General features: G+C 41.5%; 1 protein-coding gene across 14 annotated transcripts; it reads left to right on the top strand.

Moving 5' to 3' along the window:
- Positions 1-25,656: 25,656 nt before the first annotated feature.
- Positions 25,657-110,207, top strand: KLHL13 (kelch like family member 13). 14 transcript variants are annotated; one of them, XM_055727400.1, is made up of 10 exons: positions 25,668-25,752; positions 35,980-36,044; positions 44,598-44,656; positions 53,760-53,831; positions 88,892-89,033; positions 90,564-90,696; positions 90,960-91,156; positions 98,137-98,932; positions 106,501-106,614; positions 108,647-110,207. In XM_055727400.1, the coding sequence occupies exons 3-10, from the start codon at positions 44,637-44,639 to the stop codon at positions 109,132-109,134; spliced, it is 1,962 nt and encodes a 653-aa protein (XP_055583375.1). In that variant the 5' UTR covers positions 25,668-25,752; positions 35,980-36,044; positions 44,598-44,636; the 3' UTR covers positions 109,135-110,207. The 14 variants fall into 14 exon arrangements, with proteins under 14 accessions (XP_055583372.1, XP_055583377.1, XP_055583381.1 ...); XM_055727396.1 differs by having other exon boundaries at positions 25,678-25,752; positions 35,980-36,067; XM_055727397.1 differs by lacking the exon at positions 44,598-44,656 and having other exon boundaries at positions 25,657-25,752.
- The last annotated feature ends 20,963 nt before the right edge of the window (positions 110,208-131,170 follow it).

The raw sequence follows: 131,170 nt of genomic DNA, 5'->3' as shown, positions 1-131,170 counted from the left end.
AGATCAAGCCAAATAAAATTACAGTTCTTTTTGGAAAAAGCCTTTAAAAAATTGATTCTTTACCTACAAGAACAGAAGACTTAAGAGTCTTTGCAAACACACCTTTTTTGAACATCTGCTTTGTAACAAATAAATGGCAACTATTTGGCATGATCTAAATCCCTGCTGGCCCCTGTGTGCTTTGCGCTTGCTGCGTTTTCGGCAGTGAGAGCAAAGGACCACTGCATGCAGAGCCCCTGGCCCTGGCAGCGGCTGGCACCGGCACTGCTGGCATCTAGGGTGTCCCTGAGGACAGAGCAGAACTCAGGGATGCAGATGAAAGTGCTGCAGGAAAAAAATCCAATGCTGAGCATTAGTGATCTCCTGGCAGAGTGGGGTGGGGGTCTTAGTCTTGGGCCAGAAGATGTGGGAGAAGGGGTCAGTGAGGGACCAAGGCTGGAGGGGTCTGAGCAAGGGCTGGTCCCAGCAAAGAGTGAGAGGAGTAGGGACCAGAGTCAGCAGGTCCCCAGGCAGGCAGTATGGGCAAAGGTGCTGGGATACGGGGGATGATTGCAGGTGTGTAGTGGTTGTAGATACTGCTTCTCCTGGGCGTTCCTGAGGTATCACAGCAGCATAGTGCAACTGGCTCTCCTTTCGGCTCTCCTTTCCACGGCTGAAAAGGCAGCACAGAGGCTCAATGCCCCCGCTGTGGGGAGCAGGATGAGCAGATGATGCGGGAGAGTCAGCTCAACCTTACAGTCCCTGCCTGTGTGTAGTAGCTCCAGCGCTGCAACCTGCAGTGCAGAGCCTGGATGTGTATCGCAGGGCTACTCGGAGCTGTGCCGGAGCAGCTTACGCCAAGCTGCTTGCAATGCCCTTTCCTGGAAAAGTGCCTGCATCCCACTCTCACCGAGCCCTGCTTAGCCAGACTGGGAAACCAGGGCGCAAGGCAAAGTCCTGTACTGCTGGTGCAGATCCTGGGGCAGAAGGCATGCTGGAAAATCAACTTTGCGCTTGTTTGTGGGCACAGACTCACTCCATAGAAAGAACATAACCTGTGCCTACAGTATTTTGCTGCCCATGCAGGGTTGCATAGCAGTCAGTAAAGACATCTCATATGAAGTGCTACCTAGTGGTTGACGGTGTGCTGGTGGGGCTGGGGCGCACGTCAGGGCAGGCTGCTGCTCTGCCGGACAGCATCAGCAGTGGAAACAACCGCCAAGAGCGATGGCCAGTGGCCAGCCTGACCTGGCAGCAGCATCCCGGGGGCAGCACGGCCATCGTTAGATGCACGATGTGCTGAAATGACGGTGGGCACAGGGCCGGGCGAGGGGCTGCAGCGGGCACAGCTCCTGAGCAAGCCGGCCGCAATCCCGGCCGTTTTCCGCAGGACGGAGGAGCGGGCTGGGCGCCGGCCCCGGCCCCCCTCCGCAGCTCGCCGCAGCCGCCAGCCGTGTGCCACCCCGGCCAACCGCCCGGAGGCCCCGGGGAGGGGCGCCGGGGAGCGGAGCGCAGACCCCCGGCGGCGGGGCGGCGGGAGGCCGGGCGGCCCCGGGCGCGTCCCCAGACGGTGGCGCTGGGGCCCCGCCGTGCGCTGCCGGTCGCCACCCGGGCTCCCGGCACCGGGCGGCCCGGGGGCTGCATCCCCAGCCCGTCGGGATGCGCAGCGGTCTGCGGGGGATCCCCCAGAGCAAGGGCATATCGGGGGGGCAAGAAATTAACCGGGTTGTAGCGAAGAAAGCGGAGGGTCACGGCTACAGGTGTAAAAATCGGGGAGAAGTGGTTTGCCTGGCTGCAGTCCGCTTGCTTTTGCTTCAAAGCAGCGCGCTGCACCCAAGGTGCGGGCTGCGGTGGGCTGCGGCGGGGTGCAGAGGCAGCCCCCAGCGAGGTGCCCCGCCGAGGGCACAGCCCTGGCCCTGGGCACAGCGATGCCCCAGCACCTGGGCAGGGGGCCGCAGCACGAAGCCCCCACACCAGCGCTCATCCTCATCGAGCCCGGCTGGGCCCCCCTCAGCCTGGCTGTGCCGCAGAGCCCTGGTTTCAAACCCCACTGGAGGCTTTGGGACCACTGGTTCCCCCGGGACAGCGTGGGCTCGATACTCTGAGGGGAAAGCAAGCACATCCCAGCACTGCTATCCAACAGCTAAAGCCATCCTTAAGGAAAAATGGATTATGCCTCCCTCCCGGGGATGGTAAAGCAAACTAACTCGGAGCTATTTCTCTTCCACATAAAGGCTGAGCTTGAGCATGCTGAGTCCCTTGGACCTTTCCACTTGCTCCTCCTTGCAGCAGGTCTCGGGTTATTTTGACCCTCTCTGCAAGCGACAAGACCCTGGTGGCTTTTCTCAGCTCATTTCCAGCAGTTTGGTTATTGTGTACCAGTTGAAATACTGATTGCAGCGTGTCTGCAGTAAAGCAAGCTGAGGTCTGCCCCATGCACAGATTGACTTGGCTGCTCTCTTTGCTGAGAAATGCAGGAGGCTCGCAGACTCTTCTGCATGGATATTTCAGAAAGGCTGGAAGGCAAAATCAATTTTAAATGGATTAGCTCTTATGGGTGTACCTCTGTTTTCCTGAGTATATATCACAGGGTAATTTAAATAGATTAACTCCTATGAGTATAGCTCTGTATCCTGAATACCATGGAATTAAGGGAATCTTGTTTTGTAAGATCTCTGGGAAGGACACGGATTCGTTGCACAAAGCACGGGTCTCGGCGCAGGCCAGTGTCTGTTGGGAAGGAGCTTGCTCTGTTGCTCAGGTTGCTGCTTGGTGCTTATCTTCCTTCACGTGTCTTAGAGCAAACAACATTTTGCTATGCTCTTCCTCGGGCAGGAGTGAAAGGTAATTCTGGTACAACCGAAAAGCACCACTGCTTCTGCCATAATGACTTGGAAAAACATATTGCCGTGGGGGAAGAAATGCGGTGGAAATGGAGCTCCCCCTTCCCTGGCACTGGGGCAGGCATTGGGAAGCAGGGGCAAGAGGGGGTCTGGCACTGGGTGCCATGCTGAGGGTGGCATCCTTAGGCTCCTCTCCCCCTTCTGCCACCTGGGTTTGGGTGATTCCACAGTGCCATGGCACTCCCACGTGCAGATGGCACCGCTGCGGGGGACTGTGTATGCATGAATGCAAGAGTCACACTGCAGGCAGGGCGGGTATCTGCTGCCAGATCCCCTGCAGAGTCACTCTGCCTCTAGAGCCAAAGCAGCTTCAGGCCCCCAAGCATTTAGCATACAGGCTGCTGGAGTTTTTTGTCTGAAGACCTGATTTGGAAAGCAGTTTGCAAACCCGTGGAGGGCTGCTGCTCCCTGGCACAGTGCTCGCAGGGTGATGCTGGCATCGGGAGAATGGGCACTGCTGCAGTGCAGTAAATCCTGCAAGGATTGCCAGGGCTAAGGGCTACACCACGGGAACACTGTGAGGTCTTTCTGATGCCTGAATGTTCATAGTCACATTTTTATCAACTGCTGTTATTAATGTCAGGAAAATACTGCAAATGCATAGTTAAAATCCTGGCAAACACTCTTGCAGCCATCCCAGTCTCTAGATCTCCCCAATAATGTTGCAGCTCTTAACAGATGCATATCTGTGGTATGCTTGCAGGTGACTGTCAGTGGTAAATCCACTGTCTGCCCTCAGCACAGGATATGTGAGAGAAGGCCTTAGCGCTGATGTCCAGCATCCGTCTGGTGTCCTACATCAGGACAGAGTCACGTAAATGGATTAACTCCTGCGACTTCAAGGCAATTCCCTGTAACTGAAGGACCTATGTACATTGTTGTAATTGAGGCTGGTGTGCGCAAAGAGACCAGATAACCTGTGTCATGGAAAATCACATTCATTATATTTTGTATCTATCTCTTCAAATGTTTCTCTGTAAAACATTGTTTTCCTGTTGTTTCTCAGGTGGCACAGCCATCACTACCTTTAGATTTAAACCTTGCAGCATAAGTGGGATGGATGGAAGCTCATGGACCGATGCTCCAACTGTGCTTTTGTCCCGTAGGTGGGCTCGTTACTTGGTGCACAGTGCCAGTTCACTGCGAGGTATTTCTACTCCTTTATTCTAGTTTGCACAAAGCAGAGAGCTAGGTGGTCACCACAAACGCCTAGCTCTGCGACTGTCAAAACTTTACACTATTTATACAGTTTAGCTTACGAAGACATCAGCCTTCACTGGTTACAAGTTACCTAATTCCTTCATTTCTTAGTATTCAGTTTCCTATTTGCCAAATAATTCTTCCTCTTCTCATTTTAATTAGTTCACATGCTCAGTCTTAACTTCTTTTTGGGTCTGGGGGATTTCTTGAGTCAGTGGTCAATGGGTCGTGGTTGTGAGCTACCCCTTGTGGAATTATCTTTCCCCTAGTTTTTGCTGAGCTCATTCCTCGTGATGAACTCCCAGCCAGCTCATCTCTCTGTGGGGGTGCTTCCTTCTGAAGTTACTCTTTTGGACAAAGGATTTACTGATACTCAATGAAGTGCTTAGCATGATATACAGAATTACTTATCACTTGAATTAACCATTAAGAACTCCTTTGTTTCAATTGTCTTAAAATTAAACCTCTAGCAATTAAACTTCTAGCAAAAAAAAAAAAAGATTTTATTACTTATTCTGGTAATCATTTGATATCAGCGTCATTTGGCAGGCACACATCTCTGCCCATGCTGGCCTGGATTTGGCAGCTGCTGCAGGCAGGCACGCTGCTTCACCCTCACTACTTCCTCTGGCCATGGGGGCTAACACCTCCTGCTCCTTCAGTGCAGGCTGTGCCACAAGGTGTTTGGAAACACAAGACAGCATCGCCCTGTCTTGCAGATTTTAACCCTTCTTTTGTTTTTACAACAGAAAAATGAGCAGCTAATTCTACCAAGCCCATAAGGAAAGACTTGCCCTTTCTGGGACCCAGTATACGTCCCCAAGCAGGCAAACTCTGTGCATGCAGCACAAAGAAATATGTCAAGGAACAGAAGAAAACACTTCAAGAGATAATACCCGTGTATAAAAAAGCCCAATGAGTAACTACTAGTATGAACTTTGAAATAAAGGAGCCAGACCCTTCCTGGAGGAGCCACAGCTGGATGTGCAGGGCGGGCAGGTCCCCAGGGCACCAGGCCTTGGAAGGCTTCTGCTGGACCCTCAGAAACACTGGCTGGCAGCTGAGCACATGCTACTCGCAGTGCTATTCAGCAATAAGCAGGAGGTACCCTGCCAGCTTGCAGTAAAAGCAAATATTGACATTTTGGTGAGGAAGGAAGAGAAACTTGTAAATAGCATCTCGGATAAAACTTTATTTAAGCAGACAGAACCTTTACACTCACAAGCAATGTGAAATCCAGCAAAGACCAAATGTCAGACCGTAGCCTTTAAAGAACAAGACAAATGACCACAGTAAAGGACACAACAATAAATAAAGCTGAAATCGTCAGCAGCCCTCAGAGCACTTGGAGGAAGCAAAAGTTGCTTCTGCAGAGCTCTGGTACCAGCATCCCACCCGTCACCATGCACGGTGCACTGTGTGCAGCAGAAACCAATTTCCAGCTCGTGCTACTGAGGATGACCCTGAACCAAAGGCGATGATTCCTCATCCTTCTCTAGTGCATGGTGATGCCTGCGATGTGCTACTTCACAGCATAGACAAGCTGCACCAGGGTCTTTTTTCATTGAGCTGTTCCAAGGCAGAAAAGCAGTGTTTCTCCAGGGGCAAAGCTATAGGGCTCACATGCCAGCACCCCAGTGCTAAACACAGTGATGTTAATCCCTGGCACTGGCAAAGCAAGACCCAAGGCAGGTCTGAGGTGGAAGGAGCTTCTCTTTGTGAAACAGGCAGTGCAGAGCATACTTTTGAGTGGAAAGGGCCAAGGCTGAGCACGGCTATGTAACAGCATGGAGGTTTGTGGCACCCTTCGTGCCTGGGCAGTGCAGGTCCTGGCTGGATGTGCTGGCAGGGCAGGGGATCGCGCTCAGTGCTTTGCCAACCGTTCACTTGTGCCTCTAGCTAGTGCTATAAATAGTTCACTTTCGTCAACCTCAAGTTCATCACCAAAAGAGAGCAAGCAGATTTCATTTGTTCTGAAGAGAGCTTTGTCTAGTCTTCATGGGGAGAAATCAAGCCTGGCTTATTGCATTTATTATTTATACAGGATGGAATCCTTTGCGGTGCAGCAGCAGGGCCAGGCAGGGACTTCTGATGGCAACTGTGACCGTCTGTCCTTATTCCTGCTAATGAGGGCCGGGCCAGATCCAGCGCTGTCTGTGGCGGTAGTTCTGCTGAGCCTGGAGCTAACACCAATGCTCAAATTATTTCCCATTAGTCAAGGACGGAATAAAACAAGATCAGCGAGGCTTAAAGCCCATGCAAAACCCCTGCACAGCACACTGAACTGGGCACACTCACATGCAGAAATGACTTGTTCACCTTTGCATAGTAAAGTAAGGACTTTCACAGGGGGTGACTGTTGCAGAGCTGTGGTCTCAGGGATGCAGCAGAAAGCATGGCTCAGTCTGTGTTTTGACACGTTTAAGTCAGGTGGGTGCTGGGAAGAGCAACTTGTTAGGAATCACAATGTTCGTACTCTTGTTGGATGCATTTGGCCCTCAGCATATCGGAGTTTAGACACCAGTGTCATCCCACTCGCATTTGATTTGCTCCTCAGCCCAGAATGTATTCCTCTATTTCTACCTATTATGGTTCATTAGATCTAAAGAATAATCATATTGCTTCAGCCTGAGGACTCATCCCATTTCTTATGCTGATGTACACTGACACAAAACCGGTCAGGAATGTGAAACTGGCAATATTTGCTTTGAGCTTCCTCATGTGAAGCGCTGTGGGACCGAGTCGTGCCTGGATGCCCACCGCAGGGCTCTCCGGTGCAGCAGTGCCACGCTGCGCTGTGCCAGCTGCAGGCACTCCTGTTACAGCACCATGGTCCTAATCAAAGGGAACATCAGGGCTCTGGCTCAGGGACTCGCTGCTCCGATGCAGATAACACCACAGCCCTGGCTTGCAAGGAGACTATTGTGGGAAAATGCTAATGTGACTTTTGCCGTTTATTTACTGTAGGCCAACACTAGCAATAAGAAACCACAAATTATACCTGGCTGTAAAGACAAAGGCAACTCTGCAGAGTGACTTCAGAAATCAAGGAACATGACCCACAGAGTTTCTGTAACGTAACAGCATATAAATATACCATCTTCCACATGTTCTTCTAAATGTCCTGGAGAGCTGACAGCAGTCTGTCCCCGCTGCTGCTGTACTCTGGGCTGCACGGTCCATCGGCAAACCTCAAGCCCCAGTTTGTACCTTTAGCCTGAGCAGCCTCGTGTGAGCCGAGAGCTGTCTCAGAACACGATGCTCAGGCAGCTTTTTGTTCTGCAAAGGTCAGCAGTGATGGGGAGAGGCCTGGGGAGAAGCCAGCAGCTTGACATATTATTGCGGCCCGGATCAGATCACTGTGCACGTATCATGCCTTTGTTAAATGGGAAATTAAAGAAAAAAAAAAAAAAAGAGTAAATTGGGAAATGCCAAAACATTTCAGCACCGCGCTGGGGCTGCCTGCCCTGCCACCATGCCCAGGGAAGCATCAGGTAAGGACTCAACTCTCAGCCTCTCCCAGGATGGCAGGCACCCCCTCAGCCATCGGCCACTCTGAAAGTATATCCTTGCTCCACACATATGTCTGGGTGTTTTCTCAGTGTGTTGCATACCTGCTTACGCTCGTGGAGAAGTTCAGGGCCTCCTGCCTGCACCTTCTGCCTGGGAGACAGCCCCTGGCTGGGGTTAGGACCACCCTTCTCTTGACACGATGGTGGCTCAGCTGGAGAGAGGATGAAAAAGGTTTTGATTTGGTACTGCAGAATGGCAGGCGAGAGACCTCAAAGAGCTGGCTCAAAATGAATTATTTAATTTCTCGGTGGGAAAGAAGTACTTCAGCACTAGAGTATTCCAGTGGAAAACACTGGTTAGTAGTTAGTTAGCTAGAAAATCCTGACCTGAGTCCTGCTGGCAATGCGCAGACGCAGTGTCTTCCCAGAGCTTGCTCAGAGCAAAGTTTCACCATCTTCCCACATGTACGTAGATTTGTTTTGTGCTCTCTTGAGTGCACCCTTTAAGATCAAGCAAAAAAATTAGCATTGTTGCAAAAAAAAAAATAAAAAATCCTGCCTGCTGGTAGTTTGGGAGCCGCTGCTCTGGAGGGAAGTGACTCATCCTTACCTACAGAGCAACAGCTTGCTCTAGCCCTCGCTGTGGGGAGTACAGATGCTCCGGTGATGCTCAGGGTGAATTAACCTGCCCTTTGCGGGGGGAGTCAGTTTGTGCCAGGAGTGGGTCAGCCCTGGGAGCTGGAGCCTTCCTCCCAGTTTGGCCTTCATGTACATCCTGGTGCCGCTGGCTGCAAGGCTCCAGAGAAGCTCTTGGGCACCACCACTAGCCCTTACACCTTTTTTTCCCACCCCTAGTGAGGAGCAGACCGTGCCTTAGACCACAGCCATATCAGGGATCTGTGGTGTCCACCCCACGGGGCTTGGGGCAGGAAAAATCCTGGGCCAAGCTCCTTTCCCCAAGCCTCAAAACACTCAGCAGCCAAGAGCAGCTGGTGGCATTGCTGCAGGGAGGACCTAGCATACTGGTGCCTGAACCCTGCCGTTCCCAGGGTGACACTGGTGCTGATAAAAGACAATTTCCCACACGTTCTGCAGTTTACATAGTGATTAGCTTCTATGCTAATTCCCAGGGGGAGGTAGCCAAATTATAATTGGATAGATGACGTAGCAAGGGTGTAGCTTAACTCCTCAGAAGCCTTTTCTGAAGCAGATGGGTATGATTATGCTGTCTGCATTTCTAGTCAAGTGTTTGTTGAACAAGGTGTATTCTTTATCTAGATCCAGTGCTCCCCCCTCCCGCAGCCGGGTGCTGAGGCAGCAGCTCTGAGCCGATGGAAGAAACCATGTAGGTGCAGGTGGGTTCAGGAGCAGCAGGACAGCCCCAGGCATGATCCTTGCGGACACGAGGCAATGCACAGAGACAAACACAGGCACAGCTCTGCTCCTTCCTTCTTGATCACAAGCATTAGGGTTTGAAATACTGACAGTTTTTGTTTTGTTTTCTTTTTTTTTTAATGTGTTTTTCTACAAACTTTACACAGTAGGTGGGGTTTTTCTATTGGCATTTTTCTGATGACCTTGCCAGGTAATTGAAAGCTTTTCGAAACCGTGTACAATCTCAATCTGCATATGTTCTGAAAGAAAAAAATTGTAGGAAAAGGAGTAAGGGAACGAGTTGAGGTTCACCTTCCCGCCAGCAGCTGCAGAGTTGTTTGGCCAGTGAATGATGCTGGGGCCACAGCTGGCAGGCAGGCAAGAAGCAAGGGCAGGCTGGGAACATCCCCATAGCTCTCCTTGCCTGAACTGGCTTCCATCAGGCCCAAGGAGACCTGGAAGGACACCCCAGACAGCTCATCCCTATCCAGAGGAGACACCTCTCAAAACAAAACCCAGAGAAGGCGTCGCTGTGGATGTGCTCAAAGCATGGCCCCATCTGCCCAGAGTGTTTAGGGCAGCATCTCCCTGCAATCAGGGAGAGATTAATGTGGGATGGAGCACTGAACTGCGGTGCTGAACTTCCATTTCAAAGTGCTGGGCTACGTAATAAAACCTTTAATCATTGAAGAAAACAGAGAGGCATAAAAATAGCACTGAATGCATGTAACACTGTGGCACATCTGGCTACATGAGTCACTTTTAAGCACAGAAGTTTTTTTGAAGGAGTAGAACCTCTGATGTTTGTGAAACTTCAGGAGACAGGCTTAATAGCAGGGGAAACAACTAGAAAATCATCTGAGTACAAGTTGCCACAAGGAACTGTATATATGCTACAAATATATGTATTTTGGCAGTGGAGATTTAAGGCAATAGCATCCACATCTGATTTCTGAAGAATTACTAAGTACTTATTTTTGTCAGGCAGTTTCTCCTTAGGGAATTGTTAAGGGAAAAACATCTCAGGGGCAGCAAAGCAGCATCTCAAACAAACTCCTAAAAGACAAGCTGTGATTTTAAAGTTAGAGGAAGCATTTTAAAAGGCACAATAAGTACCTGCCAAGTGGCTCAGATGTGGCTGGATTTCTGCGGGTCTTTTTTCCCTTTGCTTCCTTGGCAATCTCTCCCCAGCAAGTGGCTTCACACTGACCAGGAGGCTTGGACACATCCAGCCCTGATCCGCTGCACACAGCAAGAACCGCAGAGCTGGGGTGTTATCTGACCAGTGCTGGCAATAGCTACCTCTGATTTCCTCAGCATTTAGAGGGTCTTAAAAGATTCTTTTGTCACTGGCCTCTCGGAGGTGTCAGCATGTCTAGTGCTGAATGTGGGACTGATCTCCCCAAAGACACGGACTCCTTTTGCTTTGAATTACACTTAAATAAGCAGAATTAAAGAACGTCTACCTGAGAGACTGCAGGGGAGCAATCCAGCAGAGAAAACAAAAGCAAGGTGGTAATGTTAGAGAGAGGTTTTTAGCAGAAAAGCCCTGGAGGTTGTGCCTTTGTCCTAATTTTACACTATTGGTTTCATACCTTTCCTTGTATCCTGAGGAGTGTTATTACAAGATATAAATAGCTGTGACTGAGAACAGAGCAATAGCTTTGTCTCTTCTACAGCAGAGACATTAACTACGGAGCATTAAGCAAGCAACCCTCCCCCTTGAAATAATAAGCAAAACTGATGAGATTCATTCATGCTTGTAAACGCAATTACATTCTGTGATGGTACATGTGCATTCAAATGAATCTCAGACCAAGGCTGATGGGTGGGTGAAAAGGGATCACTCTTCCCTGTGGTTCCCGTGAGCCCCAGGCAGATGCCCAAAGCAGGCAGAGCCCAGCCCCAGTGATGCCCCATCCTCCTTGAAGTGGTGCAAATGCTTTGAAGAGAGAGCTGTGAGGACATGAGAGTCAGACAAAGCACTTCAAATTAATGCAAAAAATGGATGCAGCTTAGTGCTGCTGAATGGCTGCAGTGAGGGAGCATGTTAACGCTCATGGCCATTGGCATAACCATGCCTGAGATGAGTGGGACAGAGGTAGCGGCAGCATGTTTCAGTGGGGCCAAGACCTATTTCAGAGTAGAAAGTCAAGGCTGACACACTGAACCCATATTTCTGCCTGCATTTACCTCCATATAGCCTTCTCCCTGCTTCTGTTGGCCCCGTCCATCCTGTTTGTTGGCCTATGCACTTTTCCTCCATTTTCTTCAAAACAATGCAAGGAATTCCTGTTTGAGAGCATTTCCCCAGAAGCTGAAGCTGTGGCACTGAAAGTCAAAATCTTTTGCAGAAGTAATTTCTGAGCGTCCTTTTACATGTCAAGGCTACTACAGAAGTAACAGCAGCAAGAATGATGCCTGGTAGAGGTCTCAGCATAATCTGTAAAGTTTCTCAAAGATCAGCCAGCAGTGGCAGGTATCCAGATCTCAGTGGAAATCATCTCACATGATCATCTCAGATTCACATCTCCTTTTGAAGGAGTTCACTGGTAGAGGCAGGCGTCTGAGCTTCGCTGGGCATCACCTCTGTGTGCACATATTCAACCTGCACTTGGTCTCTGCATATTTCCTTGCCTGGCACTTCAACACTTCTTTTCTGACCTTCAGTGCTTTTGGTTATAGACCCTCCAGAAGCTGTCACAGGACAGCAGTTGTCCTCTATCAGCAGCATTCTGTGTATCTTTTCCTAGATATTTCCTTTCCCCAGCCGGTCATGTTTTCTCCTCTGTCATGATACCCAGACTCTTTTAATTTCTTACTTTATGACTTTTCCAGTAACATACACTATTGCAGTGAGCACCTTTCTGCGGTTCTCCAGCACGCAAGTGCAGGTAGTAACGCCTTTCCTGTGGGGATGCTTTTCTTGGCTGAATTTGAGTGTTAGCTGCTATCCCTGTGGCTTGCAAATGCTCACAAGGGCCAAAGGCAATGTGCAGGACACTAGCGTGTGTCCCCAGGACAGCAGAGCCCAGTCTTCTGGAGTCCCCCAAGGTCTGAAATGGCTCCTGGGGGTAGGGGGAGCCTGGGTTGTCACTTATCCTCTGCTCCGATTGAACAGGGCAGGTACTGGGAGCCCTTCAGGATGATTAACACAAATGCCCCAGTTTGCCCTACAGTTAGTGCTGCCTTTGCATTTTTGCTTTGTGCATTTGTTACATTCAATATTAATTGCTGCAATTAAACACTGCTTTACTGTTTATTAAAGTTTTGTAAAATTCTGCCTGTTTTATCTCAGGGCTTCCAGGGAGGAGCTGGGACTTCCCTTCACGGTGTTCCCACCCTGATCTTGGAGATGCTCTGTTGCTGGAGTCCATGCTGGAGTGAGCCAGGACTATGTCTGAGCCTTCTCCTGCCACTGCTGCTCACAGCACCTGAGAGGTGGTGGAGCAAGCTCAGGCCAGCTTCCAACTGCTGCCCCAGGAGGGTGAGCGATTTCTACCCCAGTGCCACTGGCTGGAAGTGACAGAAAGGTATAAATCCCCCCTAACCACCTCAAGGAGCAGAGCTAGCCATGAGCCAGCTGACACTGCTGTGGTGCAGGGCTGCTTGGTGGCCTTTCATATCTTAGGATTAATATTTTTTCCTTTTACACAAATCACGTTTATATTCTACATCACAGAAATTTCAAGGAATTTGTGTGTGGATCCTTGTTTATTCATCTCTCCCATATATGTTAAATGTTACATGTAAAATATACAAAATGAATTACAAAATACCTTTGTGAAGGTTGTTGGATAGGGTACCTGAAGGTGAGCTGGGAAAACGGTTCCTTTTCCAACGATGCAGTGAGACATACTAAGGAAGTTTTGCTCTTTAATGTAAAGTTGCTTCTTATATTGTTATGACTTTCTTTAAAACAAGAACCCCCCTGCAAAAAAACAGGGGAAACAGAGAAATGGCTAGAAAATGCTTAGCAGTGGCACTCCTGGAGCTATGGTGGTTTGAGGATGGAAGTGGGACAAGGGAAGCGTGATGTTAACCTGCTCTCTCCAATACTATAGAAATCTCTACTGGCAACAGGATACTCTCCTTTTGAAACACAAAAGATAGAGACTATTTTTAGCATTTTGATTTCAGAGGTCAGTATATTCAAATATTTATTGGATCTCCACTCTTGCAAGGGTGTGTCTATTCATTTATAGCTGCTCGGTGTTCCTGATTATGGTTTTTCTCATTCTTTTGTTGAGTCCCAGCTAAAACAGCAATGTTTACAACCCTCCTCTGCATATTTTCCACGTTCATGTTACACATAGAGCAACTGGGAACAATAGCACCCATGGTGAAAACTAAATCATGCCTGGAAAAGAGGTACAGTGAATGCAGTTGCTGTAGCCAAAGGAAGTTATATTAACCTGTAGGGTCTTTTGGCCTCTGCAGGGGCCAAAGCCTCCACTGACCACCACGATCACCACTGCCCGTGCCTCTCAGGCATCAGCAAGCTGTCAGGAATGCTCCAGGAACCAGGCATCCTGGCTGCTCTTATCTCTGGGGTGCTGCGTGCCCAAAAAGCCCAGGCGCAAGGGTGGATGTATCTAATACCTTTTTGTTTCTGACACCTACTTTGTATTTTGCAGCACCAGGATGGAGTCACGCTGCAAAACCCAGGCAGGATGAATTAAGTGGGCCGACATACATTCAAATCAAATAAATTTGCAGCTGCCACTGGATCATATTCAAAGAAGAACTGATTTGGGGAGCTACGAAGTGCACAGTGACTCATATATTTTTTTAAGTGGTCTATGCTGTTTATTTATTATGCTTTTTAGCATATATAATATTTTTTTTTTTGGTTGGTTTCTGCAGGAACTTTCGCAGCAGCAGGGTGGATATGTGTCTGGCTGTGGTCCATGCTCCCCAGCTACTTGGAGGTGCCAGCCCGGAGGCTGCCTCCCATCTACAGTGCTGAGAAGGGAGTGGAGGGCTGCGGCTCCTTGGAAAAGCTTTTCTGCCAACAATTCGCAGTGGGACTGATTACACATGTCCTGTGTTGCTGGCCAGATCTCTTCTCCTGGAGTGATGCTGATTTCTGTCCTGCTTTGGCTAAGCGGAGACTCCACACCACTGAAGGCTTTTAGCTGGGAAGTAATGGGATAGAGGTGATTTCTTAGACTTCTTTAGCTAGAAAAGAAAAATGCGCTTTTTTGGCCCTTCACTTCTGAAACAAAAGCAGTGAGCTGAAGTGCACACAACCTCCCGCCTAGAGGTCGATGTTCATTTAGACAACCTCCTTAGAGAGATGACTTTCTTTTAGATTCAGGGTACATTGTCACGATCTCTCTTTATACTCAGGGTTTATCTGTAAAACCTTGTTCTTACAGCATTCCTCATTAAAATAGAGTTTACGCAGAAAAATCGTGTGGTCCAGCACTGCCAGCATCAGGCAGTGGTTTGAGCAGGTGTCACTGGGACTTGTCCACATCTCTGTGACCTGCCTGGGAAATTGTACCAGGCTGTTTGCAGGGGCTTGCAGAGCCGTGGGTGAAAAATGAGACAATATATATAGAGAGACATGATCAATTATTTCAGAGGTATGGTGGAACATCAAATACACAGTGAAACACTGACATTGGATTTTAATGTCTTTCCACTTAGCTGCAGGCTGCGATTCAGTTACAATTCGGATGCACTGTATTAAACTGTGATTCCTCACCACCCCTCAGGAGCTGCACAATAAAATGCAGGCAGCATCCAGGATACCTGCTGCATTTCTGAGCATCAGCAGCACCATGGGCAAGCAGGAAGGATGCAGTGAGGCAGGAGCAGTAATCTCTTTTTAAAGGCTTCCTTGGCAATAATTTGGTGGGACCAATGAAAGTTTCTGCTGTCAGAAATGTGTATTTTTAATGCCAAATCTGTTGATGAAAAAAAGTATAATCACTGCAAGTACCTCAATTTTTATTTTTTTCTCCTGAAAAGCTCAGGGACTTTGGAAGCTGCCTCTGGGGTCTTGCATACAAAGGGTTCATGCAAGGAGACTGAAAAGAGGGTTAAGCAGCTCAGCTATGATGCCTTGAGACAGAGCAGGTCTGAGAATGGACATGATTTTTCTCATTTAATGAGAATCCTCATTTCATTTTTTAATAAACTGATTCTCTTCCAGGAGGAGTCACAAAGGAGGCACATCACCCCACCGGTACACAAGGGCTGGCCAGGAAATGGAGTTGGATATAAAAAATTTAAAGTGTATATTTAAAACATTAAACAAAGATGGTCTAAATTCCTCCCTGAATAAGAAAAGGAATAAAGTCACCGATATTTTCAGGCAGCCCTGCATGGCCCAGTGTGGCTATGAAGCAGCCCAGCAGGATGGAAACCACGCACAGTGGCGGCTGATTCTCCACTGAGTGCACATCTGCCCATGCAAGGAAAATCGATTGCCATTGGCATGCCCGGGGTGTGCGGGTGGAAAGGAACAAGAGCCCCTCTGCTGGATAGCGGCAAGTGTGCCAAGGCAGGGAGGAGAGGCAGAGGTTTAGTGTTAAATGGATGTGATACCATACACCCCAGCATGATGTGGTGGTCAGCGTCCTCGGGAAGGCACCCGTGACATCAAGGATTCTGCTTGTCTGTGAGATGGCAAAGAACTATTAGCTGCATCCTTAAGCACTGAATAGACAGGGCTGCCTGCAAGGCACAGCCTGTGGACTGTGCATGTTGCAACCTCTGCTCCTGAAGGGAAATGCAGAACCAGTTTTCTTTTTCCCTCTTTGCCTGAACACCTGGATTAGAACATCCCTAAGGATCCCTCCCTGGCACTGAAGGGATTGCTATAGAGCAGATATCCAAGGTATCTGAAGGAAAATGCAATCTCTGCCTTGTAAAGCCCCCTGAATTCCCAGCTGTGGAGGCTCCAATCATCACATAAAAAATACTGTCACAGAGCCCAGACAACAAAACACTGGAGAAAAGACAATCAGGGCTTGCTTCTGCGCCTCTGGTTTTAATGGCACAAAGAGGAGCACTAGCTGCGCTCGCTCATCAGGCACTCACAGCTATTTCCAGGAGCCTTTCAAGGATATTTTGAAAATGCTTGCTGTAGAGTTTAATGGAAATTATTTTCAATGATGCATTGAACCAAATGAAGTGCAGCTTCACTGATACAGACACCCTATATATTTGTATTACTTTTGATACTGCATTTCACTGGATTGTGTCTGGGTTTGCCTCTATACCCTATGGACAGGCATTCTATGTGATCCCTGTCCTGTTATTCAAAAGTGATGTTTAGAGCCATCAGAACCCTGCAGCTGGGACCAGCAGTAAATAAGGAGTTTCGAAAGCAATTGGCCGGGTTCACCTCCAGTATTTATCATGCTGTCGAGCACCTATAATTTCCCTGCCAATACTGATGACCTGTAATTTACAACCCACACTTTATGCTAATTCATTATGTCTCATTGAAGGGAGGATTGCACGCTGCTGAGAACTTTGGCCAAAACACAGAGAATCAAATTTTAAAATTAAAATAATGTCTTACCCCACCCCTGGCAACAAAACAAGCAGGGTTTTACAGGTTCTGGGCACAGCGATGAGGGCCGGTGGTGATCAAGATTTCCGTCAGCAGTGGCCTTCTTTCCTGTGCCCCCTCTTTCTCATACACAAAATTCAGGGTGACCCATAGCAGACACAGAGCTCATATACACAGGAGCTTTTGCTCATGCAGCCTCTACATGGCAATACACTGTCTGGGAGATCGACTAGAACTAGTGAAACGATGATCCTGTGGCCCGATTGCTGTTGTTTACAGCCAAATGCACCTCCTTAAATGAAGCCCATGTTAGAAAGCTTGTGAAAAGGGTAAATCTCTGTGGTCAGAACAGATATCCCCGGGCAGACCTCGCGCAGCAATCAGTCTCTTCAGGAACTAGGCTGTGAACCTTGCAAGGAGCTTAGGTTGTTTCTTTTGATGTGTTGTGTTGTATTTTTGTTTGTGAATTTCACCTTCCTTTTGCCATTTACGCAGGCTCAGTGGGGGTCTCTAAAATTCACCTCTGCCCTCTCTGGTCTCACAGATCTTGATCTTACCAAATCAGTATGCGAGTAGCTGAAACGTTCCCCTGTTGCTAAAGTATTGGACTGAAGGGCTTCTTTGTTTTCCCTCCACAGTCAATATCCTTGTTCTGGACAGAAAGATAAAGGCATGGGCTTTTAGTGCAGTCACAACTCAAAACTGAGGATTTATACCCACACAACTTCTGCAGTAAAATACCCTGTAATGAGGTAGCTGCTTTCATTAGATTCTGCAGATACTGTGCACACTGCAGTATCTCAGTGGTACAAGCGTATTTCATGAAAATTTGTTTATCTCTGAAGAAATAACATAGCAAATAAACCCTTCACTGCTGCTCCCCCAGTGCTGTTTAGCCTCAGTAGATGTACCCAAATCTGCCTCAGGGCAGGAGAGCACATGAGTTTGACATGTGCCTCCTTGCTCTCGGGGACCATCGTGATGAGGCACTACATTTTATCCTGTGGCAACTTGAAACTTCTTTTTGAAGTGTTGCTTTTGGAAATGTCAGCTGCATAGTCCTGTGTTGTCCCCCTGACCAGGTTTAGGGGTAGCTCATAGAGTACTGAGATGCTTTACTACTGGGTGAGCTCAGTTGATGCATGGAGTACTTCCACATCACTGACATTAACTAAATTTGCTGCTCTTGGAACCATTGAGCTGTTCTTGCTTGGAGACAGTTTTGTTAATGTATTTCCTGACAGCAAACAATAATTTATTTTACATTCATTGTGATCTTTAATTGGGAGTGAACTTAAAGACAGATTGCTTGGATATAGGAACTATCGATCACTGCAGAAAGCCCACTTAGCAGCTTACATTCTGCAGAACAAGAGTATGCAGCTGCTTGCACCACTTCTGTGATGCCAGGGCAGGTAAGAGGTAGTTCTTCTGCCAGGACATAGTTAGGTTGTGTCATAACCAAATTCTGTCAGATTTTACAACTTTCACATGAGCAGTGCTCCAAAGATCAGCATGAGTGTTTGCAAAAAGCAAGAAAATCTGGCTTTTAATACTTTTCTCATTACAGTGAAAATAATATGACAGAGATCCGTATTTTTCTTTGATATGGTAGTGATAAAGGATGATTTATTACGACATGCAGGCGTTGTTAGAGTTCCAAACTTTCTAACCTTAATGTTAATTGTAAGGAAACAAAGGTGCATTGCTTTCTTCTATGTGGAAAGAAATTCCCAGGTACCAAGCTAGCTTATGGAGTGTGCCATGTACCTTGAGCAAAAAAGCAGTGCAGTGCTGTAGTGCACTGCTCTATTGCCTCATCAAAAGGCACTGCTCTCCCTATTGCTCCAGGGGGAATTACATACATAAACCCTCCATCTGGCACAGGCCACTTTTCCTGCATCCTGGCTGAACTCTGTTGGCTGGAGCAGTTTCCTCCACTGGCATTTGTTCCTTGTCCATCCCCACCTGTGGGAACGGGAAGGAAGATGAAAGTGATCTTCTTTATCCTGCCACATTCCTGGCAAGATAAGTGTTGAGCTCCCTGTTTCCTCTTTGTGATAAGAAAGACCTGTATCACCAGTTTTAGGAGTCAAAAGCAAGGTGACTTTACTGAAGTTTGCGATTTTATTATTATTATTATTTTAAATTCCTGTCATATTCTTAAAGCTGACCTGTGGTCATATGGGAGAAGTCAGTACCATTTGCCAGCGGGGAACAAAAGCATATAAGCATGCAATGATAGATTGTTTAGCCTGGAGAATATACAGTCTACAGAGGGGAAAGTAGTTATCTGTGGTGACTAGTAATCCTGTGCAAAAAGTGCTGCAGTTAATTGCCCAAACTAGAAGAACAGTGAGGACTTGCAGAAGACATTGATTAACCCAGCATTTCTGCTGGCTGTTGAAACTTGTATATGGTAAATGAGAACGTAATTATTTCATGAATCATAAAGCATTCCCATGCTGGCACATCAAAGCTCAATGTTGGGACATTCTAGCTGTACAGACATTTAAAAATAAAAGAGAGATTGATGGGAATGATATTAAAAGCCCTTTTGTAGCACATTTTGGAAATGTGTAGAGTTCAAGCTGAGTATTGTATTTTGTGTTTTTCCTCTGACATTTGTTGGAAGCATTTCCTTACTTGCACTACTTCACTTATTGCCTGACAGCAAAAAAGGGATTACATCTGGCTATTTTTTTCCTTGAGATAGTAAAAGCTAGATCAAACCCCAAACCTTGGAAACGAGACAGTGAAGATACAAAACTGGCTTACAAAACCCCAGATAACTGGGACTTAGAACTTTCTGAAAATCTATGACTCAAATGTCGGATTCCCACTCTTCCTGGACTGTCTCAAAACGTGTGTAAGAAATTAAGAAAAAGAGCAATCCAGAGTAATAGTACCACTAAAATAATAGGTTGCCCCAACCCTCTTTAGGAATATGTATCTCAAAGAGAGCAAGCAAGGGAAGACTTTACAAAAAAATTCCTGTAGGACTTACAAATGAAAGCTGCTGTGGAAGAGCGCCTGGATTTCCAAGGAAATGTCTTGACAGAGTCCTGCACTGAGTTCTTGGGCACAACCTGCAGCCTTCTCCTGCTCCCCAGATAGTTCTTTACCGCAGCTAAGGAAAACCACTCGCTGGCCAGTAAAAACCAGTGATTTTTAAATTGTAATATGTTATAACATAAAGGACTCAATTTTAAAAATAGCTATTCCTCCAAATCTAAAATTCTGCTTCACTGAGATTAGCTGGAGGAAAAACATGATAAACTCCAAAATGACTTTGGAGAAAATTGCAAGTTCCACTGCTATTTATTTTCTTTGAATGAAATCATCTGAGGTAAGGGAAGACTCGATGCTGAGACTGGCAGACTGCAGTTGGTAAAGGCTTGTTACTTGTCCTTGCTTATGTTCCCAAGGAAGGCTTCCAAAACAATTTATTCAACCGAAGATGAGGAAGTCCTTGTTACAAATGTAAATGTTGCAATCATACAAGAATTTGCAAGACAAAGTGGGTAAAATATTTTGTGTGGCCATCATGATAACTTGTACCCTGGGCAATGGACCTCTGATGCTGAAAGGGAGTGATGGACGGTCTGATCCCCACTTCACCTGTTTATACAGAGCTGGCATGATACAGCAGGAAAGATCTACTGCTATTTTGTTTAAAAAGAATAACTCAAATAGCAGTCTTACCACATATGAGTTTAAAAAAATAGGATTAAAATGTCAGTGTTACTTTTTTTTTTAGTCCTTCATGTTATCAAACTATAGAGGTTATTGTAGCACAAGACAATGTAAGGATGTAAGTGGCATATTTAGGTCAGATACTGTCTTTGTAGTTGCTATGTTAAATTTTGCAACCACTCCAAATTCCTGAGGCGCTTAACCCTCCTCTTGCACTGGGATGGCTTCCTTTCTGCCTGAATGTTAGTTATGGACTGTACTCCTTGCAGTACTCTTCTCTGATTTCCCCATCTTTCCTTCCACTCCTTTCACATTTCATTTATCTTCCTGAACTCTTAAGGTTTGGATCAATCGTACCCTGAATGTTTACTGTCTTTTTTTCCCTACACATGATGAATTTTAATGCTCAGTGGCCAAAGTAATTCCCCCTTCCTACACATTTTAGTATTTTGACTGTGTCTCTCTGGTGACATGCTCCATTTACATTGGAAATGTTTCTTTGAGAATAGCAATGATGTTTATGCTGATTTCTTCCTTGTTCTGCTGCGGTTTTGCCTGGTAGAGAAGGGCAGGCTGTCCAAACAGCCGGTTTGCTCTGCTGTCCCCAGTAACCATCATTTCCACAGTGGGAAACTGTATGGAGGGCATAGAGAGACCAGACATTAACAGGGCAAAGAGAGATGAGACATTAAAAGTGGTATCAGCAAAAATTAGGTTTTAGGTTAGTTTTTTACACTCCTTTTTGTGTTTGTGGGAATGACTATGGATGGTGAAAAAAGGCTGAAAATCAAGGCTTGCACACGCAGGGTCTATCTGTATTACAACTGTAATCTAAAATGCTAATGTGTGCCAGCACATACCAGGCAGTTATTTTCTCTTCCAAGCTTTGGTGGGTTTGCATGGCAAGGTTTTGGTAGCAGGGCGGGGGGCTACAGGGGTGGCTTCTGTGAGAAGATGCCAGAAACTTCCCCTGTGCTGTTGTGTTTTAACCCCGGCGTGCAACTAAACCCCATGCAGCCGCTCGCTTGCTCCCCCTCCCCGGGGGAATGGGGGTGTGAATCAGAAGAGTAAAAGTGAGAAAACTCAGGGGCTGAGATAAAGGCAGTTTAATAGGTAAAGCAAAAGCTGCGCAGGCAAGCAAAGCAGAACAAGGGATTCATTCACCGCTTCCCATGGGCAGGCGGGAGTTCAGCCATCCCCAGGAGAGCAGGGCTCCATCATGCATTAACAGTTAACTTGGGAAGACAAATGCCATCGGTCTGAACATCCCCCCTTCCTGGGAAATGGGAGAGGCTTTCCTTCCTTTCTGGTGTTCCTGGAAAGTGGCTGGTGCTTCCTGGGAGCTGCTGGAAGTGGAGGTGGAGTAGGGCAGCGTGGTAGAGCACTGCTGGGACAGTGAGCCTCCCACTGAGGATTTTGAATTTGGTAACCTCCTTGGGGAAATTTCCAATTCACACCATGGGAAAACAGCACAAATAGGATGTAGGTACGCTCTGCTCTGGAAAGATTTTTTTATAAGGCTTCACCAGCCTCAGCAAACATGATTTATTGCTGCTCAAATCCCTATCTCCCTCTTGGAGGTTGGAGTAATACTGATGGAGCTGCTCCAGACAGCTTTAGTTACTAAAAAATAACTACAAGATGTTACTTTTTAGTCCAGGTTAATAAAACTGACTTGGAAAACCCAGCTCTGTAGGATTTGTTATGCATTAGTGGGGACAAGAGTAGTCAGTGAACTTTGGAAATGAGTGTGTATGGCTGGAATCAAGCTGTCTGTCACTGGGGGTGACAGGGAAAGTTGAGGGCTTTAAATATTCTTAAAATTAATTATTTTTATCAGAAAATATTTTCAGTGTTTACTGCCTGACAGATATGCACCTCGCATGTCATTTTAGAATTATTTTAATTCTGTGAGGCTGTTATCGTGGCATGAATATGCAGATCTATCTAACACAGAACGTTTTCAGTATAGAAAAAGCGTAAATACTGAAAGCAACTTTTCTGAACAGCAAAATGCAAAAGGTGCAAGGAAATAAAAAGTGCTTGTGCAATGGACAAGCTCGCTTCAAGAGCTGGAAGTAGATGCATTTTACTCTACAGCATCGCACTTGGAGAAGGGGTCGTGGATGGTGCAGTTCGCTTTGGCAGGCGATGCTAGCCAAAACAGCTGGAGAAACGCTGCCTTAAATACACATGTATGTGTACTCCCCCTGCAGCTCCTCACACGCTCAAATTAAGTTCACCAGTGACTATCTGCAGAACTGCAAATAGTGAATCTACCCCGTCACAAGCAATTGAAGCTTAATAGAGCTTGGTTCCTCTTAGTTCCTTAGTTCCAAGTTCTGCATTTGGCTTCCTAATAGATTCTGTTATAATTTATGACAAATGTTCAGAGTGAATTGTTTTGAGCTCAGGTGGGGCTGGGTATGCGTTATATTTTCTTTTTAGATAAAATCAAGTTGTAAAATTTCTGAACAGGAAATACTGTTGCTGAATGGATATTGTTCTCTCACTGTAATCTGTAATATCAATGCAAAATGATTGCGGGGTGAATATAAACATGGTCTGTCTGAACTGGTAATTTTATTCATTCTTTATACTGCTGTTAGATGCTGGAAACATATATTGCCTCGGCAAATTGTGTTCATTATAGTTATCAAATGTCAGATGTGTGACATAAATACTTAGAATGATGTTTTGAAAGGTACTATGCTGGAAGTAGACTTTAATAGGAAATGTTTGTGATTACAGTCTTGTGTGAAAGTTATGTATACAAACTTGCCCTGTAGATTGCTTTATATTAGTAATTTTGTATATTTTTCTTGTGTTGTGTTTATACTCTGAGATGCCTGACAGAGGGACTACAGCAAATTTAAGGTGGATTTCTTGCAGATAAATAGATAACAGAGACATCAAAGCTTCATAGAAAAGTATGCTTGGAACAATTTTGTTAATGGCAATATAACATTTGAGCGACGCTAGTACACAGATTTTCCATATGAAATCCTTAGTGACAGAGCCTAGGTCTGCTGAACAGGGCTTTCCAGACCTTCGCCTGTGCAGCTGGGCTGTCATCTAGGGGCTTCCAGAGGCACATCTGTGGGTTTTGGTGCTGAGAGATCCCAAGTAAAGCCTGGGAAAACTTGCCTGGTTTTCAAGGTGGAACATTTAGAAGAACACCGGAGCACTGTTAGATTCATTTGTCAAGTCATTAGCAAAAAATATGGGTATATTCAATTGTGAAGTGAGATGGAACATGGGCTGTAAAAATCCCACCTTCTGCTATGTAAGTAAGCAAAAATGATCAGAAAGTTTCTCTGTGGTTAGAAGTGTGGGTTTGAAACCTGGACAAGAGCCCATGTTAAATGTGCATTGTAGACGTTACCTTGCCTTGGGAATAAAAAGAGCTGCAAGAGCATTGTATCTGGAGGGACCCGTGTTTTATAGCTACGGTCTTTTTTAATGGCAAATTTCACTTTCTAATGGAAAGAAGTAAGTATAAAGGTGAAGAGCTCACTGTAACAACCTGCCTTTTGTAAAACACTGTGAGCGAGCACATTCCAAGACTGGAGTTACTCTGGGAACATTTGTGAAATAACCAGCGTGTCGCTATGTCCGTGTCTCTTCTCAGTGGAGATGCGTTCCTCCCAAAGTTTTGTAAAGATAAGTTGAGATTGGCGCTGGCTCATGCACGAGGCCATTTTCAAGGACAGAAGTAGGAAAAGTATACACACAAAATGCTTTCTTCTACAGATGAGATACTGAATTTCTTAACAGCTTGAGTCTAGCGACGATTGGTTCTCTGTGCCTGAATTTGCTTCCGTTGGTGTTAAAGATGTGAAGAGAACAGAAGTGAACCTGAAACTGCCCATAGCAAAATCTGTTAGAGAGTTACTTAACCAGAATCTCTTTCACTCTGAGATAGATGATATGCTGGCTTTGATAAGCCAATTTCAAAAATTTCCAGATAAGACGGCTTTAAAAGCAAGCAGTGCTGGAGATAGGCAACTCTCAAATGGTGTGGTATGATCTCAGAGGTTGTTTAACCTTTCCTTTAGGGCTAAAGCTGGCATCTTTCAAGCCAAGGACGTTTACCAAGCTGAAGTTACAGAGCTGCTACGAGGAGTTTATTGCAGTCTTGGCTGGAAGGCTACCTATGGCTTCATAATTAGTTTTGCATCCAGTTCTGCCCTGAATTGCATTGCTGAAATTCCTATAACTTCATCAGGGCTGACTGGTCTTAACTAAGGCGTTATTTGCCCTAAGATTACCTACAGGCAAAAATTTGTTGAATGTTGGAGGTTCAGTAATTAAAGGTGTGTTTACAGGAAACAATACAGGCAGAATGGCAGAAGAAAAACAGTTCCCAAATCGAAGCTTCAGCCACATGAAAGAGAGGACAGGACTGTGAAGAAACCTTGGGGTTACCATCCTGCAGTGTTACAGGAGCAGGTGAAGCAATTCTGAGCTTTGGTCAGAAAAGCAACTTGGGGCTGGCCTTTCACTTGGTAATAACGCTGGTCCCAAATTAATCCCCTGGAGAACACAAGGAGATGTTTTTGTACATCTATCACTTGCATTCGCTAAGTCACCAAGGGCTGTTGCTGCCTCTTGCTGTCCTCCCTGCTCTTCCAGCAGCTCTTCTTGATGCACCGTGCTCCTGGGGACAGCCCCCACAGGCAGTGCTCCTGCCCCTGTGCACTGCAGCCTGCCCCCTGAATCACCCCATCCATCCCTCCCTACCTCCTTCCTTCCATCTATCCATCCCTCCCTCCCACCCACCCACCTACCCACCCATCCCTCCCTCCCTCCCTTCCTCCATCCATCCATCCATCCATCCACCCATCCACCCATCTGTCCACCCACCCATCCGTCCATCTATCCATCCGTCCATCTATCCATCCGTCCATCCGTCCATCCGTCCGTCCGTCCATCCGTCCGTCCGTCCATCCGTCCGTCCGTCCATCCATCCGTCCATCCATCCATCCATCCATCCATCCGTCCGTCCATCCATCCATCCATCCATCCGTCCATCCGTCCATCCATCCATCCATCCATCCATCCGTCCATCCATCCGTCCGTCCATCCATCCATCCATCCATCCATCCATGCATCCATCCATGCATCCATCCATGCATCCATCCATCCATCCATCCATCCATCCATCCATCCATCCATCCATCCATCCATCCATCCATCCATCCATCCATCCCCCCTTTCCTCCCTCCTGCCCCTCCCCGGCCCGCGGGCACATACCACGCCCCTTTTACATAGCCCCGCCCCTACCACGCCCCGCCCCCAGGCACGCCCCCTCGCCAGTCCCCCCGCCTCGCCTTGGTCCCCTGCCCCCTAGGCGCATGCGCACAGGCCCGGCGCCCGCCATGTTGGCGCGGGCGGTGACGTGCGGTACCGGGAGGCGGGGCCAGGCGGAGGCGGGGCCAGGCGGCGGCGGGCGGGCGGGCGGGCGGGCGCGGGGAGCGGGGCCGCGCTCGGGACTTTGGGAACGCTCCGGAGCGGGGCCCGCGGCCGGCGCCGGGCGGGCAGCCGCGGCCCGCAGGTGAGAAGGGTGCGCGGGAACGCTCACCGGTTCTGCCCCGCTCGGGGTCCCGGTGGGGCCGGGGGCCCCCAGTGTCCTGCGGGGCCTGTGCGGCCGGGGGGTCGCGGGCCGGCGGGCGGGGAGCGGGGCCGCCCTGTGAGAGCGGCGCGGGGCCGGGCGGCAGGGAAGGGGCTCCCCTCTGCCGGGGGAGCTGACCTGAGGGCGGGGAGGAGGGAGCGCTGCTGTTCGCAGCGGGGGGGGCCTCGGGGTGCCCTGCTTGCACGGGGTGGGGGGGGGGCGGACAGCGTGTTGCAGCGGGGGGAGACCCGGCTTGTGAGGGGGGGAAAAAGAGGGGCTGCCCTCGCTGCAGCCGGGAGCACCGTGCGAGGGGAGAGAAGGCGTGTGCAGGGGGCAGCGGGCTGTGCCGTGCCCCGCGGGGTGTAGGCGGCTGGGGGACGGGGGTTAGCGGGGGCAGGCGCAGGGGTCGCGGCGGGCGGGGGTCCTGGCAGGAGGCGGCGGGGAACGAGGGGAACTGGCCGGGCTGGGGGTCCCAGCTGGCTTGGGGAGTGGGCTGCTGTGCTTTCTGCTCCTCCGAAAAAGTGTCTTCAACTCTCCTTGCCCAGGAGTCGTTCCGCAGTCAGTGTAATGGTCTTCTTCCTTCCCCCGACCCTTTCTGCTCATCAGTGTTTATTGTTCCCCGGCCTTTAAATAGGCTGGTTGAGGTCTGGGTGCAGGAAGGAGGTTGGGGGATTACTTCTGAGATGCGGCCCTTAGAAATGGGGATGCAACTGTAGGTTTTAATTAACTTATCGGTTTCTTCTCACATAAAATTTAGGCCATGCTCTGTTTTTACTGGGTACTGTTCAGGACTTTTTGCCTTGCTATGAAAAACATGATGCTAACTTGAGAGCCCTTGGAGTTTTGGCTCAGGTCTTCGTATAGTTCAGGAGATGCAAGGTGCACATCTCAGTTCTGTATGGCAAAGGCCTCTTTAGCCTAGATCTTCAGAGTGTTAGTGAAACTGATGCTGTCATGGACCTGCTGTGAAGTCTGCATCAGAAATATCTCCCTTCCCCGTTTAAATATGGCTCATGCATTTGAATAGAATGCCACAGAGGACTCTTCCTTATTCTTTCCCCAGTGAGCTACACATAGAGATAATGCTAATGAATAACCTTCAGGGCACTCTCCCCACTTCTCTGATTTCATGGTAAAGCCTGTTCTTCAATCCTGTTTAATACTAGCATACACTGCAGAGTGTTGATAGTAAAAGAAGTTTGGGTAGTAACTGGGATTAAATACTATCCTGAATGCACTTCTTGTGATCTCTTTGATTCTGTGATTATCAAAATTGTGCTTCTAAACATTTTTCCTTCACTTCTGAAGTTCAAAAAATTGTAGTGAGCTGCCAGCACAAATTAGCATGCTGTTCTGCTTCAAAGAAGCAAGACTGTTTCTCGTGAGCCTTGGGTTGACACCAGGTGTCAAAAATGAATTAAAGCGACTTCACCCCAGCCAGCTTTTTATTATTATTTTAAAGAGTTTCTTCTGCTCTTCTGTAAAAGATTTACTAAACTGAAAGTTAGCTGAGGCTATAGTTCAACTGTACATAAACCGTAGCAATAATAGTGGCTTGGGGACTTGGCGATTTGTGGTGTCACTGGCACAACTTCTGGTGGTGCCAGGCATGAAGCAGAACAGCAAACTTACCCAGCCAGAAAAAAAGGGTCATGCACAGACTGCCTGATCTAGTTTGCAGCGCGGTCCCACAAATGGTAGCAGAGCGTGTCTGTGGGGAGATGATGAGCGCTGGGATCATCTCAAACAGCTTGTGAGGATTTGGCTTGCTCAAAGCAGGGCTGAGTGGGGTGAGACAGAGAAAGGGAGCATGTTCAGCTGATAGCGCTACAGAGGCAGTGTGTGTGAGATGGATGGTGAATCCTTTATGAGGCTATAAGGGGGCTCAGAGGGGAAGTGAAATGTAGCTGCTGCAGAAAGGGCTCTTGTGCTGCTGGCACATGAACTGGCGAGAAGCACAGTGGGGTTGAGCATGCAAAGTAAAGCCTTGCTTTTTCCTCTGAATTCTAGTAACCTTAAGCATGTTGGTTTGTTTCTGTCGTTTTGCAACAGGCTGACGGAAGTGTTGGGAGTTTCTGGGTGGTGGGTGGGTGGGGGAATCAATAAACTGTCTCATGTTGAGTGTACCTCAGTATCATATTATACTTGTATGCGTTTCATTGACAGTGGTGATCAAGCCCAGGATGTCTGGTTCTAAAAGCATAACCTTTGCTGTTTGATTTAAAAGTTTCAGTGATGTTACTTCAAGGGCTGTATGTTCTTAGTATGGTCCAGCTGTTAGAAAGGGGCAATTAGTCCACACTACAAAGAAACATGTTGGTAGAGACTCCAAATGAATTTGCAGTGTATTCTGCTGCGAGTGTTTCTGCTAGCAGTACTATATCATCTCCACAAATACCACAAGCAAAGCTATCAAAAATGCTCTGCTTTTTCATGGTTGTTACGTTGCTGAAGTAGCAGTGATGTTTAGTACATGGCTTTTTTACTTTATTCTTTTAGTTGATATATCTGTGCTGGCAAAACTGTCTGAGACACTGCACTATGCAAAAATTGAACAGTCATGAAGCATTTGTTTTAAGAGCTAGCAGCCTCAGAGAGTTTATTTGGTGTTTGGCTGTTTCACTATATCAGTAGTACAAAACTTTTCTAATGACTCTCAATAGCTTATGAGAGTTGACTTTGATGGCCTAGGGCTAGGTTCACAGGGACAGATGCCTTTATCACAGATCTGGCATAGTGTATATGGTGTCAGCGTGAGTGGGAGGTAAAAGCTTAAATAGATGGGGCAACAGATGTTCTGCTTTCTTTTCAAGGTTCTCTACTTTCAGCTTTTTTTAATTCTCACAGCTGTATTGCATTGTCAGAATACTGAATGGAAACATTTTTATGGTTTTCTTTTTAACTATTTGTGATGCAACAAGCTTCCTAAAATTGGGAGATTAGAGCTTTATGGATAAATTAAAAACTCTAGCGTGGAGGAAACTTTTCTTAGTTCATTTGCTATCCCTAAGCCAAGTGTCTTTGAAAAACTAGGAAGTAGTTAAGCAATGTCAGTGGTCTCTGGAAGAAAAGGCATGCTTTCAGTGAGCATGCAGGGTAATTGATAAATTTGCTGGTTTCATCTGAATTATTTTCATAAAACTTTGTCTCTAAGGGTTTTACACAGTGGTAAGTGTTTCAGGTGAAAGCGCACCTATGCTGTATAGTGTGGATAGCCTCTGTCCCGTGTCAGAAGGATCTGACAAGGGAACTAAGCTCCAAGTGCATTGAATTGCAATGTGTGACTTGGTATTGGTGACAGGAGAGTTTCAGAAGTGGATTTCTTGAAGGTATCTTTTGGATTAGGATATGATCTGTTTGAACCCAAGAGGAGCTTGCAGGCTGGGACAAAATTTTAAGTCTGACTCCTTTAATTGGCTTGTATGTTTGAGAAGACTAACAGTAAGAAAATTAAAAAGATTTCCCATGTTCAATGTCCTATAATGAATTTGATGTCTTCCAATATGTATTTTGAGAAGACATTTTTACGTGAATCAGGTATGTTAAATTTTTGAAGAATGCACCAGCTTCTGATTTGCGTTGTCAGTGTTTTTGCTTTGAACTTGCTGTGGGCAGTATGTAATTTTCTTTCCTTATGTGGAAAAAGTGTTTTGTTGTCAATACGAACGACACTGGTCATATGATTTCTTGGGGCTTTTGTTTTAACTTCTTTGTGATTGATGCAGCTGCTTGGTGGTGTGTTCTATGGTTGTGAAATGTGAGATTTGTTTGGCAATGCCAACATGTTCTTTTTTTTAAAGCTATTCTGCTTGGTTTCTCTAATATGAAATATTTTAAATATGAGAAGACTTATGTACAGGTGAAAGCAGAAATGAAAATAGGTTGGGAACAGAAATTTTGCTTTCAAAGAAGTTCTCAGAGCTTTTGCCTTGACTTGTAGTTGCTTAAATTTTGAGGGAAACTTAAAACCTTTTCCGTTGCCATGTTAAAGAGCATTAATCCTGGCAGGTGCCCTGTGCCCACTTGAACGGTCAGGTTATGTGTCCTGCTGTTCCTTTCCACAGGACCCTGCTCCGGAGGGGTGCCCAGATGGTGATGCACGTGGAAGGCTATTGACAGGGCCAAACTGCTGGTGTCTTTTCGTGCAGGTGTGGATGGGACCAGAAGCAGAACTGGTTGTCAGTAGTCAAAGCAGCAGGACTTTACCCACATTGTCGGACACTTTCCTTTGGCTCCCGCAGCGTACTGGCATATGTACTTGTTTGTCCTGTCTCTCGGAAGTCGCTTTATTTGCCTGAAGGTGGGAGGTATAAGCTGCTTTAGGACAGAGGTCCTGTCTAAGCTGTTCCACCTTGGCAGAAGAAAAACAGCCAGCACAAAGCATGTGGGAATGTATTGCACAGGTCTCATGGTTCCAACCAGGGATGGGATGATTTGACTGCCTGTGCTAGCTCTGAGGACTTAAAAGTAAATGTTTTAACAGATATTGTAGTACTCAGTATGTCAATACGTTAGTCCCATTATGAATGCAAATTTCCATCTTTGTAAGGAAGTGAGGGAAGAACTTTGTTCTTTTATTCTTTATGAGAAAAATAAATAGAGGGACAATTTTATCAGTCTAGCGTTCAGAAATTGCAGACCAGGGCAAATGAAGACAGTGATACATTGTAAATAAGCTTGATTATACCTCCATCTGGTCAAGCGCAAACTTTAGGAGGAAGGTGAAGTTCCATGTTGTGAATAAAATAAAGCTGAATTCTTGAGGTGTATAATAATGATTAAATATTAGAATCCTGTATGTTGAAGAAAGCAAGGATAAACGTGTAAATTTAAACCCAGTTCCTTTTGATTGTTTTTTATGATCTCCATGCGAGTGGTCTGTTCTTATATCAAGTTGAATGTGTTCCACGTGCATTCCATTTAGCATCGTGGGAACTTTGATTCTTTTGAGTAACTGACCTTATCTGATAATGCTAATGTGGAATATCCAGCAGTATGTTAAGATGGTGATCTGAAATATCCAGCAGATTTTTATTGTACTGGCACAAAACCCAGCTCTCTAAAGTTGAAGCTGTTACACATTGATGTAGTATGTTTTCTACTTATTTAAATAATCCTGTAAGAAATAAATACGAAACATTTCTTTTAAATTTTAAACTCCTTCATAAACCTGTTACGGATTGAAAATTAAGCAGAAGATTCACACTTGGAGGGCAAAACCTGATGCTAGAAGCTTTGGAGGCAGTTTGGTGCTGCAGGTACCTCATCTGATACGTCTCGGGTGGTCCTACCTTGTGCCCCAATCCCCGCTGCGGCTCCCTTGGCAGAGGTAATGCTTATGTGATTGCAGGGTGATTTCTTTCATGCTGCTTATCTCATGGGAAACTAACCCACTCAGTAATGTTTTTATCAGTTCGCTAACTCACCCTGTGGCTACACCTTACTATTGCTCTCACAGGTAGAAACAGGAGTGACGTGGCTGGAGGTGAGTGGAGGGAAAGCAAGACTGCTGTTCCCAGCAAATGCTGGGGATGGAGCATCACATTGAACACAGCAGGATGGGGACAGTGCTCCCACTTGAAACTAGTCATGTTTCCAGATGCCTTTAAAGAGATGTTCCTGGGACTGCTGTTCTCCAGCTAGCTTTCTGCCTGTGTAGGAGCTGAATGATCCACATCATTTCATGCTTTCCGTAAAATCTTTACATGAAAGCATCAGTTCTGCACTACAGTGAGGTAGAGGAAAGGCTTTTTTTCCTGAGCTCTGGAGGAATCAAAACACTGGCCTGCATCCTGCTCACAGATGTTATGTGGCTCTTGAAGGAAGCAGAGAGGGAGAAATGGTTTGCCCTTCTGCCTTGTCAACTTTTGGCTTCGCTGTTATGCAACAGGCATGGTTCTGGGCAAGGTTATGGCTGCCCACGGATTTTGAATAGAACAGAGGAAGTGAGTAGCACATCCGTTATTTAAAGAAAGCTGTGAGTGGCACTAGAATCCTACAGACGTTGGCATGTATTCTGTACATGTATTTTTTTTTTTTTTAGAAGCTGGTTACCCACCACGGTGCCAGAGTTGTAGAAGGCTTGTATTAATAGTTTACACACACGCCCCCGCCCCCGCCCGCCAGCCTCCTCTCCCTGATCATCTTTCTGCTCACTGCTAGTGAGGAACTTTTTAAGTAGTAGCAGCTAGAAGTTACAAAATACATGTGGTTGTATTGCTGTCACTTATTAACAACTATATTTTATTGCCTGTTTATGTTGGAAGCTTTTAACGGGGACAGAATGTAACCAGTTCTGTTTAATATTGAATTTGTAACTTATCAGTGATGGTATATCTAGAAATCTAAGCTGGGCTCTTGTGTTTGCTGTTCTAAGCTTGTTTTTATACAGTGGAATTAAAGTATTTCCTTCAGGGTATACGCCCTATGAGATATATAAACTAGAGACCTTGCAAGCTTACACAGTCAAACTGGAAATTATGAATGAAACAAGTGAGCTACAAAAGAATCAAATTGTAAATCTAGATAATTCAGCAATATTGAATCTGAATTTACTAGATTGCTTAAGTTGCCTTACATTGCTTCCCCAATGGCTATGCAAATCAGACCAGTCTTTTGTGGCTGCTCACATTTGTCACGGAAGAGTAACGGTAAATGCATAAGCATTCACAGTCTCTGTTCTTCATTTGACTTGGGTGTTATAAAATACTGGTATCTTTAATGGCAGAAGGGCTAGTGTCAGGAGTTTCATAATCTTGGTGAGACTTGGTACCATGTTTTCTCTGAGTCTGAAAATTTTGTCCTTAATGTCCAAGTAGGGAGTTTTGTTATTTGAAGGAGAGTAGTAATGAGGTGATTATATTATCAGCTATCTTGGAGTTGGTGGACGATAACTCCACCAGTTATCTTAGCGATGGTGGTATCGTTAGCTATGAGAGAGCCTGGGCTGTATCTTTGCAAGTAGGCTAATTTTTTCAGGAATTGTTTAGGAGCTTACCTTAATGTAAAGTTGGATATGTGGAGGAGTTTGCTGTGATGCTCTAAATGGATCATGGTACAACTCCCCTAGCGTCTCCTTTTAGCAAGAAGATGGATACCCTGGGGTTTTGTTTTCTTACCACAATTCCTTAATTTCAGGTTTTTTTCTTAATGCTCTTGCTGATCTGTATACCTGATGGCATTTGAGAGCCATAGTGATGGACCAAGACCTTGGTGTGATAGTGCTTCACATGTGCAGAATAAGAAGGCAGTTTCTGTTCCCAAATCTTATGCTACTGTAGTCTTCTACTTGTTATTTTGCTGGGGTTTGTGTTTGGTGGTGGGTGGGGTGGCTACAACAGAATAAAAAATAGTTAACATTGTTGGCAACATCTTAGTAAGCATGTAGTCTAACTTTAGCCTGTGGTGGTAGCATTTTTCTCTTTCAAAACTTGTAGCCTTAAGGCAACTTAATGGATTTTTACCAGCATCTTTTGCCTTCTTTCAAGGGCAGAGGCTTGCATGCAGTGTGACCATAGGTGCTCATGTGGCTGTCCTGGCTTGTGGAGTTCTAAGTTACGTCTTTTCTAAGAGCTAGGTGAAATTACTTCCCTAGAAAGGGCTGAGCAAATGTAAGCAAGAATTGCCCTCCTCTTAAAATTCATTCCTTGAGTCATGACAAATGTGCCAACAGGCCTAGTTTCTTTTGGGACTCTGGCAGGGGTTTCTTGTGTGGTTTTGCTGTTGGCCATCATTCCCGGCTTGTAGAAGGAGAAAATATTTCAGTAGGGGGGCTGTAAACCTTCCTTCTGGCAGCTTAGGCAATTATGTGAGCTCTTCTGCAGAATGCCAACCAAAATAAGCTGGAGTAGTTTAAACAGCCTAAATAATCACACTTTGTATTGGTTGATCCTCAGTAAACAGGTTAAAAAATACTTAAAGCAGCTCAGCTGGTAGCCTTCTGGCAGAGAGCAGGGACAAGCAGCTGAGGGTGCTGAGCTCTCCTGTGGCACAGCTGTATTGAGAGGAGGAGATCCAAACCCAGGGCAGAGGTTCGCAAGCTAAAAGGCTGCTCAAGAGGTAGAAATGTGGCTTCTCCCCTGCAGATAACCCTGTGATTGCAGGTGAAGTAAGAGAATCCCAGTTCATCGTCCTCACAGGCAGCGAGTGTGTTTTCTGGTTAGGCTGTATTGATCTGCTGGTGTGGAGTGAAAGAAGAAGTGGTTCAATTTAAGCATTGCTGATGGGGATGCAGGGGAGGGCAGTAGTGCTAGCGCTCTGCTGATGGTGCCGCCAGGCTGGCAGGTGCTGTGGGATGAGGTGTGGGGTTGATGTGCAGCAGTGTCCTGTCTTCCCCATGTGTGTATGGAAAAGTCACATGGTTGTAACCAGCTCCCATTACTAGTTCAGATTGTTTATTCATGAATAAAATCAATGGTAGCAGGGGGGGGTGGGCCGGAAAATGCGAATGTGCAAGAGAAGAGGTTGCATGGCAACACTTTATAGTCCTGAACATGGAATCAAGAATAAATAATGGTGGAAAAAGAAATGGGAGGAGGAAAAAATGAGTGAGTTGGAGGAAAAACCGCTATCTTTGTATTGACTTTATTGTTTCAGTGCCATCCCAGATGTGTCTAACAAGTCTGGCATTGTTCGAGATTTTCATCACTGAAAGCCTTTCATAAGGCCCTCCACTGTAACGCTTGTGTGTGTCGCTGGCGTAGCCTGACACGGCTTTGCAGAGACGCAGGTCATGCAAAATGCTCTGCTAGGGGATGGTGGGAAGCCTGGATCTTCCTCCTGGTTTCAGAGGGCTTCTTGCCACCAGAAACTGTTTTCTAACTTCTTGTCTTTCTGGCTTTCTTCACTGAAACGACCTGTGTAAGAGGGTTCCTGGTGGATTGTGTGTGCCATTCCTGACATGTTAATATTTTAATTGTGGAACACGGGTCTTTCTGATGGCTGCCATGCATAGATGGGCGTGTGTAAAAAGCAAAATAATTTGACACGTTTCAAGGAGGAATATCAAAAGGAATAAAGCTTCATGGAATAAGATACAATAGGTTCTGTTATCTTCAGGTAACTCCTTTCTTTTGGTTAAGAAGATTGAATGTCCTGTAGTGCTTCTTGTCAGTTTCCTATGTGATTTTTGTTGTTAGTATTGTTTTATTGTTTTAACTGGATGAATAGCTTCAGGTTGGCAAGGGCTTGTAATAGAAAAATTATTATTAATTCGTTGAATTATAGAATTGACCCTCACTGGTGTTAACTGAGTGTGAGAATACGAGTTGCCAAGTGTAATGTTTCAGTTTTTTTCTTTTCTGAGGGGAAATGCAGAGGAAGTGAAAGCTGGCAGCGCGTTTACCAGCGTTTCCTCGCTTTGCTTTACATTAGAATGAATAAAAAAAGGACTGCCATTGCAAATTACAATACTGCTAATTGCTCTTTGCCTTTTGGGGTAACTGGCTGCTTTTTTCCATGGACATGCTATCTTTTCAGCATTAGGAAACAAAAGCAGTGTCTTCTCCCAAATCCTGCTCTCCAGTTGTTCGTTCTGGCCGGTAAGATGACTTCCAAATGGCGGTGAAACCTTTCACTGTAACTTTGTGCTATTTCAACTCCATTGTGACTGGTGTTCTTTTTGCAAGCCCAGCCAGATAGCTTCCTGCTGTGGTAGCAACTGTGGGGTGAATTTATGAAAAGCATGCTTGGCTTAATATCATGATGCAGGGTATTACTTCTGTTAGGACTTCTATACCTCCTGTGACTTGTGTGTGCTTAGTGATTTACATAAAATGCAGGGTCTGCTTTGGAGATACACATAGAGACTGTCTGACTAGCTTAAAAGCAAAAATTAGCTCAAACTTTTTTTTCTTCTGCGCTGTTGTTAGAATTGATTTTTATTTGAAGCTGTAGCCTTCCAGAATTGTGTATGAAATACTCTGTATACATGGAAAAGAGCAAGATGCCACATATTTGTTGTGAGTTATGTGAACTTTCCCTCCAGGCAAGAAGTGGGGCTATCCAATTTTCCACTCACAGTGGAGACAGAGCTCAAAGAGCTGCAGAAGCCAATAGTTAACTCTGTTGGAGATGCTATACCCTGCAGTTCTTTAAAATAACATCTACAGTGAATAATAGTGTGCAGACGTATGTGACAATTTTTTTTTCTTTTCCTGAACCTTGTTCTAGATGTCAAAATTAACCTGGACTACTTGGGAATGGCGAAACATAGCCCTGGGATCCTGCCATGAACAGTAAGAAAGTTGAGATGCTTTGTGTATGGGAATCATTATTTATTTTTTTTAAATGGCTAAACCCCAGTGAAACTGTTCCTGTTCAATTAACATTAACTAGGCAACACATTGTGTAGTTCAATGTGGATGTGCTCCCAGCTTTTCATGCAGTAAAAAGGCAGTACAGTAAGTCAGAGGGGTGGCTCAGTAGGGGAGCACTCTTTGGGAAACAATACCGGGGAAGTCTGCAACCAGTATGACACTGGAGGTGGGAAGGCTATTATGGGTGGTGCATTATGAAATTGAGGTGGTAGCTGAAGGATGCTTTCCTGTAATGTGTAATTATATTGTGAGACTCCGTTGTTATCTAGTGTATAATTATATCGAGACTCCATTGTCATGGGATATCTTGAATGCAAATTAGTTTGAAATGTGATTAGACAAATTAGTGGAAGAAAAAAGTGAGTTGTGGAGTGGTGAAGATGGCATTCTGGATGCAGTTTGTGGGAGGAAGGCCCTAAAAATGTGGCTGAGGGAAGCTGTTGTCACTGCTCCTCAATCAACTGCTGTTAGACAGGTAGCTTGGCTAAACGGGTCTTTGGTCTGACCTTTCATATCTGACTTCCGTGTGGTGATTTCCTTATATTAAACTTACTGTTTAATAGATGTTGGTTAAGTGGTTCGTGCATCCAAGGAGGCAGGCACCTTTACAGATATCCTTGAGTGTCAATCAAAATATGCAGATACTTTTGTGTTGTTGGTAGCCTGAAATGTTCTAGTTTGCATACCTAAATAAATATTTAGGTATGTACATGCTCTGTATTATTCATATAGTTTTTTCCAGGTGGTGTTGTAGGCATCCTTAAATTGATGCATTGAAAATTATTCTGATGAATTTTCCCAGTACAAAATAGATAACTTAAAGAGAGACTGTGTGGGTGAGTAGCATGCTTGTAAAGTGTAAATTTTCAGCAGCTGCTGTTGATGCTATTTGTCAGCCTTTACTGGGACAGAAATTAGAAGGCTTGTGTATTGTTGGAGATGATGATTTGGATATAGTCAATGGGAAATGAACAGCTCTTGGAAACTCTTGTATCTAAACTCCTCACAGCAGTTTAAATGCTTAACATGCAAGTGTTCAAATGAAAAAAAAAAAATTCGTTTTCTTTTGTAGAACTCTCTGATCATGTCATGTTTAATTCTGTGGGAGCAGTGTTTTACCCAGGACTTTCAAAAGCTCATTGATATACTTGAAATGTTAGGCACTGTTAGAATCTTGAAAACCTCAGAACTCTCTTTTGATGAAAATACTGTAATTGTTAAATTGTTGTGGATCAAATTACGTAGCCTTAGGTCATTTATTAGAACAATTGATAAAGACAGAGGAAGCTGTTTAGTTCTTTGTACAAAATGGTTTAACAAGGAGATACTGTTAAGACTGCTTTCAGCTTTTTGAGAAGTTTGTTCAGCTTAGCTGGAAAAGATAAATGTATGTATTTGTAGATTATTAAGTAGCTTTGAAATCTTATGATAATGCAGCTAAAGCTTCAGTTTACTTTTTCTGATCATGGATAGACTGAGCTAACAATTTAAGCTGTGCTGCTCAGAAGTAAAACATTCATTTTCAACTGTCCTATTTAGCAAGCTTCACTGTTTGAAAGGTAAGGCAGGAAGCTTTGTTCAGCTGTTTGCTGTGACAAAACCTTGTGATTTCTTGTGGAGTTGAGAACAAATGTATGTAATGTCAGAATGTAATCGCACATGTACAGTGTAGTTAAGAGGAATTTTAAGGAGGAAGTGATTCTTGGTACAAGTTAGGACATCTAGAATGATCTTGGGTTTTTTGTTCCCGGCCAATCAATTACCTAAAAATTCTGTGGTTTCTCCTCCGGCTCTTTTTTTGAGGTGGCTATTGGAGCCAAATGAGTTGTACTGTTGTACTGGTGCTTAAGGTTCTCGTGTTTGGGAGGTTTTTAACGTCCATTTCTAGGACAAGTGGCATTAGAAATCTAAATCTCACCTTGGTTATCAATCCTCTAGTGTTAGAACATGTCCTCCTGATACTAAGTAATAAGCTAAATTACTAACATGTGAAGTGCATCTTATTCAACTCATGTTGTTTGGCTTATGATAAGCCAGTGAGTTGTGTGTGCTATGTTGTGCTCTGGATAGCCTTATTGACCTAGTGTTTCCTGAATTACCACTTCAGTGATTGTGTCTTTTTTTTAAGGTATGCTTGAAATAGCTGTTAAAAAAACAAAAGAAAACTAATGCTTTTAAGTGGATCTACAGCCTGGTGTTCCCTTAGTTTCCCCCTTCACCTGTTAACAGCACTCCTAAATTAGTAAGCTTGCTGATGGTGATTGGTGTTTGAAATCATGCTGACTAACTTGATGCAGAAGCATTTTTCCCAGGACTTTATTTGCATATGTATATATATATATTTTTTTTTTTTCAAAGGATGTGGTTTAGATGAAGCCTGTGGGTGAAGGACGTGGCTGACAAAAGTAACAGCAGGTGGGAAGGCTCAGAGTTTAGTGCAAAGTGATTCCAAGGTGGCTTGTCACATGGCTACTTGAATGGTAGCTTAAGGAAATAACATGGATTGAATTTCTCAGTGAAGTAGGTGTCTCTGATACTCTGGTGTGTGATACAGGAGAGGTGTAGCAGAAGTTTTTACAGCAGAAGTTGGGAAAGTGGGCTTTAATGATCTGAGCTTTTTTGCTTTTTTTGGGGCAGGTAATATATGCTGGCTATCAAAAGTCACTTCTGAAGACGGGAAGATTTCAGTCTACTGGAGCATACATTAAAATTAGGAAGCTTCACAGGATTTCACCTCCTGTTGTTATCACTCATTTTCAGTCTGGTGTGAACTGGCCTTTTCATTAACCCTTCCAGAGCAGCATTTAGTTGATGCCTCTAAATCTGTGGCATACACTCCCCAGAATGGAGCTCCTTACAAATGGAAGGGTCTTAACTCTGTACATTCAGGGCTTTTGAGAGATAACTATTAAAAGCCTTCCTCCCATCCTAACCATGGAGGCAGAAGACCACATTGCTTTTAATAGAGGAGTGGCATGGAAAATGCTTGCTTTATGGTCTGGACACAGACAAACGAGTATGGGCATCGTCATCGGTAGGGACCTGCTCAGGACTGGGTGTAGGGATAGCATCAGCGGGGCATCAGCATTTTAGGCAGCTGCTACTGCCAGACCCTGTGGGTGCTGTGCATAGCTCTGAGTGATGCTTGGAGCTGCAGCTGTGAGTGAAGAGGTGGTGCAGGTGTCTGAGCCAAGGGCAGGTGAGACAGAGCAGTGCTGCTGTCCAAGCAACAAAGCCAGTGTGAACCCAGGAGAGTTACTAACCTGTCAGGTCTGCATGGCTCTGGCAAGGAGCTGGTTTGTCTCACATGTGCTTTCCTGTGGTTTTGGACACTGGTCCCTGCTGCCTCCTGGTTTCCTCCCTGTGCTGGTACCTTAAAACTCGCTGCCACTGTGGTGTGTCATCCGCAGCCTCCTCCTGTGCCCCTTTGTTCCCAGGCTGGGATCATTTTGTGTAGAGCTGGTCTTGTTAGGGCTCAACCTAATGGGAAAAACGTCCATTCATTCTCTGGGGTTGGATTAAGCTATGCTGTAATTGCTGAAGCTCCTTGTTTTGAGATCATAATATAGGGGCATCCAATATGGCATTTCCCTGCTGCCTGTGGTGTCATTTAAAACTGCAGGTGTTTTACTTGGGTGCGCTTTGTAGGCAGCGTATTAATGGTTCAATCTTCGGAGAACTGTTTTTTCTTGCTATATGAGTGGAATACGATACCGAGAAGCTTGTTTGTTGTACATAAAATATTACTGAAGACTTCTAAGCTTGTGTGAACATATTGAAGCTTGGTTTGTGTTCCTAAAATAGGTTGAATAGAATTTTCATTGAACATATTTTTAAAGCACATTAACAAAGGGCATTATGTAATTGCAGTTAACAAGCATGGTTGCATTGCTTTCGGTGGGTAAAACGCCTTCGCTTAACACAATTATTAAACTTCTGTTAGGATAAGATCTGTTCTGCTACCTGGAGTTGTATTTCAACAGATAGTTGGCTTCCTTTACGACACTGAGTTTTTCAAAATGCAGTACCTTGGTTAACTGAAGCGAACTGGTACCTTCAGTTGCATCTTCTGTAGTCTTAAGGTAAGGGGGTTCTTTTGTGTGTGGACTTGATTTTTATTGAAAATGTTTAAGTACTTACATACTTCTAGTTTATAGGTGGAAAATAGTAATGATTCTGCTTGTTAATTATTGATTATTGGGTGATATTTGATATATGTTAGTGCTGCTCTTGGGTAATTCAACTCTGATGCCTGTTATAAAAGCTGGGAGGCTGTGCTCGTGTCCAGAAACACGTACAAAGTTCATGATGAAAATTTCATACGTCAGGCTATCCTGCTTTTAAGATAAAAACGCTGTTTTAGGCATATAATTCTCTGTATTTATGGAGAGATTTTTCTTATTTTTACTTTTATTTAGAGATTAAAGCAGCTCTTTCAAGAGTACAGTTTGGTGTCAGATTTAGTCGGCTGCTGCTGAAGGTGCCAGTGCTGTCTTCTGCTTTTTGCACAGTTGGTCATTGGGTGCCGGGGATGTGTGGGTGCTACCAGGTGAGTGGAAACACCTTGCTGGGCTGATGGGAGGCAGTGTGTTAGCTGTGCTGGGTGCTGCTGGCTGTTTTCTCTTGAATTCTGCAGCTGGTTGGTTTGTTAGGTTCAGCAGAAAGTAAGCAAGTGGTAGTTAGGTCCAACTAAGCGTAATGTGGAACTGTGTCCTTCGTTAATGTTCTCAGGCTAGAATTTAGTGTCGTGCTCCCTGTAGATCTAGTCAACAGTCTGTTTTCCAGCAGTTCTGTTTTATGGTTTTAATTTTCATTGGCTACTGTTAGTTTTCATGTGCTAGAGAAAGGACTGCGTTCATGTTGTAGGTCAGGCTAAATCACAGCATCTTCTGGCTTTGTGACTTCTGAGCATCTTTTTGAAAACAGCTTCCCTTCTGTGGAAATGACGTGTTTGCTGAGGTCTGTCCTCTGACCTGCTGAGCATATTCTTCATGTTCACTCTGCGCTCTTTTGTTTACCCCTGAGGATGCATGGGTTTGTTCATTTAATGGCTTCCTAGACTGCCCCACACACTTCATTGTACGCTCTTGACACGTGTCACTAATTTTCTGTTGTTTTTGAAGAGCTGACTGTAACTGATACGAGTAACCTACATAGACCGTGTGCATTGTCTATCAGCTCTGAAACATCTAGAGCATTCTGATAGCAGATGAAATATAGGCATAAAGTAGTTTCACAGGGTGTCTGCTATGTGTGTTGTGTGCACTGGCATATGACCAACACAGGTAGTGTTTTTATTGACTTTATGGAATTGGAATTAGAAGTAGTGTAACTTCTCTGAGAAATGCTAGTCAATTTATACATGGGTCTTGACCACACCTCTTTTATTCTGTCTTCCCAAATTCATGCTGAGGGTCATTAAAACAAATATAATCTGTTATATAGGAAATGAATCATTATTCATAAATATATGTACTTGCTTTTGTATATCGAAAGAATGATGACAAAATATAACAGCAGCAACACGAGCATACACCACAAACCAAAGGGACCTGAGGAACTTGCACAGCAGTGAGAAATTTAGCCCCCAGCTCCTGGCCCAGGGAGGCAAGTTAGTGCTGGTGATCAGATTTGTCCGTTCTGTGGACACAGTGAGTAGCTGTAAAATTGTAAGCAGAGGTGTGAATTTCTCATATTTGTGCGTTGGGCATGTAGAATCAATGGTGAGGATGGAAAAGTTGATAGCGGTGCTGTTGTTGAAGTTGAAGGTTAGCTAAAACTTTTCTGACTGTGAAAAATTTTATTTTTAACATGGAATTTGAACTATCTGAATTTCTGTGGTAGTGAGACTTGGTGTATGTTCCTCATGCACTTGATGAATTTTGTGCTTTATTGGAAGAAAATCCATCAGTTGACAGTTTTAGAACTTGTGTGCATCAGCTTGCCTGCACTATTTATTTTTATAATCTTTAGTTTCCTCCTGTGTACAGGGGGAAAAAAAAACATTTCTCATTTTCTACTGCAAGTCAGCCCCACGTGGCTGCAGAGGTAGTTTTTGTCCTGTCAGCAGTGGTTTTAAAAAAAGCCCCTAACTTTAAAAAAATAAAATAAAATTCAGCTTTCACCTTGTAGTATAATTGGCTCAGCTTTCTTTCACAAGCAGAGTAATGTGAGCAGAAAACAAGCTGTTCTGCTAAAACCTCATCCCAGAGATACCTTCAGGTGAGAGCAGGAAATATACAGATAGAAGGGATTTAATTTTTGAAGTCAATCTAATAGCTTTGTACTGGAAACTAGGCAACAGGGGTGAAGTTATTAGAAGTAGTACTGACTGTGTGTAAATACGTTTGCCAGTTTAATGTGTTAAACAGTCTCTGCAGGAAGGTGGAAGTGATGTTTTCAGGAGTTCAGGTCTGGTTTTGTTGGGCACAGCACAAATTTATTGTGTGCTGCTAACCCTTATTTCTTGAAAAACTTTAAAAAACTTGCAGCTAAGTTGACTTGGAGTGACCTGTTTAGGGAAATTAATGTAAAGTGGAAGGATTATCTCCCCCCCCCCCCCCCCCTTTTATTTATAGTTTAATAATCGAAAGGCCAGCTTTTCTTCCTGATCTTTAAGCAAGCTGGAGTGAGCAGTATAGTTGATCTGTACAGATAAGCAATCCTGTTAAAGACCACATCAAAGGAACATGGTTTTGACCTCACCGAGCAGGTGTATGCGAAGATGCTTAACTATATACACAAACTCATCTGTAGTATATGCTTGCTCAAGAGGAGGCCAGCTTCATCTATTTCTTAGAATTAATTTAATCCCAGCCTTAGAGTTCTGTGAAGTTGAGGGGCAACTGTCTTTTGATCCCTTCCTGCTGTTGTGTAGTGTATTTGCCTCATCAGAGAAGCCTGTGCAGTGCCCACAGGATGGTAAAAGGAGTGAGACTACAGTGTCCATCCTAATTACATTAACCACACTGTGTATCATGTAGAACTTTGCAAATAACTTATTTCTGAGTATGATGGTAGGAGAGTGGTTCAGAAGTACATGGTACTCTTTGAACGTGTTAGTTCTATGATAGAGGATAGATAAAACATGTTCTATTTATTCATCAGACTTACTTAATAGAGGAAAGTTTTGAAGTTTATTTGGAACAAGGGGATGTCCTAAGAAGCAGCAACGCCAGGAGTTAAGAACCATCTTATTCTACCTGCTGCTTTAGCGTCAGTGCAAGGGAGTGGGCAAGTTAGGTGCTGTTAAGCAATTCTGTTTGATGCCGCCTCTGTTATGGCATGTTTAAAGTACTGCAAAGCACAGACTAAATTTATAATTCATGTTTACAAATATTGTCTACTGTTTGTTTCCCCTAAATGTCTAAATCTGCTTTACCAAAGTAAAATTTTAGAGAGGCTCCTAAGTTACCATTGCTTGTGAGCTACTCTGAAGTCAGAATTTTATGTGTAACGATACAGAGGAATTGGAGGGGAGAGGATGATTTGCAGAAGTTTGTTTTTTCTTTTGTATAAACAGACCTGTTATTTCAAATCTGTTACATATATTTAATGTTTCGTGACCATATCTAAAAATACTGTTTTACTTGTGTATGTTGAAAGTATTAATTAAGGGGTAGGAATTGCTCCTTTGGGCTGTGAGTTAATAGTAAAGAAATATCTAATTCATACAGCTACTACCTTTTTATCATTCACTTAGGTTTATCAATGGAAAATATACAAAAGACCAAAAATCAGAAGTGTGGTATTTTTTCAGGAGTGTTGCATAGTTTATTTCTGTAATGCTTGCTGCTAAATGATGTCAGCAAATTGAAACATTACACCTTTTCCACTGTCCCTTCAAGTGGAAGTACGAGTTCACAAATTTGAGTAGTCTGTAGTCTCTCATTTCAGTTAATGGCTGTAAGATATTCTTGAGACAAAAAAAAAAAAAAAATTGAACACGGAATATTTATCAATTATATTAGATCTTAAACATGGAACTCCTTAAAATTTTGGCCTCTTCTGTACAAATTAATGTGATTACGTCTTGCACATAAATAATTTGAACTGTTTTTCTCCCTCTTAAAATAAAAGGTGGCTTTAATGAGTCACAGCTTCCATTTCAGTAAATTGTTCACGGGATAGGCAGGCTCAGGAACAACTGGGTTAAACCAAGAGATTATTTGAAAAATCTAGGGCATGTGCTCTCTCTGTTCACTTGATTAGTTTTCATAATTCATCCTTGTTTCCACAGCACAGAGCAGTGTAATACGTGCAAACAAGAAGCAGTTTTCTTCCTTTTGTGCTCCTTTATCTCTGTGATTTTACTCGAAAAAGTCAGTGAAATGGGGGAAAAGTCATATTGTGTGTGAATGTTTAGAATGAGTCTTGGTTGGTTTTGTGAAAATCTGTGAGATCTGAGAAGCAGATGCTATTTTGGGATGTCTGCCTGTGACTCTGCTTCAATTCTTTTCTGTTTGACTACAGGTGCATGAAGAACAGAGGAGATATTTCCGCTTATCAGAGATGATGTGGAGAGACACTTTGTGAGTAACCGATGTGTGTTTTCTGCAAAGCCCAAAATGCTAATGTGGGAATTAATTTATGTTTTTGTTCCCACTAATTTAGAATAGCTGTGCCATTTGCCTGACAGCTTCATTTGGTTCTGGAAAGCTGTGGCTATAGAGCCCTTCATGGAAACCACAGACAAAGCTGATAGTTGAAGTAGAACTGGAAAAAGCAATAGAATATGTATGGTTTCATAAATGATTAACCATGATGCCTAACTTCTTTATACTGATCAGTCTACCGAAGGCTTTTACTGTTGGCTGCAGCATGTGTGCTAGGCATCGGTAAAACCCAATGACTTTGGGTAAATGGGTTAACCTCAGTAGGGTTAACTTGGTACTTAAGCTCTTCTGTCAAGCTTACAGGTGCTACCTATTCTGTGACAGGTTATGAATGCTTTATTGTCCTTGTCTGATTTTGATTGGAAGTCTGATATATTTGCCATAAAGAAAATAGGAGTAGTAGCAGTCAATAGAAGCTTTCCTGAAAGTTTTCACTTCCCATCTACTGGAACACAACAGTGTTCTGGGATCATGCAGTTAAACTGCGCTTCCAAAATATTACAGGAAAGAATGAACTTCTGTGACATAATATAACTATACCTAAATAAGTATTTAAAGGATTTACTTTTGTGGAAACAAGGCCACTTTTTAAATGGTTACAATTAGGTGATGAAATGTCCTGCTTGTCAGATGGACTCCATAAATATGCTATGTTTCTAGTGGTATAGATGCATTGGCCAGCTCTTTCCTTTCCTGCAGTTAGTCCCAATGTTTCCTTTTTTTTTTTTGGCCAAAATTCCAGTAATTATAGGATTTTCCATTATAGTCTTTGTGCTTAGTTTTTTTGTTTGTTTTAAATATAATATGAGTAATGTGGTCTTGAGTGCCGCCTTTTAAACCATAAGCTTTGATACTCTGGAGCTACTGCTTTGTTCTAATGATAATTATCTGGGAGAATGGTACCTTTGTGGACAACTTCAGTGCTTTTCTTGGCACTGAAGGGCTCAAGAGAGGAGAACTGCTGTTACCTCAGGCACCTCAATTTCTAAATTCTTTTGCATTTATAGTATTTATGCTATATAATGAAATTTTTTTTGTTTTTAACTCCTAGTTAGGAACCAATTTGGTTTCTTACATGGGATTTGCCTTTTTTGTTACCTAGATCTAAGGAAAAGGTTTTTTTAATGTTTCTTAGGCTTTCCTTTTCCTGGAGCCCTTTGCATACTTTCATAGATATGATTTCGTGATTTGTAGTTTAGTGTAACTACTTAAAAAATTGTCATTAATGCTTAAGCATTAATTTCCTCATTCTAGAGTGAGGTTTGGTATCTGCAAATAGTGTCTGGTAGTCTGTCTTGCTTTCAGTCAAGAGAAAATCCTCTTCAAGCTAATACTGTCATGTAGTCACCTTTTTCCCTTGACTTCTTCCAGGCTTTGGCTCTCAGTTCAGGAGGGCTCCAGGAGAATTTCTTTATAACAGCGTCCTGGCAGGGTGGTGGATTCTTTATGAAGCAGCAGGGGAAATCCTTGTGCTGATCCAGCTGACTTACCCAGGAGATAGTGTTAATTTGATGTACTCTTTGACCTTGAGATCACACTCTTGTGGCCAGAGTCCATGGAGATTTTGCTACAGTTGGCTGAGTAGCAGTGATAATATGGAACATTCTTTAATAACTCTTAAGAATAATAATGAATGTTTTTAATAATAAGATTATATTCTGTGGTACCTTTTATGAATAACCATAGTAGTGGATTATTTGATTTACTGGTCATGGCACACGTTGTTCTTGTTTTCAGATTCTTGTCAGGGCTCAGGCAGAGTCCCTGGATTAGATCTTGTGGGCAGAGCTGCTTTTTGCAGCTCCTTGAGCTGTTCCAGCCTGCCCCCGAGACCATCATCTCTTGGCAGTCCCACCTCTGACCCAGGTAGTCAGGTAGGAGTTGCTCAGGGGTCTCCTACTTGGGCTGCTTCATTCATGGATGGCACTGTGCTTAAAAGTGTCCCTGTTTAAATTCTCCAAACTCAACAACAGAGATTCCTGCTGTTAGGAATGAAGTGAGGGGGTATGACTATAGACTTGGTTTGGTTCAGATTCTTTTGCTTCAGCTTTCTAGGCTGCTTGCTTAGGACAAATGAGCTTTTTCATAACCAAAAATCTTCATCCTTTAAAAAAGAAAATGTTCTTTAAACTCTTGCTGTAGCTTTCTAGAAGGTATAAGGGTGAATGAGGGAAGTAGTAGTTGTGTGGCCATCTAATCTACATGATTGCATAAGTTTGTGTTTTAGACAGGTACAGTGTTTTAGAAAAGTGCAGTTTTATTTACTTGCCAGCTGGGTATCGCTACAGAACTTGGAAAAAATTGCAGTTGAATAATAACTTCATTATTTTCACTAATAAGATATCTTCGTCGTTAACAGCTTAATACAATTGGAACTAGAGCGATATTTTTTTTTACAAGAGATACAGTTTAGATATAAATGTTCTGAGTATCAGTCTACATAGCTTAAAATATTTCCATAGTGATGCCAGAGTTACTGATAATACATATGTTTTTCTTTGAGTGTATTTACAGATGTTGACTATTTTTAGCGTAGTAATTTTCAGAAAAGGCTCTGTGAAAAATAGACAACAGTTATTTTGTGGGGCTAGCATTTAATTCGTACAGATGGTTGCTGTTAAGGACCTTTTAGTTGCGTTGCAGACAGCTTTTCATGGTCTCGAGCATATGGCTGGGTCAGGTTGTGCTCTGATACTTAAGAGAGTGGATAAGGCTTATAGCCAGTGACACCCACAGTGAGCAGTGTTTCTGGATTTGCCTGCGTTAAGACTCCTCTGTGTCAGCGTTAGTAGCTGCAATAACAGGTAGTATCTATCTGGCTAGTTCCTTTAGTTCTTAGGGGGTTATTGAAAGCGTAAATACGGGTGAGATACAGTGGGATAGCTTGTGAATTGAATAGAGTCAGTCCTTGTTGCAGGTTGGAGGCGCAGGAACGGGTTTCTTTTCCCAGTTCTACATGATCATAAACTTGGCTTATCTCTGCGCTGTAATACTGCTTTCTGTAGAGTGGTATTTATGTGGTCATATAAAGTTTGTGGGTTGTATAATGGAAATTGCTATTTACCTGTTACTGCTGTTTTTATCGTGGTTGTTACTGTGCAGTTAGAACATGCATTATTTCTGGTTAAAAGTGGAAAAATGTTTTGCCTTTTGAATGCTCAAGCAGCAAGTTTAAAGGACTTGAAATATGGACTGCAACTTAGTCCATTACATAAAAAAGTGTCTTTGCTAATAAGAATGTGTAATAAAAGCTTTTTCATGTAGTAGCATTGACTCCTACATTCATAAACTTCAACAACATTAATTCCTAAGTATACTGGATAATATTTAACTTAAAATTGTAGAAATAAAGTACTTCAGCCAAAACGGAGATAGGCACCCATTCCCTATGCTGATTCTTTTTTTCCTGACAGGCTGAACGAGGGTGCCTTCTTGTACTTGACATCTGCCCATGTCTGAGTGAGTCTAATTTGTACAATAGTAAAAGGTACTTGAGCTGTGCCCTCAGTAAAGTAGATTAGGGGTGTATGTGACAAGTTGGACACGGAAGGGACATGATGTGTCTAAGCTATTTGGTTTCCTCGTGAATGGACTAATATGTTCCATTGGCCTTCTCTGATCTTAGTAACCACGTAAAGCTTTATGCTCTTAGAGTAACTGGCAGTCAGCAGGTGGTTTTTTTACCAGGATTTTTTTCACTGCTAGTGAGGAGAAAGTGGGATCCAAATGTCATGAGTCCTGTTGTCTACTTGGAGACAATACAGGTTTTTCTTTTACTTCTATTTGTGGGATTGCTTCTGTGTGTTTTTTTTTACGTGCCATGCTTATCTAATCAAACTTGTCAGTGGATTCAGCAGTGTGCATTTATTAAGTATAGGTGGTGATCAATGAACTATGCTGAAGTTGTAGCTGTAGGTGAAAGGCTTTATGAGCGATGGAAGATGCAGGTGAAATGCAAGTCCTTTACATTACACTGAAGGTAAATCTGTGAGGACTCAAACATTTTAAGAACATGTCTACATCAAACTGCTTAGATATTTTTGGGTCAATTAATAAGCTTCGTAATATTTTTATTCATCTTGCCATAAATCTGTGAGAGTTTGCATTTGGTTCATTGTGCAAATCCAAGCATGAAACAGTTGATGAGTGGGCTTGTATTTAAAATAATATTTCATTTAAAACAATGTTTTGGTACACACACCTCAGCATTGTAAAAATTTTGCGTTCTGCTACTTTACTCTCAGTGCAGGGGGTTGGGACTGTCCTTGCACTGTACTCTGACCTAGTGTCACATGCTGCTGCTTGTGGAAATGGGTGAGTTTTCAGGTCCTTGCCCTGTTTGTGGGAAAGGTGTGATGCTGTGTAACAAGGTAGTTTTTTTGTCCTTGGAAATCCTCAGGTAAAAGCTACCTTTGCTGGCAGTAAAATAAGGACATTTGAAGAATGGAAAGGGAGGGGGGCAAGGGAGAACCCTACTGCCACCTGTAATGCATGTCAGGTGCATGGGACTCACCAGCCTGATTCTTCACAGTTTGATATCCAGCGCCAGAAATACTGCCTGAAATGGTTGATGTGGCAAGAGGTGTCCCTTCCACTACAGCCTGGAGGGATGTGTCTGGGGGGTCTACTGGATGGTGAAGTACTGGTGGGCAAGAGCTGTTCGTCTCCGCTCTTGCAGAGGCTGTTGGCTGCAAAGCTGTAGCAGGCAGGCTGCTGTGTTAGTTTAGACACAAGGCAGTGTCGTCTTCAAGGTCATTGGTGTGGAAAGAAGCTCATTTGAAACAGACGAACTTTAGAAATAATCTACAAAGAGAGGAGGGATCTTTGACTCGTGGCAGACTCAAACTAGTGCATTAGAGTTTCAGTAAAAGTGTGTGCTCCAGCTGCGTATTGTCCTACATGTCGCTTAATGAGTATATTAGCAGAGAGGTCTGCTTTTAAACTTTAGTTACATAAATTTTATATAAAATGCTATTCTGTGTTTGCTTTGGAATTTAACAATGACTCTGTTATTGTCTGATTTGTCGCTCTTAAAGTCCAGGTTAGGAAGCTCTTAACTGCCAAAACATAGATTGACTTCAGAGCCATGATCTGTTAGGGCACAGATGCTGGTACTTAGGCAATGAAATAATCCTGTTTTAGCATGGGAGCACAGTAGCAAGATTGTGTTCCTGCAGATGTTGTGCAGAGGTTGAAATTGCTGAATGGTTTTGAGATTATAGGTTTGATTGCATTAAGACTGTGTGAAGGTTTTTCTTGCCCTGTGTTTATTTAAATTTTGCTGTCTGTATGTTTTATAAAAGATTGCTGTAGCTATGCAGTGAAACTGTATTCTGATTTGGTGCAGGCATCTTTCTGGACTGTTTTGTGACATGTTTTAGGATGATCAGGGTAAGGCAGTAGATCTTGCGGAGCTTTACGCTGTGCACATTGGTAAAGTTTCCATTGCCGGCTTGCATCCTGTGTGTTAGAGTGTATTTTTCACAAGCCGGGTGTTTACATTGACTTAATCGTGCTCTGTCTGCTGTACAGGCTAGTTTTATAGTAGAATGGTTTACATAGAACAAGAATTACTTGCACTGATTTTAAATATGGTTTTGTATTATGGAGTTCAGTGTAGTGGATCCTGTTCTGTTAAACAGTCTCACTTCCTTTTTGGTGTATGCAGCTTACCTGAAATTGCACTGCTTGTAAATGGCATTTCAGGAAGTGTGAACTGATCCAGCATGTGCCTCCTGCTGAATTTTAATGAACTCCTGTGTGCAATATGAAGTGGGTTGTCTTTTTGAGTAACAAAGCTTCCTTAAATTTTAGGCTTTGGACAGTTTCATGTAACTTTTGTTTTTAGTGATGATCTCTTACTTTTGCTTCAAGAAGCCAAAACTGAATAGTTTTGGAAACAGTATTACTTTTTTTTTTTAAAAAAAAATGTAGTAAGGAACACTCTTGTAGTCTTTTCAATTAAATTGAAAAGTCCATGGGGAATATCTTTTTTAAATGTTGATCTGATGCCCTCTTTAATGCTTGTTTCTAAGCAGCATCTGGGTGTTTGCAGCTGGATCAGAATAGCTGCTGGTGGAAAGGGCTGAGTCTCTGCTGTTACTGTGCTAGCAGAGTGCTTGGCAATTGGCTTGCAGCTGTTACCGTGTTTCGTTTTGATCAGAGGTAATCAACTTTTTGTACTGGGTTTGCAAGAGGCAAAGTGTTACCTTACCAATTGCTTACTTGCACTTGTAATGCTTACCTGTGCTGTGTCAGCCTTGAACTCCTGGTTCTTGCTGCAAAGGCTCAGTGATAGTCTATTTTACTGGAGGCAGTCTTGTGTTATAATTATAAATAAAAACAAAAATTCAAGAAATTTATGAACTTCATTATGCAGCAGTTTTTTTTTTTTTACTTTATCCATATGCACAACTGACTGATAAATATATATCTTTCATTCTTTTGAATTTGAAGATGGTATACTTTTACTTAATTTTTTTTGTGTATGTGAAAAGTACAGCTCAATATCTAGTTTGCAGAAACTCTTCTTCAGTAATGTTGTGTGAATACTCACCTGACAAGCAGTGCTGGTATACAAAGGTAAAACTAAATGTCTTTCATCCAAAGTGCTTGTAACTTGGAGTGCAAAATGAAGGAGAAGTGCAGATGGGAATCTATGGAAAATCAGAGTTACTAAGAAGTAATAGTTATGGTGTATCAGCACTCTGGCTGTCAAGTGCCATGTGTCGTTGCTGACTTGGTGGTGGTTTTGAAGGAGAAATCCTCACTGCTCGTGTTTTAAGGCTCCTTTGTGTAAGGGGTCACATGAAAGTAAACAGAGGTGCTTGTTGGACAGTTTGCCAAAGGTTGATCTAATTACGGGGAACAAATGTTGCAAATACGGCAAAGCTGAGCCCTGAAGGGCATTAGAAAACAGCTTTTTATGCTTTATGTGAAGGGAAGCAGGACTATTGGAAGGATGCACTGTGGTAAATTAATGTGGCTGAAGGGACAATGTAGGAAGACATTTCAGAAGTTTCAAAGGTTTAAGAAATGTGGAGCTTGTTTGAAACCAGAAAAATTTAATTTTGTGAAAGGTAGATTTTACCTGAGTAGATAACAAGGGAGAAAAGGTTGCATCTTGAGGATGTTGTAGAAATACCTTTCAAAAAAGTGTATTTGACGGTAACTCTTTATACAGGCAGCATATGCCTGTGAAGTGTGGCTTTTTCCCAGTTTATCCTAATAGATGACATGTATTGATAAATGTCATTTATCAATGCAGCTGCATTTGTTAAAGGCTTTTGCTGGTCTGAAATTGTAAGTCCATTTAGAGGAACAGCACCTTCATGTTTCCTATGTCTTCACTCTTTTGCCAAGGGAAATGATCCTGCAATTTCTTTACTGCCCCCTGGCAAATGAGTTGCCAGTCAGGCAGAATTCCCCATCCTTAATGATGTAAGTACTGCAGGCAAGATGAAAAGTATAAATGTAGAACTGTCCAAAGACTCGAAGTAGTATGTGGGTAGAAAAGAAGAAATGAAAAGATTGTTTTGATGTAAATATTGTCATGTTCACCCAAGGCTTTATAATATTAAAATGTCTGAAGACTTAGTTCAACTTGAGAATTTCATTTTCATTCTTAATGCTTTGTTGGCAAAGAGAATGACTAGGAAAGTTCGGTGGTGGTTTTTTTATACAGAATTTTTCATTGTCTGGAATGCTTTGTGGTGACAGAAGTGACTTAAGGGTGATTTTAATTGGGAAGCAATTCAGTTCTTAGCACCTTCTTAAGAAATACCTTTAATGAAGAAAAAAGGAAAAATATAAGTGCGTCCTTGTGAAGGGAGTCCCTCTTATCTTCTCTACAATGGCATTTTAGGTATTGGAAACTTGTGATTAGATCCTTCTGAACCTTTTCTTCTATAAGCTGAACAGAGATGAGTAAATAAGAGAACAAAGGAATTTTCTTACTTCATTTACTGTTTGTGCTTCAAGTTAGGCCCAAATCTGCTACCTTTCCTATTCAGACTTTCAGCAGTTGAGGAACAGCAAAGTTGGTCCTTGCATTGAAATAGAGCACTGTGATTTTATTTCCTTCTCACAGAAACTGCCTCTGTAGCCCCTCTGCTACCAAAACCTTGCCATGCAAACCCAATACAACAAATTAATTAGAAATTATCATCCTAGATTAGATCCTGCCTTTGTGGGCCAGAAGATGACTCATTGAAGATTATGGTAGTCAAGGTAGTCGCAGAAATACAGGCAACGCAGCTGAGCAGTAGAGAGTGAATTCATGCAGAGAAGAGTGCGTGTGCACTAGCTTTGTGGAAGATTGTGATAAAGGCTTTTCATAGAGATGGGCATTTTTAATATTGTCTGCATACAAACTGGGTTGTTTAGCCATGTGCCAGTACAAACTGGATCTCCTGGCCTCTTCCCAGTACAGACTGGGCCCCATCCCAGTACAAACTGCAAGCCCTGGCCCCATAGCTGTACACACTGGTAGCTGTAGCTCAAAGCACCTAAAGCTTGAGGATGGCAGGGAGTGTGCTGATGTTTGGTTTAGTATTATAGCCCTGCAAGGAGCAGGGAGTTGGACATGATGACCCTTATGGGTCCTTTCCAACTCAAGATCTATGTTGTGGTTTGTTTGTTGGTTTTTTTTTGCCTGTGTCCTTTTTTAACTTCAGACTTTTCAGTTGATGGGGTTTATTCTTGATTTTTTTTTTTTTTTCTCCTGCTGTTGATAGTCTGGACATATTTCTGTAAAAATCTCAAAAGGTAGTACAGAGATGGATAGCACACAGATACTGTTATGCCTGAATAAATTTTAGAATGTCCCATCTCCTTTGTGGCTCTCTGTGATTTAGTTTTTTCTTCAAACAAGACTTGTTACCAAAACCAAAAGATGGACTCCACAGGTCTTCAGGTGTCACTTGCTGCAGCTTCATTTGTTCTGCCATGTTAAACACTCTTCAGTGTGTCTGGTCTCATCTAAAATTACATATTACATTTTATCTCCTTTGGTCAACAGGGGAGTTACTAACCTGGGAGGCATGGATCATTCTGTGCTCAGAGGGGAGGTGTCAGCAGTGCTTCATGACAGGTATGTTGGAAGTGTCTGAATTCCTGCAGAGACATGAGTTTTCTTCAGAATGACAGCCTGGAAGGTCGTGTGTGTGGTTTTTGTTTTTCTTTTTTTTTTTTTTTCCTTCCCCATCTGGAAAACTGAGGAATTCTGGAAGAGCTAATTAACAAGTGACTTAAGAAATGAAAGGATGTGGTTAGTGATTTGTAAGCTAATTTGTTCCTCAGAGATGGACTACGTGATTTTCAAAGCAAGAGGACCTCCACCTTCACTTCCCCCTGCCCCCCAGCCTTAGTCTTAACAGTTCAAGATTTCTGTGGATTTTTTTGATTTAGTTGATCCAGTTGCCATTGCATCTGCTTTTAGGTATCCAAAGGCCAATTTTAATACAAGGAGGCAATAACAGTTGCTATCCAGTCTTTCAGCGTATGCTGAAAACATTCCTCATATGACTGGAAATGAATTTCTGTCTTACAATATATTGAAATCAGCGATTCTGTCTGTCTTGGTTACACTTTACCTGCTATTTAATCTTTTTGTGCTTTATGATTTAAAGCAAGAGTTGAGATGATAACCTTATCCTGGAAGAAATTCCAGCAACCTTATTTCAGTGTCTTCCTTTCTTGAAATAAAGTTCTTACTTAAAACATAATAGTTCCTTTATTAAGTCAACCTGAAAGCTATAAAATTGTTTATATTATCTTGTGCTGTACTTTGTACGCCTGCAATGGTGGTTTGGTTCATCTGATTAATTTATGTTGGAATGACTGGTTTCATTCTTTCAAAGAAACAAATAGTATTTTTGTAGTGTAGTATCTTTCTGTAGAAAATCTTTGAGGTGCATGCTATATCTTGATTAGTTTTCACATTTTTTGTAGTTGAATAAGAATGTCATGCTTAAATGGAAAAGAAAACATAAGATTAGATGTCTTAAGTTTATAATGAAGTAGCTGCTGGCACAAAAGTTTCTGGCACTCCTTTGTATAGGAGCTTCATCATGCCAAGAATGTTAGTTTTGATTTGATGTTTTTTGTTTCTGAGGAACTGACAGGGTACTTTTCTATACCGCTGTATGAAACATAGCAGCATGAATACGAGTGTTTCAATTTGTTTTCCTTTGTAGGTGGTTGAAAATATTACTGCATCAAATGGCATCATTCATGACTAGCAATTTTCTATTAATGCCATTTAAGACTTATACATTCTTCATGTTGATTGATTGTTAATGGCATTTAATCATTTAAACCTTTCATTTAACTAGATTAATATATTTAAACAACTGTTTTAAGCATTCTTCTGAAGCATAAATGCTCAATTATTTCTGTTCCAAAGGTTGTATTGACATTTAGCAACCTTGTTTTTTTTAGCAAGTTTAGACTGAAGAAATCTGAATGTTTGTATGAGTATGACAACAGTTGAAGTTATGTTGGCAGCAGTTAAATCATTCTTGTAGGATGATCAAACTGAGCAGCGTGCTGCTTTCTGCTTCTGAGGCAATTTTTCACTGTACGTTTGATCTTGGATTAGAAGTTACAGATTTTCTGCTTCTCTTTTTTTTTTTTTTTTTTTTTTTTCCAAAACAGGCACACAAGTGCCCGTTTTCTGCTGGGTGCATTTATGGTGACTTAAGCATATCCAGTCTGTTTCACTTTTTACTCTTGTGTATGAGTGATTCTTATATACTGCTGGCACTCAGTATACATAGGAATGCATATGGCCATTTAGCAGTGTTGGTCAGTCACATTTCTGCTTAGCATGAAAAACAGCTGTTTAATGAATGATGCTTGATGAAACTTGAAGAAAAAAAAATTGTAAAAGCTTTCCTTAAAGCAGAGTTATGATGTGTTCTCTTTATCTTCAACTTCCAGTCTCTAGTAATCCCAGAGTACCTCTTTACTCCATCCTATTTCCCTCTAGTTACTCTGTTGTACTTGATTTTATTTAGCAGACATGCCTCTCTCCGTCTATACCAGTGACATTACAAGCATTTTCTCTTCTTCTCATTAGGTTTATGAATTTGTCTGTTGTTCTTAGGCAAGTGCACTTTTTTATTTATATTTTATAAGTATGTTTTCATTTGAGATTTGAATGGTGGCATTTTCATATGAAGCCTTGTGAATACATTCATGTAAGAGTTAAAGTTAGAAAAGAAAGAACTGGAAAAAATCTAGTGGATTTTTCTTTTTTTTGAGGAGATGACAAGTTTCTTATTTCTTGAGTACTTGTATTGGTCACATCTGGTCTCAGTATGGTGTGTATGACAGTGTTTGTGCTTGTTTAGGAGGAAATGTTTTCATAACATCAGTGGAAGGAATAACCTCTTCAGTAAAAAGTGTTTCCTCCAATAAATGCTTTTAGCTTTCCAAATTACTTTTTTATTTTTTTTAACCAACATGATTTAAAGAATAATAAAGTAAAACCTCACAGCTTTAGTGTTGACTTGCATTTAAATAAAATCTCTAATTTTTTTCAAGATTGACTAGGGAAGAGTAATGTGTTCTTTGTGATGGAATATTTGATGAAACAGAAGTTGCTCTTGTGTGACTAGAAATTTATATGCAGTTTTGCATATATTGGAAAGGTAGCATTGGGTGTACTGTTAATTATTTTTTTTCCATGAAGAAAGGATAGGTGGTTCAACGTAGAAACATTCTCGTATATTTAAAAGCTGGTTTTTGGTTTTGGTTCAGGTACATTTGTGGGTTAACTGCAGTTAAACTCCCTCTGTACGTGGTTTCTGGATCTTAACATCTGCCCAAATATAATTTTAGTATATGATTTGAAAACTGGTGCCTTTGACACGTGAAATGTTTGCAACTTGATCTTGATGTGGGAAGCAAATAGGTGTGGATCTAGAACGCTTTGTATTACACATGAAGAAAGTGAGCCTACTGCTTTTAATGGGAAAGGAAGGCTTGCAGAGTAGGCGAGCTGCTTGGAAAATCTGGCTGGTTTGTACTGTGTTCATGACTGGGTAAGCGGTGTTTGCTGAGAAGTTCCAAGTCTGGAAAGTTCTCCAACTGGTGACGTGTTGTTAGCAGTGTAATGTAATCTCATGCTGATTGTCACTTGCCCTTTCAAATCCATACCTGTCTTCTGTCACTTGGGTGGATATGCATTGGTTGGAACGGTTTTCTTGATGGCGAGTGGTGGGTGTAGTGTTATAATTAATTGTTTCCCTGCTCAGTTTGGTGTTTATTTAATGTGTCAAGTTAAAGCCACTTTATGCTTATGGTAAGGTGCTTTAGAGTCCTAAAACTAAAATAATCTTCTCAAATAGCGTGTATAGCATTATCCCTTAGAGAGGTTATGTGATTTTTCTGCACATAATTTATCCATTGCGACCCTATATTTACATTGGGTCTATTAGTTCTCGGTCCAGACTGGCACAGTTCTTAAATTGATAATGCACAAAACATTCAAAAACTAAAATAACTCCTGTTGTTGCAAAATTGAATCATTTTAATATGCTGTTTAATCTGCCTTAGCCAGCAGTTGATCATCTAAACAACTTCAGAAATAAAAGTTGTCATCTTTTAAAGCAACAATGCTATCTTTAATTTACTTAGTCCCAGAAAATACTTTCGGTGCTAACATTCTGCTATAATCGGTGTCCTCCCATATAGTCAAATATGGAAGAATTAAATTATTCTTCATTAATAAAGGGAGGGGGAAGAAAAAACTTCTCTGTGGTTGCATCTGATCAGTTTTTGTGTCATTCTGCTGACAAGAAGGCACCTAATTTTGAAAAGAGAAGTAGACATTTCTTTGTGGGTGCTAAATAGTTTGGTACTTCCTACATGTAAAAACAAATGACCAAACAGCACCCCACCCCAGAGTAACTAACTGAAGGATGTGTATATTTGTGCCTTACTTGAAGGGAAAACAACCCTCACACCTGAACCGCAGAAAAACTTGCATTATAAACCCCAACCAGTCAAAAAAAACCCAACAAACCCCACTTGTATATTCCATTTTTTTAATGCTAGAGGTGTTCGAGGTGTTCTGCATGTATATGTTCATGTGTGCAGCATGATAATACGTTTCTGACGATTCCATTGTCTTTGGACAGCTGGGATGTCTGTGATTCAGGTTTTAGTTCATGTGGATGTAAAATGAGGCATATCTTAAAAAATAATTGCACAGTGGTGGAAACTATGCTGGAAAAACAGGATACCCAGTCTTGCTTGGGTGTTCACCGTATGGGGAGATCTGTAGGATTTGCATCTGAAACTGGTGTTTTGTTTTGTTTTGTTGTTTGTTTTTTTTTTTCATTTTAAATGAGCTGCTCTTCAAGCTAGCTAATGTTGTTAAGGATAACTTGTGAAAATGAGAAGTGTTAGGTTATATTTGCATTAGTGTCCTGCCCTGCACAGTGACATTTGAAGCAACTATTAAGTTTTGACATGGTCTTCAGAGGTATCATAAGTATTCTGCAGGACCAGTGAAGGCTGCTGAGGAAAACAATTTGTTTTTTCAGACAGCGTGTTCTTCTACAGCCTGGTGACTACCAATCCCATAAACAGATGGACACTGAAATTTGAGATCCAGATATTGGTATGATTCCTGCAGGTAACAGTAAATTTAACAACTGAAGATAATAGTGCACTGTTAAAATGTACAAGTATTTCCATCACGGAAAATCCTTATCTACAACTATTACCACTACTCTGCCTTGTTACAACGTTGTGCATATATTTATGCCTGACCTTCCTAAGACATTTCTGAAACCTGAGCGTTTTGTTAATCTCCTTCCATCTTCCCAAGCTATGTTATCACATCCAGCTCCATCGTGTTGGATTCCAAACATTTTCAGCATGCAACTGCCCTGTTCCAAATTCCAGACTTCTGGTTTCATTCTTCTGCTCCAGCTCACCTCTTACAGGCTAGTTGAGTCAAAGCTGACAGCCAGGTAGGTGGAGGTCTATCAGCCAAGGACCTGGAATGAAATATAATTTGAAGTGAATGTGTTAAATCTTCAGATGCTGTCAATGTGCTTCTGTTGTCCTAAGGAGCACAGAGGTCATGTATCAACAAGTCAGCAAGTTCCTCAGTACCCCAGCTGGACAAGGATCTCAAATCTGTTTTCGCAGTTGCTTAAATGTGGGTCGATGTGACCTGAGTGAGTCAGAGCAATGTGGGAGTGCAGCAGAACATGAGAACTGAAGCAGAGGAGTTTGCAGTCTTTGTAAAGCTGTTCTCTCCTGGCTAGAGCAGCATCTTTGGCTGTTGTCTGGGTTCCTCTTTTCTCCCACAGTGCGCTTTTCTCCTCTCTTGTTCTGTCTCCCGAGTAATTAGAGCACCAATGTGACTGTTCAGTTCTGTTTCTGGATAATTAGAGCTGGGCCCATATAGTTAAATACATAGGAGTCTGTCTGGGGCTTTGCTTGGGGCTTTGCCAGGACATCACTGGTCTGTCATTGTCAGCCGGAAATCCTTTTCTGTTTCGTGGGGTGTGACAAAGACGTCAGCTGATGAGCAGTAATTATGTGATGCATGCTGGCTCGATCTGAATTTAGACTAGCCATCTCTCTGCTATGCGTGGTTTAGGAGTAATGAGGAGTGTTGTTTAAGAACAGAATGGCCTTGTTCTCTGGACAGTTATCGTGCTGGGTTAGAAAACCATTTACAATGCAGAACTTGGGAGCAAAGGGAGAGAGAAGGGGGGTAAATGAACTGAATCACATTACTGGAATTTGCTATTAAAAAGAATTTATTATGTGCATGCAACAATGGAAAGCTAAGGCTCAATAATTTTACTTAGTTTTACTTTTGCCCTTTAGATTCTGTATGCTTTCATTGGATTACAGCAATGAGGTAAAAATTTAGTCACGCTGCGCCTTGTGCATTCTTCTAGAGTGTTGATAAAAGGTAATCGTAAATAGTCTCCTTATCTGAAAATGCTAGATTTAGTTACTCTGCACTGAGGTGTTTGATGTGAGGGCTGAGAATCCTGGACAACTTCTTAACTGTTTATTGAATGTAATTATTTAACAACCCTGGTAGTCTTCAAAGAGGTCTTTTCTTTTTAATAAATCAGGATTGTGTGTTTAAATTGAGTATTGCCATTGTTCTCCCTCAAAATCCCTGAAAGCACATTTCAGGAACCAGCACAATTTTGTCATATAACAACAAAAAAAAAAAAATAAAATTCCCCAGCAGCTGCTTTTTGCACAGCAAGATGTTCCTATTTTGCTTATGTTTCCACTTAAGTGAAAGAACCAAAGAAAAAGGTATGTTTGTGCGTGTTGTTGCTTGATTCAGGATGTGAGCCAGAACAGAAGTTTGCAGAAATCTGATGAGAAGTACTAAAGAAAGAACACTCTTCTGTAGCAGTGTTTATGTAAAACTCCTGTGGTCTAATAGTTACTGTAACTGTTGGTTTCTGCATATGTTTATTATTCACTGGAAAGTTTTTATTTCAGTGTTTACAGAGACTCTTGTGGCAAATGTTCATCTTATCTTGAGCTACCAACTGCGTTTTGCTTCAAGTTCCGTGCTGACCCTATTGAATAAATACCTGGCATATTGCCCTGCCTTCGTCGCTTCCTAATCTGTCTGACTGCTGTACCCTGTGCTTTTTGGATTTGGAGTAGTGTATGACTGGCTCATTAGAGATTTCCCAGGTGCCCCCAGATTTAATCTTGCCGCTTTTTCATATTTCCATTATATGCTATTTGAAGGCTGTAAAATCTTCAGCTCTCAAGGGTCGTAGTATCATGAAAGTATTGAGTTCATCTGAGATTACCTTTGACTTGCTAGACACCAGAAATGATTTCAGTTTAAGGTTTGAAATTTAGAATTGCTGTTCCAAATGAGTGACTAGATGTTTGCAGTTTAGCAAAGCATTTCTTCGGTGGCAGTTAAATGACTGTAAACACATGGGTAGACAGGAGCAGTCCAGGCATGACTGACAGCAGTGCTTGACTTTATTTTTTAATTTGATTATTTTAACACTTCATTATGTGGGATTGTAGCATTGCATTTTCCAGGCAACACTTTGTGCAATACGCAGCAAGACTTTGTTCAGGTGGCCACAGTCTCATTATGCCTGGTCTGAGTTACTATCGTGATTCTTCTCAAATATTACTGTGCAACTTTGGTGTTATTGGTGACTTTTGAGGTTGTTGGAAAATCTTTCAGGCAAATAAAGTGGTGTTACAGCATGACTTGTGGTGGTGTTTGTGATGAAAATAATGTTTTGTACTTCTCGTGGTATGTGTATACCTTTCTGCATATCATCATTCTGCCTGGTGTGGGCAAAATGATAATTACAGCATTTCCAGAAACCAAACTGCTGAACTTAAGAATGAGTAAAAGCATTAATTGTAAGAACACGTTAGAGCAAATCTTTGCTTAACGCATAAGTTTTGCTTTGTTTAGAATCCAGAAAATGATTATAAAATGGGACACATACTGCAAAGAGCTGAATATGTATATAGCTGAAAGAATATGCAAAGGCTTGTGGGAAGGTGTGATAAGTAAGTGGGGATGCTTATAGATGTCCTTGTATTTCAGCTGTGTCTTATGTTGGTTCTGCTACTTGTACGTAAGTACCTGAGCATGGTCGTGGGTTTCTGTGATACCTACACCAAACTTCCTAATCACATTTTAAATTCATGTAATTAAACTTTAGTAGTCCAAGGTTAGTGGAAAATTATAGCCAGAAATTCTAATTTGTGGGTCAAAGATTGTCTAAAGTTGGAGAATTGTTAAGGTTTGTCATGTGAGGAACAGTGGAGCATCAGAGTTGACGCACTTGGAGTCATTTATCCACATAATTGATTAATGTTATTTTATACCTAATTCTATGCCACCTTTCTTCCTTTTCCTGCTTGGGAAACTGTCGGTGGAAATTTGACATCTTGAAATGGTGTTATATTGAAGGCTTGGGTTGGAAATGTTAAAATTACTGAAATGAAGTTACATCTTAAATTCTTCTTTCCTTGTGTGCTTAGCAGTACAGATTATATTGCATAGATCCAGGTATGATACAGAAAGAAGGGTGTTTATAGTTCTTATATACACTTGTATAACACTGTCCTGGGACAGTGTTAATGACACTTTGGAAGTGGGAGGTAAAGCTGGAGAAATTTGGTTACTGGCTTTGTATGTGACTCTGCTTTGGGTCACCTGCTGTGCCTTTCAGTACAAACCATTTTTTTTTTTTTAAATTACTTTTCACAGTTACTTCTGTGAATCTGTGTTGTAAGAAGAAATGGTAACTGGAAAGCTGATAGTGATAGCTGAAGCACGTTACGTGAAGAAGTTTCTTATATTTTTTTTCTCCAGATATCTGCTAGTTTCATTTGAAGCTTTCTTTTTATTGTGTCGGCGAGCTGATGAGTAATGACTCCCTGTATACCTTTACCATTCTTTTTGTGACGCTGTGCACTCCTAATGTATTCCTTGTTGTCCGTCTGCCTTCTGTGCTGTTAAGTCCAATCTACAAGTTGTTCCTCTTACAGAAGCCATTTCACAGGCTTGCTCATCCTTTTCACACTCTGCTTTTTCCAGTTCCTTTGCTATAGCTGGTGAGATGGGGCAAAGTGCAGAACAGCTCCCGTCGCAAACCAGGTAACTTGAGGGAATGATGCTGTGTTTGCCAGCAGGTACTACAGGCTTAGGAACTTGTATGGCTGGGCACAAGCTAGTCCAAGCTAGGGATGTTGCACAAATCAACTGACACTTAAGACAGTCGTGTTTTGCATCAGTGTTCTGCATGAATTGAGTTTTCTGTTTGTGCTGGGTTTTTTCCATTTAAAATGGGTATTTATGAAAATTAGTCTTTGTCTTGTAGAGCAGTTCTTATGAATACCAGAAGGTGGCATAACTGATTTTCCTAAAAGTGTTTTGATTGGAAGTAATACACGGGATTCTACTAAGCTTATTTGAAAGCTGCGGTGAAATTTTGATCAAAGGAAAGTTGGAACAGTTTAGCCTTTAAATATTAAGGGAGCTATTCAAAGATGTACTCACTCTGCTCTTTTTCAAAATGTGAAAAATCTGATGGGATTCATGCTGGCTTTTAGATCTGGTTTTTGGATTTGAAAGTAGTTAACTGAAGTGCAGGATGGAAAGAAAGGGTCTTCTATCATGTGTGCAGTGGAATTTTTTCCTGAACTGTTCTACAGAATCCTGGTTTTCCATGAACACATTGTTTAGATAATTTGCTTTACCAGTTTGCAAAATGAGACTTACTTCTGTCTGTGTTAAGCTCTTCAGGTTAGCTGGTGCTATGCAAGAATAAATTATTGATATAGTAACTTAACAAGTTGTAGTTTTATGCTGTAGCAACTCTATAAACACGTGCAGATTCATAGGTGTACCCATGTTAAGTGTTTTAAGTAGTAAGTGGAAAGGGTATGCAAAAAAAGACCAATAAGCATTTAAATGAAAATTTGTTTTCAACATCATATGTATTTCATTCTGGCAAACTGGAAACTTAGTCTCTGTGCAGTGTTGCCATGCATTAAATGTTGATTTTGCATTAAAACTTTTTTGGTTTGAATAGTTAAATTGATTGGTGTGGGACAAAACCAAAACTTTGGAAATAATGGGATACATGGGATTTTTTTTTTTTCTTTCCTTCAGCTCCCTCTGGCAGGCAAACACCTGAACTACCACTGCCTTGTTTTGAACTGTTCCAGAGAAAGGCTTGTCCCAATTCAAAGTTATCACAGTTGTTTGGTGTTGTGTATGTATGAATCGGAAAGATTTTTCAAGTGCAGAAAAGTAGATGACTGTAGAAGGCTCTAAAATAAAAATATTTCTTATTTTAGCTGACTTTCGTGCAGTCTTTTGACACGTCACAGCTGTGCAATGCCATTTCATCCCAAGGACCTCTATACCATGCTCATCTATTGATCTTTTTTTTTCTGTAATGTGGCCTTTCCTGAGCCAGCTGTGATTCACTGGAGCAGCACAGATGAGTGATGTGACTGTTTTGCATACAAGTCTAGTGGTGTTTGCAGAACTGAGACACATTTTTTTTGCTGGCTTGAGGGTGGGTGGTGGGGAAGTGGTGCGGCTCAGCTGTTGGTAGCTGTCACCCGGGCTGACCCTTCGACCACCTCTGGTGCAGTCTTCCACCGATTTTTAAAAATTTATTTATTCCCCCTCCCCAGTTCTGTGTTTCTGAAGGGCACTTTGCTAGGATGAGGTGGTGTGGTCACATCTACAACACTATAAAGATCTCAAAAACTGCCATGGGTGTGTGGTAGTGCTGGTAGAATGGCTCAGCGGTGGGACCTGTAGAAGCTGCTACATGAACGTTTCTGAAAACATTGAACTTCAGTTTTCATTAGGAGTCAGAAGTTTTATATAAATAAAGGTTTGTATTCAGGAGACTAAACTATTTGATTTAAATATTTCATAGTTTTTAAAAATTCAAATAAGATTACCATTCTTCTGTGGGCCTTTCTAAAATCAGCTCGCTTAGTCTTTTCTCGCTACGTACAATTATTTTATGCCAAGCAGTATGTCCTGATTTGACCCTAAATTATCTGGGTGGTTGTGTTGTCACTAATTAGGGATGTTGTACCTGCAAACTTGTTCCTGTCTACTAAGTAAGTTAAAACTGTCATTTCAAATCTGCTTTTGGAAATGAGTTCATAGTTTGCCCACCATAACAAACTTGAATAAAATAACTTGCATCTTTTGAAACTTTGCCTAGGAAATGTACAGTTTTCTCTAAAGTTATATTCACATAGATGCTAAAGAAGAAAGCACTTTGTAATTTTCTTTCTATAATTTCATTATTACACAGGAATTTTGACATTTGCTGAATTAGAAGTAGAGTATAATGGTGTATTTCAGAGAAATGGAACTGTATAAGATGAAGTGTCATTTCTGCGATAATTTTTTATCTTCTAGAAAAATCAAAATGTAAGCAAGGTATAAATTTTGAAAGTCATGTATTTTTTGTAAATGTTAATAACCACTAAGATTGTGCTAAGTCTGTCACGTGAACATACTGATTTTTACACCCTCCCTACACCCCATTCAGCTGAATGTTAAAGGCTGTGCCTTTTGGGTCCTTTGTGTAACAAAGCTCAACAGGGGGAATTTACAGAAAACCTTTTTATGGTAGAAGATGACTAGATACCTTCTGAAGAGGTAGTATTGAACTCTGCAGAAATCTTGCAATTAAAGCTGCTCCATGCACTTAAGATTGCAAGGATGGTTAGAGATACCATTGAGGTGTAAATCTTCTTGAGATGCAAACACACATCTTCAGTGTCTTTGCTCCTGGCCTCCTCCCAAGTGCAAGAACCTGTGAAAAGTGTATATTTTTTGTCAGTTTTCACTGCTGCTGTTGGGAATGGAAGAGCATCAAAATGAGAGACCCAGTTACTTGATTTTGCTTTCCTTTTGGGAACAAGTAGCGTGGAGGTTATCACTGGCTTAATTTGCTGAGGGAGGGAGGATCCTGAGCAAACAAACCAGGGAGGTCCCCCACATTGTCTTTTGGAAGGAGTCTTTGGACTACACCTACCTTTGTCAAGTGGGAGGAGCTGATTCCTGGTTACCTTTGGCTTACAGGCCAAAAAAAAAAAAAAAAAAAAAAATTAAAGTCTGGGGGATTAGTACAAGACACCCTTTGTCCCACATGACTCGTAAAGCTGTTCCAGCTTCAGTACGAATTCCACCTGTTCTCATAACATTTAGTTGGAATGATCTGCAGACTTGAAACTTTTTCTAGTGTAGAGCAACTGTACCTTTTTTCATGCTGAATGGGGGAAATACTAATGTTAGTGATAAATTGTAAACGGAACTTGTTGGTATGTAAGCCTTTCACATACCATTATGTGTGAAGGCAAGCTGAACTTTAACTGCAAGTTGCTATTCCATAAAAAAAAATTGTATCTGTGTGCTTAGGACTAGCTGATGGCTAATTGATTGACTCTATGAAGTGTCACATTTTTTGTGACCCCTCAAAGGGATCCAGCCAGCAGCAGTGCAGTGGCCGTGGGCAGCATGGTACAGCAGCTTTGTCGTTTTCCAGAAGACTCATTCCTGCTGTTTCTCAGCTCCCCGGTTGCACGCCACAATTTCTGAGAACCTGGTTGTGAAGCAATCAGCATCTTTTTAGAAACCTTTTTAATCTCCTTCTTCCCCGAGGGATTCTGACCTTCAGCTAAAGATGTCGGACTGCCCCCACTGGAAACTTTGTGGGTTAGCAGATCAGATCCATCGGAATTCCTGTGCTCAGAGAAAGTTTATCTTTAGAGACAAAACAGTAAGTGGTGATCCATGTGCTTCACGCTTGCTTCCCCAGGCCTGCCCTTCTGTGGGGACTGCTTTGCCTAGTTGTGCAGGACCACAAAAACTCACTTCAGTGGATAAAGACAATGAGGTTTAGGGAATGCAAAATCACTAACAGATTGCATATAAATAATGGAAGAATGAAAGAAGCAGCCTACAAACTTTTACTTTAAGGATATTTTCAAAAAGCTTTAATCAACACGTGACTTTACACAATCTGCAGTTTGCTGTCTGTGGTGCAGGAAATACTGAAGTTGTTGGTGGCTGGTGCTCAATCCGAACCTCCCTTCAATTACTAAATTGTTTAATATATTTGCATCATATGAGTCAGATGTGTAAATGTATTTAGGCATACTTCACTAAAATAAATTGTGCAGCCAACAGACCATAACAGCTGTAGAGAAGTTGTCCAGAAAGAAATTCTTTGTAGTTCACAGTTTGACCTAATAAAAATAACTGTTGCTTCAGACGGTTATTTTCAGCAGGGTCAATCTGGCTGCTGTGACTGTGCATTCAGATTTCTGTAGTGATTTAATAAATATAATCACCTGGGAAAGATGAGCACAGTTCTCTGAATAAGTTGGTGTTAATTCAGAAACATTTCTTCTGAGTGGTATGTTGTCAGCAGAGTACACAGGCTTAGATCAGAAGCTGGAAACCTTCATTAAGTCACTTTGGTTTTACCTCCTAATAAATGTTTTAAGACCTTATTTTACCTAATGCTTTCTGTGTATGAGTAGTTTGCCTAAACAAAGCTGAATATTTTTTTTGTGCATACTGTAACCTGTAGCTTGTCATTAAGTTAACAGTGCATCTTGACTCTTGGAATTCATTTCTTGGTAGGAATCTTACCTCAATTTTAAAGCAAAGCCCTCTTCAGGAATAAACAGAAGAAAATGCAGAGCATCCATAAGTGGCATCAAATAAAAAAATACTTCCATGGCCAAACCCACACACTTAGGAATAGATTTGAGAGATTTATGAGACTGTGTAATTACAAAATGTATCTGAAACTGAATTTATTATTGTAATAAATTAACCCTTCTAAATATTAAAAGTGCGATTACTACAAGGATTAGATTTGGTGTGTGTGTCCCCTTTTCCTGTGAGTTTCTGGGAAGCTGACTGAAGACTTAAGTTGTGTTTTTAAAAGAGTTTTTAAAATATCTGATTGTGATCTGATGGAAAATGGTGTGAGTTTTTAACTGTTTGCTGTTGCTGAATAATTTTGGAAATTTCATGCTTGGACCATCAAGATATTTTTCTTGCTAATGAATGATACTTGCAAGGACCAGGGTTGTGGGGTTTGGAAGAATGTATGAAATAGAGAAACTCATTACTCAACACAATTACTTCTCAGTCAGCCAGCTGCTGCCTCTTTGGTTTTTTGAAGAACATAAATTTGGGTAGTCTCAGAATCATGTGAGAACTCAAATGTTTCCGAACTGAGCGTCTGGGAGGGAAGGGGAAGTGGCTGTGTCAGATATAGGGCAATATGTATTGGTCATACATATATAAAAATGTGTATATATAGTACATATATATATAGTTTGTGTGTATATAGATGAAGACATATATATAGTGTGCATATGTATATTTTTGTATAAAAATAATGTTTACTGAAATGACGCATCCTAAAATGTTGCTGCAGCAATTTTCTCACACAGGAAAAAATGCTGAGTGGGTGGATGGCAAACTGCAGTACTTTTTGTTAAACGTGTGGTATATGCCGTCTGCTTAACCTAAAAAAAAATACAAAATAATAATCCCCCCATCTTTAAATATTTCCCCGTTTTAGAAATGGACAAACACATTGCTATAAAGACAGTAACCTGTGTTGCTTACAGCATTTTGACAGCAGGAGGGGATGGCTACAAACCTAATTTATCTCACTTCTTTATGCTTTACAATATATGATTATTCCTTGAGCGGTCAGCCCAATTTAAGAGTTAAATATATTTAATAGTAACTATTTTGTGAGCATCTCTGTTCCATTTATGAAGCAGCGTGCATCTTAATGTCTACAGTGCAATTGTTTCCCAAAGCATAGCTACTGTCTGAGGGCTTCCCCTTCCCCCCCCCGGTTATAAAAGAAATAAAAAAATATTTGAAACAACACAGCAGATAGTATGTCAAAGTACATGTGTAATTTTTGGAACTGTCTTCAGTTATTTTAAAGCTTATTTCTTAACTTAATTAAAAAAAATGTGAATGAAAGGTGTTTCTTTGTAAGATGGATCTTTGAGGATTCTAGAAAAGTTGTAGTTTCAATAAAAATACTGTCAGGTGCATATTGCCATTTTTTTTCTATACTTCAATATCTGGGGAATGTTACAGTGTTGCTGTGAAGGAACTGCAAACATAACTGCACTAGTTTCCATTGCTTTCCTCTTCAGGAAGATATTTGCTTTCCCTTCATATGAATTTTGATATGAATATTTTCACGATATATAGTCAAATTGTGGTACCAGACTCATATGTAGGGCAGTACTGTCAACACCATCTTTTAATTCTCTTCCAGTAATCGGAACATATGCAGTTTAATAGATTGAAAAGCCAAAGGTAGAGGCATGAGAAGCATCCATGTGAAAGGGAAAGAGCTGAATAAGGGGAAGCAAACTAAACTATCCCACTGAATTTTTTTTAGGGATCCTGAAGAGAAATGTTACACATCCTTATTTGCCCTACTCAGTTTCTAGACTTCTGCCTTTACAGCCTTATTTAAAATTCTGAAATTATTTGATGTAGAAATGATAATTGCTTTTGAGCTCCATGGCTTTGTGACTATTTTATGGGATTTGGGGCGTTCTTTTTTATTTTCTTTGTGTCAAAATGGTCTTCAGTGGCGGTGTGCATCAGCTCAGCAGGTCGGTAGTTGTAAGATAACACGAAAGATCTGAACGTTTCCTTCCAATGCGAAACTGAGTTTCTGCCTTCAATTTGGAGTGAGTTTTGCTAGTGCTGATATCACAAAACAGCTATTACAGAAGTACAGTATATATCCATTTAAACATGGAAACATGGCTTTGTATCAATGAATTTTTAGAACACAGGTGTTGGGGGGAAAAGAATCTCAAAAGTCTGAAGATGTTTACTAGTCTTACCACCACCATTGTTACATGTTTTTCTGTGGTGTTGAATCTGGCATCTTTTCGTATATGAACACTATCAGCAGGAAATAGTCTAATGTTATAAAATATAAAATTTGCAACACAAATATGTAGGCCTTTCTGTTGTCTACGTTTCTAGATGAAAATGGGAGATGTAAATCATGCTGTCACTGTAACTGAATGTTTTTTTTTCTGTAAAGCTTAAAGAAGCCTGGGGCTTTGGAAGTGCAGAAGACTTTTCAGGTCATGCTGGAAGGGGTTTGCAAGGCTTGAGGAAGTTTCCATATGGCTTAACCCTGTTCCCACCTAGTGCTCTCAGTTCCTCTGGTACTTAGTAGAATGAAAGGAGAGAGGTAAGCAGCTTGTTGGAGTGGAACAGCCACAGCAAATCACTTGGCTGAGCAAATATTTTTCAGCTTTGTTTTTTACAGTGTAAGGACAGAAAAAAGAAGTTACACTCAATCTGTGCAAACTGATAAAAATCCAGCGGCATGTCTAGAACTGAACTTTTACTCTGCTTAGTTTTCCTACAGAAAAAAATAATGTGGCATTCCAAGGCTGAGAATAAATATTTGTAGACTAGTACAGTTTGACATTGTCACTGGGCTGTGATATATCTCCCTGCTTGTGACTTTTTCTTTGAACTACGGGGCATGCAAAGATGGCTTAAAAGTTTTGTTGGAAGTACACATGTGCCAGACGTGTAAGCATACTGGGTTGTAACAGACGAGCTTGTATTTTATAATGGCATATATTTTATATATACCAGGTGAAAGGCAGCAAAGGCATATATCTTGACAGTTGGTATGTATGAAACGATGTGGTAGCAGCTTAGCGTTGAAGTTGCACGAAGGAGGGAAGAGGGTATCACAAGAAAAATTAAGACAGTCGCAAGGGAAGTGGTTTTATCTGCATTCCTACACGGAAGATTAGGGAGGGCTGGCAGAAGAAAAGATGGCAGTGATCAGCACACTTGAAGGGGAGGTCCTGTGTGTTATTTGTTCATGTGCTTGTGCAGTATGGTGCTGCGTGCCTGCTCCTCTCGCCTGGGGCCGAATCCTGCGTGTTGGCCTGTAGCGAAGCAGGGTTTGGTGTGAGGGATGGAGGAAGAGGAGTAAGAAATGCCTTGCTCGGTTAGGCACTCAATGTACCTCCTCTTCTGGGATCAGATCTGCACTGCTGTACAGCCTCAGTCAGCCGTTGGCCATGCTAACAGCTCACGTCTGTAAAACGGCAATGTGGGATCTTGCCTTTGGTCTTTTTATTGTCTCTTTTTTCTTCTTATGCCACCTGTTCAGTTACTTTCTGGAGGAGTTTTCTGCAGAAGTGCTTGTTACTGTGTCAGTTACCTTACTGTCCACGTGCTCAGTGCAGCTTTGGAAATACTGGCGTGGAAATGATTACTTTAAAAACAAAGGACGACTTCTTTCTCATCTTCTGTGTATAGAATAGAAGATATGTAGGAGACTGATAGTAAGTAGAATGTAACTTTAAGCAAGTCCTAAGTGCTAGATCCTTTTAATCTTGAACATGAACTTGCTTGTGAGAAAAAAAACCAGAAAGCAAGACCTTAAATGGTCCCAAGAAGCTGTTTAATCTCTATTGTTATTGTGGGACTTCAGCATTTAAGGGTTTTAAACTGAAAAGCAAAGCTCCAGTTTGGTGTGTTTTCCTAACACTTGTCCTAGCAATAACTGTTTTCTCGGCAAGTAGGTTTCTGCACAGAGCTGTAATGCTGCTTTTGTCCCTCCAAACGAGTTAATTTGGGGTTGAATGGCAAAGCGATGTAATCCGAGAACAGAAAATGTATATTCAGTGGGTACAATACACTCCAGGAGGTCAGGTTATTTCCCCCATATTTTTAAATGTGTAACTAAACTATTATTGTGGCATCTTAATTAAAATAGCAGAATAACATACTGTGACTTTTCTGTTGTCTTAGGAATAGTTTATGTAAAGCATAGAATACATTTGGGTAGTATTTTCTCTGGGAAGACACAACTGACTGTCAGGAAGAAAACAGTATTTGATTTATTTTTTTCTCATGTGCAGATAGGCGATTCATTTCTCGCGTGGTTTTCCTTTTGCAAATGAAAAGCATTTGCCTATTTTTAGAGTACCTGGCACTAATTACTTCAATTCCCCATTTTGTACATTGGGTGTTTGATCAAGCAGCGTGTGCTGGACATTAGGAGGAGGTGAAGTTGGGCAGTGCTTGGGGTTCATATACTTTAAAAAATATTTAGTTATAGTTTCTTCTGTGAAGTTTTTAATTAGGTTACTTGTAAATTAAATGGAAAAATAAATGGGAACAGAAGCACCTAAAGGAGAATGAATGTTTGAGAACTAATGTTGCTTTGTATGGTGAGTGATGTTGTTGGGTCAGAAGTGAGAAGCAACTCCAGTTTCTGGGTGTGATTGACTTGACTTAAAACACCAGTCAGTGCTTGGCAATGACTGTGTGGCTGGAGCTGGCTTTTCTTTTACTGGTCAAAAGGGTATTTCAAGAGTTACTTCTGAAAAAGTGGCCCATTGATTGTCCTTAGCCTCATTCTTTTGTATTAGTAATGCTACTGTTAATAAAAAAAAAAAAGTGTAATCAGCTCCTTGGGGCTGGCAGAGCAGAGATACACATTTAAAATGAGTTACCAGTTGGTTGCACTGGCTGTGCACTTGGGATGAGGAAGGGAGTAACAGTGTTTGCTTATTGTATTTTGAGACAGTTTCTGCAGGTTGACAAATGCAAAAGCAAAATTGAGTGTTATGAATCCAAAATTGTGCTGTTTTTCTTTGTGGTTATAATAGCTGCTATCTAACATCTCTCAACTTTTAGGCCTTCAGTGCGGAGAAGGCATGATCTAGTAGTCTGAGGTTATGTGTGTGTGTGAGACTGTACGCGGTATTTACAGTGTGAGCAGGCGAGCATGGCTGTTGGCATGTAAATGCATGAATTCTTTTCCTAAAAGTAAGACTTCTTTATGTTAAAACTGCATACTTGCTCTCTGCAGGGCTAGTGTTTCTTAATATTTATAACGTATAAACACTGTTGTCTTACACAGCAAATGTCTGTTCAGCAATCAGGTAGCAATTTCTGTGAAATTTGTTGCCTGTGTTAATGCTGCTCTGCTCATGTGTAATTTAGAACTTCAAAGAAATGGGAGAGAGCGCCTCAATTGTTTGTCAGATAGGTGACATTTGAATTAGTCCTCACCTCTGATCGTCCTGGGTTATTTTAGTTCCTTGCCTGTGGTTATGGTAACAGCTTCAAATGCCCAAAACTATTTTGGGCAAACATTTTCAATAATAATGACCAGAAGCAGAAATTATTCCCTAGTGATTTCATCTCAAAAATAAACTGAACAGTGTATGTTTCACTATTATGGAAAACCTATCGGTGTTATTAAATGTTACTAAAGTGTATAAATTTACAGGAATACTGCTCCTGGTTCTGTTCTTTGTTGCTGAGTAGTGTGACAGGGTGTTGGCTTTTTTTTAATAGGATTAAGCTGTCCTGATGAACAGAAAAATTGTCGTTCTGTACAAAGACTATTCTGAAATATGTAGATTAAACATCTTTGTGTTGATTTGGTCTGCTGTGGCAATACATTAGAAGTAATTTTATATTTTTTTTTTCCCCTGTAAGGGAGTCAGTATAGTTGAAGGTCTACCTTCTATTCCCTAGAAACGTGCTCTGCTTATGCACGATATGCTATTAAATTCTCTGTTCCCTTTTTAATAGGTTGCCTTCTATGCTCCCCACTGTTGTCAGCCCCAGGAGGTCACCAAGCAGAGCACAGAGTTGCAGAGTGGTCCCTGATGGACACCTGCGTGACCATCTGCTTCGTCAGTACTTCAGGCAATTTGTGAGCTGCTGGGGGGGGCGTTGAGAATTAGATTCTTGATAGCCTCCCTACAAAGACTGCTATTAACAGCGTGCTACTCTCTGCTTCTCTACTGCAGAAGACAGAGTGATATTTGCGTTCCCATAGCATGTTGCAAAATGCATGAGATTTTGCTCATCCTCCTTGGAAATGAGAATAGGAAAATGAGAGCATCCTGAACCAGAAGCTAGTAGAAGAGCATGCAGAAACCTGCAGCGATTTGTGCTTTATTTTGTCTTCCTAGCTATGGATTAGAAGGACTGTGATTTTTGCAATGGGCTTTTTCCATAATGGCATTCTTGTATTGTTTGGTCAGAGCTTGCACAGGAGGAAAACAGGCTGCTGAATTTAGTCACTGATCTCTATTAGCCGTGGCCTAAGGCTATGCTGAGATTTATATCCCATTTGTATTGTTGCAGCTCAAAAGAAGAATGTTCAGAGGATGACAAGTGTATTCTGAGTAGGTATGTTGTTTCATTTTCATATGAAACCCATTTTTTTTTTTCTGCTTCAATTGGTCAGAAATGAGGTTATAATAGGAAGAGACTATAGTACAGTGCTGCAGTGTCCCTGTTAAGGTAGAACAATAGCATCAGAAACAGTTCTTTAAAAATTAGCTGCTTTTATTAAATAAAGCTGCATTGTGCTGGTGTGCACAGTGCAGTCTTTCTTTTTTTTTTTTTTTAAACATATACTGCAGTCAGCGCTTCCCTAACGAGGTGGCACTATTGTTGAGTTAGAAGGATAGAATCATCATATTGCTTTAGGGGACAGCAGGATTTAAAAGGAGATGCCTTGCAGCCCTGTTTTACAGATTGGAAGCATCGGTTTAAGGGCATTGGCAGAATCATTTCCTTGTTCTTAGCAGCAGCCACTGCTGTGTCAGTAGTGTGTGGAATGGAAGTCCTAGTTGGTAGTCTGTTATGGAAACGCTGTTTACTGTTATTGTAGTACCGTGGTGACAACATGCCATTGAAATGGAAAACGAGCTCTCCTGCTATCTGGAAATTCCCAGTTCCTGTGCTTAAAACATCCAGGTCATCGCCACTTTCTCCAGCATACATGTAAGTGAGAGAAATGAGGATAATAAGGTGGGATTGCTTTCGTGAGACTACCCTGTGGCAAAATACCCTGTTATATATTGAATGACATTGGCACTCAGAATTTTACCTTGTTTTCTATGTAGACCCCCCCCCAGATTTTATCCTGGATGTTTCATGATGGATGTTGTGTTGAGTCTTTCCCTCTTTGTTGAAACGTAGAGAAACTGTGCAGTTTAAGCCGTATTCATAATAATATCTTATGTGCTCATTTAAAAAGTTCATGTTGCTGTTAATTTGTAGAGCTGATCTTGAATTGACAAGTTAAGCTTTGAGGCAGGCTTTCCTTTGTAGTGTATATGCTAACAATTTGTCCTCCTGACTATTACACTTTGAAATTAAACATGAAATCACCTGCTGTATTGTACTGCACTTTTTGTTCATGTAAGTTCTCATATAAAAGAAATCATCCTGATTTGGTCTTGTTTTATTCTCGAAAGTCTTAGCCTGAATACAGATTGAATGTCTTTTTACAAAGTTACAGTAAAAGCTTAAAACAAATAGAAATCATTCATATCTGAGTACTTATGTAGTTACGCACTTTGTCCATGTAAAGTAGCTTCACATGAAACAGTATTTTAATACACATGGAAACAATATGCCTTTGTCTTGCCAAATCTTGATGGAGCTTTTGTTCACCTTTTGTTGCTCTGAGTTCTCTGTTAGCATATACAGGTGGCTTTTTTCCTTCAGAGAAATTAAACTAAGCGTAGGGTACTGAATTGCTTCTGCCTTTATTTAAAGAAGCAGCTTTTTCAAAATGAGGAACAGTTGCTTTAAAATGCACAAGTAGCAGTATAGATGACTTGCCTATCTGGAAATTACTATAAATACTATTCCTTTCCAATAGCATTCCAGCCAAATACCTTCAATATTAGTGCTTTTTACGCTTGTATTGTTGTCTTACAGATAGTCTTTTGCTTCAGCTACTGTAGGGACATGCTGTAAGAAATAGGTATTTACAGGTCCTCTAAATGTCGTCTTTTTATAGTTGTTGCTGAGGATTGCATTGCTAAACAGTGGAGCTGAGACAATACAACGTCGTATGTGTGGTCACTAGTGTTCTTTGTTTAAGAAGAAGGCTGGGGTTTAAGGAGCTAACCTGGCTGTATAGAACCTATGCTGTGCACGCTCCAATTTAAGATTAATTTTCATGGAAGTGCTTCAGCATTTTCACTCACTAGATGCATCAAATATGCTTAAGGCTACCAGAAGATAAACTGCTTCCAATAAATTGCCACTTACTCTGAGTTTTTAAAAAAGTACAACTAATACAAAGGAAGTGTCATGATAAGAATTGTGAGGTTTTTGAACCTATTTCAGAGGAATAGTGTCTTTAGTGTTGTATGCTGTGCTTTTCTTTTTAAACTCTAGTACTTATTAAATGCAAGAAAGATCAGAAATAGCCTGGTTTGATCTATCTGCTGCTGGAACCGAGCACTTCTTTTGTGTGTCACCTTTAAATTGCTAATCTAGCTCTCTGTATGCTCTGGCTTTTATGATGGGGATCATGTAGCTGATTATCTCAGTGTGTGTTGAAAGTATGTGAACAGGTTTAGTGATCATGCTTAACTATATGATGCCGAGCTTATTTGGAGCATGAGAAATATGTGATCAGCAGCCTTAATCACCTTTTTATAATGAGTCAATGTATCCCACTGCTCATAGAGACATTTCTTCACTGGCACACAGTCCTGACATTAGCAGGACTCTTAAATCTAATGTTGCAATTATTCGTGTACTTTATAAAGAATGAGAAATATTATGAAATGGCACCTATTTGATTAGGCAGTATATATCAACTGATAAAAAACCCCCTTGTAATTTAGGTTGAACAGTAAAATAGGTGGTGGAATGAATTATCTTCATTGCAGAGATTACAGTAAATTTGCTTCTGTTTTATGTGATCCGATATTTTTCATGTTGATACGTGTAAGTTTTCTGTCTTAAGTATTACTCTGCACACTGGCGAAAGGTTTGTTTTGAGTAAAAGATTCAGGAATAAGTGGCATGTGAGATGGAACATGTACTGATGTAAAATAAATGACCATAAAACTCTTGAATTCACAGACGAACACTTTTGTACTTGGTATTTTGCATCTGGAGTATACAAAGGTATAATTAAGCTTTTAATCCTTTTAATACTTGAGATCTTAATCTTATAGGTTTGTAGCATAATTTGGAATGTGAAGTAGGGAGCTCTTAATGGTGTGGGGTTTTTTGTACTTAAAATGAAATTCCAAATTTTCAGGTTTTTCTACTAAAGTTGACCTTAACGTTAAAAGCTTCATCCTGCTTATGACTTAGAAGTAACTTGCCTAGAGATTAAACTGATGGTCAGGAGGCAGATTTTATTAGTGTTTTATTTGGTCTGTGTACCCGATACCTGAATTCTGCCTTTGTTTCCCTGCATCGCAATGCCAGGACTGGTGGTCATGAGCATGTTTGGTTTGGATGAAGCCAGGATCGGCGTACAAAGTGCCGCTGTAAAACGGGTAACTGTCCTGCGAGCCGTGCAGCTGGGGCGGTTTAGCTGCAGTCTCTGCTGGAAAAGTTTGTGGTAGTTCCTGAGGTGGGGAATGAGTACAGAGAGCTTGTCCCAGAGAGTTCTCTGCTGCAGGAAACTTGTGACTGGGTAGTACATGAAATAAAGGACCTGCTGAAGTTGAGCTGATGACTTGGTAGGCAAGGACAGGGTTCTGTTTACTGGGAAGTCTGCTGGTTTTGCTGGCTTTGGTAGTGCTTTCCTGGCAATGGGAAGGAGCAGCAGTGAGATGCTGCCTCTTGGCTGGTGGTTTTGTTTACCACCAGTTATTTATTAGGGATATTTTCAGAATATTCTGACTGCAAGAAGTAACGCTTCGTGTTATACACAGGGTGAAGGGTTCCTCTGAAGGGAAATGCAGATATCCCCTGGCTTCTGGTGGAACTGGTCCAGAGTAGCTTGAGCTTTCCCCCAGGTTGGTGGAGAGATCCGGTGACATTGCATAGGGAAAATTAGGTAGTATTGGAATCGGAGCACTGGCGTGTGACCAATATATGTAGGTGTAATGCAGCCTGGCTTACTGCATGAGTTGGGAATGTGCAAGATACGTGTGCATGCACGTGCCTTTGTCAAGCTGCTTTACATTTTCTTTCATGACGCTGTGTTGGGGTTTGGAATATAGATTCCTTTTGTCAAATTAACTGTGAAAGCTGTTACAGCAAGTTTATGCACCACTAGTGAAATCATGTTTATATTTGTGGTTGTGTTGACTATGTCGGGACAGACCTAGGTGACGTAACGTATTATGTGGGCAGGTGAGCACTTTCAGCAAGTGAATTAGAGGAAATGACTGAGTGAATAATATGGAGTTGGAGAAGTGGTATTCCTTGGCATCATAGCTGTGTATTAACAGCCCTGTTAAAAACAAACAAAAATCCCACCCCACCCCAACCCCAGTGACTGACATAAGCAGAGGTTAAGAATAGAAGCACTACTTCAGAGAGGGTGAGGAATGGTTCAGAATTTTACACCTCAGCTTTGAGGTATAAAGGAATATGCATCCCGATTATTATTTACGGGTTACATCATCTCATACGTTAAGAACGAAGAAGAGAATTCTTTCTTATTCGCACTAGCAATGCCATTTATATTGTTTTTCAAAGTTGTGCACATCTTCCATTAACACGAATGGAAATGTTTGTGGAAACTCTGGAGATTGAAGTACTATGATGGACATCTACAAAGAATCCAGTAATGCAAATAAACTATTTTCAGAAATGCTATTCTTATATATATAGCCTATAAATATATAAAATGCTTATATAATAAGCCTATCTATATTTTCTGAAAAGTTAAATATTCAGTTAAGTATTTATATGTTTAAACATGCCATGTTTAAAAATCAGAAAAATTAAAAAAAATTATTAATGCAGAATAATTTGGTTGCAAACTTACTGCCTTCTATCCTTTTACGTGGAATGGTGTGTTGATATTTTAAATGGAAATTATCCTTCACATGTGTTTTCATAAATAATGGACTAATGTTAAGAGAAATAAACAAACGTGACATTCCAAATCTATTGCTATCAAAGGATTTGCAATGCAGCATATCTATCCTGAGTCATGTGGTTATGAAATTTGTCCGATAGGAAATGCTTTGCAGTAATGGAAATCAGTTAGTGTGCAGAAAAGCAGAATAAATTCTTAATACTCTGGAGTAATCGGCATTAGTTTTAGCTGCTTATATAGGTTAATGCTTTTGTGTCTTCTTTCAAATCTCCGATTTGCTCTACAATGAGCTCTTTGAATTTATGCTATACAATCTTATATACTTAAATGGGAAAAGGTGTTTATGCATAATTCATCTGACTATCTGTATTAGTTTTCTTTTGTGAGACCGCCCTATGTGTTTCTGTCTTCATTGGCCATTTTTAGTAAATAAACACTTTTGGGCTCTTGAGCATTAACAGACTACATGGTATTCACACTGGAATGCTTGCCTGCCTTTGGCAACGTTTCCATGTTAAGCAATTACCTCCTAGATATTTCACATTTCAACATGTTGAAAGTGTGCAGGTCATCCCAAATATATATTTTTCTTAAACTAATCTGGCAATGCATGCAAACAGATTAATTGGGTGGGTGTGGAATAGAAGGGGTTTATGGCTTATGAATAGAAGATTGCTTTTTATCCCAGCAATTTGGTACATAGAGTTATCTACAGTGCCTGTAGATCTTAATTTTGCTTTTTAAATAAGTATTTTGATAGATTATTCTAAGTTCTTGAAATGTGAAATTTCATTGCAGTTATAAACTGGCAAAAACAACAGAAAAAAACCAAACCTGGTTGTCTTGAAGTTTCCCAGTGCTCATGGTTTTTCTGGGCAGACCTTTACAGGTGATGCTGTGGCTTACAGGTCCCCATAATTACCTTCTCCTCCTTATGTAGCATGATGCTGCAATATTGACATGTTGTGACATGCTGAAGAATCTTTATTGAATTGTCTTGATTATGTTACTCAGCCTGTTCTGCCAGAGTGTCAGTTCTGCTGGTTTGTCATCTTTGCCATAATTTCCTTGTTACTGTGGAAAAATCTTGTTGCCCAGTCTCTACTCAGTGGGATTTCTAGTGTTTTGCAGTGTTTTTTGGTGACGTTTGGATGGAGATACCTACAGATTTTCATAACGTGCTTGGTGAATATTGGGTTTTCAAAATACTAAGTCACTTGTTCTAAATGGTTATAGTGGGAATTGTAGTGTAATCAAGCATAGCTATAACACTAAAGTGGAAGTGCACACCTATATTATTGCTTTAATATTTTGTCGAGCAGTGACTGAGATTGTTGCAGTATCAAAGTTGCAAAAATATTTTTTTTATGGGATGAACAGGTCACCCACACCTGTTATCTGGCATGCTTAGATTTAAACTGTCATATAGGGAAAAAATATTTTACAATTGAAAGTAATTAATGTCCCCCTACATTTTCCCCAGGAGATTGTAATAAAGGAATGCCAAAGCAACTGTGAGAAGTGACAAAGCAAGAAGAACAGTCGAGCAGACCTAGGCAGCAGAAAGAGCAGGGGTTAATTACCAAAATCTAATGTCAGAATCCTGTTTGCTTGTTTGCTGGCTTTTAAGCTATCGGAATTATTCTGTGCAGTATATAGAGGGGGAAGAAAAAAGCCAATACTCTGGAAAGGAGTTGTACCTAAATCTGTTGAAGGAGTACAGTGGCATGTGTCCTATGACCAAATCTTGAATGTGCAGGTGCCACCTTAGACACATAGATGTTTTCATCTAAGGAATCATTCTGCACATTTAACAGTTGGTAAGTGTATGGAAACTAACTTTAAAGACACATCAGGTAGAGCTGTAATCCACTAGTGCATGCAAAGTGTTTTAAGTATTTCATAATGCATAGGAAGTATTCAGCTGCCTAGCTAAATTATGACTTGACTTTTGAACACTTAAGACCAAATAGGAAGGGCAGGGAGTAGGATGTGCAGTGTCAGTCCAACCTAAGCTGTGAAACCCCTGAGTGACTTGCATTTTACCCTTTTGGACTTCAAGGAAATAAAGTAGTTCTAATTCTGTAGAAAAGCTACAAAGCGTGTGTATTTGCTTTGCTTTTTCTGTTTTTAATAGTCGGAATCAATAGACTAACACTGACTTTGGCAAAAAGTCATTAGAGAACAGTTTCTAATTTAACATCATTAAACAATCTGAGTCTGCAAATTTAAGCTACAAATGGCTCAATGAATGTAAACCCTTTGTCAAATAGATAAATGTGGATGTGACACTAAGGCTCCCAGAGAGACTAAATACTGTTAGGAACAAAAGCTATATAGCAGCGACTGAGCCAAATACTGCTTTGTTTCTGTGGAAAACAAATTTGAATTAACCAGCAGGCTGTAATTATGCCACAAACAGCTTGAGACCTCTGATAGTTTAGTTGTTTAAGAAGGAATTTTGAGGAGAGTATTTTCTGTGTGTGTATCCTTAGGAAATCATCCTGAAATGGTTGCTGATGCTCGGTCTGCTTGTGATGGCTTTGTGGGATCTAATTTTGTACTGGCTTTGGTCATGGTGTGGCCTTACTGGGAAGTGAAATAAAAAGGTTCAAGTGATGGTGGGAATATCCTAATTTCTGTGGTGTTCTCCTTTCCACCTGGATCCATTGGCGCTTGGAACAGTGGTCGTGTCTTCAATCATCCGAGTGTTTCTAGTAGCTGTCATCATTTCTGCTGACATTCTGCTTGGCAGAACCTTTTTGTCAAGATGGGGATTGTGTTGAAGTTCAAAGAGACTTTTTTTTTTTTTTTTAGGTACAGTCAAAGGCTTGACACTTACACACTAGTCTCCAGAACTTTGCTTCTAGAGTAGCTTAAGTAGCTTAGTTACAACCTAGCTCTGGCCGAACAAGGTTCGGTGTCCCTGTCCATCAGGTCGGTTTGTATATGTTGTTTCTCTTGTGGCTTTACTACTTTTGGTGGTTGTGCCTGCAGAGCTGCTCAGGGCTATACAGCTTCGGAACTTGATTTCCCCTTGATTTCCCCTTTAGACACCTTGTTAAGCTGATCATTGCAGTGAGCATCTCATGCTGTCGCTGTGTCCACACAGCATTTAAAGTTGGCAAAATACCTGCCTCTGCTTGCTGCCCATCAGCACGTGTCCAGAAACAATCTTTGATGTTCCCTGCTGATTTGGGGGGTTTGGAAGGCCTATATCCTCCTCTCCTGCTGTCCTTGGCCAGAGACTTGTGGAAGTAATATGCCACTTCACACTGATTTGCTCTGCTGTATAGAGCCTGGTTTTCACAGAACGCCCTTAGAGGACAGGTGGAAAATGGATATGGGAATGCCTTTCTCCTGGAGTGGAGATACAGAAGAGCTCGGTATCAAGTTACTAAACAAATGTGTAAATATTCTGCTGTTACTGCTGTCCTTAATCTATAAACAAGGTCAGGTATAAAAAGTGAGATATTAAAATATGAAGATCAGAGCATTGCCCCAGGTGAGCAGTGTTCTGCAGTAGCTGCTGTAGCTACTTTTGAAAATCACACCCACCGTAGTTAAAATGCAATGTTAATTCACTTGGGGTAAAGGTTTGCAAACTTGTGGTGGCCCCTTTCAAGTGAACAGTATTAAAATGGTGTTTTGAAGAAATGCAGTAACCTGATAAATGCAAAGTGTTTATAGTTATGTTATCGGCAGCTAGTTCATTTTTAGAAATGCAGCCTTTAAATTGTTCTGTAAAAACGGTGAGATCTGAAGCTGATAGCATGGGACTAGTGGTTAGAACAAGAAAGGAAAAAAAGGCATGGTTGCTGCTGCTGATGCTTTGCATCACAAAGACATACACACAAAGCGATTTAGGTCCTGCCTTCCCAGGGCTGCTGTTGCATTCATCCTGCTTTGAGATCTGTAACAGCAGCCTGTGTCAGTACCTGTGTGCTGCCAAAGCCAGAACTGAAGTTTGCTGAACATGTTGGTTAAGGGGGGAGTTAACTTGCTCTGTCAACCTGTTGGAACAAAAATATTTTGTCTTTGTGTTCTAGCTGGAGTCACGTATCTATTTTAAAATGTAAAATTGCATTTTCTATAGAAACTTTTGCTGTATTATTATAATAAGGAACCATTAAAAATTATAAAACTATCTAGTTTTACTGGGCTACTAATATATACTACAGAGGAATGAAGTTAGAAACTCCTGTTAAAAAATGGTAATAAAAAGATGAGATGTTATTTTAGGGGAAGACAAGTGTAAAAGTAACTTCTTTGCCAGAATAAAGGATTTCCTGAAATTGCGTGGGTGGAAGATAAAGAATGGAAGAAATATGAAATACCATGATTGTGTAATTTTTTAATCTAAATTATATTAATATTTGAATTTCTTAATAGAAGCATTATGAGATTTTCTTTTATACAATGCTGCCATATCAGTTATGCTTATTGAGCTCCTAGGTGGCCATGTAATTTGTTGGGGAATTCCTAAATTCATTACTCACGAAGCTGGAACATCTGTTCATAATGGGAAGACAGTAAGGCAGTCAATACTTAAATTATTTTTTGGCAGACTAAGCATACTAAAATACTTTTTGGCAGATTATGCATACAAAGTAAAGAATTACTCTATCTAATAGCAAATGAAAGTTTTTCATTGTATTTCAGTGGCCTTTTCATTAATAGGTTCATTAGCAAATCACATGCATAGCTGGATGTATAGGGATAGCCCTGTAATATACCAGATTATTTTGATAGATCATAAAATAGCAAAGACTTGTCTTGTAATAAGAATATCTTTGTATGAAATTGAAACCTGGTTCTTTGTCTGCTGATAAATACCAGAGTACTGGCACATGCCAGGAGTGATTGCTGAAGATGCCATTTACCAGTGACCAGAACACTTGCAGTCATGGTTCATTGAACAGTAATTTGACAGAGAAAATAAGGTTATAATCCTTTCAAAAACAAGCTATTGAGCTTCACCAAATTAAGAATTCACTATCTGGCCAACATGGCTTTGGCAAGCTTAAACTGAGTTATGTAAAGACTGTGGGTTTTAAATAAATCGGAGAACATGCACTCTAAAATATCTGTAGCTGTAGGCTGATCTCCTTACTTTGTTTTCAAAGACTCTGCACTATGCTCTGACAAACAGATCAATGGTTTACTGATGTAAATGAACAAATCCCCAATAACGCGCGTAGTTGCTGTGTTTCTGTTGCACCAGACTGAGTTCAGCTACTTCTGAAGAAAACACAGTAACAGCGTATTGTTATATTTCATTCATGCCACTGAGCTCTATACAAAATGGCAACTCCATAATTTGAATATTCTAGCTGAGAGTAAAACTTGTCACAGTTTCCACAGACCCCTGCTTATCACGGGTCACCTGGGTGCCTCCGAACTGTTTTAACAGGTTAGTATTTGCTAAGTGCTTTGGGAAGCAGTTTGCCTCTCTGAGTCCTGTTGTAACTCCAGCCACTTAAAAAGTATTTGTCAGTATGTGCTGGAAAGTTCCAGTACTTGTAAAGCCTATTTTGAAGGAAGGTACAAATAGCAATTATGCTAGAGATGTGGGCAGCTATGTTTGCCAGCAAGCCTTCAGCTAAGGATTGAGTAAATTTCAGGTTCTGGTTCAGGCTTACAGGGTCTTGTGTCCTGTCCTGGTCACAGAGTTAGTGGCTCTTCCCCTATATCCGTATTTCAGTTTCTCCTTTAAAGTCGGTTCACGGTTTCCATAATTCCCTGTAAGTAATCTATAGAGATTGCATACAGAATTGGGAGCACTTACGGACAGAAGTCTTGTAAATACTTTGATCACTCTGTGTGTTTTCAAATTGCTTATTTAGTGTTCTCCTGGAATACTAAGCTCCTTAATGTTTGTGTCAGTCTAGATCCCCAGTTGTGCCATTTCTCTGTGTGCAGGGGCCAGCAATTAAACCTAGAAACTCATGAAGATCCATTGAGATGATTTCCAACCTTCTTTTCATTAACAGAAGTCAGCTGCTCTTGTTATCCCACCATATTTTGTCCTGCTTTGCAACAAGATTTAGGGAATTATATACCTGATAATATTTAAAATCCGTTGAACTTGTATCTTTCCAGTTAATTAAATATTAAATAATGTTACTGAACCATTCCAATTCGAACTCTGTTTCCTCTGCTGGGGTGGTGCATAGCTATGGTTTTCCTCTGCCTGTGCGATGGAAAAAAAAAAACCCACCCAAACAAAAAAGCCTCAGAACATTCAAACCCCAGAAAGTCAGTGTAGCTTCACATTAGCTTGGCAGGACTCTGGAACTATTGTCATATTTTTTGTCATAGCTCAACATTTGGCTTAGAGTCTTCTTTCTAGTTCTAAAGTAACTGCTAATTGCATAGATTGTCAAAGAGTGTGTTCAGGTACCTTTTAGTAGATGAACAAGATTAAAAATATCTCCAGAGAGAAAATGGTTCTAGTGGGCAGTCACCTAAAGACAGAAAACTTAACATCTCTGTAAAAAGCAAAGCTATCTTCCTTCAGCACTGACAGGAATGCAGAAAATGGATATATAAGTAATATCTATATAATGCATACTCCGTATTTCATCGCTACTGAATTAACACTTGGAAGTACTTGGAGGTTTAACTCGGAGTAATGCGAGAAGCACATTTGGTTCCAGTAGCTAGGAAAAAACCTGTGCTGTGCATGAAAGAATCAACATAAGGTTGGGAGGAAGATTCTGACTGACAGCTTATTCTGTGATAGCAACTAATTAACCTCTGTCCCCTGAACGGCGAGTCGCTGCTTCCCAGAGGTTGCAGAGTCCAGCAGCTCCTCCGCCTTGCTGTTGTGGTGTTAATACTCATTTCATGCTACACTCCGACGTTCCGTTGTTCCTGACACTGTAATGCTCAACCCCCTCCAGTCCAGGTGTATACGTTGAAAGCGGTGTCAGCACCCACATCTAAAGCAACTTGTGAATTATCATCGCTACATGTTATTGTAGTTTTAGCAGTCTCCTCCAACTTCTTTTAACCCTGGTTAAAAATGCTGCTGCTGCACTTCTTGCTTAATGATTTCTATGATCAGAACAATGAAATTAATTAGAAAATGAAATAGCTTTCTTCTTTGGTAGTGTGTTTAATTGTGGTATGCTGTATTTACAATACAGTAAAAAAATATCAATATGTTTACATTCATTATTACCTAATTATAGTGCTTAGCAGACCTATGTTAATGAATGTAAATAATGCTTTTGGTAAGTGTCCAAACAAGACAGATGTACTTACTATGTTTTTGTTGGGAATTTGGTTGGATACAAAGCATGTTACCCGTCTGTTCTGGCTGTGAATGGCAGAGTTATTTCTGAATATTCGCTTTACAGATCTCCAAACAGAAGTTTAAATAGTACTATATTTAAGTTACTTAAACTGATTAGTTTAAAATTTCTTTGCAGAGTACTTTTTAATTACTGTCATTGTATATGATACAGTGCTTGGGTTTTGCTGGTTCTTTGTCCGTTGGTATCAGTGCAACCCATAAGAGCTCTTGCGTTTTCGCATTGTCTTACAAAGTCAGGTTTCTCTTGTTGTGCGAAGATAAATCCTGAAACTGGTACAAAGCCAATGACAAATTCATAATTTCTGGTCTCTCCGGGAGTGCTCTTTCCTTCTCGATGAATGTCACAAGACTGGGATTCGGGGGATCAGTGTGCTGTTGCCCAGTCTTAATGCTGACTGTCATTGTAACTTCTGCCAAAACCAGCTCCTGAAGGTCACTTTCTGCATAATGGGAGAGGGTGCTTGGCCTTCCGAAACTGTAAAGCTGCAGGTAAAAAAGGTGGTGTAGTGAAAAAGAAAGTTAAACCGAAACAAGAAAATGTACCCCCACAAAAAACCAAAAACCTGCCAAACAAACAAAAGGAACCCAAACAAAAAAAACCAAAACAAAACCTTTTTTTTTAATCGTTGTTTAGATATAAAGCAAAACCCAGAACAGGAATAACATAATCTTCTTATCTTTAAATACATGTATTCTCATAGAGTCATATGCTGCCACGTTAAGGTTTGAGACTAGAACTGTAGCATTTATATTCTGGTGTATTTTTATAATATGTAAGGTTGCAATTTTTAATGTCTAATTTGCATATGCAAGTTTCTGTACATATATAACAGCAAATTTGCAAGAGAGTGAAAATCTTCTGCAGAAGAGTGTCAGGTTGTGAGCGGCTGAGCTTGTATGTGTGATACAGGTATTGGACGACTCCCCATTATGTATTGAAAATCAGGCAGGGCAAGTAACTGTTTATAGCCACACTTGGCATGTCTAATGCCTACTTTTAAGTATTGCAAATTATTTTGAAATACATCATATCCTCTCTGTTGGCTGTGTAATTAGAACAAGGCGCCTCGTGCTGGAGAGGACCTCTTTGGACAAAGCTTGGGAAGGTGTACGTAACGTCCCGTTCAGAAAAACGCTTCTGTTATCACTGCCATTCTTGGAACAAATGAATCGTGGTCAAGGTCTTTGCCTTCATTTGTAAAACTTATGAATTATGCTGGCTGTTAAGAAACAAAGTAGCATCTTGTAGGTGGCAAACATGGTAAATAGCCCACTCCAAACAACCAAGAAGGCTGGTTTACTTGTACGTTTCTTTTCCTAAGGGTTTTGACTGATGCATACATCTTCTGTTTTCCTCCAAGTTTAGGAAAAGTATTTTAAACCACTTCGTATAATGGCTATCTGATCTGACATTTCAGTAAGATCTTTCAAGAGCAAATAGTCAGATTTATGCTAGTTGTCTCTGTGGTTCTTTCCCACCCACGCTTGCAAGTCTCCCCACATTATTTTATATTTCTTCTTAGAAAGATATGTACAAATTTAGAGGCTGAGTGTCTTTTGAAATTATGCTAGCCTTTTCCCTTGATATGATTGTATTAAAACTAAACCAACAAACAAAAACCCACACGTGTGCGCATGTGTGCACAAAATGAAAACAAACCCAGAACACCCTAGAACAAAGTGAACAACATAATTTTGGGTCATGAGCTAGCAGCTGCTTTGCTGCTGTCTTACATCGTTATATGCAGTTGTTGAATGCCAAAGATAAGTTTTGGAGAGCACTTTTTGAAGGTATACCCTGTCAAACTTTATTTAAATTGCACTCCGGATTTGCTCTATAAAATAGAGATAATTGTTTCAAAAATGACACAATTCTTGCATGCTGCAGTACATCCACATTTATTAATTCTTTCAAATGTCTTGAGTATTGGGTTGCTGCGTTAGAAGTCAAAGCTATTTTGATGTACCCTTGTTCCTACAATCTGTCATCATGTCTGTGTGCATAAAACCTCACTGTTTCAAACCCATGTACGCTGTTGAATGGTGAATTTGTTTTGAATATGTTTTTGTAGCTGACCTTATGTACTCATGGGTTTGAACAAGGCATATCGGCACTATCAGGGTAACACGTGAGTTTCAGAAACTGTTCTACATAGTCCATGTACCCAAAGAAGGTGGTGGTAAATTAGTTTTTAAAAATGAACAAAACTTTTTTGGGGGGAAAAAATATATTTTTCATCTGCAGATTCCCAATTTGTTTATGCATAGTGATTGCAATTAAAATTGGAGGGGAGGGGGAGGAATTTAAGCACATTGTTGTCACTTATTTAAAGTAATTTCTGAAACTGGCTTGGAGGCCAATGTTTTAAGCTGCACATTTAAAATTTGGAAAACTTCTTTTGTCTGAGATTTGCAGCAATTATGTCAAACTGCTATGAATCTTGTTTCAAACATGGATTCTTTATTAATAATGAAGATGCCTTCATCTGAGGGTTAACAGCTTGTTTGCTAATTAATATTGTGTATATATGCATTATACCCCTATGCATGCTAATAGGTAGTACATTAGAGCACAGAAATTACAGGAACTAGTTATTGTTAATATTTCTGGAGATGAAATTTATTTACATTTTGTATTAATTACAGGTTAGGGTAGTTAGAATCTCATATGCATATCTTTTTATGTAAACTTAATTTACATTTCAGGATTAAAATGGAAAGCTAATAATAATGCAGTAATTCTTTAACAGTTCTACCTGAAATTAGCTCTTCCTATCTAGATTTGGACACTAATTGCTTGGAATCAAAACCATAAGTATTGACTTCATACTACTAAATATTAAATTACAATTATTAATTGGTCACCTGCAATAGTAAAATATTGGGTATCGTGTCCTTCTAGTTGTGTGTTTCTAAAGGTAGCTTGAAGTTACAGCTTGACTCTCCATTATGTATATTTTCTATTATATTCATACTTGAGCCAAGATAATGCAAGCCGTAAGAATGAGATTACTGAATTTTAATACTACACTGAAGAGTTTCAGTCTTTGAGCTTTCCTTGGCAATCTGGTAAGATACTTGATTTTGAAAACTGAATGAAACTCCTGCAAGTATCCTATGATACTGGAAGCACAGTGTCTTAATCGGGGAGGTAGGGGTGGAAGGCAAAAAAAATATTTGCTGAAAATGAAGTTTTTGAAGTTACGCTATTCTAGAGACTGTTAATGCTTTGTTTTCTTTAGATTAGCTGAAGGGGATGACTAAGGACTGATTCTGTCACCTGCTGATTTTTAACCTGTAGCCTCTATGCTGTTACATTTCATCCCAGGAGACTGGTTTTAGTACACAAGAGCACTGAATGAAAATTAGTTTGGTCTTAAGGTTTCTTTGTTCTAATCTTCTTAGATCTCTGGTGGAAGAGGAGGATCCTCATATGAAAGTGTCTCTTGGTAGCAGCGATATGGGCGTCTCTGCCCATCTACAGTCTTCGAAGACAGGGACCACAAGATTTTTCACCAGCAATACTCACAGTTCTGTGGTATTACAGGTAACTAAATATTCTTGTGTCGTCATTGATCTGTATTGAGAATTCTGGCTGCTCTAAATAATGCCTCTGCTCAACAGACCTTATCAAGCTAGTAATTCCTAAAAAGCCTCAAAAAAATGCACGTTAGTGTGCTGTGCTGACAATGCCCACAAGCATGCATGGCTTCTAACTTTTTCTGCCAGTTAACAGTTCAACTTTTAGCAACAACTTGGAAAAAAACCTCTGGCCTTTTCCTTGGGTTGTATTCTTGTCCACTCTCAATTTCTAAAAGGTAGTATCATTTAAACTGTGAAGTGACAGCTGTATAAAAGAAGTGCACTTGAATATAATCATGTAATTATGTTAGGCGAACACTTGTACCGGTGCCTGCGTGAAAGCTGCCTTAGGGATGTGATGAGGAGAGCTTCCTGTTCCTTCTTCAGTGCCCTAAGATGGCAAAGCCCTGCCAGGTTTGGTAGATTGAAAATTTGGTAGAATGGAGAACTGGTAGGTTGTAAAGCCTTATTTGTATGAACTACAGATAAGTTGTTTGGATCGTTGAAATACATTAGTTTTATATAATCCTGTGTTTGGCTTCTGATTTATTAGAGCTCATACTCATTTTTTTCATTTGCACTCTGTTCTTTTCTGTGCAACAAATTTGAATGTTCATTTCTACTTACATTTGCAGTTTTAAAAATACAGCCTTGCTTTTAAGGTACCTTAAGTTTTAAACCATGCGGGCTGATGCCAAGATTTCTGTAAGTGTTAAATGTATAAAGACAATATTTACATCCCTGTTAGTATTAGAAAAACATCAGACATGCCTGGTTGAAGGGAATTGGTTTATATTTGAGCTTCTGTTCCGCAGTGCATGAAGGGGGTGAGTATTTCACCCATCCTCCAGTATCCTCAGCTGGGCATATGTTTAGAGGAAAATCTTTCTCTAGGATGCTGTTGTGGATGACTTTTTTGTTACAGTTAGCCATTGTAAGTAAGTCAGAGAAGGTCAGATATAGAATGTTAGCTTATTTTGGAGTTCTTGCTGTGTAAACTTCGGTAATAAATTTGATAATTGTGAACCAGGCGACAGCTTTCCTTTCAGGCTGCAGTATTTTGCAGCTTCTTAGCACTTAAACTGGTGTGGAACAGAATTATATCTAGAATATACATTTGTCTGAAAAGGGTAGGTCCAAAAAAGTTATCAGTCTGACCTACCTGAAGCATTTGCTGGAGCTCAAGCTTACAAAACAAACTCCTTCCTTAAAATAACTTCATTAGTGGAAGAAAGCTACTTTCTAAGGCCCACTGTACTTCGAGTTCTTAAGCCATTACTGGAAAGTAATAATTATGCTGCTTGTTTTTCAATGGATAATTGTCATTGAATATGCTAGAGATAATGGTTGTAAGATGACAAATTATTTCTTAGTGACTTTTTGGAACTACAGTACATATGTACATGAAAGTAAATACTTATGTAAATAAGGGAAAAGAAATAATTTCCTATTCCCAAATCAAATGGATGCTTCGCATTGTGCTTTTTTCTTGCAGGGTTTTGACCAGCTGCGAGTGGAAGGTTTGCTTTGTGATGTGACGCTTGTTCCAGGAGATGGTGACGAAGTGTTTCCTGTGCACAGAGCGATGATGGCTTCTGCAAGTGATTACTTCAAGGCCATGTTCACAGGTGGTGTTTCTGTTAGTCATGCATACTGCTATCTCCAAATTGTCATAGTTTGGTCACTCAGACACATGTCCAGTAAAACACTTGATTCACAGTTTGAATCGGCCCAGGACTACAAACAACTCCGTGTTGTTGTGCTCTCTCTGCTTTTGCATCTGTTTTTTCAAGTTAAATTTTAAAGCTCTATTTTAATTTTATATAAGTTTATGAAATTATTTCAACCCAATCAAAATGATCATACAAACTTACCTACCTGTCTCTTTCAGGAGGAATGAAGGAACAGGATTTAATGTGCATTAAGCTTCATGGTGTGAACAAAATAGGCCTAAAGAAGATCATTGATTTCATTTATACTGCAAAACTTTCCCTTAACATGGACAACCTTCAGGACACTCTGGAAGCTGCCAGTTTTTTGCAGATTTTACCTGTTTTGGATTTCTGTAAAGTGTTTCTTATCTCTGGGGTAAGACTTACGACTTGTTTCATGCTTACAACGATTAAGGCTTCTGTGTGTTGTTTTTCCTTTTATAACAACAATGACTATGTAATAGTCAACGTTAAGTCCAAAACTTGCCATTATTCATAATTTGGATTCACAGAGAAAAAGTTTGCTTTGTAGTTATCTTGAAAATCTTTTTTTCCCTATTATGTACAGTGTGAGTTTGATATAAATGTTATACCATGTTAAAATTCTTCTAATTCCTAAGTGTATTGCAGTGATGATAGCAGCAATGATAATCATAGTTCCCACATTCATTACTGGATTTTTTTAGTTCATGCCCTCGCACTCTGTATCTTTCCATAAGAAAGCTACTTGGCGAGTTAAACTGAAAACAAATAATAAAGAGCAAGCTGCTGTTGCTGTCTGTTAATACACTTTCTCGAAAACTTTTTGTTTAGAGGAATGAAGCCCACAATTGTAGTGATTGTCACAGAGACCATTACATCCTCTTTGTAAACCAGTGAACTTGGTCACAGTCCTTTAGAATAATGTATCCTCTAAAAGGATTACTAAAAGGGACGTTAGAGAAATGTTGGTTATGTGAGAGAAGAGCTACAAGGATTTTGTGTCGATTGCCATATTTTGCTAGAACTAAAAATAGCTTTGAATGCCTACTGGGAAACATTTTTTCACAATCTCAAAAATAAGTGCTTTTGTAAGGAGGGGACAGCCTCTCCTACCAGTAGTGGTTGGTCAAGAGAGGAATACTTATGTAGCATGGTTGCTTTTGTGCAATTGGAACAAATAAAAAGTTTGCCCTGCAAAGCAGTACACTGTAGTTCCAACGTAGTACAGTCTATTTATGGTTTAGAGTTGCCCTGCTGATTTTTATTTATTATAGAGATTAAATTCTCACATCTTGAACCCGCTCTTGGCAGGGGGTCTGCTTTGATAACAACCTTTTTTGCTCCTCCTTTCTTTCCCTTCTGTTTTTCAGACTTGGTATCCGGTTTTGTTTTGAGGCTGTGCTTTGGAGAATGCCATGCTCCCTTCCAGTTGAATGTCAAATAGTTTTGCAGTTTTCTCTGTATTAAAAACACATTTCTGTTTTTTTGCAAAAACAAGAGAGCTGTTACAGATTCAGCTTGTGAAGTGGTAACTGGCTTCTTGTGTAAGGCTTTTCCTGGGTGGGAAAACTAATGTGAGATGTGACATGAAAACACTTCTTCTGGCTCCAACCTCTCGTTAAAAGCATTGAATTTATATTCCTCTGTTTAATCTTGTTTATTAAGGATAGCTTGGCTACACGTTCAGTCAGCTTGGGTTATTATTCAGAGGTTTTATTTGTTGAACATCCTTTCCTTCTTAAATCTTAGGTATCAGAGGTTTCAGCGTCGCACTGCATGACTGCACTCATTTTACTGTTAACTTACTGCAAACATTTTGTTTCATAGTTATTTCTATAGTAAAAACAGTGCAATCTCAGAATATGGGTGCAGTTATCTAACTTAAACACAGTGTATAAGCAATGCCAATATATGATGCTTCCATACTTTCCCTAGTCCTTGCCTTGTCTTGTATTTATATAACTCTTTGTCCCGCCAGCAATAAGGAGCACGTGCTTGGTGGGGTGGCAGAATGAGTGCTGTTATGAGCTGTCCTATCAAAGCAGTTCTGCCTAGAGAGATACTTGGGCATTATTTCTGATGTTGCGTGGCGGTTTTCTGATGTTAATTGCTTATATACTTGACTAGAAATCTTACTTTACCTGTAACAAGGAAATTGATGTGTTTTACATGAATTATAATATTATTTGGGATTTGGCTTTTTGATAGTCTGTAATGAGAAGTAAAGAAGCAGGAATTCCTATTGCTCCTCATAGTACGAGCTCAGAGATGTGACCTCACAAATGAAGACGGGAACTGGGATTTATGTAAGCAAGAGGACTCCAAGCTGCTAATAACAGCAATCTGTTTCATAAGCAAAGTGTTAGAAGCTCTATAACGCTACTGTTTTGCTTTCAATTTTGGCATATAATTGACCAGTTCTCTGAGAATGTTGTGATAAGAGTATTAAGATTAAATGAAACATTAAATCCCACACTGCCTGTTTTATGTTGCTCAGGGTTGGTGGTGTGTTTGTTTTTTTTACCTTCCAAAACGATGCAGTCTGCCTCTCTCCGGGGTTGACGTTGCTATAAATGCCAACTTGGAAAAAGGTCTCAGTGTTCTTTTGAATCAGGGGTATGGAGTGGCCTCCCTTTGATGGGTGGTGAGCCCCAGGGATGCTCTGTTGCCCTTTTCCCTTTCTGGGTAGGGCAGGGCAGCTGCTTGTTTATTTTTCTTTCTTGGGGAAAGAGCTTCTTTCATCTTAAATCTTGTTATTTCAAAGAATTTTTTTCATTGTTTAAAGTGCTTGTTTTCTGAAGATTCCTTCACTTACAGTGACTCAGTCATTGTTTTTATTTAAGTGAGAAATGTCTTGTTTGATACTACATTTTGAAAGAATCCAGAAGACTTCATTCATTTTTTTAATTGAATTTCTTCTCTGAAATACTTCATTCATACCGATGATGTTGTCCCCTTAGATGATCATCATATAACTGTAGAGGAAGTACAAAACTAAGTTTGTGCTGTCAGTCTAGTTACGTTCTCAGCATCCTTGTATAAATATGAATGAACTTTTGAGTGCACTTACTTTGAACTGACTTGAATTTGTTGGAACAAGTACCAGAGGTGGTGAGCGAATGGGGTTTTTTTGCTTTTTTAATTACCGTGTCTTAGTTTTACAAAGATTATTCCCCATTATACTAGCTTTGCTCCATTTTTGAAGGAGCATTTCTGTAATTTAAATGAATTTTCTGAGGAAGTCTTGTGCTTATTTCTACTGAAATTAGCTGAGAGCAGCATCTGAGAGCTGATGTAACCATTCCCAGTCAAATACTTAATTGTATTTGAATTGTCTAGGGAGTCCATTATTAAAGAGATTATAGAAGTCAGTTTATGTAAAGCATAATGCAACTGTGTTACTTCATAAGAGGATATTGGAAATACTTACAAAGGAAAGCGTAAGTTTAAGGAAACAGCTTAATTTCTGGAAAAAAAGTGAGACCTTCATAGAATGGTTATATGTTGGAGCTGACTTCTAAGCGTTCTATTTGTTCTGTATTTACTCCTGTCAAATAGCCCATTGCTCTCATAACGTTTGCTCTACAGCCAGATTCCCTGCAAATACTGGAATGTAAGATGTTTTCAGTCTTACTTTTAAATATTTATAGCTATACAATAGACTAGGACTACTCCCAGGTTCACATCTAAATGAGCCATAATGTAATTAAAATGAATAAAAATGCCGTGGCAATGTTTTCAAGTAGCGAGTGCTAGAGAACGCACAATAATGTTTTTGCAAAAGTATCAGCAGTGTACAAAATGGAGAAGGGTGGGAAACCTAGTCAAGTAAATGACAGCACTCGGGGGAAAATCACAGGGTAATGGGGAAGGGGATGTTATAGTGTCATTAAAGACAGCATTCCAAAACACTGAAAACTAACGTCTTGGCTGTACCTGTCATATAGCTGCTTAAGAAAATTGTATTCCTTCTATAATACAGTGCTTTACACTTTTGTAACAACTACCAAGTTGTCAGATGTTAAGGTCTCAATATTTGGAAGGTCCTGTCTTGTCACAAGAACTTGGTTAACTGGGGATGGAGCAAGATGGTGTCAGTTCTGCGGGAGCGTGGGATCTAAAGCCGGGGCCAGCTCTGCCAGCCCCCAGAATCTCACCTGTTCTAATGTGGGTGTACGATTGATTCTGTTTTCTGAGCCGGTCAAATTTCCGTGCTGCTATTTCTAGACTTCTGTATACGGGAGCCCACAGAAAAACTGAGGATTTAATGCAAGCTCTTTTAAACTCAGACCCTTTGAAACACCATGTTAAGTGCTTCAATGTCTAACACTCATTGAAACAAAAGAAGGTCAGACGCCTAAATGTTTTGTGGTACTGGGCTTGAGGACCTGATTTTTCTGTGCATGTTATTTCTCCCGAGTTGTTCTCCAGGGTTCTCACACTTGCAGTCATTTTGCTTTGTGTCCAGTTTTATATTACTTTATAGTCAGTTAAGTTTTTACCAGAACTTGGGAAGAGATTGCTTCAAAGTTTCAAAGAATTGTCAGCTGCTTTCTCAAGAAAGTGCTTTGGTTTTTGCGTTTGGTTTTTCAGGCTGTGCTTGATTTGCCCTTTTTTTGAAAAGCTTTTTAGTATTTTCTGGAACTTTTACTTCTGCTTTGTAATGAGCAATTACAATAAATAGTGTGAATAAGCAGCTCTGCTCAATAGTCAAAGCCCAGGTAAAATGGGGTTTATTTAGAATTCCTGACTTTGTAAGAAGTTGCTTAGCTCTTTGACCCATTACAGCTTTTAGCTCTTTCTAGCTCTTTCTGTGTGAGTATCTTTACTAGTTACTGGATTCACTGTACGGCCAGTCTTACATTTTTGTTTCATATATCCATTCCTTCTGTTCACTTCAGTGGGATTTCCAGAAGTAGCAGTTCCTTCTGTTTGTTGACGAGCTCCTGGTTGACTTCCATTGAAAACCATTTCTGAGCCTCTCATAAGTACCATAGCATAAGTCAAACTAGCTGGTTTTTTTGGAAATCAGTTGAGTAACTTACGTATTTAAGTGTTTAAATAGAGTTATTGTACTTCAATGCTACCCAATTTTGAATATTTCAGTAGGAGTAACTATCACTTCATTCTGAAGGGTTGCTTTTTGGCTCAGGACTTAAGAATCTCTAGAGTACATATTTTTATGACTGAAATCTTTGCAAAGAAATTTAGCCTCATACATTGATTGTTATCTTTAGCGCAGAGTACAACAGGTAATAGTACTTTTGCCAAGGAAAGTAAACTTTAAGGAAATGTTTGATATGGTACCCTGATTTGAAGTGAGTGGAATTTTTTTTAGTGAGCCAAAGTGCACAATTTCATAAGCATATTGGGGAGTACTTGCAATCGTAGCATGAAAAAACCCAGCAACCAGCCAACCCCGAGTGCAGTACAATCCGAGTGGATTAATTAAGGCAGTATAAGGTAAATTTTCTGAGAATTAGGGGGTGACTGAAAACTGCTGGTGTCTGGTTCATCAGTCATGAACAGTGTGTGATGTGTCTATAAATTTCTCAAATGTAAGCGTTCCAAGAATGCATTCAACTGCATAGATTTACAGTGTAACGTGATTCTGGTAATACATCAGCTAGATGCGTGCGTGGTGGGCACTTGATAACTGGCATGTATTCTGCAGTAGGTCTAAATACTTCATTGCAACCTGAACACCATGTACCAGCTATACATGATCTGTACCTTTTTTGCTTTGATCTTTTACTTCAAGCATGCCTTCTTTGTATTCAGTATCTTTCCGTCTGCTTACCTTGATGTGGAGAAAGTTCCGCATCTCTGCAGTTTGATGCCAGTAAATGTATTCCAAAGTAATTTTTAAATACAATGACTGTAGAGCAAGAATTAAGATTTGTGTTATACTGCAAGTCAGCTGTTTATTAGAGTGGTTTTTTTCCATGGCTTTATTTTTATTATACAACTTGAAAGAAATTTTACAAGTCAGAATGTTTTATTTAATTTACTTAATTTAAGGTATGCTGTTACTTCCATTATGCAATTAATTTCTGCAAAATAAAAATCCTAGAAGGAAATTTATCGAAATTATTTTGATGCTGATTCTCAAAAACGGTCTAAAGAAGAAAAAAGATGTTTCTTAACATCATCAGAGCATGTTTTATAGGTCACTGCTAGCTGATGTGATTATATTTTGATATAAGCAATGTGGACTGTCTTGTAATACAAACATAATTTCCATGTGTATATTGTATGGATATTTTTATAATAGAACTCCTGAGAGTGTGCCAGGCATTCCTTATAGATAGGATCTGATTACAGGATTAGTGTTCCTGGAGATGGAGAAATAGATTCGGAACCTTTGCCCATATGAAGGCATTTGAGGGTGTGTGAATGAAGACTTGGAATGACTGCAGATCTTAACTCTAGGGCAAGTTAGATCAGTTCTAGTGAATTAAAAATGTCTCCTATTCCCATACTCATTAAACTTTTGAATTGTCTAGTATTAAAGGGCAGTGATCAGATTGAGTTATACGGTATTAAAAGCTTGTAATCTCTGTCATGACCAGAAGGTCATTTGAAGGTTTTTGAATTCTTAGGCTGCAGTTAGGTTGTAGTCCTCAATCTTTGTAATCTTTCTTAAAATACCCATGAGATTTGGAATCTTAAATTCTTTTGGCATTATAAATATAATGAGATTCACAAAGTGTATGTGTGTATATATATATTTATATAAACCCACTACATTCTTTTTTTGAAGTGTATTTAATTTTGTGCATGTTCTGCAAGAGCACCACCTTGATTTACTAAAGATCCAATTTTGTTCATTTCTATGGCATGCATTCATGGGATTGAACACTAAATAAATTGTCTGAGATACGCAGTGTTGGAGAGGTAGCCGTGCCATTCTCTTTGGCTGCATTATTACAATATGTTTTTAACGGTGTTAGAGAATGTCTAATGGTGAGACTTGTTTCTGGGTTGTTCTCTGTCACCTTGGGCTGATCACCTCTCTCTTAACTGTATTTTCCACGTCTTCCTTACAAAGATGTTTGCAGAGCTTTTCAAAGATGAATTGCTGTATAATTGCTGTGTATCATCATTGTATAATGTATCTGACATAATTAATATATGCCATCTGCTTGTTACTTGTCTCATTTCTTTCTTCAAAATAAGGAATACATTGGGTCTCCCCTTGCAGTCATGAATATATACATCACGTCAAACATTTATTTGCTCATGTGTAAATCACCTTGAGCACTGCAAAAGGATGAAATATTGCTGAGTCTATAGTATTCATTAAATTCTACATTATCATTTAGATACCAAATTAAGACAGTGTTTTGATTCCTCTTTCTGTTTCCTTAATAGGTTTCGTTGGAAAACTGTGTTGAGGTTGGGCGAATTGCCAACACATACAATCTCACGGAAGTGGATAAATATGTTAATAATTTCATCCTGAAGAACTTCCCTGCATTATTAAGTACTGGTGAATTTGTGAAACTCCCCTTTGAACGTCTTGCCTTTGTGCTTTCAAGTAATAGCCTTAAGCACTGCACTGAACTTGAACTTTTCAAGGCGGCTTGTCGCTGGCTGCGGTATGAGGAGCCTCGGATGGAGTATGCTGCAAAGCTGATGAAGAACATCAGGTTTCCACTGATGACACCCCAGGATCTTATTAATTACGTTCAAACAGTGGACTTCATGAGAACGGACAATACCTGCGTAAACTTGCTTTTGGAAGCCAGCAATTACCAAATGATGCCGTACATGCAGCCAGTGATGCAGTCGGAGAGAACTGCCATTCGGTCGGACAGCACTCACTTGGTGACGTTGGGGGGAGTGCTGAGGCAGCAGCTGGTTGTCAGCAAGGAGTTACGGATGTACGACGAGAAGGCCCACGAATGGAAATCCTTGGCTCCCATGGATGCACCAAGGTACCAGCATGGCATCGCCGTCATCGGGAACTTTCTGTATGTAGTCGGGGGCCAGAGCAATTACGACACGAAAGGAAAGACGGCGGTTGACACGGTCTTTAGGTTTGATCCTCGCTACAACAAGTGGATGCAAGTTGCATCTTTAAATGAGAAGCGCACCTTCTTCCACCTAAGTGCCCTCAAAGGACATTTGTATGCAGTCGGTGGTCGAAATGCAGCGGGTGAGCTAGGTGAGTGCTTCTCCTGCAGCATAGCTTCTTGCCTTGCTTTTTAGGCCTTGAAATACCGTGCTGCCCTGTGAACGGGTGGAGAAGAATCGAGCTGAAGTTGTGGGCGTGCAGCTTCATTCTGGAAATATTGTAAACGCCTAGAGAAATTTGTCTGGATACTGTTAGGAGTTGCTTTTAGAAGGGCTTCCACAAAAAAATTTCCAAATACATGTATCTAGTGTATTGATGCATAATACCAAATGATTTCACCTTTAAATCTGTGTGTGTCTACTTATATAAGTGTGTATATGCATATAAACACAGCTCTCTCTATGTATATATAAAATATCATTACTGAAGCTGAGCAACCAAACCAGCTCTTTTCACTCTTAAGGGATACACGACTGTCTAACTGAAACTCACTGTTGTAAAAGATGCAAATTTTCTGGAATAGTAATTTTGAAATGCTAGAATTTTTTTTGTTTGTTTGGTGGGGTTTTTCGTTTGTTTTTTTTTTTTTTCTTAGTGGGCTAATGACTGAGTGATCTATTTCACTCACAGATCAGTGAGATTCAGATCTCCTGACAGTCTGGATGTTTTAATTACTAAAAATGTTATATTTTGCTTGTGGTCTTGTGACTATGTAGTTAACTTATTTATATGAATGACTCTGTCCTGCTGTCTCCTTTTTTTCTCCCCTTTATAAATGATGATTCATTTTGCTTGACCAAAAAACCCCCACCCCCCTAAAAAAATATCAATTTCAGGGAAATAAGATGGTTGGAAAAAAAGAATAAATACATGTAACTTTTAATTTAACAGAAGTCCGTAGAGGACGGTCCATATTAATGCACTGCATTTTCCAAAGCCATAGTGGCTAGCATTTGCAGTCAGGTCAGAGAGTGTACACTCGATTTAAAATCGAAATGTTACAGTGATTATGCTTGGCATTTTAGCATAGTATTACATCTAAACCAGGTGTAACATTTCATAATTTTGTTTGCTTTCAGCCCAATACTTGACAGTGTCCTGTAAGTTTTTGTGGCAGTATCTCTTGCTGCTAAGGTTTTGCTTTTTAGAAATGCACAAATGTCTTTTAAGTGCTGAGAAACGTGTTTAATTGAAACAATGCAAACCTTGACGTACGCTGTGGCATCTGTAACCTTATTTAATCAATGCATCTCAGTCATTCACATGTAGTTTGTTTCATGATTATATTTCACACTTTCCTAGGAAGCATATAGTACGTTATTTCCACTACACACGACTGGGCTGGGTTTGATAGAAGTTTAAAATACATTCTAATGTTTGGTGAAAAAAGACATTTAAAAATGCCTTCTCTTTCCAAAAAATTTGGGAAACTGTTTTGCAATAACTTGTTTTCCCTAGACAGCCATTTTCTGATGCAGATCCCAAGGTTTTCTGAGTTATTTTAAAGTCATTTCGCCTACCTGAAAATACATTCTAAACCAAGCTTAATACCCTGTAAAATACCAAATGTACAAACTAATATTTATTGCTCTTTAGCCTATCAGAAAACCTGACTTTCTCATTGAGCTATTTTTTAATGGTATGAATTAATAGCAGATAATCAGATTGCTGTCCTTGTGTATTGTACCACCTAAACAGAGTAGGGTTATAAGAATATCAGTGAAAAAGTTGCAAGTCTAACAAAATAAATATGAAATAACTGTCCCTAAGCCAGTGCCACCTGTCTGTAGAGCAGGCTGTAAGCACAGTGTTTTTCTCAAATTAGATCAAGCAGTATCGTTCTGCTGACCTCAGCTCTTCTGCAGCTTTAATTAAAATACAGAATCTTATCACCTGTCTAAAATTCTTCTGTGAAGATATCATTAAAATGCTGCAGCAATTTCCGCACAGACCTGAAAATTGTCATTGGCTCGTTCTGTGGGGAGAGCACTCTATAAATACCAAATATTGTAGCTGTCCAGTGCTTTGATTTGGGGCTTCAGTTTCTTTTCTTGTTAATTGTGAGGCAAGTCACTTTCCATTTTCATGTTTCTTTCATAAACCTTGACAGCCGAGAGATGAAATCCACCTTAAACTTCCCATTCTCTTCAGATGAGAAAAACTCTCAAGCTTTTCGTAGAAGAGAAGGTCAAATATGTGTTGGACAGGTATTAAAGAAGTTGCCCTTGGGTTCAAACTAATTTCAGTCTGTTGTTAGAAAGGAAGAATTCCCAAAACCTGCGTTCAGCTTTCCGGAAGATCAGCTCTTATGGAAAAGGGCCAAAGGATTAAAGTTAGTAAAATGAATTTCTTTATTTTTTGTTTGGTTGGGGTTTTTTTCTCCTCTGACAGTCAGTGGAATAAAAATCATATTTTTTGAGACTTTCTATCAAGCCTTACCAAAACAGTTTTCAAATTTTTAATCTTCTGAGAACTTTGTGAATACCATGCTCTACCTCAGTAGTACGTGGCTTAGCAGTAACAAATAGCTGCTGTTTTAACAGTGCCTGCTGCTGAGAAAAGTTTAGTTCGTTGCTAAGGATGGGTGAATTTGCATATATATATGGCACATGCGTCAATGTGGTAAATGTCTTTGAAACAGTCTGAATGATGAGATTATAATTCAGATTTTTCTACCCCATGACGATGGAGGGCTGTGCAGAAGCATGCACCACTCCCAAAAGTATTGTAAGTAACTGTGGTTGGCTCTTCTTCACTGTCAAGGCAGGCACCTGCCACAGTGTTCCCAGTAGGCAGGGAGAACAGCACTCTGGCGTGAGGAGGAGACCAGCCTGGAGAAGGCAGGTGTGCAAAAGGTGAGGCTTTTTGGAAGAGGAGACAAAGGGACAACCAGGTGTGGCTCTCAGATACTCATGGAGCGGAGCTCACTGGCAATTTCCAGCTGTGCTGTTGTGCAGGGCACTGGATACTGTTTTCTCAGACAAGTCGATTTTTGTAGCTCTTTTTGAAAGACTTCAGTTGTGGTGCTTTTGCGAATGGTAGAAGCTGTGCATTTGAAAGTATTTGAAAGCTTGTGCAGTTAGGTACCTTGCAGATACTTCAGGCTCTGCTGCTGATGGCTTGAGTGCAGTTTGACATTTTTGTATATGAGCTTTTCCTAAGCACTTTGAGGGATGTTGGGTTGTGACTCAACCACAGATTCATTGACACCATCATCATGCTGCAATAAAGACAGAAAGAGATGCCTTGTAGTCCAGGGCCAGGACAGTTACGTGTTCTTCAGACCCCCTGCCCAGCAAGTGGGAAGGCATTTATTTTCCCAGTGCCTTCTATGATGCTTAAACCTCATTTCAAACAACTTCTTGTTTATGTAAAAACTTCTTTTGTGAGTTTATATAATATATTTTAAATATTGTTGGTTAAGGAAAAGAATATGCATCATTACCCAGTTGGGCTGCTTGCTGTCTGTGTAGTACTGTGAACATCGAACCAAAGTGTGAACTGGAGGACCTCTTGCATAGGAGATTATTTTGGAGTGGCTCTTTGCTGTCCTAGGGACAGAATTACTCAGGACTGCGTAATTTAACCAAGTCAGCTTTGAGTTCCACAGAAGCAAGCTGTATTATAGACATAATATTACAAAATGAAGATCCTGGGTTTTGGGACATCACACACACTTGCTAAGTGCTGCTGTAATAAACCTCAAGACACATTAGAAGCTACTGACAGAGAAGTGCTAAATATCTGTATACTCCTCAAATAGCATCACAGATGGCACTATAAAATGAGTGCAGGCTGATCGTCCCCTGGGACTGCCAAAGCTCCGTGTCGTTTTGAGATTGCTTAATTCTATTAAAACGAGGCCTGTCTTCCCTGGATTATGGTAATGAACGGGTCAGAAGCTCCACAGTTAGACATAAATAAAGCCTGATTTGAGTCATTCATGCTGTTGGAGAATGAATCCATCAGTCTCATGCTATATTATATAGGATATATGCTTAGGTTCAGTGAAGTAGCAGTTCTTTTGAGTGTTTGTGAACTGTGCTCTGTCTGCAGATGATATCTAGAACATCCTGACTCCTCTCTTAAATTGATGGGCACCTTTAATAGCTGGAATTTTGAATATTTTTTTTCCTTCAGCACAGAGGGAGACCTTGTTAAAAAAGAGAAATGGAATGACCTTGCAAGGCGATGGAGAGACAGCTATGTGTGAACAACCAAACAGAACAGTAGGATTTTTTTCATCTGGGAAGTGATTAGCTTTGTTTCAGAGCACAGGAGATTTGAGATTTGAGTTGAGATGGTTTGTCTGAAATACTGTCAGGTGGTATTTAGCTGTACTGGTAATGTTTGAGAGAATTTTGAAGCCACATCAGAAAGTGATCTTAGACTCCATGTTTTCTCAGATAACTAATGTCTTTACAATGCGATGATAGTGATGGCGGCAATGTATACCAGTTTCTGCATGTTTTATCTTCTCTTGCTAAATTGATTTTTTGGCAAGGATTTCTCTCTTAAATGCAATCTGAACTGCTGAGCGAGATAAACAGTTGTCCAGCATTGAATGTCATGTTAATGTGTTCGCTGCTGGCTTTGTGATTGCTTTGCACACACTCAGCTCTTCCTGTCCTCACAGTGTACTGGTAAGGTAAGATCCTCACCTCAGCATGGATTGGAAGCACCGTGGGAAGGAGGATGCCTTTGTTTTTGTGAAAGCAAGTAGAATGATGATTTCGTTGCAGCATAGCAGTGAACAGCAGGTCAGAAGGGTCTGCTGTCAGGGTAGAACTGGGACAGCTATAATTACTTGCATGTCAAATTTGTTTTTTCCCTGTTCTTGAAATTTCTGCGCATCTTTGTTCTGATTGCTAAATAGAACAGAGTAGGAAGGAGCTTTCTTTTTTAGAAAAGAATATTGAAATGAAAGAATAAATTTTATACAAAAAAGAGCGTGGATTTATTTGGGGATTGGGCAGATGCTGCATGTGGTGTCAACATGGCAATGCATAGAAACATGATGCAGATTTAGTTATAGGTGTAACTTCTGGAATGAATTCTTTGTGCCTGTACCTTTATGTGGGGAAGAGGCTGTCTCCAGCTTTCACTGCCTTTATGGTATGTAAGTCCTTCATGGATGTACAAAGGTTGCAGGATATCAAATGGGAAAAACACCAACATTTTTTAAAGAGTCTTTTACTTTATTAAAGGAACTCAAGCCTGACTTTAAAAATTGCCGTTGCAGATGTATGCTTGAATGCCTTTTCATACCTTTTCTTATGCAGACTTTTTTCTACCTGTACATGTGTGTAATGTGAAAGGTGGCTCGGGGCTCCTTTCAAATGGCCGAGGTAGGAAATGAAGTAACAAGGTTGGACCGTAGGAGGAGTCTTGAGTGAAGGACTGATCTCCTAGAGTGAACTTGGGAGCTTGCCCGTATTGAGCAGGTTTAAATCACAAATGTGGCATGTCAACAGGAGTTTTTAAGACACACTTGACTTCAGTTACTTTGCATCAGATTTTTTATTTTCTGTCCATCTTATAAAGCCCTGAGATGGCTGGCATAACTGGGAGTCCATATGCAAGGCACTTTTACAAAACCAGAAGCATTTCAGGCTTTCATTACTATTTTTAAACCGTTTCAAGAATATGAAATTAGTCATTTCATACCTGTGAATAAACGAATATAATGTCTTTTGAAACAGGAATTTAGTGTGTTTTGCCTTATATCATGAACATAATGTTCTAGACCAACACTTTTCTGTATTTCTTAAGTTTAAATTTCAGCTCCTGGTTGGGTAAAAGCTGAAGAAAATCCAGGGTGCTATAACAATTTAGCAATTCTTATGAGCGATATAGTTTGGGGTTTGGGGTTTTTTTTCCTAATTTTTAATCTTGGATGCTGCTGAACTGGTTGTCAAACAGTACTCCTGGAACTGGAATCTTTTATTTTGAGTGTGTTTACTTCAGATACTAATTGCATGGAATTAGAAAATATCGTCCTCTTTTGCAACTGTCAGGAGGCTGTGCATTTTACAGCAGCTGAAAGATAATTCAGAAGGTCGCTGTAATGTGGTCTTCGCTAAATTTTTCTGTGACTAGGGGATTTTTTTTGTGGTAGTCTGACACCATAGATATACCTTACTCTTCCAAAATGTTCCAAAGGATATTTTTAAAAGACAGATTTGGAGTTAGGGTGAGGTACCCGACAGTCACTGTTTTGAGTGTTACTGATTGGTATACTTTACTGGCCTGGCCAGTACTGTGAATGCTGGAGGCTTATACTAAGTAGTTTCTGCCTTTAAAATGGCAAGTTTCTCAGCTTCTAAGTATTTTTGTCTCTTTTATTTGATATGTAATCCTGGACTGTAAGTCACCATCACAGATTCCATAGAGCTGACTCAGATTTTCTACCCTTGATTGAATAAAAAGCTTGTTCTAGAGCAAGTAAAAGGCCACTTTGAGAGACAGATTCAATTTTGTACACACAGTTTGTAAACATCTCTCTTCAGAGATCAAGCATTGTATAACAAGCATAAGAGTCTGATTCTTAATTTTAAGTATTTAAGATGAGCTTTAATTTGTCTTTAACACAATTATTAACTGCTTTGGGCATCGTAAGGTCACTCTACAGGATTTTTCACGATCTCTAGCCCCTTGGTCATGTTGTACTGATCAAGCTTGCTCAGGGCCATTATTAAATCTGTTTTCTGTTTCTACTCTGTGTGCTTTTTGAATAGCCCTTTTCCTGCAACCCCTCATCTCTTCCATCATGCTTTGAAGAGAGGAGTCCTCAGAAATGCTTTCTGCAAGGACACCTGGTCTCGGGGTTTCTTTTTAACTTACTACTAGCCTCTACAATTTCCAATTTGATAAATCCTTTGATCATTTTAACATTCCAGTGCACAAAAACTGCACAAATGGATCTGTGTATTGACACAAGCACTGTTGCTCTCTATCCAAGGTTCAGTGGTGTTTCACCTTGAATTTTTTAAAGCTTGGCTTTTGTAAACTGTTTGAATTGGTGACTTGTATATGCTGTGCAGTTGCTTAATAACACATTGCAAGACAATAGAAAATTAGTCAACAGTTGCTGCTCCATTTTGAGGGCATAGGACCATTTCAATGTGAAATATCAAGAAGAAGATCCAGCCTGATTTTCTGCATGGATGGGACATTGCTGAAGAGTTGGGTCTTTTCTGGTTGCCAGATGTGTAGATCCTCTTTGAGATAATTTGAAGTTTATTCCCCCTCTCTCTACAGCAGACAATGGAGGGAGTTGTACGAGAGGAAAGGGCAGAAAAGCTGAATTCACCCAGCTTTGTTGCCATTTTCTCTGATGTCCCACAGCTTGTACCTCTGGCAGGGTTCGTGAGTTGGGGCAGGTTGTGTCAAGCAGGAATGGGAATGAGACAAGTGGGAGACAAGAATGCAAGATGGTTTTTTTCTTCCTTTTTGTTCCTCCGGGACAAAGCTTGAGGTTTTTCTGTATTGTCTGTGGACATAATGCTCAATAATTCCCTTGACACTTTCTCAGTCGAACAATGTTTTTCATTGATACTTGCTCTGTTTATGAATATATTACTGCCACTAGGACTGCACTCAAAACCAAACTGCCATGCTAGCTTCAACATTTTTATGTTCTCATTTGTTTTAAACAGCTACTGTGGAATGTTACAATCCCAGAATGAATGAATGGAGCTATGTCGCGAAAATGAACGAACCCCACTATGGTCATGCTGGAACCGTGTATGGGGGATTAATGTATATTTCAGGTAAACAACTCCTATGATCATATCATCTCTGTGGAACAATTACCTACCTAACTTTTCCTGTTTCAGCGGGAAACAATAAAAATCAGTTTCTAGTTGCAGTAGGTTTGCCACGGTATAAGCAGTGATGCAATTTCATTTGAAGCCAATCAAATAGGGTATATATTGCAGAGTCTGAGAAGATTATTTTAGATAATATTATGCATTTACACAGTAAATGACAACTTTGAATTCCAAAGGAGTTATTCACTTTGTCAGAATACATTTTTCTATGGCAGCACTACATACATACCTTTATATAGCAATAAACATTAAAACACATCCTTTTTGATACATTTTGGAAAGCATTAGAAATTTTAGTACTTTAAAGAGCATCAGCCTTCATTGAGCTGATGGAAAAGGATAAGTTTTGATGTTAATCACTATATATGAATGATGTCTGTACTTTCACTGATGTTTCATTTATAATATGCTCAGTCCCATGGTGTCAAGGTTATAGTTTCATTCCATTTTTTTCCAAACTGGGGGCGGTAGGTTTTCTGCAGATCTGGTATCCGGTCAGTTTTTAAAGAAGATTCAATCTGTCTGTCGGTGATCTCCACAGAGATCACAGACCTCTGTGTATGTTCTCCTACTGCAATTTTAAGGGATGCTCTTTAAGAACTGAGCTGAAATTCAGGGTGAGAGGTGGGGTGAGGTTGCATAGCTGTAAAGACCTGGTGGGGAGATGCACTGGAGCAGGTGTTTTGAATCAGGGGCCCTTGTGCCAGTAGGCTAGGAGGGGTTTGTTTTAAAATTTACCAGAATGCCATAAGGTACAGCTTCTTACTCATCTATGAGCAAGTCCATTAAGCTAGCTTCTAATCATTGTGCTGCTATTTGTACTTTTTTGCCCATTTTGCTTGTTATACTGCAGGCAGCACGTACTTATGCTCCCTGCTGTATTTTTTTCATGTAGATGCTCTGTATTTCCCAGCAATTTTTCTTTACCTCCTGTCCTCTCAGATGATATCCCCATGTCCAGACACTTTTGTGGTTGAAAATGTGAAGATTAGTTCCTTTTGTCACTAAAACCTTTTCTCTCTGACAGGCTTCCAAGCACTGCCACCCTACTACGGCTGACATTAAGTATCAGGGCTGGACAGTCCCCCTGTGTTTGGGTGTTTTTTCTGTATTTAATTTTTACTGTCTAGCTGAAGAACTGGGCACTTTCTTGCATCACTCCTATAGACACCACGCCATCTCTGTCCGCTAATAATCCAAGCGTGGTAATTCAGTGTTGAACGCTTAGCCCTGCAGGAGGTTGTTCAGTAGCAGTGTGTTCTCTGCATAATTTTTAGCACCTCAAATATGGCTGTGTTATGGTCTTAAACCATAGCTAATAAGCCTATGGTGTCTGAAACTGGCGTGACTGCTTTCTGACCTTGCCTGGTGACCTTGCGGAAATGTGGGACTATTTCACCTCCTGATGGGAAGTAGCCCTGTGATTTCCCCTGAAGCCTCTCTTAACTGCTTTTGCAAGGAGCCATGGGGAAGGTAAATACAGAGAGAACCATAGGTATTTATTAACAGAAGAATATTTGAAAGCTGTGTTCTCTCTTCAGCTCAAGTTGAGTTTTCTGAAGAAAAATCTGCTAAGTGATAGGACCACTTGAAACACAACAGCATAGTATCAAAACTTGAAAGGATTTTGGTTTTCTTCGTGGTGAGAAACAAAACTATCAAACCGAACCAAATGTAAGCAAAGAAATAATTTTGCTGAAATGAAGCGTAGGTAACAGGTTTTTTTGTTCTTTTATTCTGCCAGTGTCATCTTTGGTAAGTACTGTATGAGCCATGGCTTCTTTTCATATTTGGATTTAGAGGAACAAGGTACGTTAAAAATATCATTTGAAATGGAGTACATACGTGGTAGTAATCTAAGCTGAAGTGCAGAAGTTTTAAGGAGGATGTAATTAATTCACTTTAATGTATTTTTTGCTATTGAGTGCTTATTAGGGTGAACGCTACTCTAATATCTGTTTTATTTCTTTAGGGGGAATTACCCATGATACTTTCCAAAAGGAACTTATGTGTTTTGACCCTGACACAGACAAATGGACTCAGAAAGCTCCAATGACGACAGTCAGAGGTCTGCATTGCATGTGTACTGTAGGAGACAAGCTATATGTTATTGGTGGAAATCACTTCAGAGGAACAAGTGATTACGATGATGTTCTAAGCTGTGAATATTACTCACCAACTCTAGACCAGTGGACTCCAATTGCTGCCATGTTACGTGGGCAAAGTGATGTTGGGGTTGCTGTCTTTGAAAATAAAATCTATGTTGTTGGAGGATATTCTTGGAATAATCGGTGTATGGTGGAAATAGTTCAGAAGTATGATCCAGAAAAAGATGAGTGGCATAAAGTATTTGACCTTCCAGAATCACTTGGCGGCATTCGAGCCTGCACTCTTACTGTTTTCCCACCGGAGGACAATACAGGGTCACCGTCTAGAGAATCTCCTCTTTCAGCACCTTAAAAAACATCCCTTGACTTATGATGTTGTAGTAACACCTTTGCACTGCATCATGGAGTCTATTATTTTTCTTCAATAGTTTCTGTTAGGCTTAGCCTACAGCATTTCATACAGTTACTGGGGGGAAAAAAAAAAAGACTTTGACATTATTTGTGCTGTTTGTTTGGCCTAGAATGTTTGTCAAGTGGTTAACAAAAAAAGATGTACTCACCCGAGCCAAATGTTTAACAAATGAGAAGATATTGTCTATAAAATGTATGAACTAGGTACGTTATTAATGTTGTGTATTGGGTGTGAGGTATCTTATAGGTTACATTTGGAAGCCAAATGAGTCAGATTTGAAGACTTTGTATTGAACATGTTCTTTCACTAAATTTCGTAGTTGAAATCCTTTTTCCTTTCATTTTTGACTGCAGATAACAAGGGGAGGTAGACCACATCAATGTGAACTATGTCAGAAGGTTGCCAAGGGGCCTGAGCTACCTCCCTCTTTTCACAGAGTATTTTTGACATATCTGTTTACCCACCTGATTTTGTGGGTGCTTTCAGAGCATATGAAGTTTCTTAGGCAGAGGGGAGAAATAAAATTTTAAAAAATTAACACTATACAGGAAGCGGACCTTGTAGAGGCCGGGAGTTTTTTTATAACATGTTATCGAGTGTTTTTCCTGAGTCGGTTGAGTGATGCTTCAAACAAAAGATTTAAAATGTTTGGGTTTTTTAATTTGGTTTTTTTGAGGAATTGGCTTCCACTTGCATGGGAGCACACACTATTAACAAACGGGAATTCAGTGCAGTTGTATATTCTCTTGTATGCCTGTACTGAATATAGGTAGAGAAGGGCTAGAAACATTAACTTAAGCCACTGAATTTGACCAAGTCATTCCATCGAAACAAATTTAATCTACCTTTTCTCCTTTGCTGTTGAGATAACTTGCATAATGTGTCCTCTGTATAGTCTCAGTTAATAAGGTTATTTAGCACAAAGTGCAGCTTCAGCGAGAGAGCTGCTTTTGCTCAGTGAACTTGGACTACCACGTTTTACCTTCTTTTGTTCAATAAAACTTTTAACTGCAGTTATTCAGTCTAAGCTACCTCATTAATGTATTTGGTTTTCTTCCTCACTGTCTCCAGGATACGCATTATGTATATCTGTGTGGGTAGATTAACTTGCTAGGAAACCAATGCAGAATGATCATGAATGGGTATTTTGACCTACTTTTAAGAAACTATTTTGGCCTGATGTGTTCATTTTATTGTTAAGGACTGATAAAAGAACCAACTGTCTTAATTTTTTTCTTGGAGAACTACTGCTTATGTGTGCAGCCGTGCAAATTTACAGAAATCTTTATCTGCTCCAAAATACAGTGCGCTGCTGGCACATTGCAGCTCCGAGTGCTTGTAGGAGTCTAATACCATCGTGCTTGTTCTGAACTTCCCGTCGCATGTTACCAGTGGTTTTGCTAATGAACACAGTCAGAGGGGCATTGTCTGGGGAAGTCTTTAAACCAGTTAGCTTATTTGGTTGTGCTACCTGCTAGCAATAACCATGTAAAGCCGAACAGACTTTTGCTGGGAGTGTGCTGTTTGTATTTTGTCCCTGATTGATGCATCAAGCAGCACATTACTATGGTGTCACTTTTGGAAGTACTGATATTTATTCTTTATGCAGTTTACTAGTAATTTATTGCATATACTGGTAATTTATTGCATTTACTAGTAATGATCACTACCAAGATGTATGTGTAAGCTTTAGGCTACATAACTGTTTTGGTTAAAACCAAAAGCAATTCTTCCTCTTTAAAAAAATACCTGAATTCCATGTAGCTGTGCAAGGTTGTTATAGGTGGAATAGTGGCACCAGTGGATACTCTTGGAAAGTAGCCAGTGAAGATGAACTGACTCATCACCTTAAGAATACTCTTCTAATGCTGTGCAAAGCACCACATAGGAAAAGGTTCCTCTGTCGTTAAAGTATGTGCCAGTCATTTAAGCGTCACATGCTACTAATATATTTTTTTTCCAGCTCGGAGACCAGATTTTAGAGCCTGCTTAAATTTAAGTCCCTTGAAATCCATATTTATTAATTAAACGGAAAAGTAGTTGAAGTAGTTGTAACACCTTTTGGATAATGTAAATATATCCTGCTGTTTGTGTGCTGGAGTTGAGGAGGCACCCTGTTTAAAAGCAGGTATCCTGCTGATATTCTCAATTCAGAAGAAGCTTAGGGTGGGTTCTAACCATTATGAGATGGTTGGAAGTCAAGATGTCAAAGTTCCGTGTCTGACGGGCCTTGAGAGTAGCCCAGGAGCTGGTATATGGCCACGATGTAGAGAGATTTTTATTTTTTTTTTTAGTGTATCATCTATTGTACTTGAAATGGAAGAATTATTTTTGAACGTAATTTTGTTATCAGTGTTGGACACAGCATAGTGGATTAAATGTAGTGCATCAATCAAATTAATCTTTGAGGTTTTTTTTTCTTCTATCTCTCTCCAGATTAAGGTGTTCATAATGACATTAGTTAACACCTGCTTACCAGGATTGAAAAGCAAACCTCAAGGATTTGCCAAAACCTGCAAAATTCTTCTGTTAATGCAGTGTAAAATGACTTGATGCTTATTACATCTTTCTTAACCATAGCATAAGAAACTCTTTCCATCTCTGAATCCACCACTGTAGGTGTACGTGTAGATACAGCAGATATTCAATCCCTGTTTTCAGTGGGCTGCCTTTATGATCTGTCCTGATGATAAGCAGCCCTGGTTTTTTCATACATCTTGAATTCTTTCATTTTGCAGTTATGGTAGCTAAATGAGAAAAGCACCTGGATAAAAAGCAATTAGTCTATATTTGTCATGAGAGCAAATAAGACTACATTAGTGTGCTAGTTGGGATTGCTGCTGGAGCTGCCTGCCCTCTCCCAGTGACCGCAGACCCACGCTCCAGTCTCAGAATTCATTTGGACGTTGCTTTTTTTTGGTGCCCAATTAGCAACAAATGTCAAAAATGCTCACTTCTGTATTTAACTCATCACAAGGCCCGGCTGATATCCCTACAGAGAAACTGAAAGATGAGACATTTGGGATGACACTTCCCTTGTGCTGTGTTTTGAAATAGGACAAGTATGATGGGGAAGAAAACCTGGGAAAACTCAGGTTATTTGAAGTTTTTTGCCCTGTTCACATCGATGAGCCGGTGATCTGCAAATGCCCGGCTTTCCGTGGTTCCCCTTCCCCTAGAAAGTTGTATAAAGTGTAAGAGTCTGGCCCAGGGAAGGTAGTTCATGGTAGAATCCAACCTACCTTGGGGCATTTGCAGTCTTTGTGTTCTTCGGATAATGGAGTTGGCATGAAGGGGTGAGAACTGGAACAGCAGCAGAAGGCAGCTGGTGGCCTGACCTGTGGCTCTAGAGTTGCCGTGTGCTGAAGAATCACTGTGAGTCTTAACCTATTCCCAGGACAAAAAAAAAAAAAAAAAAAAAAAAAAAGAGTTGTTTTCTCATACCTCAGCGCTCTTTTCAAACTGCCCATTCTGTTTCTTCAAGGAGTAGCTTTTTAGTAACAGTCAAGCTCAAACCAATAGTCTGATTCTTTAGTGGAATAATGGAAATCTTGGCTTAGGGCAGTTTGCATACAGATAAATAAATTTCTCCCCAAAAGCTTACAGTCTTAATCTGCTGACTGGTTGGACATCAAAAAATAATTTGATGCCACAGCAGTGAGTGCAGTACAAATGTCTGGAGAAGTTTGTAGCTGAAGATTTGGGGATTATCTGATCTGGAAAGATCAAAGGATATTTTTAAATTTTTTTTTGCAAATGTCATTCTACCTACTAGAATTGTTCCTTCTTAATTTATCCTCCAGCTGGTAATTACGTCATCTTTGTGTTGGTGTCTGACACTGCTGGTTGCTAGTTTTTTAATTCTTCCCTTTTGTAGCTGACGTCTTTGTCACTTCCTCTGTTCCTAATTGGAATCGATAAAGCTGAAGCTTTCCTAGTGGCATGCTCCTCATGTCAAGGGAGAAAATAGCCCGCTGCTGGTATGTAACCTGCTTTTGATAAATGTAATCATCATTCAGCTTGTGCGTACCTGGAAATAGATAAGCAGTTTTAACCTAGTAAGCGGTGCCTGTGTGTTGGAGTAACGCGTGTCCCATTTCCTCCTGGCTTGCACCTTACATGGTGTTTTAGGTTGTGCGTATAGGTTACCCAGAGATCTGGAGGGTGAGTCAAGCTCTTTTATGTAGCACTTCATGCTTTCCATGCTCTGTGGAAGTGTTCTTTACTTGCACAACATACGTAGCTTACAAGCTATTTTTTCTCTTTCGTATTTTAGTTAAACTGGAGATGATAGTTCTTTGTGTACAGATGTGGTCAGGAAAAAAAAAAAGTCTTAAAATGCCAAGTTATGTGTGCTTTGCTTAATGATAAATTTTTTGGTCCCGTGGGTGTTGCAGGACCCATTCAGCTGTGAAAAGGTGATTGCGGTGTTGAGAACAAGGTAGGGAACTAGGGTGACTTGACTGACTTGACACTACTTCCCATGTTTCTGTTGCCAGTCTTTTACACATCATTAAGTGAACTTCTTTTTTCAGTCCATAGGCTTTATCTTTTGATGGCCGGCTCTGTTGGACCTGCTGATCCCCTAGATGGGATTTGTTCCACAATGTATGCTACTCAGTAAGATGTGTCTAGTTTTTTCAGGGATTCCAGCATCAGTGATGCGCGGGAATCCTCCAGAATTATTTAATGACTAGGTGATTTGTAGAAAATGCAGCCCAGTAATCTGGGAGCGGTGCTACAGCAGGAGCCATGCATGGTTGACATTCCAGAAGGGATGATTTGGAATGGGGATTGTCTCCTCCTCCGTGTATTATTTTGGCTCTTGAATGCTGTTTTTTTCCCCCTCATCCTTGGGAGTGTTTGCTGCTGCTGTTTGGGTTTCTCACTTGTTATTCATGAAATGAGGAATGCTTCCCTGAATCTGTAGTGGGAGTGAAAGGTTCCGTTGGTTCTTTTGAGCTACGTGCTGTCAGGCTATCCACGTATTCATTAAAATGTTTTCTGTCCAGGGCTCTGTTTCCTAAGCATTTAGAAGAATTCAGTTTGCAATGTGAAAACATCTTAGACGAAAATGTGTTTGGTATTGGAAATATACATAAAGCAATTAAACTTGAGGAATAAAATTACAATTCTAAGCAGGAAAGCATTTTTTAAGGGTTTGTTGGCATGGTTCAGAGGCTCCTTTGGACGTTGAGCTCCCACAGCTTTTTTTTTTTTTTTTTTTTTTAATAATGTATGGTTGGCTTAGGTGAACCAGAGCTCAGTTGTTCCTACCTGCTTGCACTCTGGGCTGGCCTGCTGCTGTGTTTTGCCTTAGACCACAGCATTCTGCCCTGACTGGTGTCTTGTTTTCTCTGGGCAAGCATAAAAGCACCCCTGCTGTCTTCCATGCTGCCTGTTGACTGAGTTCCAAAATAAATCTGAGCTTTGAGGTGTTTGGTTTTTTTTTACATCTAAAGTACATTATGGTTCTGGCATGCTAAAGATCCTGTGGAGCTGTGGAATGAGGACCGTGCTCTTGACACCTAATCACCCATCCGCCCCGCACGGTGTTTCCAAACCCAGCTGAGATCTGTGTATGGAAGCAAATCTCTAAGGCTGACCTAAAATTTTAGTTACCCTGGCATCTAGGGACCACCAGAATCTCCTGGTCTACTTTTCAAGGAGGGCTGTGCCCCAGAGGTGCTGAGCCCTCTCGAAGCGGGTAAGCACAGTGACTCTCGGGTGTGCAGCGCTTCTTCCTTGGATTCTGCCCCTCCTTCCTTCTGTGCCTGTACGGAAATTGCAGGAGGGAGGGTCAGGGGCTGGGCATGTTTTCCAGGTCTCAGTAGAGAGCAAGCTTGTTGACTCTCATCTGTCTGCACAACAGTGTGGGGAAAAAAAGAACTGTAGGAACACTTCAGGTTTTAAACATTGACTCATGGAACAGTATCAGTTAATGAAGGAAAAAATATCTAAGCGGGTCCATTTTAACGTGCGTTCCTCATCCAGAATTGTTCCAAAGTACTTGGCCTCTGTTGAATTAACAACTTTGCCTTTACCTCCGTTGTTCAACATCACTGTAAAAAAACTGCTTGGTTTCTTTGTGGAAATAATTTTCCTTGCATGTTTTATGCACTGAAATAAACACACCACTGATCACCTGAGTCCCCTCCCCATGTTTCTTATGCAGTGCCTGCCAGTGTGTCTTTCCATAGTCTTACCCAAACCTTTAACAGCTGTCAATAAATATCATTACAGAGTCACAGAACGCCTGGTAATGGGTGCAGGCTCCTGTGCTGCGTTACGTACGGTAAAGAGGGCTCATCCCTTTGCGTAAATACTGCTGGGGGGAAAAAAAAAAACTTACTTTGGGGAACAAGCGTGCCCTGGATCAGACATTTAAATGCAAATTATTTTGGCGTGTGCTTGTTTAGTTTTGAATATTTTACCCTTTCAGATATGTTTTTGCAAATAATGCCTGTGTAGGTATTTTTATATTTTTTTTTAAAATAATTTTTAGATTTTTATAGATTGTATAGATTTATAGATATATAGAATAGCAAGTGTATTCCTTGCTAATGGATGGGTAGAGCACTGGCTGGTGAGATTTACTCAGCCTCTGCTTGCAAGGCTCCCTGTCTGCCCAGAGAGTGCATGTGCTCCCCGCTTCAGAGGAACAGCCCTGTGTAACTGAAGAACCTGCACCAGCGACAGGAGAACTGGACTTGGATGGAAAATCAAAGCAGCTTCTTAATTGCAGTTAAAGAAAAAAAAAAAAAATCAATGTCCATGTTTCTAGAAAGGGGAGGAAAGCTGCTGTACTTTAGGCATGTTTTGTTGGGAGTTCAGGGTATTGGCAATGACAGGATTGTTGCTGTAAAGAAAAACAATTAAGTGAATTGCTGAGTCTGTCCCCAAAACAGAGACAGGTTGTGCCCGTTGATATCCAATTAACTATTAACATTTGGCTGTGTCTATGTATGGGATGTCTTAAGTGCTCATATATGACAGACGCCTCACTTTTCTGCTGTAATCACACGAACGATGCCCTGGTTCCCTTGAGTCACTTTTTCTTTAGTCGATTCTGAATAATGTTTTAAAATTATAGAGAATATTAGAGGATATGCTTGGGGTGTGGGTGTGTTAATTGTTTTTTTTTAAAGCCAGTTTCTGTATCTAGCTGTTACAGCTCTGTTGCATTTAGTTGAATGCAGCAAACATGAAATGTGAGGCTTTGTTTTAATCGTTGAGGTTTTTTGGAATTGCTGCTGCTGCTTTTCGCTGCAGAGTTTGAAGGAGGGAATGTTTCTTCCTGTGGCAAGAAGAAACGAGGAAAAGGGAAGCGTCAGATGCCAACTGGATTATAGCGTATGCTGTCAGCAGCTCTGCAATTTGGGACAATTTTATGATTTATGATTCTGTCAAATTTATCTTGTTTAATAACCCAGGAGGTTTCCATTTGGCCTGCAGTGACACAGTGCTGGGAAAAGAAAAAATCAAAAATCTCTGCGTTATTCCCCGAGCTGTGACTTTTGTCCCGTGCTGTGGAATAACAACGCACGCTTGTCTATGCCAAGGCTGAGGTGCCGTGCCTGTGCCACCAGCCTGGGGACAGCCGGTGGCACCGGGGGGGCTGCGGGGGCAGTGAGGGGCTGTGCGTGCCGGGGGGCTGGTGTTGGTGCCTGTCTGAGCAGGGGCCAGGAAGGCTCACAGCGTGGCTTGTGCAGGCAGCGGAGCCCTGAAAACAACTTCATCCCACTGCGTGGAAGCAGGGTATTTTGGTTATCCTTGGGTGTTCGTGGGAGGAATGTGGATCTGGGCTCTCCAAAGCGCAGGGCGAGCCTGAGCTGCAGCCCTTGTGTGTAGCGGCCACTCTAAGAGGGTGTCTTGATGGGATCACTCGGATTTAATACTCAGCAGCCACTGATTTTTGAAGAGGGTCAGGGTTGTTCCCCCTCCATTTTCTGCTTGAAGTATTTCTCACACATTTTGTGTGTCTGATTCCAGACATGTTGGGGCACACAGAGGCTAAGTAGTCAGGAATGTGGCTGAGACCTCACATCACCAAGTGCATCTTGTACTTAGGGATGCTGATGAGATAAAAGCTGCAGCCCTGATTGCTGTCTCCCGACTTCCTCCTCAAAGAAAACCCATCCTATTTGTAAACATACATTTTCATTAAGCCAGGCATCAGGTCCGAGAGTTTTAAGATGTTTTATGTTCTCCATGTCATTCCTCATTGTTACTGTCTATTCCAAATTAGGATGAATTTCTTCTTCCGTTAACACCATGTGGCAGGAGAAACCACGCCATTCAATAAGCAGCTGTATCTTGCAGTTTAGGGTTACTCCAAAAATGCACTTAAAGAATTGCATTTCATTTTCCTCTTCCATATTTATACACTTATAAACGTGGACTTTCTGGAATTTAGATAACTTGATAGAGATGACGTGCCATATGGTCGCTGGGACAAATTCCAGCTTAACAGTCCACTGGCTGAAGGGAAATAGCAGTTACTATTTTGAGCAGTATAAAATCAGCCTATCAATTGGCAACAAATTAAAAATTACGGGACTTTCTTTTTACAGAATCTGAATTACAGAATACAGAAATAGTCTGAGCCTTCTCCTCCTCCCTGTGCCCCACACGGAGCTGAGTTTGTGGTATCAAGTCATTAAACTGTGTTCGTCTTACTACTAGGCCATTGGGAATGGGTTAGAATTAAGCAGAGGAATGCTCAACATGTAAGATGCAAATATGAAAGCTAACAGCCAAGGGAAACCTCTGTGTTACTAAATCTTACTGGCACAGCGTTCACGGGGAGTGGAGGGAGGGACCTGCTGGAAGAAGCCCTGAATGTTGCAACCAGTGGGCAAAACCAGTGCCCTGGAAGCGGGAGCATCACGAGCTTGCGGCAGTATGTGACCTCCCAGCCGTGTGGCTCTTCAGCTTCACAGCGAGTGGCACTGCTGTTTGTCCGAGCCCCGCAAGCAGGTTCCGCATGGAGACCTGGGGAGGGCAGGGCCAGAGTCTTGGAGGGGCACCCTTGGCCCTGGCTGTTCACGAGCTGAGTTCAGGGACTGGGTCTTGGTAGGAAGGTGCAATACCTCTTTATTTTCCTAATTCTCCTGTTTGCAAAAGGAAGACCTTTCTTTTTCCTGTTTTCGAAGCCACCTGGGAAGTCTGTCTTCCCTTATGAGTGAAATGGGAGCAAATAATTCATGACGTACTTTTGATGCTGGTTATCATGTAAGGTTTGAAGTACTTGTTTTCTCTTTCTGTTTATTGATACTATTTATTTTTTTTTCTCTAAAGCTCTAACATCTTTTGACCTGCCTGAAGGTACATGGTGGGTCAGGTTCAGACCTTTTTGATGTCAACAGCAAAGACTATGCTGTCAAGTGACTGTATTGACCACACACGGAAGGCATAGGAGAACCTCATGAGGAAGCATGGGTGGTTTTATGAAAACAGCTGTTGAATTGCTGCAAGCAATTGGGCTCATTGCAGGAGTGATTAAAAGTCTGGTGTGGTATGGATTAAATGTCTCAACATGGTACCAGGCTGCCCCTTCCTGGCTCTGAACCATCCCTGCTCAAGTGTGGGAGGTGGCTGCAGCCTGGCTGGGTATCCCACGGCCGCAGGCAGGGTGAGGGGACTTCCCCATCTTCCAGATGGGTAACCGCTCAAAAAGTGCGGTGGCATCTCAGCCAGCTGTATTCTGAGCCAAGAGATGCTTGTCCTTTTTGGTTAATGCCTCTGCCAAGTGCTGCGCATCACTGCTGTGTGATGTGAACCGTCAGCCCCTGAACCTACCCGTGCTGCTCTTGCAGGAGGTGGTACGCCCCGTGCTTCGTTGTTGGTGTCTACTTGCTAACTGTGGACTTTATCCATGTGATCTGACAGCCTTCAGTAACAGTACTCAGACTAGTAAGTAAAGCGCTCTGACCAGGCATGTGACCTCACTGTCTGTGGATCCTGGACAGCACGTTCTCAGATGCGTTGCGCTGAGGTATGAATATCGGGTACCCTCGTGTGCCCTTCAGAACTGGACAGTAATAATATGTAAGGGCCCAGTCAAAAACCGGCAAAGTGGCTTTTTATCTGAATGTGTTACTTGTTGACTGGTTTTTGTAGGGTTTTTTTTTGTTTGTTTGTTTGGTTTTTTATCCAGAAGGCAAAGTATACAACGTCAGGACCCTGGCAAGGGAGAACCCCAGGTATCGGAATTTACTAATATTAGAGATACTCACTTGGCAATTTCTTTTTTCCTCTTCCTCCTGGTCCCTACTCCTTTGCTTGGAAAATACATGGATGACTTTGTGTCTGACTGCTCTGAATATCGGAGGAGAGCGTTTCCTCACAGGCACCTCTGCTCCTGCAGATCAGGGTGGCACTCTGCAGTGCCTGCCACGTGCGCTGACGTTACCATAGTGCTGCAGAGGTGGCATCAAGGAGAAGGTCACCAGTGCACGAGCTGAACTGCAATAATTATTGTAGTAACTCTGCTAACAATAGTGGAACTGGGCTGAAAATGTTCCTGTCTGGAAGTCGAGCCACTGAAAGCCACCTACTTTTTCCTGTATTGTTCAACAGAAACAGGGGCAGCTCCTAAATGTAGTCGGTTTTGGAACCTTCCCTTGCCTGGAATTGCAGGGGTTGGTGCCCATCGCTACTGTCAGATGAAAGCTTCAGGAATGGTAGGTACGTCAAAGCCTGTGAAGTAGCTTGCAGTTCCGTTGCTGTCTTCTGCTGTGCTGTCTGCTCTGTATTTAGGCTGTTTCGTCTTGCTAGCATCACATCACATCTGTCAGCTGTCTGTGGCTAGAGATATATTGTAAACAAGCTGTCAAGGTGGAGTGGGATGAATTATTTCATAAAAAAAGGCAAAAAAAAATCAAACCACCTTGAATGGCTGAATAAAAAATTTGAGTGTGCCTGAACAATAGCTAAATATTCTTTCTTCCATTTTTAGTTCTTGTTCCGTCATAGGTAATGGTTTATCCATCAACATTTGGTTGCAAAAATGTGCACTCCAGTGGCAAATACATGGCGGTTTCAGCCCTTCTCTTCCCCTCCTTGCCTGTAGGAAGTGCTTTACCCCCTCCCAACAGGCTCCCACCTTTGCTTTCCATCGTGAAGACGCTGAGGAGCAGTGCAGTAGTTTGGTGACAACTTGTTCTTCAAAACTGTATAGCCCCAGCAGCGATTTTGCCAGCAACGTTTGTCCTACTCAGATCTTGCAAATTGCCTGATACTTTTGTGCTTCATTTACTAGTTTTGCTTAGTGGGACGACTCTGGGAGTATGAATGCGGACAACATGAGAGAAAATATGTTCTGTAGGCACACAAGAAAGCTTTACTTAGTAAAAATAACTTTGGTTACCAATTAAAAGTAACTTTCTAGTGGCTTCTTAGGATAGCCATCACCAGTTCTTGCGTGTTTGCTGCTGAATAAAGTGAAAAACAAGAAGGATGTAACAGGGGAACTGGTTTCCCTCAGTTGAAAAAGATGCGATGTCATTTAAGGTCCAGTTTCCTTCCAGCTCCAGTGAATGTGGAACAAGCTGAGCTGTTGGTGTTTCAGTCACAGATCAGATTTACATGTCTTGATGAAAAGCTGTTGCAAGTAATTTTAGGCTCAGGAAGAAAATCTGGAGTGTATTCCCGGCATTGCTACAGGCACAGGGTGGGGTGAGTTCTGTTCGTGCCTGTCACCAAGCAGCGAGGGAGCTTTTTTTACCAAAACAAAATGATAACATTACTGGTAAAATGAAAGTTTGATGAAAGCTGCAGTGATTTTTAAAATACTGTTTACCCTTCAGCCTGTTTGATAGGTCCTTAGGGTTTTGCTGCCTAAGGGTGGCGGAGGCCAGGGAAGCATCCAGACCTTGTGCGTGCCTTTTTGCAAGGCTGCCGGGTACCTGAGAGCTTCAACACCCTCCTGGGGCACAGCTTTCCTCCAGGCAGGGAGCGTCTCTCCTGCAGGCGTGCTCAGCCTCCTGCCTGGCAGCCTCTGTTTCCATCCGTGAGAGGGGCAGGAGCCAGCACTCACCTGCCCAGCAGTTTCGGGCTGCCTCTTGTTGCTGGCGGCTCCTCGCTCAGCCGTGCTATTTGTGTGGGTGATCTCCAAATTGGATGCTTTCTGGAGAATATGAGAATTACTTTGGTCACTTCATTTTCTCAATATAGAAGCTAAATGAAACAGAGAAGGCAAACGAGTTCTTGCATACAAAGTGGTATTTGCTGGCTAACCAGATCCCAAGAGGGTCCTACTGCCAGGCAAAATCTATACATCATGGTTTTGGGGATTTATTTTTACATATTTTTTTTTTTTTTTACCTCCAAAGAGTTGTCCTGTATTTCATAAAGTGTCATTGCCTTTCCTCCCTGATGGGTGATCTTTGTTATGACAATAAAAATAAACGTGTGGGTGTGGTTGTGCGTTTGTCTTCCTGATGCTGTTTCATAAGCTAACCAGATGCTTTCTCTTGCCTGCAAGTCCTCTAAATGAACAGCCTAATTGCTGGTAAATGAGGGAACTGACCTTGAGGAGCAGGGAGGGAGAAGATCCTGACTTGGGCAGTGGCTGAGCCCAAACTGGCCAAAGCAGTCCCACGATCAGCACATCCATGGGAGGCACTTTGAATACTCTTTAAGAATTCCCAGTTGCTTGCTTTAACACTTCTGTAAAACAAAATTTTTTTTTTAAAATTTTTAATATTATTTTTTTTTTTGGCAAATTTGGCCTTTGTGTGAAAGGACAACACAGGGCTGGGGCTGCATCCTGCAGGCTGGAGTACTTCTGCAGGGCTGACATGAAAGCAACACCCCATTTGGAGAAATTCAGCAAGGAACTGCCTGTAAAATTACAGGGGGCCAAGTTCCTGTGATGAAGAGATGTTGGAAAGCTGCGACATGAGAAACCAAAATGAGCCTGGCATAGATGTAGAGCGCTTCAGTGAGGTGGTGTTTCCAGCTGGCACACAGCCCTGCCGGGTTGGTATGGCTTGTATCAAGGACCTCCAAGAGGTGCCATAAAGGGAATGAAAGGGTGTAGCTGTGGGTATATGCATGGTCTGGGCACGGTGAGGTGTATGGTCTAATTGATAAATGCACAAGATTATTGCAAGCTTTTGCATGTAGTGGTTGGGAGGGTTTTTTTCTGCTATATTCTCACAAGAAAATAACTGATTGCTTTGACTATTTTTACCCCTTAAAGACGTCGAGCCATCGTTTAGCTTCTTTGATGTATTTTCCATGTATATTAGTCTGTGCTGTTGTATTAGATAAGACTAACCATGATTCGCTAATGAGAATTACTGTATTCCCAGAGACAAACCAAGAGTATTTTTAGCAAGGGGATAGACTAATGAGATCACCAAGAGGATATGTGGTCGCATTAAATATTGCTGTTTAATATACAGACATTTTGCAAAGGATTAGACATTGTAAATCCAATGCTTTTTCCAAGTAGGATAAGTATCACTTTGAAATTATATTTAATTGTCCACTCTAGACTTTTATGTCATTTACTGTGTCTAGCCATGCTATTAGTGACTTACGTCAGGGAAAGCCTGCTGTGACCTTACAATACACAAGCCTCTAGACAGTTCCTCTCCATGCTTCTCTCAGGGCAGCTTGTTGTTCTGGAATAATGGCTTGGTATAAAGGAAAATAAAGTTTAGCTCTACCAATGGAGAGAAGGGGGGGTGGGAAAAGAAGAGCCTATTTCTATGTGTAGAAGAGCCCTTGAGGGTGATGATCTTGGGATGCCTGGGTGCGTGTCATGGTCTAGGGTCCCTTGAGCTCTGGATCCCATGTACCTTTGAGAAGGTCCTTAAGTTGCCATAGTAGAAAGGAACCTGGTTTGAGGCTGCGAGATCTCTCAGCCTGGGAAAGACCAGGAATAGGGATTAAAATACTTTCTCTAAAATAATTAAACCCAGAGGTTTAGCAGTAACTGCAAAATGGGTTAATTCCCAATTGAAGTTGCCTTTTACTAAGCATCTGATGGCGTGAGAACTGACATGCAGCGCTCCCGCCGAACTGCACTAAATGAACTCCTGATAGCTTTTCTCCTCCAGCAGGATTAAAGCTGCTTTCCCCAAATTAAAGCTGGCTTCTAAACGGAAGGAGTGCAGCAGCAAAGCTCACCGACATGGTAAGCAAAACTGATCAGATGACTCATCGCCCTTGTTTGTAGAAATGATCCTTGAGGGCTGCTTGCAAATGTGAAATGATAAGTGCGCCCACCTGATGCAAAAGGACCACCGGAGCCCTGGAGCACATTGCCCAGCATGCCGGAGGGTGAGAGCTCAGGGCCACAGCTGATCTCCAAGGAGGAGAAGCTTTGCCCTCCAAGGCCCACGTCCTGGGGGGAAGATGCTGCAATTAAAGCTGGTTCCCAGGGCAGGTAGGTTTTCCAGCTTTCATCGCTCATCTCTGTGCATGACACCTATGTGTGAGCAAAACAGTTGCTGATGGCCAACACGTCACTGCCTCTGGCTCAGTGACTGGGACCTGAGACAGCAGCACCTGCCCAGCAAATTTCTGCAGCTGCACAGGCTCTATGTGGAGGGGCCCCAGCCCGCACCCGCTGGCGTGCTGTGTCTCCGTGCCATGCTGAGCTCACACGTGCACCGAGGTCCCATGCATGGTGAGCCCCATGTGCGTGTTCCTGACAATGGCAGGGGCTGTGGACCTCTGCAGGAGGAGAAAACCCTCTTCCTTGTGTGTAGGGGAAGAGCCCAGGTTGCTATCTGGTTCTTTGCAGAGATTTTTAGCTGCTCAAGATGGGTTACAGGGCTGGGATCTCTGGGCCCTGGTGCTCGTGTTCCCCTGTGTCCCCCTGTGCTACAGCTGCCGCCCCCTCCTGCCATCCTCCCTCCTTTGAGCAGCAGCTTGCAGGGAATCTGGGGGTCACCACCCTGTGCTGAGGCCGTGCAGGCATTGCTTTGGTGGGCACTGGCAAGGCGGTCCCCGACAGCCCCTTCCCATGCTGCAAAACCAGGATGAGGGGAAGGTACTTGAGCAAACGCGGGCATTTCCAGCGGGAGAAAGCAGCTTTTTTTGAGGGTTTTGAGCTGCGTGACCAAACGCGTAAGTAATTTTAGGAGCTGCAGACCTGAAGGGTGGAGGGGAGAGTGCACAGCCCTGCCTGTGGGGAACAAGAGCCCTGGGGCTGGAGTGAGAAGAAAGCGGAGCCCCGCTGGGTGCCATGCTCACAGCAGCCATCACAGCTGCCGTCCTGGTCTGCACAGGCAAATGGAGCAAAGTCACCCGGAGCACAAGTTTTAAACAATGTCAGTATTTTCTCAAGGTGAAAGTTTGCTCTATGTTAATTGCTGGTAAATACCAGCGCTACGGTGCTTCCCTGTGTCAGAACAGGCTCAGGCTGCTTCCCTGCAGCTGGTGACTTGGATGGAGCCTGGGGCTTGAGCAGGAAAAATGATGGAAGGACCTGCACTGCCCAAGCTGCTCTTTGGGAAACTCATGGGTATACACTAAAACAAGAAAATCCAGCAAGCTGCCAGCTCAAGCATCGCCTGTGGGATCTCCAGGGGGAAAAGTGCAGTGGTCAGTCATCCGTCATCTCGTAGGGTTTTGCTAGGAAAATGTGTATTCCCCTGCTCCAGCTGAGAAGACAAGAGCTTGTGAGAGGGACGGTGTGAGCAGGGTCACCAGCTGCCTGCAGTGGGGAGAGCTGGCCGTGGGGCTCAGCGGAGGCAGGGAACACAGAGGCTGGCTTGGTGGGAAGGAAAATACAGAGCGTGTTAGAGGTCTAAAGGAGACATGAAGGAGAGGTGAAGGAAAAAGGAGAGCAGTAACAGGAGTAAGGGAGCATTCAGAGAAAGGGGAAGATGTGCAGGAGAAAATAAAATAAAAAAAAAAACATTACAAAAAACACCAAAAAGTCATTATAAAGATCAGCACACTTCGGTCCTGCTGCTTCGGGGTAGTGCTTCAGCACTTTGCCAGAGACTTGATACCATTTTGTTTTATTACTGCAGAGAATTACCAGGCAGACAGGCTGGGAGCACTAAGAAAGCCTTTTTACAGGTTTATATTTAATTTAAGAATCTAATCTAATCCTTCAGTAGCCTTTCCTTTTTGTTAAATTAATGCTTAATTCCTTCCTTGCTATTTGAATGAATTCCTATCTGTGGTCAGCCAAAGATGAAATTGGAAATTAGAATTCTGGGGGTGTCATGCTGCATACGAGTAATGAGAACTATAGGGTTTTTTACACAGATTTTGACATTTATTAATTTCCTTTAATACCACTTTTTGTTGTGTATGACAATCTCATTATGACCTGGGGTTTGAGATTCACAGCCACGGCAGCTGCAGAGCCCAGAGGTAACCGGTGGGCTCAGCTCTGCTCCCCGTTCTACCACTGGGGAGACACGACCTGCCCACTGCGTGCCCCCCCAGCCCAGCAGCTGGCCTCCCGAGCATGTAGCACGTGGATCAGAGGTCTCAGGCCATCGAGACCCTCTGAAGCTTGATCTGGGAGCAGCTGGAGCTGCTGGCAGGAGTAGGTGGGTTCAAGGTGTGTCTGGGGCTGAGCATCATCCTCCATCCTTCCTGAGAGCTGTACTCTAGCAGCAAGGTACTGAGGCTCGCGTATCAAATTTTAAATAGAGTTTTAGAAGCCCTTTCTCGGATAGAGCATCCGATCGTGCTCCATAATTAAAGATCATGGTCCAGCCAGCTCTGCCCAGGGAGCGGGAGGCAGACCCTCCGTGCCGCTGCTCGCTTCTCTTTTGTAGTCCTGGCTTGGCAGAAGAGGCTTCAGAGACCTGTCACAATGGAGATAAGGACAGAAGCAAATTAAGATTTAGGAATTTCTTCTGGGGCTTTTCTAGGCAAAAAGAGGTTTTTAATTGGTTTTGAATTCTGAGGCAGCCAAAGATCTTTAATTAGGTTTTACATCATTCTCTGGTATCACTCTCCTTTTCTGCATTCAGCCCACCATGATTTAGGCTTCTTCAAACAGATAAAAATTCACTATTTGTTTTTGTTTCAAAAAATCAAGATACCGAGTAATTTCAGGTGGATGCTAAATAGAAAACAAATTGTTGAAACAAGCTTGCTGAAGACTAAAATACTGGTCTAATGATGCTATATTTAGCTGCTATATTTAGCATGTAGTATTAAAGACCTGCTAACTTTATTTTTAATTATTTTTTGTTTTCTTTTTATTTTCTGACACTTTTCTGAAGTGTCTGCAGTGCTGTTGTTTTTTCTTGGGACTGCTCTGTCTGAAAGAAGAAGAGATCGGTTTAGTGGGTAGATTTCCACGGGCAAAATTAACAAATTGAATGTGCTCAGAAGTCTGGGAGCTTTGCTTTCTATCCTGGGAAGCATTTCTAGAGGAGTGGATGCTCAACAAAATCCGAATCCGTTGCTCACTGCTGACTCCACAGCTGATCCGAAATAGCAGTAATTTTTCCATAGATATTTATAAAATCTTTTTTATGCTTAAACTCTGTGGATGTATTTCTATTAATTTCTGTTTATGTACTATGCTTTTTTTTTTTCTTTTTAGCCTTCTTCGAAAATTGTGGTACTTTCAGTTGAAAAATTCAATGGGAAAGAGTGAAAAATGACACCTGGGTGGGGTATTTTGGGTGGGTTTTTTGTGGGGTTTTTTTCGGGGGGTGGGTGGTGGTGGTGGTGTTTTGGTTTTTTTCCCTCGTGAAACCCCCAGTTTCTGATGAGCAGACCTTCTCTACCAGACGTGTGCTTCCACAAGGGCTGGGTGGCTCTGCAGAGAGGGGCCCAGGGCTGGCTCTGCCCAGCCCAGCGTGCTGCCACTGGGGATCCATCCTGCTCAGGTCCATCAGCCACCCTCCAGTTACGAAGGCATTGGGATGGTTTTGGATGCAAAAATATTGCCTCCCGTCTGCCAAACACTGCTCCTGCCCTGGGGAAATCCGGCGCTGGCAGTGAGCAGGGTGCCTGTCCACCCTCTCGTGCATCCCCTGTGTTGCGTCTGGGTCTCAGCAAGCTCCTGCCTGAGCTTTGGTCCTCCAGCTCATGGGGGTATGGAGATGCTACTGCTTTAGGAATAAGCTGCTGTTAGTCTCAGTGGACACCGTAAGGTAAACGGAGTGCGAAAGCATAATGGCTCTGGCACAAATGGGAGAGTATTAAAATTAATGTGGTTTGTTCATGTAATTGGTAGCTCATTAGGGTGAGTGCTCAGCTTGCCTCGTCACGATGCTGTGGTCCAGAAGCTGCCCCGGCTGATCCTTGCCAGCACTGGGCAGGACTGGCAGCCCCGTCCCTGCGTGCCTGTCCTGGCAGCTGGCTGTGCCACTGCTCCTGCTCACCCCCGTGCTCCAGTGGTCCCTGCTGAGCCGAGGGAATCCTGGCTTGGTGTTTGGTGACCAGAGGCAGGTCACTGCAAGGCCTCCCGGCTTGGTGCAGGAATTGCTGTCACCCCATGCGGACTAAGCCCTTTGCACCAGCTGAGCCTTTGCTGGTGCTCCCTATGGGGCAGAGGCCTTGCAGACATGGGCTTCAGCAGCTGGTGTTCCAAACCCCCTTTTTTCCTTTAGTGCTTGATTATTTAGATGTGAAGTTTTTCTGGGAGGCAAATGGGAGCATCTCGTACTCCATGTCCTGCACATCTGCTTGCACAGAGGAGCTCAGATGCCACCTGGGCCCCCAGGCTCGGCACGGGCAGCAGAGATGAGCCGGCGTTGCACCGACCTGTGCAGGGCTCCTTAGCTCAGCATCAACATGGGTAATAAATGCTAAGTCACATGCACTGAAGGCACTTCAGCAGCAATACTGATGGCTCTTCAAGAGGGATAATTCTGGTGGAGTGGCTTTCGATTTGTTCCTGGCTCATACGTCTGTCCTCTTCAGCATGGTGGGAGAAATTGCTTCATTATAAACTATTTCACAGCAGGAGACCTCAAAAGTTTCTGAATTAGAAGCAAATTGCACCATTGATTACACTTTTTATTTATTATTTTTTTTTCAAATCTTGATTCTTCAGGAGATGAAACACGTTTCTTAGTGCTTCCCTTCCCAGGGCGCTGGGGCAGCGACTAGAGCCCGGTGCAGAGCAGCAGCGAGCCGTGTCTCTGTGCGATGCACTCTTGCTCTTCAGCTGTGTTAGTCCTTCTGATACCACCACCTGCTCTCTGACTCTCAGGCTGAGCATTTCAAGGTTTTAAAACAAGTAGTACTTTGCAGTTTTACATAATTTGGTATTATGCCTTCCTCTGTAAGACAGCTATTGCCTTCAGCGGGAGCCTGCCATGTTCCTTGACCATCCCAGCTGCTTCGTGGACCAGGGTCCTTAATGGCCACCATGAACAGGATTGTCATCACTGATAATGTCCTTGCTCTGAGAAGTCTCGTTTCAGCACAGCCTGCTAGTGATCCCCACGGAGCTGGTTCCTGTTGTTAATCCTCAGCCGCTCCACCTCTGAGCAGTAACTTGTGCAGGGACATTTCACTGACTGCCGCACGCTGGGTAGGTGAGGACAAGTGTGTTTCCCTGCTCCAACAAGGAATGATGTGCTATTGGTCTGGCATGATTTCCCAGGGGTGAGAACACAAGGCGTTTCATTCTGTTTTCCACTTGTTTTTTTCCTGCTGTCTTACAGCTGATTATTACATTCTGATAGAACAGCAGAAGTGCTGTTCCCCTAATTAGATGTATCGCAATGCCCGGCCTCCCAAGTATTGACAATTGGCAAGTGTTCTTCAGACAGAGGTAATTGTCCAATATGGGAATGTTGATAAAGCAATAAAATGATTAACAAAATGCTGAAAATGTATGGATAAATCTGAAGCTGTCTGATCTGGGTCTTCTCAAAGCAAGCAAATAATGAGGTAGGTCAGAGAACAGATTCATCATCATCATGAAACAAAATTGTTTTTTATAAGATTGTATGACTCAAAAGATTCTTGCAGGCTGATCTGGCTGTAGGCCAAATGAGATATGATTGAAGGTATCTGGGAGACTGCAGTTTCCTCACTGTAGCCTTCAATAATTACTTTGAGCAATAAGGTTAGTCAATACCTGCATACGTTTCTTGTTCATATTGCCAGTAATTCATCTAATCTTATATTTACATCTTTTCAAAAGCATTTTTTGGTTCTCTGCACTACGATGCAGAACAACAGAAAAAAATATACCTTAATAGCAGTTTGCATTGGTTCTTGCACCAGAGAACTGCTGAGATGATGGCAAGCACTGCTGTCCATGGAAGAGCAGTTTGGGCTACTTGGGTGATGTGGTATTGGACAGTGTTAGGGAAAAAGAGGGTAACAAGGAAGTCTGGGTTAATGCATCTGCAGGGACAAAATTAATGACTGTAAGCATCCTGAAATTTCACAAGGCAGTCTTGCAATTTTTCCACGTTATTAGCTGTTTTGTGTGATGCTGTACCAGGTACCCTTGGCCTCTGGAGAGTTGAGCTGAGAGCATCTTCCCTCGAAGTGTGTTACTTTCCTGCACGTCCACGTTTCAAACATGTTTCTGGATCTAGCCACCTACCTCTGACCATTTCATATGTTTCAGTCCACAAGAGCTCCTTGCTAACTTCCTGGCACAAACGAGAAGTCTAAAGATGTGCAGCCCACATGGTTTGCCTGATCCCAAGCTTTCCCCCTCTGGAAAGCAGGGGGGCGATTTACGCCATCAGTTAATTCCTGCTGTTCTCTCTGCCTTGTTTAGTTCCTTGCCAAATGCTAGAAAGTGGGTTGCTATTGTCTTAGGCTTCTGTTTGGAAGTATCAGTTCCATAACTAATTATGTATGAAATCAGACTGTTTTTTTAATCACTTTGAAGTTTTTACAAGCACGACGTAGAGTAAGAATAGTACGGAAATAGACCAATATTTCCCCTTACTTTGAAGTTACTAAACCCACATCTAATTACAAAGTGATTAAGTCTGAGTCACCACAATTGTGTGTCTTCTGAACATAGTTTTCAAGCAGTATTAATACTCTTAAATACAAAGTATTTCATAAATAGAAGTGCAGGGGCTGTGAGGTTAGACCCTCCGTGCAGTCTGCATTTCATGCTGAACTCCAAGTTACCTTTCAGTGAGCGACAGCATTACATAAAACATCAAAGCCATTCTGTGTGCTGCATGGAAAAAAGACCTACCTGCTTAAAAAAGCAAAATCAATGATGGAAGACATTGCTTAGTTGTCTGTTTCTACAACTTTTCCTAGTCTTTTTTTAAATAATCATTTATTTATAAGTTGTAGGATTAACGCCTGAGCTGCTTTAAAACGAGGGCCTGGGGATGCTCCAAGGTTAACAATAGTATTTTTATTTTCATAGTGTTCTGTTTCACTTATTAAAAGCTATTGCACCTGGTGATAACAGTTACCCAGAACAACAGATAATTGAATAGGTTTAATGGAACCTTGATTTTAAAACACTTGCTTTGAATGACAATGTGCAAAGTTAAATAAATGATGGATGAGCAAGATTAAATGGAACAGAACTCTAATCTGCCTTACATAATATAGGAGACATTAATATAATTCTAAAATACCTGTAGTTAAAGGCTATGAATGTCATAGTCAAGGAGAACACGGATGCCACTAGCAAACATTATGTTCAGGGTCTAGGTGCAGTTTTACATAGAGCAGGATCCCCTGAGCAAGCTGGATTTGAAAGTCAAATGCCTGAACACATTCGCAGGAAAACACACACTTGTTCTGACTCGATGGTAGCAGCAGCTCGTGGAGGTGTGGGTTAGTTTTGGGTTAACACCAAGGTTTTGTTGGGTCCATCTGGACTTTTGCTCTACCCTCTAGTCCACTGGGCACTCAGTACTACAGCAGCTGTGTCCCTCTTGATGGCCACTTTTGGAAGATGGGTGAGATTTCTGCAGAAATCCTCTTCACATCTAAATGGCTTTAAAAAGATAATTTGAGAGCAGCTGGAACAAGGTGCTCTTACTCCACTACCAATTTAAGCAAAGGCTCTGAATACCATTTTGGA

This window comes from Falco cherrug, chromosome 15, assembly GCF_023634085.1.
Source record: "Falco cherrug isolate bFalChe1 chromosome 15, bFalChe1.pri, whole genome shotgun sequence".
NCBI classification, from domain to species: domain Eukaryota; kingdom Metazoa; phylum Chordata; class Aves; order Falconiformes; family Falconidae; genus Falco; species Falco cherrug.
This window is presented reverse-complemented; position numbering and strand designations above follow the sequence as displayed.

Excerpts from the sequence above, each read along its gene's own strand:
- KLHL13 (XM_055727396.1), top strand. The coding sequence starts at position 36,038 with ATGAACAGTAAGAAAGTTGAGATGCTTTGT. Across the intron at positions 90,697-90,959 it reads CTTCAAGGCCATGTTCACAG|GAGGAATGAAGGAACAGGAT; the intron begins GTGGTGTTTCTG and ends TGTCTCTTTCAG. Across the intron at positions 106,615-108,646 it reads GGGATTAATGTATATTTCAG|GGGGAATTACCCATGATACT; the intron begins GTAAACAACTCC and ends TTATTTCTTTAG.